General features: G+C 40.5%; 5 protein-coding genes and 2 long non-coding RNA genes across 8 annotated transcripts in view; 2 read left to right on the forward strand and 5 right to left on the reverse strand.

The window, feature by feature from the left end:
* Positions 1–9,098, reverse strand: part of slc38a4 (solute carrier family 38 member 4) — a 24,513-nt gene extending 15,415 nt beyond the window's left edge. Inside the window, exons 1-7 of the mRNA XM_056245375.1 lie at positions 8,975–9,098; positions 4,840–4,986; positions 4,407–4,500; positions 4,204–4,319; positions 1,526–1,599; positions 1,354–1,446; positions 138–219 (exon numbers count right to left, since the gene is read on the reverse strand). Of these exons, the coding sequence (XP_056101350.1) occupies positions 138–219; positions 1,354–1,446; positions 1,526–1,599; positions 4,204–4,319; positions 4,407–4,500; positions 4,840–4,946 (566 nt within the window). The 5' untranslated portion in view covers positions 4,947–4,986; positions 8,975–9,098. The remainder of the gene's footprint in view (positions 1–137; positions 220–1,353; positions 1,447–1,525; positions 1,600–4,203; positions 4,320–4,406; positions 4,501–4,839; positions 4,987–8,974) is intronic.
* Positions 9,099–44,634: 35,536 nt separating this feature from the next.
* On the forward strand, positions 44,635–73,235 carry tulp3 (TUB like protein 3). Of its 2 annotated transcripts, XM_056245384.1 has the most exons (12): positions 44,635–44,779; positions 56,072–56,113; positions 56,941–56,992; positions 63,623–63,785; positions 65,972–66,157; positions 66,708–66,841; positions 67,905–68,096; positions 68,571–68,683; positions 69,795–69,912; positions 70,470–70,568; positions 70,660–70,831; positions 72,608–73,235. In XM_056245384.1, the coding sequence occupies exons 1-12, from the start codon at positions 44,763–44,765 to the stop codon at positions 72,739–72,741; spliced, it is 1,422 nt and encodes a 473-aa protein (XP_056101359.1). In that variant the 5' UTR covers positions 44,635–44,762; the 3' UTR covers positions 72,742–73,235. The 2 variants fall into 2 exon arrangements, with proteins under 2 accessions (XP_056101359.1, XP_056101360.1); XM_056245385.1 differs by lacking the exons at positions 44,635–44,779; positions 56,072–56,113; positions 56,941–56,992 and adding an exon at positions 62,740–62,793.
* A 472-nt stretch (positions 73,236–73,707) lies between these two features.
* LOC130080093 (uncharacterized) lies at positions 73,708–74,450 on the forward strand. The gene is made up of 2 exons (XR_008806651.1): positions 73,708–74,367; positions 74,410–74,450. It is a non-coding gene; the product is annotated as an uncharacterized LOC130080093 (long non-coding RNA).
* Positions 74,451–76,446: 1,996 nt separating this feature from the next.
* Positions 76,447–94,919, reverse strand: LOC130080084 (zinc-binding protein A33-like). Its single transcript, XM_056245386.1, has 6 exons — positions 94,502–94,919; positions 94,334–94,429; positions 83,372–83,602; positions 83,220–83,242; positions 82,628–82,743; positions 76,447–76,993 (listed from the first exon to the last, which is right to left on the reverse strand). Exons 1-6 carry the CDS (start codon positions 94,895–94,897, stop codon positions 76,458–76,460), a joined length of 1,398 nt encoding a protein of 465 aa, XP_056101361.1. The 5' UTR covers positions 94,898–94,919; the 3' UTR covers positions 76,447–76,457.
* LOC130080094 (uncharacterized) lies at positions 88,693–91,726 on the reverse strand. Its single transcript, XR_008806652.1, has 2 exons — positions 91,439–91,726; positions 88,693–88,839 (listed from the first exon to the last, which is right to left on the reverse strand). It is a non-coding gene; the product is annotated as an uncharacterized LOC130080094 (long non-coding RNA).
* Positions 94,920–104,139: 9,220 nt separating the features above from the next.
* On the reverse strand, positions 104,140–111,298 carry LOC130080112 (zinc-binding protein A33-like). The gene is made up of 6 exons (XM_056245409.1): positions 110,880–111,298; positions 110,712–110,807; positions 106,710–106,940; positions 106,558–106,580; positions 106,102–106,217; positions 104,140–104,663 (listed from the first exon to the last, which is right to left on the reverse strand). The coding sequence occupies exons 1-6, from the start codon at positions 111,273–111,275 to the stop codon at positions 104,140–104,142; spliced, it is 1,386 nt and encodes a 461-aa protein (XP_056101384.1). The 5' UTR covers positions 111,276–111,298.
* An 18,474-nt stretch (positions 111,299–129,772) lies between these two features.
* Positions 129,773–136,485, reverse strand: LOC130080085 (zinc-binding protein A33-like). The gene is made up of 6 exons (XM_056245387.1): positions 136,067–136,485; positions 135,899–135,994; positions 135,186–135,416; positions 135,034–135,056; positions 134,595–134,710; positions 129,773–130,301 (listed from the first exon to the last, which is right to left on the reverse strand). Exons 1-6 carry the CDS (start codon positions 136,460–136,462, stop codon positions 129,778–129,780), a joined length of 1,386 nt encoding a protein of 461 aa, XP_056101362.1. The 5' UTR covers positions 136,463–136,485; the 3' UTR covers positions 129,773–129,777.
* Between the last annotated feature and the right edge of the window lie 7,694 nt (positions 136,486–144,179).

Here is a 144,179-nt window from a genome sequence, read left to right on the forward strand (position 1 = left end):
CTTTTCGAAGTACCTTTTCATAAATATGTCTGTTTTCAAGGGTTTTCCAGGACTTAAATTTCAAAAAGTCACTTCAAGTACTTTGTACGAACCCTGTATAAAGACACAAACACTCATTCAACATCACTGAGACTTACCCAGAGCTCTCCTCCAGCCCGAGGAACGCACGGATCACCTCTGGCAGCTCGTATTTGACTATGAACAGGTAGCTGGACATGGCTGAAGACAAACCAAACACATTCATGTAAGCCTTGATGTTGTTGTTTCTCTACTAGAACAGGTTTTCCTGCTTGAATGTTGATTATTCTCCTCATATCCTCCATTGTTGCGGCTCCTCTCTTCCCAGTCTGTCAGTAACGCTCTGTTTACTTCCTGTCTCTATGAAGCCCCTCCTTCTGAAAAGCACACTGTGCTCTGATTGGTCGGCTGGAGCAGTGTGTTGTGATTGGTCGAGTGCTTCAAGTGTGTTTGGGAAATGTCCCGCCCCTTCCCATAACCGCCCGTTTCAACCATAGACCTTAAAAAAATATGTTCGTAGTGTGTGTGAGTCACCCGTAGTGTTTCTAAGGAGCATTTTTGAAGCCCAAAGTGGGCGGAGCCGGCCGTCGCCATCTTAGCGTCACGTCACCTCAGCTAATCCGCCTCGCTGCGCATTTTCGTTTATCCGGGAGTGACGCACGGGCGTCACTCCCGGATAAACGAAAATGCGCAGCGAGGCGGATTAGCTGAGGTGACGTGACGCTAACAGACAGCTGACAAACGGCTAGTAGTGACATCAGCGGCAATCCACCTGTCACTCAAGTAGCCACGCCCTTAATTATGCAGAACTTTAAGGCTTAATATAATTTAAACGGATGAGTTATAAAAAAATTCACCCCCCTCACAGTCGTCATGAAGGGCAAAATTAGCTATATAGACCAAAACCACTTTTTGCACCAGACTGTAAACTATTTTTTTTCTGCTGTAAAGTTGGGCATTTTAACATGGAGGTCTATGGGATTGACTCTCTTTTGCAGCCGGTCTCTAGTGGCCAGTCGATGAACTGCAGTTTACGTCACTTCAGTGTTGGTTTCAAGAGAGAGAGGAAGGTTTCGGCTTGGTTTCAACACACTACTAACTAACTCAACCAGGCCCCGCCCCTTTATTCTGCGTATTAATTATTATAATGAGGAATATTGTGAAACTCAAGACTACAATGGAGGCGTTTCAGGGAGTTCAGAAACAGTGACACTGATATAGAGAATAACTCCCGCTGGAGGGACGTTTTCATGCTCAAACAGCAACAACACACACTAAAGAACGATTAAGACGGAAAACAGCACAATAGGTGCTCTTTAAAGATAACAACTTTACCTCCTATGTTCTGCAGAGTTATAGATCCAAATGCTGCCATTTTTCCCGGCCATCCAAACGCTCTTTCTCCGAGCTTCTCGTAGATCAGCGATCCTGCAGCCAGAGGATATTACCGCATCAACTGCATGTTTCATATGTAAACGTGTGTTTTTCAATCTCTCGACACACTCACCTCCTTCTTTGGCCGTCACGAGTAACAGGTGAACGGAGTACAGCGACAGGATAGCGATTCCCAGCAGGAGGATTCTGGGAAAACATCGAGAAAAGTCAGCACTCTTCCTGTAACCTTTACTAAAAATCATGAGTTAAAACTTGTGCAAGTCAGGCGATATATATCATCTTATATCGCCTGTTAAGGAACATGCTGCGACATTAACTGAGGTTTATTTTTGAAAGGTTTCTAAAAGCAGAGTGCACATATACATGTCTGACTGACCGCACACACAGCTAATGCTAACGAGCCCGTGCTAAAGGTCCTCTCAAAATAAGGTCAGTGGTCAAAAGAAAAACATGTTATCTATGGATGTTTTATTTTTGAATTGTTGTGCATTCCATTATCTTTTATTAATCTTTTATCAAACTGACCCTAACTGGTTTTAATGGTAATAAAAAAACGGAATATACTGCATTTAGTTTTGCGTTTATGAAAACACTATTTCTGAATGTTGAAAATATTTTTTAAATGTTTTAAAATGTGTTTTCTTGGTTATAAGAACGTTAAAGGAACATTAATAATTCTTCAAACATTATGAAACGTTACTTTTGAATGTTCTCTGAATGTTCTGAAACAAGTAGTAACATTTAAAAAAAATGTTAGACGAACATCAAACTACAACAATGTATATTGTTTTTGTGAATATTAATAAAGCAGGGTAACTTTGGTAACCAGCAGGGCTTTTGTGAAGTGTAGGTGCTGTAAAACTACTAGGCGTGTAACAATCCCCTCAATGTCACGATTCGATACATATCACGATACTGAAGTCACGATACAATATTATTGCGATACTCCAAGACATATGATAAAAGTTTAACAAAAAATTAAATTTGGTATTACATTGTGATTGTAAATGAATAGGCTTGGACTTGGTGCTGGTGACACCAGAATACAAACATTCATGATTCTGGAGCTTTTATGCTTGCACTCTTTCACTGACTAGATATATTTAAAATAATGTAGGCCACTTTTTACGGGTAACATAAGACATTCCCCCATTGCATTATTCAACATTATATATAGTAGTTTAATGTCGTACTGACACTAAAACTCTGTAAACTTGTTTTTCACACAGTAATTTTCACTTTGTGTGAACTATACACGATACATTTTGTTGCATTTTTGTATTGCGATATATTGTCACACCCCTAAAAACTACTGTCACATCTAATTCACGCACAGCTGGAGCTGTAGACACACTGAAAGATAGAGAGAGGGATCTTCAGATTGGGTTAATGGTGGTTGGGTCACACGACACCAGCCTCACCGAACAGAAATAACCGTCTGACATGAGCAGCAGAGAATGAAGAGAGATGCGGGTCGAGAGACACTCAGGTGACCGTTAGCGCTGAAGGTGTGTGTTCGACTTTCCTCAAGCTGTGGCGGGTCAGTGGGACAGCTGACTGCTGTCAGTCTCACACACACACACACACTTTAACCCCTCACTGAACAGCAGACGTGAGCCGTTGAGCTAAATATAGCCATATAGTTCATTTGCGATGCGTGCGGTGTAGCATGTCACAGACACCAGCTCTGGCCCTGAGAAACCCTGCTGTCCCGACACCGAGATCGCCAGAACATTCTTTGATAAGATCCTCTCAACGGGTTTCTGGAAGCACCACATTTGCTACAAACAAGGCCGTAGCACGTATTACTTTTGAAACCATCATAATAAGTAAATTTAGATAAGTAGATAAATAAGTACATAAACAATGGTTTCAAAAGTTTAAGTGTGGCCTTACTGTAAAAAAAAAATAATCACAAAAAGTGTGATATTATTGATATAATATATATATGTTATATATTAAAAACAACACTTTTAGTTGTTGTTTTGTATAATATTGTTTTGTTGTGTATAACACACATATATACACATACATATATATATATATTAGGGCTGTCAAATGATTAATCACATCCAAAATAAAAGTTATTTTTACATAATATATGTGGGTGCACTGTGTATAATTATTTTATATATATAAATACACACACATGCTTGTATATATTTAAGAAATATTTTCATGTATATACTGTATATAGATTTATATATAATTTATATTATATATAAATAATATTTTTTTCTTAAATATACATGCATGTGTGTGTATTTATATATATACAAAATAATTATACACAGTGCACCCACATATATTATGTAAAAAAAACTTTTATTTTGGATGTGATTAATCGTGATTAATCATTTGACAGCCCTAATATATATATATATATATATATATATATATATATATATATATATATATATATATATATATATATATATATATATATATATATATATATATATATATATATTAAATATATCCGGTATTTCCAGTTGTATGTACATCATTTTTGGGTGGGTATTTATATATATATATATATATATATTAAATATATCCAGTATTTCCAGTTGTATGTACATCATTTTTGGGTGGGTATTTGCATATATATATATATATATATATCTAGCGCCTACTTTATAACATCTACATTTTAGTGGTTGAAAGTTCCATCACCTAATTAATATTCAAGAGCCAATTTATTATTATCATTATTTAATATTCATGAGCAAAGCTGATAAATTCAACAACACGTCCCTCCCACTTCTCAGATGACAGGGCACAAACACTCACATGAACAGTACGATGCCGGTGTTGGCCATGGCGAAGGACAGTCCCAGAATCCCACTGCCCATGATGGCGTTACTGAGGTTAAAGACGGACATCCCAAACGACGCGTGACCCGGGTGCTGCGAAACAGAGGGAAAAGAGGGTTAATCAACAGCTCGAGAGACAGAATCAATATATGCTAATGTGTTTCAGAACTAGAATATTACATATTCTTCATGATATTCCTCATATTTCTTCTTCTTCATCATCCCGTTGGTGAGAAACTTCTGACTCTCTGCGTCCTCTTCATCCAGAAACTGGCTGTAATCGGCAACACAAACACGTTACGTCAAGACAACATTATATAGGATCTCATTTCAGAATCAGTATCAGCTTTTATTGCCAAGTACAACATGTACAAGGAACTTGTCCTGGTGCACAGGTGCATAAAAAATAAATTAAAACAAGGGATAAAAATATTAATAAAAATAGACTTTAACTGTACATTAAACTGTAGTATTTCTTTACTGTTACATGATGAATCAGTGCACGAGTTTGTCCACATACTGTCATCATTTCCCATCAGACTGTGTGTCACAACGTTCTACATCTGGACATCAAACAGCGTCAGGGTTAAACACACACAACGGCGACTCTGACCTGTTGATAGTGGCTTTCTCTGAATCGATGGGCTCTGTGTCTCGATCATCCACACTGCTCTCGTCGTCCGCCTCAGTGTTCACGTTCTTCAGCTCCATGCGGTCCATGTCTACAGCCGTGAGGAACGATTCGTCTCCGGGAAAAGAGCTGGAAACACAACCGGGGAAGTTTGGTTAGAGCTGGAATCTACAGCAAGCTGGCGAAAATGTTCATTTTGAGCTAACGTTCCCATTAAGTTATTTTAAGTCCCTGTAAAGGCAATTCAATTTTTTTTTTTAGAAATGTTAGAAATGTATTGCTAAAACACATTACAACGACTGTGAACTGTGAAGTACTGAATTGTGGAGTTAGACCGTTAAACAGTTTTTCAACGTTGCTGTGTTCAGGATTTTTGGGCGGGGCTAAAACGGTAGCTCCACCCCTCCTGTAGATGATGCACTGGAGCCACTGAGGCTGGCCCCGCCCCTAACAATGAGCACATTCGCATCAGTTCGCCTCTCAATCGCGTTACTACAGCCTACAGTTTGCAAGCTAGCTTTGCCTTTGTCACGGAAATGAGTATTCCCTGGATGCGATCACTTACAAAACAGATCCGTGTCCTTATTTAAATTTCCGAAAAACGATCCTATCAAGAAGAGATGGATTAATATTGTGAAGAGCCACCTTGATGGAGAGCTGAGGATCACCGCCAACACCCGCCTCTGTAGTGATCATTTTACACGGGATAGTTATATAAACTTTCGTCGGAGACAACTGGGATTCACTGATTACTGGTACTGTTACTGGTGAATGGGCCGAACTGACTATCTCCCGTCCCGAAAGCAGTTTCACCTGATATCAGCGTCGACAGCTTTCCCGCGAGTGGGCGTGGTTTCAGCACAGCTGTGGACACGCCCCCAGTGGGCACGCCCCCCCCCCAGTGGACACGCCCCCAGTGGACACCCCCCCAGTGGACACACCCCCAGCGTTTGAGAGCAGAGAATAATGCTAATTTTTTCAAGGTTTTGATAGCTTATTTTATTTACTTGGCGGCTTTTTTATCATTCAAATTTGTCTGGGTGGCTAATAACACATTTTTCTGTGGCGTGACAAACTCAGAACACGTACTTTTTTAATGTTTTCTGAACATGTTCTGTTGGTTATGTGAACGCTCTATCTTATCATTCCTCAAACATAATGGGAACGTTACTTTTTACTATTTAATGTTCTCTGAACGTTCAAAAACAAGCAGTAACACTTAAAAAATGTTAAACAAAAAACGTTCAGAAAAAACGTTCCATGTATAAATGTTTTAGTGCTAACGTTTTGAGAACATTATTAAAGACCAGATAACTTAAAGTAACTGGAAGAACGTTTGTTCATAACTTTGAGAGAGCCTTTCCAGAACGTTCCCTGTTAACCGGGAAGAAGCTCTACACATCATTCCCTTTAGTCTTTATGACTTTTTTAAATCATAAAGAATTAGTAAATGTTCCTAAACTCCTTAGTTTATGACAAGTGACCATGAACTGATCCTGCTAAACAAGTCAATATAACAACATTCAGAGCCAAATGTATTGATTTAATCCCTGAACTTGAGATAAATCCATCCTGGTGTTTTCTTCCCAACAGTTTAAAGGTTGGTTGGATTTAAATGTATCGCCACATCAGCTTCACAGACTGATTCAACAAACATCAATCATAAAAAAAGACTAAAAATTATGTATATCAACTCAATTGAAGATACTTTAAGAGTATTTTGAGACAAATTGAGTCCATCATACAAAATAAGTCCTTTAAAGTTTGTCCTGATAAAAACTGGACAGCCAAAAAACACATTTGTGATTTTCATGCAAAACATCTTCCAAAAAGCCCAAATAAACCCATGCATTTGGGCCATTTTGCATTTTTATGGACACAATAGTGGATATTGATAAGACGGTAGTACAGGTACAATAATCCTGGAAACCGCAGTACACAAATTGGCCTGTTGACGGGTTTGAACCTACAGTTTTTAGATATTTATCACTGCGATCGCACACGTCACTGTGGCCCGATTCAGGATTTATTCCCTGTTGAGAGTTGCTGTAGTTCTCAGTGTTTTGCTCCAGGTCCACATAAAGGGTGTGTTTGTTCAATGTTTGGGTTGAGGACTCATGTATCTGTGCGTCTGATCCGCTCCATGACGCATGAACTCTGGAATCAGACGCGTTTAGCGCCGTTTCAGCACACACCTGTTATTAGCGCACAACACTCACTGGCCTCAGGTCAGCTATTTCCAGCCCATGTTAGGCACAATCCGTTCTGAAAACCATTTCCAATGAGACGGAGAGCATTGCATAAGACAAGTTCATAAGCCAAAACACAGCCAAAACCATTCTTGAACCCAATTACCCACAACCCCACCAACACAAAGCCCTCATTGATATATTCATAAATGTGGCCAGAGAGACTGAGAACTATAGACTCATGGAAAGCTGAAAATATTCCACAGGTCTCATTCTGGCCCACAGGACTGGGAAGCTTCTCTTGCACACAGATGTGGTACGTTACTGTGTTACTAATGCATATAGACAGTGGCTTACTGCTTTTATAAAACACTGGCAACAGCAAAAATCAGAATAAACACTTCTCCAATGTAATGTACTTTCTTTAATCCAACTATGAATGTGCAAATGTTCTTCCAGTAACGTTAATAGACGTTTGTTCAAAGTTATCTGGTCTTTATTAACGTTCTCAAAACACTAGCACAAAAAAAGTTATTCATACATCGCTTATGGGACGTTTTTTTTCTGAAACATTGTAGTTGCACTTTCGTATAAGAAATTGTATGTTTCTACTTGTTTCAGAACTTCCGATAAAGTTTGAAGAACGATACATTGGAATGTTCTTTAATGTTCTTTTACTTTTCAGAAAAAACATTTTCATAACTTAATGGGAACGTTATATGTTTGTTAGCTGTGGTTGTTTATCTGTATTTTACAACAACGCATCTCATCCAATCAGAAATTAGAGTCTGAACTATCCGTTTTATAGTTTTAGTTTCACTGTTTTGAGTTTCATAACGTGAAGCTGTTTAATTCATTTCATATAAATAATCTGATACTTTGTATCCATCGAGTTCAAAATAAGAACAATCGTTTAAATTAATGGGTTATAAATAATAGGGATTGCCAGATGATTATATTCATATTTCCCTCATTTATGTGTAAAAGATATTGCTAAATGAATAAACAGTAATGTAAATAACATTCCCGTATATTAAAATGACTCATACCATGATAGAAGTTTTTGGTTAAGCATTTAAACTAAGCATTTACATACATTTTATGTGACTTCAGCTGTCAAGACATCAAGAATAACAAACTTCAGCCTCGAAAAACCAGACTAACCAGTAAAAAAAAGGTTGACTCAACCAACATACCCAGCAAGACACTAACTAATGCAACCACTCCTTAAACAGATCTGACATTCTCATAACACACGACTTTACTCGCAGCTCTCGACACAATAAAACACTTTTAGATTTACGACCAGAAGCAGAACTAGAAAAACAGTAGACGGCGCACTTCAATTGTTCGTCCTTGACAGCAAATAAAAGAAAAGGAGAACAAATGGAAACCTCAAATGTTTCTCCTGTAATCTCACGCCTCTCCTCGCCTTCAGAAGCATTTGGAAATAACAACGAAATAAACTAAACCATTTAAACCAGTCTGTTAACATGCAGTCCAAGTGAAACCTGTGAGGAGTGGCTTTAAACCGCTTTGTTCACTGGAGTAGAAAATACCATTTCATTTCGACACTTAATTCAACGACTTAAATTGAATTAACTGCAGTTATAACATTTACTCTAAAACTGTTTCTACGACAATTTGTTTTTCAGTGTCAACAAGCCGTTCTGGTGAATTTCTCCAGCAGCTGGAGTTGACCTGAGCGCTTTACGACACGAGAAACACTCGCTCTTCAAAGAGAATGTCTGTGTTTGTGCTTCAACCAGCCGGCTGGATCTGACACAGACCACACACACACACACACACACACACACACACACAAAACTCCAGCAATGAGCAACCAAATGCAAAAACTCACACTTTTAACAGATCTCCTCTAGCTTTAACCCAGGTTATTATCTATTAATGGTGGTCTGGTTACTCACAATGAGAGCCGGTGGGACGCAGGACACTTGATGTGCTCACAGAACAGGGATGAGCTTCGTTTTAGGAGGTGAGGTGAGTGGCAGCTTTAAAGAGCATTGGGAGGGCCTGACTCGGCCAATCAGGACGCTCCGATTCTCAAGCGCTCCGCGTGAAGCTCCGCCTCCCCCCACTCCCCTCCACCTGCGTCACTGAAGGGCACACGGGGTTCGAGATAAGCGGCAGACGCGTTGCATCAACTTCTGTTTGCACTGGGGCAAGAATCTGGGGTCGCTCGCCCTCGCGGACGCAGACATTGAAAAATCTCGCTCTCGAACGCCAAACCAGCAGCCGCCAATCTGCATTCGCTACTGATGCCATGTGCAAACACACACACACACACCCAGAGATGAACAGTGATGCCATGTGCTAACACACACACACACACACACACACACACACAAACCCAGAGAGGAACAGTAATGCCATGTGCAAACACACACACACACACACACACACACAAACCCAGAGATGAACAGTGATCCCATGTGCTAACACACACACACACACAAACCCAGAGAGGAACAGTGATGCCATGTGCAAACACACACACACACACACACACAAACCCAGAGAGGAACAGTGATGCCATGTGCAAACACACACACACACACACACAAACCCAGAGATGAACAGTGATGCCATGTGCAAACACACACACACACACACACAAACCCAGAGATGAACAGTGATGCCATGTGCAAACACACACACACACACACACACACACACACACACACACACACACAAACCCAGAGATGAACAGTGATGCCATGTGCAAACACACACACACACACACACACACACACACACACACACACACACACACACACACACACACACACACACACACACACACACACACACACACACACACAAACCCAGAGATGAACAGTGATGCCATGTGCAAACACACACACACACACACACACAAACCCAGAGATGAACAGTGATGCCATGTGCAAACACACACACACACAAACCCAGAGATGAACAGTGATGCCATGTGCAAACACACACACACACACACACACACACACACAAACCCAGAGATGAACAGTGATGCCATGTGCAAACACACACACACACACACACACACACACAAACCCAGAGATGAACAGTGATGCCATGTGCAAACACACACACACACACACACAAACTCAGAGATGAACAGTGATGCCATGTGCAAACACACACACACACACAAACCCAGAGATGAACAGTGATGCCATGTGCAAACACACACACACACACACACACACACACACACACCCAGAGATGAACAGTGATGCCATGTGCAAACACACACACACACACACACACACACACACACACACACACACACACACACACACACACACACACACACACACAAACTCAGAGATGAACAGTGATGCCATGTGCAAACACACACACACACACACACACACACACTTACACACACACACACACACACACACACACACACACACACACACACACACACACACACAACCCCAGAGATGAACAGTGATGCCATGTGAAAACACACACACACACACAAAAACCCAGAGATGAACAGTGATGCCATGTGCAAACACACACACACACACACACACACACACAAACCCAGAGATGAACAGTGATGCCATGTGCAAACACACACACACACACACACACACACACACACAAACCCAGAGATGAACAGTGATGCCATGTGCAAACACACACACACACACACACACAAAAACCCAGAGATGAACACTGATGCCATGTGCAAACACACACACAAACCCAGAGATGAACAGTGATGCAATGTGCAAACACAAACACACACACACACACACACACACAAACCCAGAGATGAACTGAAACTACATTCAACTCCGATCAGAAATTCTGAAGCCACAACCAGACCACCTATTGGCCAATTACCAAATCCACTTGACAGATTAAAAGATGTGCAATTATTGGTGAATTTTGTAAATATTGTGTAAAACATAAAAAAAATGTGTAATGTAGTTCTAGATATATCAGATACTAACACACTATATATCTCTAGATATCAATATAGGCCATTGAAAAAATCCATTAGTGCCAATTGAAATACTGAAAACTAACATACATCCAGGTTGTAAAGATTACTGGAGTCCGTTTTACAAGAAAACACCATTTCAGTTTGTCTACCACAACATTTCACGTTTAATTCAATGTATTACTTACATTGTAGTAGCGAAAATTGTTTCTACACCAAATTTCATTGTAGAATTAGTCTTTTAACAGCTGCACAGTGCTAAACTTATAACTGGCGAAATCACCTTGGAGAAACTCTGGGTGTATGATGGTCAAGTCACCTTTATTTCTATAGCGCTTTATACAATACAGATCGTTTCAAAGCAGCTTTACAGTGAAAATAATGCAAACAGAATATTTAGTAGTTTCCATCTCCGGAAAGTCTAACCAACAAACCTTCTGAGTCTTGAGCTATAACCAATGCAGCACGTCACACTACACAAATAATCCCAGTCAATATGATGCATTGGCCACCCAAAAAAAATGACTAATTATTGACATTGACCTGATTCACCCACGAGTAAGAGTCCAATAATCAATCACCTGCGTTTGCGTGTCGTCACCAGTGTTGGGGAAAGTTACGTTTAAAGTAATGCATTACAATATTGCGTTACTCCCCAAAAAAGTTGCTAATTGCGTTACTTAGTTACTTTTTTAATAAAAAGTAATGCGTTAAATGACTTTTGTATTACTTTTTGTCACCTGGGCTGGGCTTGCTTTTTTGTTTTTTAATAACAACAAAAAAAAGATATATTTTTGGCAAATGTTAAGGCCCTTACACACCAAAAGTAATAAATGCAAAGAAATGCATGTTTACTCCTGTACAGTAGAGGGCGCCGCTCAAACAAACCTTTCAGCCGTTCTGGATTAAAGAACAATAGGATACAGGAGAAGGAAGTTCAACACGCTTATTTCTAAATCTAATCTTGAGTACATTTTGCTTGTTAGTAAAGTTGAATTAGATCGTTGAAGGTTAGCAGCATTGATTAATAAAGTGACATAAAATATATGTGTGTAATTTAATATAGTTAATTATAAAAGTTTTGCATAAAATTCTGAGATTGCTTTTTACTGTTTTTATTCGTTTTGAGGAATGCTGAATGTTTTCGTGCAAGTGAGATGAGTTTTGCATGTTCATATTTAGTCTAAAACTACAATAACCATCATGTTATCACCACACACACACACACACACACTTTATTTCTCTCAACATGAGAGTTCTCAGTCAATACATGTGAAAAAGTAACTAGCGTTACTTATTTGAAAAAGTAACTCAGATATTTTGTTGCAAATTGAAAAAGTAATGCGTTACATTACTAGTTGCTTGCAAAAGTAATCTGATTACATAACTGAAGTTACTTGTAATGAGTTACCCCCAACACTGGTCGCCACATATTATTGACTAGTCATAGTAAAAAGTTAATTCTTACTGTCTGGATGCAGGTGCTCCAATCTCAAGGAGAAAGAGTCTTCCTGTGCCGAGAGCTCTTTCCTTATACGGAGACACGTCCACACACACTACACACACTCTACACACACATACTCTACACACACATACTCTACACACACATACTCTACACACACATACTCTACACACACATACTCTACACACACATACTCTACACACACATACTCTACACACACATACTCTACACACACATACTCTACACACTCACACTCTACACACACTCACACTCTACACACACTCACACTCTACACACACTCACACTCTACACACACTCACACTCTACACACACTCACACTCTACACACACTCACACTCTACACACTCTACACACACTCACACTCTACACACACTCACACTCTACACACACTCACACTCTACACACACTCACACTCTACACACACTCACACTCTACACACACTCTACACACACTCTACACACACTCTACACACACTCTACACACACTCTACACACACACTCTACACACACACTCTACACACACACTCTACACACACACTCTACACACACACACTCTACACACACACACTCTACACACACACTCTACACACACACTCTACACACACACTCTACACACACACTCTACACACACACTCTACACACACACTCTACACACTCTACACACACACACTCTACACACACACTCTACACACACACTCTACACACACACAACACCACGAGCCAATCAGCAGCTCTGGCTCAAGGGTTAAACACACAACGGTCCACAGAAACACAACACCTCAACATCACACTCAGAGTATTAGAATATTAAAAAAGTAGAAATAAACTCAAAACTCAAAATAAATCCACATATTTCACCATCAAGCACACAAACACTTTGACAGAGTCTGAAATTACCACTTATCCAGCGCCCCAAAAATTTACCAATATTTACTTATTTAGACATAATTTCTTATCAGATTAAGAGATGACACCAACAGTCTTCAAACTCCATTTTATTTATCCATTGCACATGCATTTTTATTTTTTATACATGTAGTCCAATGGCTTGTTTGCATTATTTAGGCATTATTTTATTTATTTCTAAGGCAATAGATTTTTTTTGATTTTACCATCAGAGTGTAAAATTAATTTGAAAAGTTAAGGAATTTTACACAGGTCAACTACAGGCTACTGTGACTATATGTTTGATTTATTCAAGTGTTCGGAAGTGGCTTTTAATGGTGAGACTTTTGTAATCAGGATTGTAAAAAGGATTGTTTAGATTTATTGCCCAATGTATCGGTTATCGGCTTTCAAATATAAAGAATTATCGGTATCTGTCAAAATGTTCATATCGGTGTATCCCTATATTACCTTGGCATTCGATTATAGAAAACGACTTAATGCTACTGCTCGAGTGTTTCTAATACAGCAATTTGTAATTGTAATACATTTTTTTCCTATTTTGAAAAGTCTTAATGCTACACTCTAAAGAATTATGGGTTGTTTTAACTCAATTGTGGGTCAAATATGGACAAACCCAAACGTTGGATTAAAAATGAAATTTAAAATTGTAACCCAACGGCTGGGTTTGTCCATATTTGACCCAAAATTGGGTTAAACCAGCCCAGCATTTTTTAGAGTGTATCGTCGATTTCTTTCTGTTGCCGTTGGGGAAAATGAGATCGCCAAAAACACTGTTGTCGTTTCCCAACTAAGTTTGCCCAACTATGACAACTTCCTCTTTTTCCGAGAATCCGGAAATGTGAAAAAGGTCAATCAAACGCATCTGATTGATTCACCAGCTTGTTAGTAGAGACTCCAAGACCCGAAATAGACGAGTCTGATAAGTGAGACATCCAAAATGAGCGCTGTTGGTGTGCTTCCAGGAATATGGTTGGGAAACACGGCCCTGAACGCTCAGGGTATTCTTCTAGGACATGCTATCCTGGAGCACCATGTACATGGAAAAAGATGCATTAAAAAACAAAGTTGCCATAGAAACAGAGAAATGATGCGAGAGACCACCAGGGAAAAACCGTCCCAAACAACATATGATTGAGTTCTCAAACCTGCGCAATGATCTTCAGTCTCAGTGCTGTCTGTGATTTCTCCGAACGCTTGCAGCAGGACTCATGTTCTCCTTCAGCGCTAAGATTATCCAGCGTACGGCTCTGGATTACATTACACAAATATATCAACCAGCAGAGAGACAGACGGCAGGAACCTTTACTCCATAAAATCTGAAACCTGACACTCGGACTTGTATTTTCAACAATTATATTCATTTAATGATTATTTATGGTAGAGGATGGCAGTGACGCGATGTAACCGACACTGGCTGATCACATGACGATGACAACATGGGGAATGTACGTCTGGATTACATTCATACTATAGTTTTTAGCAGTTGCTAAGTAAGTATTTATTCTACATAAGTTCTGTGTGATTTCAGACGCAGCCCTAGTTTAGTTTTCAACACAAGTGTTAAATAAATGTCCTTATTTAAAAAAAAAAAAAAAAAAAATTTGTAAAATTATTTCCATATCCTTATTGTTGCATGGCGGCACATGGGTCAAAAAACAATAAAACTTATTTTATTTGTTTATTTTTTTGTATTTTTTTGGTGGGACCAGTGGAAATTTGAACCACTGTCCTGACCCTGGACTATATGGCATGAATATAATAAGATATTATGAACATTAAAATCACAATTTTCTGTAAAGTTCCTTTGAAACAATGTGTATTGTTAAAAAAACACTATATAAATCAAAGTCAAACCATCATTTTCACTGAACTCAGAATCACATTACGAATCACTACGATCCGATATAAATAGAAACGTCAGTGCAGATTTGAGCTGTTGGTGGCGCTAGACGGTTTGTGATAAAGGCCCCAAATTTCCCATAATAGTAGATGGGACGTTTCTCTAGCAGTGTGCCAAATTTCATAACTTTTTAATCACACAATATCTTGGTTGCCATGGATTACCGGCCAGCAAAATGTGAAAAAATGTCGCTACAGACTTTTGGCGCTTGACCTCTACAAAAACTGCTATGCAAGTATAAAATGAATGGCAAGTATAAAACGAGTTTCAAAAGTCTATTTTCCAGCTGTCATGTCCTTGGTTTCATCTCTCTGTCCAACATCTTATCAGTCTATCGATTTGCTCATTGCTTGTGACATCAGTGACGTAGCAGAACACATAATGGACTGACCTGAGCTGAATATAACCAAACATGAGGCAGATCCAATCCTTTAAGTTTTAAGAGAGCACACTGTTCCCCTGATGAAAGCATTCAACTTCCGCTTGTTGAGGAGAGTGTGATGTTACTTTACTAAGTGATAACTGTGTGTGAGTGTGTGAGAGTGAGTGAGTGACAGAGAGTGAGTGAGTGAGAGAGTGTGTGTGTGAGAGTGAGTGAGTGTGAGAGTGTGTGAGAGAGTGAGTGTGTGAGAGAGTGAGTGTGTGAGAGAGTGAGTGTGTGAGAGAGTGAGTGTGTGTGTTTGTGTGTGTGTGTGTGTGTGTGAGAGAGTGTGTGTGAGTGAGAGAGTGAGTGAGTGACAGAGAGTGAGTGACAGAGAGTGAGTGACAGAGAGTGAGTGACAGAGAGTGAGTGACAGAGAGTGTGTGTGTGTGTGAGAGTGAGTGAGTGTGAGAGTGTGTGAGTGAGTGAGTGAGTGTGTGAGAGAGTGAGTGTGTGAGAGAGTGAGTGTGTGTGTGTGTGTGAGAGTGTGAGAGAGTGAGAGTGAGTGTGTGAGTGAGAGTGAGAGAGTGAGTGTGAGAGAGTGAGTGTGTGAGAGTGAGTGTGTGAGAGTGAGAGAGTGAGTGTGTGAGAGTGAGTGTGTGAGAGTGAGAGAGTGAGTGTGTGTGAGTGAGTGAGTGTGAGTGAGTGAGTGTGAGTGAGTGAGTGAGTGAGTGACAGAGAGTGAGTGACAGAGAGTGAGTGAGAGTGAGTGTGAGTGTGTGTGTGTGTGTGTGTGTGTGAGAGTGAGTGAGTGTGTGAGAGTGAGAGAGTGAGTGTGTGAGAATGAGAGAGTGAGTGTGTGAGAGTGAGAGAGTGAGTGTGTGAGAATGAGAGAGTGAGTGTGTGAGAGTGTGAGTGTGTGTGAGTGAGTGACAGAGAGTGAGTGACAGAGAGTGAGTGAGTGACAGAGAGTGAGAGAGTGAGTGTGTGAGAGTGAGTGTGTGAGAGTGAGAGAGTGAGTGACAGAGAGTGAGTGAGAGTGAGAGAGTGAGTGTGTGAGAGAGTGAGTGTGTGAGAGTGAGAAAGTGAGTGTGTGAGAATGAGAGAGTGAGTGTGTGAGAGTGTGAGTGTGTGTGAGTGAGTGACAGAGAGTGAGTGACAGAGAGTGAGTGAGAGTGAGTGTGAGTGTGTGTGTGTGTGTGAGAGTGAGAGAGAGTGAGTGTGTGAGAGTGAGTGTGTGAGAATGAGAGTGTGTGTGTGTGAGTGTGTGAACTCTGTCATGAAAACAGTGAGAAATCACACAGAAACCACCCAGAACACCCTAGCATTGTGCTAACAACCACTAAGCAACCATATATCAACACTATAGAGTTGGGGTGAGTTTTTCACGGACAGTCATATTTCATAACAAAACTTTATTATCATAATTATAATAAATAAAATCAAGTTTTATCATAAACGTCTAATTTTAAGCTGCCAATTAGGTGCCATTGGAAAGGTGAAGTTCTGTGTGTTTCTGATCTGGCTCGGTTTGACAGGAACATTGTGTTTGTTCTCTGAGGTTATTTCGGTCTTTGGGTTTGCGCCATAATTACAGTAGGGTCTAAGAAGAACCAGCTATTACAGAGAACCGCTTCCATTCTTGGACAAATACTGAACCCAATGACTGCCATGACATTAAAACATTCATTCTTTGAATTATTTGAAAGCGACTTAAACAATGCAATTAACGTCAAACAAGCGAAACATGCGTAAAGTTGATAAAATTATTAAATATTGAAAATTAATTAAACTTAAATGTCAGTATTTAAAAAACGTATTATAACATGACGAAAGCACAACAAAATTACTGAAAACTAAACTAAAATTCACATGTAAACTAAAATGATAAAAATAAAAGCTAATTCAAAATATTACTAAAACTAAAATAACACTGGCACACAAGTGCAGTTTTTCCACATTTCCAAGATGCCAGTAGTTTCAGTTTTGCTTAAAACACATTTGTTAAGGCTTGGCTTTTATAATAAATGCCAAGCCTAAACGAATGTTTCATGTTTGTTTTATACTTATATTTTTTTAATTTCTGTTCTGAATACGTCAAATGTAAAGAATTCAGTGTGGAGTGAGGGGAAATAAAATACACGTTTATAATGTTTGTAAATGATATTTTACATTATTTCTGAATTGAATCCGATGCAACTTACCTGTGTGTGTGTGTGTGTGTGTGTGTGTGTGTGTGTGTGTGTGTGTGTGTGTGTGTGTGTGAGACTCCGTCAGGTCAACTTATTTTCTGGAAAATACAGGTTCAGAAAGCGATATAAGACACCACCTCCACGTCACACTTTACATTTTGTGAACATTATCTGAAATGATTGATGGCTATTTTTCATCTCTGACTGAAACCTAACAAACAGGTTATTGCAGTTCACGGAATAATGACTTTGCATATTTAAATTGTGTAAGTGAATGTTTACTTTCACCAGTTTTACTGTGCTGGGCCTCAAACAAACTGGCGTACACGTCCTAACCGTACGTTCACACCGCCGCCGGCGAGAGCGGCAAAATTCGCTCTCGCCGCCCTGTCAGCGACGCCGTGGAAAGATTCGTGGACGCTCTGATGCTCTGACGTAGATCGAATGCTTGGTCTTTTTTAAAACTTTATTTAAAGGGGCCGCGAAGCAAACAAGCATGTCGATCGTTATGTTTGCAGAAAATGTATCGATGGAAAGAACTTAACAATTATAGTGACATGTTTGCTAACGAAATAAACAAATTAAAAGCCATTTGTTTGGTGTGGCTTTTGTGTTCATAGTTAAATGCTATTCTAATTTGCATTCTCGCTGAAAAACAAGCGTTCTTGCACGAATATCTTGCCTATAAATAGTGTTGCGCGCCTTCTTATGAAATTCAAATGATCAACCTCTCCTCTATTTTGCTTGGGAACTAATGTGGTCGGAACCAAAGTTACTTGACTGCGTTCTCTGGAATCCTCTCAAACGGAGCACATCTACATTCCGATTGGTTGCCGCCGAACCGCGTCATAGCTCATTTCCCTAAAGTTGAGCTGATTTCAACTTCTTCTCGCCGCTCCTCGCCGCTCTCACCGTCCAAGACGCGCCGCGCCGCCCTCGCCGGGGCTCGCCGCCGGCTCTCATTGAAAATGAATGACTTCCGGCCACTTTGACGCTCTCGCCGCCGGCGGTGTGAACGCACAGTAACAGTTCAGGAATAAAACTACTCGACGGATAGATTGCATAGTCAGTTCTTTGATGATCATAAACTGTTGTTTCCATCTAAAAGATCCAAAACCTTTTAAGATAATGACAACAAATAAACACATCTATATTAGTCATAACTAGTCCATGGTGTTCTGTTCTGTTAAAGGGTTAGTTCACCCAAAAATGTAAACTGTCAGTAATGACTCGCCCTCATGTTGTTCAACCCCGTAAGACTTTCGTTCATCTTCGGAACACAAATTAAGATATTTTTGATTAAATCTGAGAGCTGGATCACTCCTCCATAGGCTTCTATTGTAATTGAAACTGGCCGGCCCAAAAGTTATGAAAAACATCGTTAAAATAGTCCGAGTGACTACAGTGGCTCAACCTTAAGTTTATCACACGACGAGAATACATTTTGTGCGCAAAAAACAAACAAAAATAACGACTTTATTCAACTATTCATTTGCTTCTCTGTACGCCCATGATATTTCACGTAGTGAAACTACGCAAAGCTTCTAGGTTGTACGTCACACGCATCACACACATGACCAGCGTCGGCCAATAGTGAGCCTACGTGTGACGTACAACACAGAAGCTTTGCGCAATATCACTACGTGAAATATCACGGCCCACAGAGAAGAACATGAATAGTTGAATAAAGTCGTTATTTTTGTTTATTTTTGCGCACAAAAAGTATTCTCGTCGCGTGATAAACTCAAGGTTGAGTCACTGTAGTCACTCGGACTATTTTAACGATGTCTTTCATAACTTTTGGGCCGGTCAGTTTCGATCCCTTAAGAAGCCTATGGAGGAGTGATCCAGCTCTCAGATTTAATCAAAAATATCTTAAAGTAACACCAGGGAACTTTTGCTCTCGGGGTGGGGTCCCCCTACAGTTGGGAAACAGTATTGTCCTCTAGACCTCTACTACTGTCTCGGTCATCCTACATGCACGTGCAATTGTTGACAACCACGATAGCCCTGAACACTGTAGGAGGGTCACATGCAGGTGTTCTGCTTGCGTCGCGTGTGAAATGTCTTCATCCCAGGTACAGTGGCATATATTTCAGCATGTCATATGAATATAATTTCATGGGTTTTATTTTTTTCTAACGACAAATGATCGCGATGATCACGTTTACAAGCCAGCGTCATTATAGTAGCCTAGTCTATTGGTTACCGTTTTACTGGATCTATATGATACTTCAATGCAATGTTTGAGTGGTAGATAATAACCATATATCGTCAATATTATAATATACCATAAATGAATCTTCAAATTTTACAAATCGATTTGCATTATAGCTTGAGGCAAGACAAATAAACAAATATCACACAGACATGTTAGGTATCCTAAAATATGATTTTGTACATCTTATATATTTACTTGCAAGAATGTAGCCCCTACCAAACTTGTACACGCCGTTTAGACACAGGCTTTCATTTGATTTTTTTTTTTTTGGCCAAGTCTGCATCGGTCGGGCACCCCTCCTCCTCCTTCAGCTCACGCCAGCGAGAAAATGCTGGCCCAATGTTGATCCTCGTTCTGCCTTTAACGCGATCACTTTCTCTTTTTCTCTTTTTGCTTTGCTCCGATAAAACCTTTGCTTTCTTGTTTTTCTGTGCTGCTTCGGCCATGACTATAACATTTGGCTCGCACGTCCGATTTTAAGGAAGTGGGGGTGGTGGTGGAAGTGACGTATATGCCGTAAAGCAGTCGAATTTTGTAGTTCTCTTTGTTCGCCGGTTACTACCCGAAACCCGAAGTTTAAAAGTACGATTAAAAACGCTACAGACCCCATCAGGCTATGGCAGACGTGTCATTCAACCTATTGTAAGTCGATGTACCATCACAAGAGACTTGGAAATATGTTATGAAGGCTGAAAAGTTACCTGTTGTTACTTTAATTTGTGTTCCGAAGATGAACGAAAGTCTTACGGGGTTGGAACAACATGAGGGAGAGTCATTACTGACAGAGTTTTCATTTTTGGGTGAACTAACCCTTTAAAACATGTTTTGCATCAAATGTTTGCACTTTAAAAAAAAAAAGCAAACTAACAAAAGCAATGAACCTACTATGTAACTGAAGAGCTTAGAAGTCAGAATCTACATTAGGTGTCAAAGTGTAAAATGCATGCAATCCCATCCCAGTAATTAATGGTTGTGCTCATGAATTTTTAAAGGTCCAATCCCTGTGGAAGTGCAATGCATGTGTGTGTGTGTGTGTGAATGAGTTTAGCATTGGTGGGCGGATCACACATTACAGAATGTTCTGGATTAGCATAAAACTCAATTCAACTGCAACACATGGAGTCAGTCAGATCACTCATTCTCACTCTTTTGCATTGTTACTTGCCAGTTTAGTGTTTAAACATAGTTTGCAAAGCAAAGAAGACAGTGCTATAAAACAGCTCATAAATACTCATCAGCATAAAAATGTGTAGGTGGAGTAAGAACCATATTTTCCTCTGTACACAAATTATAAAGCTCCTGTTTAGATGCTGATTCCTCATTGCAATCGTGCACAAACAAGGAAAGGCATCAGCCAAACATTTATTCCAGACACAGACGTCAAAAAATCATATAAATAAAAAACATATGCTGTTAAACACTTAATATAAGAGCAACACTGAGCTTTGTGTAGCACTTGTAACTAAAATAATAAGCACTATAGCTAATTAATAAGTACTAGTACCTTGTGGAATAGACACTAGTATCTAAAAAAAATAAGTACTTGTAGCATAAAAATAGATACTAGTGTTTTTAAAGGATTAAATGTTAAATCGGCTTGCCATAATGCTCCAGGTTTGATTGACTGAGTGCACGAGCTTCTGCGCGCGCCAAACAACCGCTTTGTGTGCGTGAAACCAACACAATACTGTTCATCAAAATATTCAAAACACACATTTATACCCCAGATTTTTGGAGTATATCGTTCAAATACGACCTATGGTGTTTCAAACATGTTGCTTCAGTGTTTGCAAGCGCCTATACGGAACAAGCTTTAGCAAGTTCATTAGGTGATATATTACACGCACGCAAACGTTACTTTTGTCGTTTAGGAGCCTTGAAACAATTTCTACTTTTAAAAAAACATTCATATAATCTTTAAAGTGCTCGTTCTAGGAATTAAAAACAACTCAAAGCCGTTCCTTTTAGTAGCTACATCCAGTAATGCTTTTAAATGGTTCGTTTCTTCCTCGCGCATAAACAGATCAGTGATGTAGCAAAGGCGCAACATCATCAATCTTTCACTTTCATTCTGGAAATAAATGTGTGTGTGTGTGTGTGTACGAACCCACCTGGATCCTGAAGGAATCAGCGCAAATCTCGCAGGATGAAGAGAAACTGGCGTCGCTCCTCGAGATCAAACCCGTTTCACTGGGAGGAGCGCGTGGAAATTTCCACCATGTGATGGCAAACCCTCCACGAGCATCAAATTACAGCAACAACACACACACACACACACACACACTTACAGAGATCGTCTTCGGGATCAGGGGCTGCGCGAGTGTGTACGGCAGATCGACCGTGTTGCTCTTCGAGAGTGTTTAGGGTGTGTTTGTTCTGTTACGGCTTTATTTTATTTTATTATTTATTTTATTTTATTTATTTATTATTTATTTTATTTCTATTTATTTATTTATTTATTTTTTGTTGTGTTTTATTTATTTATTTATTAGTTTGTTTTGTTTAATTTATTTTATTTTATTAACTTTACTTTACTTTATTATTTAGTTTATTTTATTTTATTACTTGTATTTTATTTTATTATTTTGTTTTGTTTTATTTTATTTTATTTATTTTACTTAACTTTATTATTTTGTTTTATTTTACTTTATTATTTGGTGTATTTTATTTTAGTTTATTTTCACGTTTTTTAATTGTAAGTGCTTTATTTTATTTTGTTTTATTTCTTTTTTGTTTTATTTTATGTAACATGGCTTTTTATTTAACTTCCCTTTTATTATTTATTGTTTTATTACATATTATGCCTACATATATTGTATGTATATGTATTATTATTATTATTTTTAATAACTATGTCCTCTTTTTTTTACTACAGTCCCAGTTAGCAGGAAACATCAAAACGTTCTGACAAGGTTCTCGAAAAATTGATGAACAAACGTTCTTCCAGTAACGTTAGTCAAGTCAGCTTTATTTAGCCCTTAAACAATACAGATTGTTTCAAAGCAGCTTTAGTGATAACAGGGAAATTATGCATTCCTGCTGTTGTTCGGCTGAAGTCAGTTTAGTGTTGATTTAGTTCTGTTGTAAAGATCATCAATTATTCAATTAGTTAATTTCATCAATAAAGCAGTTCTGCAAAAAATGATGTCACCATCCAGCTCAGCTCAGCTCTTATGCAACAGCGTCAGTGCAGTCAGATCAATAATATTTCTGAATATTAAGTGTCCCCAACTGAGCAAGCCAGAGGCGACAGTGGCAAGATCCCAAACTCCATCAGTGACAGAATGGAGGAAGAAAACCTTGGGAGAAATCAGACAGGCCCGGATCCGGCTGACTACGGTAACAGAGAGACTAATATTAGCGTAGATGCCATTCTTATACGAAGTGTCATGGGAAGTGTTCCTGGTTCCGGTTGACTTAAAGGGTTAGTTCACCCAGTTCAGTAATGACTCGCCCTCATGTTGTTCAACCCCGTAAGACTTCCGTTCATCTTCGGAACACAAATTAAGATATTTTTGATTAAATCTGAGAGCTGGATCACTCCATAGGCTGTTATTGAAACTTGCCGGCCCAGAAAGTTAGTAAAGACATCGTTAAAAGTGGCTGAACCTTAAGTTTATCAAGCTACGAGAATACTTTTTGTGCGCAAAAACAAACAAAAATAACGACTTTATTCAACCATCTCTTCTCTTTCATGTCATTTTCCTATAAGATGTTGAGTGTAAAGGCTCGTACACACCGGGACGAATATCCGCGCGCGTTATTCGCCAGCGTTTTTCAACGCGTTTTTTGTGTTCACACCCAAGCGATTTTCGCTGACGATGAGCCGAGTGGACATGCAAATTCATTCCCTGACATTAGATGGCGCCCATTTGCTCTGCAATACCACTCCATAACATTCTCTTTTATTAAGATTTAGATGTAGTCGCTGTCGCGTTTGTCATATAGTTCTTTATGTTCCGACAGCAACGAGACCAGCAGCTCTACATTCATCTTGCCTCGCATCTTCCTCGTCTTATTTCTTCCCGGCAGTGTAGACGCAACTTGGCGTATATCTTCTTCGCCGTCACGTATGTGTGCTCGGCAAGACCGTTTTGTGTTTGAGCGCGCCCAAGTTGTGTTTTACTGTAACTTCAGAAGCTCCAGACACGTGAGCAAACGCGCCAATCTCATTGGTCGGATAGTTTTTGACGCGGCGCGTCAAACTAAAAAAACGAACCCGAGGCGTTTTAAAAAAAATGACGCTTTTACGCGTGGCGTTTTTCGCGTCGGTGTGCACACTCACATTGGCGCCCTTTGTTTAGTCACGAGGCGTTAACGTAGGCTCACTATTGGCCGACGCTGGTCATGTGTGTGATGGTGTGTTATGCGTGTGATGCTGGCCAATAGTGAGCCTACGTTCTGGAGTACAACACAGAAGCGCTGCGCTGTTACACTACGTGAACTCACTCGAGGCCCATACAGAAGAAAATGAATAGTTGAATAAAGTCGTTATTTTTGGGGGGTTTTGCGCACAAAAAGTATTCTCGTCGGCGTCGCTTGATAAACTTAAGGTTGAGCCACTGTAGTCACTCGGATTATTTTAACGATGTCTTTAATAACTTTCTCGGCCGGCAAGTTTCGATCACTTAAGAAGCCTATGGAGGAGTGATCCAGCTCTCAGATTTAACCAAAAATATCTTAATTTGTGTTCCGAAGATGAACGAAAGTCTTACGGGGTTGAACAACATGAGGGAGAGTAATTACTGACAGAGTAATTTACATTTAACCCTTTAATTTACACAGCCTAACAATCCTTCAACGAATTATAGAAATGCGATACTGTGTTAGGTGTATGTCAGGTCAAAGAGAAGTGTTTTTAGTCTAGATTTAAACTGACAGAGTGTGTCTGCTTTCTGAATAATGCTAAGACCGTTCCAGAGTTTAGGTGCTAATTAGGAAAAGGATCTCGATTAGGTATTATCAACTGGCCGGAATTTTGAGATCGCAATAGACATGAAGAACTGATCAAATTAATAAAACGCTCGTACAAAGTTATCCAGACTTTAATAGCGTTCTCAAAATGCTTGCACAAGAAAAAACAAATCAGAAACGTTTGAGTTCGTCTAACGTTATTATGTTTCAGAACGTTCAGAGATCATTCAAAAGTAACATTCCCATAATCTTTGCACAATGATACAATATAAACAATGTATAATGTTTATATAACCAAGGAAAAAACAAAGAGAACATTCATAACGTTTTCGTAACATAATGGGAATGCAAAACGTTCTTAGAACAAATTTTTGTTAGCTTGATATTGGCATTTTTTTCTGTTCAATTTGTTTAGATGCTTTTGCAGTTTAGACTTCTATCATGCTAATAAGTACTTGATTTCTACTTTATTCATTAATAAGTCTTTTACTCTGCACAGCATTTTATCCACGTTGAGTCTCATAAGTAGTAACTCCTGGGAGTGGAATGGTGGTGTCGTATTCAATTGCAATCTTTTTTTAATTGTTAAGCAGTGATCTTATTGTTTTAGTCTGTTAACAGGAGGATATTTACACACTGCCTAGTGAATTCAGATGCACATCTGTGAGTGAACAGATATCCCTGCCAGCTTCACTCGTGTGAATACATGCATATCCTTGAGCGAAATCAAACACACTCATCCCGGCGCTTCTGAAAAGAGATGATGCAAGATATATGCAAAAAAAATGGCAGCATATAAATCATGCTAACGGATCGCCTTCGTCTTGACTCCATTGAAATGCAACGTTTGGCGCATTGCATCATGGGATACAGTATTCAATACAGTGTGCTCTATCTGTACTGCACGTTTTTGGCTAATGCATGTCATGCAAGTTTTCAATGCATACAGAAACACTGTCCAGCAAAACTAGCTGTACAGTATGTGTTATGAACGTTGACATCCATTTGAGAAAGGTCTTCATATTCGTGTAAGGTTTATACAGCACTGGAAGTATTGCATGTATTTTTGGATGGCCAGTTACATTAGCAAGTGACCCACATAGCAGAAATAGATCTTGAGCACGGAGAGGCAGCGGACTGACATGCCTTGTTGTGGAATACATTCAGTATATCTACTAAAATATGATGCATTTTTATCAATGGAAGTCTGAACTGAGACCGAACCTCGTAAGATCACATACTTGTGTCATACAAATGTGTGAACCCAGCTGACAAACAGAACGATCCCATTAAGTTTTTGAAAGTTCTATGAATGTTTCAAATGTTTTTTTCTTGGTCATGTGATCATTGAGGGAACAGACATTACAGGAATGTTGAATGAACGTTCTGAAACAAGTAATAACATTTAAAAAACATTAGAAACTAGAACGTTTCCATGAACGATGTATAGATAACATTTTGAGAACATTATTAAAAACCAGATAACTTTGAACGAACATTCTATTAATGTTACTGGAAGAATATTTGTTCATAACTTTGAGAGAACATTGCCAGAATGTTGGGTGAATCCATGCAGGTAATGCTGAAAAAAAATTAAATATATATATATTAGTAGAAATACAGTATTTTAAATATATTGAACATAATCAGTTCTTGGAGGTATTTTGCAGTGGAAAACGTTCTGGCAAGGTTCTCTCAAAGTTATGAGCAAATGTTCTTCCAGTAACATTAATTGAATGTTTCTTCAACATTATCTGGTCTTTAATAATGTTCAAAATGAGCACAACATTTTTATTTATACATAATTCATGGAGGTTTTCTCTGAAGCGTTTTAGTTGGACGTTTATGTAACGTTTTTTAAATGTTACGACTTGTTTTGGAACGTTCAGAGAACATTCAAAAGTTGCATTCCCATACTTGCAAAATGGAATGTTGCCTTAACGTTTGTATAACCAAACATTGGAATGTTCAGAAAACCATTTTTTAAAAAAAAATATATATTATGTTAGCAAAACTTTCCATATTGTCTACTATGTGAAGGACAGCTGCAATGTTAAAAGAGATGCTTTAAAAAAAATTAAATTTACCCTCCCAAAAGAACCTTTAAGTGATCGGTTCTTAAAAAAACATTATTTTCTTTATAGGTTCTCCAAGGAAAACGATGTCGTGGCTACAATTTATACTTCTGCGTCGAGTACGCTACGCACGTAGGCGACGCCGTCATGAGCATTTACGCCCGTTTCACACATACTCCGTTTGCAGTGCGTATGCGGTGCGTATTTTTTTCCGTACCCATGTTAACAGGTTAGAGCTTTCACACTGCACGCGGATGCGGTCCGTCGATCCGTTCCAGTTGCGGTGCGTATACAGCAGTGCAGAGATCGTTTCCGCACCGAGTCTATTTCTGCTGTGCTGCAAACGCTGAATTAAAGTGACAGCGCACGGTTCGTGGTCAAAATGAACACAGACTGACCTGAATATGTAGTAATTTCACCATAAATGCATTTAATTCAATAAAATGTAGTAATCTCACCATAAATGTATTTAATTAAATAAAATGTAACCATAAATGCATTTAATTAAATACTACTTTGTTCACAGTCATCTTTTTACTTTAAGACCGGGGTAAAGCAAAGAAAGCTACAATTTACTTCAACAAGGCCACATAATGAACGACACTCGTCTCATTCGTTGAGGTGGAAAAACAAGTTATTTGTGACATGCAAGATTTATTGTATACAGATTTGAATTATGCAAAAGAAAAGGTATGAGTCTGCTGTTTTTGTCAATTTTAAGTTTTAATTTAAAATGTTTGCGATTTTAATATAAGTACATGGTTAAATATGTTACCACTTGCTTGAGCAACTTAATATAGCCTATAATCTAGGCCTATATAAAAGTAATGCATTGAATAATACGTCGTTTAAATTGTGTTTTAAACGTGAATAGGCCTACAAAGAGAATTGCACTGGAGGCAAAAACTTTTGCTGCTGATAACTTGATTTGATTGATGATTTTTTGAAATACAAATAGTGAGTAAATGTGTTTGTGGTACAGCCGCGGATCAGTTGCGCACTGCAAACGCACGCAGCATATGTGAAAGCACTATAGCGCGTGCTGCTCCTGTACCGCATACGCACCGCAACACGCACCGCATACGCACTGCACACGGAGTATGTGTGAAACGGGCGTTATACTTCTGCGTTTAGGTCTGCGTTGCTCTGCAGTACAGCGCCGAAACGCTAGTTGGCGGCGGAGGGTTTTAATGTTCCACTGTGTTTAGATTCCTCGCGGCAAGAAGAAGAAGATTCCTCGCGGCTGTTTTGAGTTTAGGTTACTACAAGCAATGTCGACTGAAAGAGAGCAGATCATGTTGGAGTTGGAGCTTATCGAGGTGGAAAAGGTAATTTTTTTGTTGTTTTTTAACAGTTTCGCTGTACTTAGAATTTAAAAATGGCGGGCGGTGCAGAAGAACACGCCGGAAATACATAGGAGGAAACCATAGACAGTAAAAGAAATGGACAGAGCGATCTCATTGGAACTCAGTTGAGACAGTTGAAGCCATAGATATCTATATAAAGGCTAGATGTCTTACGGCGGAGTCACTTCCGGCATCACCGTTCGGCCATCTTGTCACAGGCAGGCTCTGATGTAAAGTGAGTGATCAGCATGAACACAAATCCTCTTATCTCGCTGAAATCTTGACGGATTTACAAACGGTTTGGTTTCTTATTAACGTTATTAATGTGGGTATAATACTAGCCTATATAATGGATGTTAACATAAATAATACATAATTATCCATAAGTGTTCAGTGTCATAACTACGTCTCTGACGTTTATAACGAACCAACCCGTTTGAAAATCGGTAGAAAATTGAGCAAGTTATGGTTATTTAAAAAGTACATGCACCATAAACACAATGTTACGAGTGAGCGAGCAGCCTGTGACAAGATGGCCGCCAGGTGCTGATGTCCACCACCATTGGCCAACAGCGCGGACGAGACATCTAGCCTTTATATAGATATCTATGGTTGAAGCCCACTTTTAGCGATTTTTGAGAACTTCCGTTCCTGACGCGCAGACTCAGACCGACTCAAACTAAGCTTGATGACGTGAGCAACCTGTCTGACAGACGTTAATCTTCTAGTAGCTGTGCGTGAAAACTGCCAACGTTAATCTTGCAGAGACGGGGAACTTGAGCAAAGAGTTCTTTGGCGTGAGTGAGCAGGAGTAAGTATTCAGTTGCTTTTATGGACTCATTATCTATGGGCTTCTCCCTTGACGGGGCGTCCCCCCGATTGCCTGCGAGCTTCTCCTCCTGTCTGTACGGTAACTTCTGTCCAGCGCGACAGAGAGTCGAGTGGTTATGACGCAATCGTTAGCCTATTTTTACTAAATCTGTTTCTACGGGGCCATAGTGTAACATAGAAGGTAATGGAGTCCTTTATACATTGTCGTGTTTCTTTAGAAATAAATAATAGACAAATGGAGTCTTTAAACGCCTCAGATGTAAAGTTATTCGCTGTCAAAGTGACGCAAAAATGAATGGGAGTCAATGGAAATGCTAACGCAAGTGAAGTTCTGCTACAACATGGCGGCACCCGGCCGGCTTCAACTTCCGGTCGATGGATTACCCCCTTGGAGGAAACGCGATGCTCCCAAGCCGACCAATCACAGATCTTGCGGTCCGCGTCGTCGCGACGTGTAGTTACATTTTTGAGGAGGTGCGCGTCAGGTTACGGCGAAGGGTACGGCGTATGGTACGCGTCTGTGCGTATGCTACGCCGTACCTACTGCGCGCACCCGACGCAGAAGTATAAATTGGCCTTAGGTAACGTCACTTCTTGTTGACGTTTAAAGTATTGTCAAACAAAACGGAGGCTAGCTCCTCCTCATCCGCGCACTAACCCCCCAAACCCCGCCCCCAAGTCCTTCTTGTCGGTGATTGGCTGGAACTGTTTGTCATGTTTCGTGGAGCGGGTTAGCCCAGTTTGTTTTTGTTGCTGTTTGTGGAGCCTGGGCTGTCTACAGAGATCGCGTTTCTTGTTCAGGGGACAGGCAGCCAGCGGTTAGTGAGGAGATGTTTGCTGTATGTGACAAAAAATGTTTTGGCCTAAAAAACGCGTGACATCGCAGAAAGCACCTTTAATGTGAGGAACATATTAATAAGAGCCCCGCCCCTTTTCTTCTGTCTTCCGGTCTGGATTTTCACAGCGATCTTGCCTATAACGTTATTTATGAATGAACGGCTCGTTTTAAAAACTTCCCGGTCTACTGACATTTGTTAAGACATCTGCTTTAAACATTACAATCCTCAAGATAACTTTTGTTAACTTTACATAAAGTAAATCCACTTCAAAAGCGAATTACTCATGGACATCAATGCCAGAGATATACAGAGCAAACGCAAAACCGGAAGTTCAAAGACAATATTCTAAAGATGGCGGCGCCCTTGTTTCTCTGGTGCATACAGACCCGGCACCAGACACAAATTCACGGACGGGCAATCATTTTTTTCAGGAGGGCACAAATGAAAACAACCTCATTGCATCATAACAGAATCGATTATGATACTATGCAATGATCGATAGAGCATAATAATTATATAATAGGCTACTGACGCTAAAGTTAGGTTTACACACTGCCTCCGCAAATTTAGAATTAAATTTTTAAGTAGGTTTGAGAGGTGTTTTCAGGTCATCAGTGGGTGCTGTGAATTATTATTGAAAAAAATGTAGGCATGTTGTGTGGACCTCTGTCCCTAGGGGGGTTCGGGGGCATTCTCCCCCGCAAGAATTTTTTTTACATTTTAAGTTTAAATGCATCAATCTGGTGCACATTGAGAGCTCAAAATTAAGAGCTTCAACCGGCTTCGACCCATGAACTGTGCACATTGAACAAAGAAAAAGCATTGACTTGTACCTAAAGAGGGCTCAAACATCTTGTTAATTATATACATTACATCGTATTTTATATTAAGCTATAGAATAGGAAAATTACACTACTTTTGTCCTAATTTCTTCACTTGTAAGAAATAAACCTTTGAGCTTCTATTTAGGAGAAAACACGAGATCACCATGCTGATCGTGTGAGCAAGAGCGCACTTTTCTTTAAATCACGCAGCACAAACAGAATGGCTAACGTTAGCCACTTAATTAAAGTCTTGTGCTGTTTAGCCAAAAAAACGAAATATAATACCGAAAAAACTCGACATGTCAACAAAACATAAAGCAAAACCTTTCTTTAAAGTGAATTTCGTTTTGTATTAATTGTATCTTAATTTTAATCAATATTTCATCAACCAATTGCCTGGATGGATTTAATAAATAAGAAGTAAATATAGCAGACGATAATGACGAACCGGAGGCGCCAGCGCGTGAACTGGAGCTCGTCGCAATTGAACCGAAACTCAGTGTAGGAGTATAAGGTAGCCTACTTGCCTCACAGACATGTCTACTTTTAAACAGAACAATTCAAAACGAAAGAAAACAGACTACAGACTGCTCCCTGCTCATGTAATCCGAATGAAATGTGCATTTCTCTATGGCGTTTGAACGAAACGTTTGAATGAATGACTCAAAGACTCGCTTAAAAAGACCGCTATCACATGCATTTCCGCGCTCTCTATCGACAAACCAATCAATCCGTTTACAATTAAAAAAAAATCAGACCAAACACATTTTTATTTTTATTCAGGAGTTATGTATATTCAAAAGGATAACTTTTGATAACAGTAGCCTATTGATAAAAAAGATATTGTGCAAACAAGCAAGGACTGGTGGGACTTGAAGTGGAGTTGGTGAAGGGAGAGACTCGCTCAGGGCGGGCACTAGTGACTCACAGGGCGGGCCAGGCCCCCCAATGCCCGCCCATGGCGCCGGGACTGGGTGCATAAGGTCTATAACCAAGAGAAAACATTTTTAAAAACATTTAAAAGTTTGAAATGTTCAGAAAAACGTTTATTTTTTATTTTTTTATATTATGTATAATATGTTAAACATTCCATATTGTATGTGAAGGATAGCTGCAATGCTGCCTAAAAGAGATCCTTTCAGAGATTAATTCTTTAAAAAAAACTTTGTTTTCTTAATGTGAGGAACATATTAATAAGAACCTTGTTCCTCTATAAAGAACATTTTGTGCACTGAAAAGCTGTTAAAGGTTCCTCATGAAACCATCGATGTCAATAAAAGTGCTTTCTAGGTATTGGAAGAGTCTGATGACTTTTTATGACCCTTCTCTCTCTTTAAGCGTTTTAAGTTTCACGCTGGGTATAATGACCACAATATCACCATCAGTCTGTTCGAGGTTCTAGTACATTCTGTTCTTATGTGGCTGAAGAACCATCAATCACACACCGCTGACACGCTTTATATGAGCTCATGAGTGTGAATGTGTGTGTGTTGATCTCACTGCACAGGTATGCACTCTCCGCTTCGTCTCAACACACGTTATTCTGCACATTTTTCTTCAGTTCTTACAGAAAAAGAGGTCAAAGTTTGGTGGGTCATTTTGTAAAGGCTCTCTTATATAATGAGATCAATCTTCAACTGGAGCCCTCACATTATTCACTAAAACAAACACTAGATAATCATTTACCCTTTAGATACTTGCATACTGGAAATCAGCAGGGGTTGAGAAAAGCATTTTTAGAGCTTTTAATTGAAAAGCTTTTTTATTATTGTAATAGACCTGATGTAAGTCATTTCCCCTTTATTTAAAGAGCACCTATTCTGCTTTTTTCCCATGTTTATCTTTCTTTAGTGTGTAATGTTGCTGTTTGAGCATGAAAACGTCACTCCAGCGGGAGTTATTCTCTATATCAGTGTCAGTGTTTCTGAACTCCCTGAAAGCTTCCTCCATTGTAGTCTTGAGTTTCTTCCGGGAACGCACACGTCACAATATTCCTCATTATAATAATTAATATGCAGAATAAAGGGGCGGGGCCTGGTTGAGTTAGTTAGTAGTGTGTTAAACTGGTGGTTATGGTAAGGGACGGGACATTTCCCAAACACACTCAAATCACTCGACCAATCACAACACACTGCTCCAGCTGACCAATCAGAGCACAGTGTGCTTTTCAGAAGGAGGGGCTTCATAGAGACAGGAAGTAAACAGAGCGTTACTGACAGACTGGGAAGAGAGGAGCCGCAACAATGCAGAATATGAGGAAAATAATGTTCCGGTGAAGAAGCCGGTGGTTTGCATACATCGTCCAGACATGTTGAGCCGTAGTGCTCATGTTTAAACTGGCCTGTGGTGTGTTTTGATGCCATTCCTGTCTCAATAGCCAAAAATTTCTGTCAAAAGGGTTAAAAATGTAACATGAGCCATATCAGTCCTCTGGCACTTTCTAAAACAGACTTCACTGCAAAAAAATTATGCTCTTCTTCAGTATTTCTGTCTTGTTTTCCAGCACAAATATCTAAGCAAAATTACATCAGATATTAAGTCTTGTTTTTTGTATCATGTATCAAAATTAATTTAATTAAGATTAGAGTTAGGATTTAGTTTTCCCTTTGAATAAAGATTATTTTTCTGACCCCATTGGCACAAACTCACTTAATTTGATACATTTTTCAGTAAACGAGACGTATTGCTTCTCCAGTAAATGTTTCTGGATTTACGAATGTTTAGATATTTGTGCTTGAAAACAAGTCAGAAACACTGAGAAAGAGCATCATTGTTTTGCAGTGTGATCTTGTTTTTGATGAGATGCTTGATTGGATCAGTGTGTGTGTGTGTGTGTTTGCAGGACAGTATGGAATGTGAACAGCAACATTCCCGCTGTGCAGGCCCTGTTTTTACTGTCCAGTGTAATTATTACTGGACATTCAGTCATCCAAACATACAGCAGCAAAAGCAGATTCAATCTCTCATTCAAAATTACCATTCATTGATATTAAACAGAGCCATTCAAAACACATTCTTTAAACTATAGATTTTTGTGTTTCCCCTTGCAAAACCTGCAACCAAGTTCCCAGCGCACAGATAATGTTCTCTTAAAGTTATGAATAAGTTCTTCCAGTAACATTAATAGAACATTCGTTCAACGTTATCTGCATGGGCTTTAATAATGTTCTTAAAACATTAGAACAAAAACATTATTTATACATCATTCATGGAGCGTTTTTTCATGAAACATTGGACAGTTGTTTTTTAAATGTTGAAACTTGTTTTCGGAAAACATTCAAAATTAACGTTCCTATAATGTTTGCAAAATGATAAAAAGGAATTTTCACTTAACATTTGCATAACCAAAAAAAAAAAAAAAACATTGTCAGTGTTTATGTCTTGTTTTCCAGCACAAATATCTAAACATTCGTATTTACCGGAGAAGCAAAATGACTGAAGGTATTAAGTCTTGTTTACTGAATGAATTAATCAAAATTAGGTGAATTTAAGCTTCAAACAAGAACAAATATTCGCCAAAAAGTGAGAACAAGATGTTTTCTCGCTTAGTTGTGACTTTTTGCAGTGTAATTCAAAACCAGATTACATCATTTTTACTGCATTTGCCTGGGTTGATGCAAATTTGGCTTGCTGATTCTGGTTCAGGAGTGAAGCGACTTCATGGGCTCTTGAAGAGCGTGACGAGCTCCACATGGCGATTCCTCACACAGGCTCTTAACGAGCTTCTGTCTGTGACCATTAGACCAAAACACAAGTGCCCTAAACATGTTACATAAGGCGTTACGTAACCGCCATGACGACTATAAAGACATCAGTGGAGCAGAAGAATCTGACAATTACAGACACTTTCAGATGCTCCTCCTTAAATACCAAATTATCTGATGCGTGACCCTCATTCATTACACTGATTTCTATGGAAGCTTGTTTCCGCCACTGAATAAAAAAATAATAATAATTGCGACTTTTTATCTCACAATTGCGAGATATGAAGTCAGAATTGCGAGAAAAAAATATAGAATTGACACTTTTTATCTCACAATTCTGGCTTTTTTTCTCTCAATTGCGAGTTTACATCTCGCAATTCTGACTTTATATCACGCTATTCTGACTTTACAACACGCAATTGCGACTTTATATCAATCAATTCTGACTTTATATCTCACAATTCTGACTTTACAACACGCAATTGCGACTTTATATCACGCAATTCTGACTTTATATCACGCAATTCTGACTTTATAACACGCAATTGCGACTTTATATCTCGCAATTCTGACTTTATATCTCACAATTCTGACTTTACAACACGCAATTGCGACTTTATATCAATCAATTCTGACTTTATATCTCGCAATTCTGACTTTATAACACGCAATTGCGACTTTATATCAATCAATTCTGACTTTATATCTCACATTTCTGACTTTACAACACGCAATTGCGACTTTATATCAATCAATTCTGACTTTATATCTCGCAATTCTGACTTTATAACACGCAATTGCGACTTTACACTCACCGGCCACTTTATTAGGTACACCTGTCCAACTGCTCGTTAACACTTAATTTCTAAGCAGCCAATCACATGGCGGCAACTCAGTGCATTTAGGCATGTAGACATGGTCAAGACAATCTCCTGCAGTTCAAACCGAGCATCAGTATGGGGAAGAAAGTTGATTTGAGTGACTTTGAACGTGGCATGATTGTTGGTGCCAGAAGGGCTGGTCTGAGTATTTCAGAAACTGCTAATCTACTGGGATTTTCACGCACAACCATCTCTAGGGTTTACAGAGAATGGTCCGAAAAAGAAAAAACATCCAGTGAGCGGCAGTTCTGTGGGCGGAAATGCCTTGTTGATGCCAGAGGTCAGAGGAGAATGGCCAGACTGGTTCGAGCTGATAGAAGGGCAACAGTGACTGAAATAACCACTCGTTACAACCGAGGTATGCAGCAAAGCATTTGTGAAGCCACAACACGCACAACCTTGAGGCGGATGGGCTACAACAGCAGAAGACTCCACCGGGTACCACTCATCTCCACTACAAATAGGAAAAAGAGGCTACAATTTGCAAGAGCTCACCAAAATTGAACAGTTGAAGACTGGAAAAATGTTGCCTGGTCTGATGAGTCTCGATTTCTGTTGAGACATTCAGATGTTAGAGTCAGAATTTGGCGTAAACAGAATGAGAACATGGAACCATCATGCCTTGTTACCACTGTGCAGGCTGGTGGTGGTGGTGTAATGGTGTGGGGGATGTTTTCCTGGCACACTTTAGGCCCCTTAGTGCCAATTGGGCATCGTTTAAATGCCACGGCCTACCTGAGCATTGTTTCTGACCATGTCCATCCCTTTATGGCCACCATGTACCCATCCTCTGATGGCTACTTCCACCATGTCACAAAGCTCTAATCATTTCAAATTGGTTTCTTGAACATGACAATGAGTTCACTGCCTCCACAGTCACCAGATCTCAACCCAATAGAGCATCTTTGGGATGTGGTGGAACGGGAGATTCGCATCATGGATGTGCAGCCGACAAATCTGCGGCAACTGTGTGATGCCATCATGTCAATATGGACCAAACTCCCTGAGGAATGCTTCCAGCACCTTGTTGAATCTATGCCACGAAGAATTGAGGCAGTTCTGAAGGCAAAAGGGGGTCCAACCCGTTACTAGCATGGGGTACCTAATAAAGTGGCCGGTGAGTGTATATCTCGCAATTCTGACTTTATATCTCACAATTCTGACTTTACAACACGCAATTGCGACTTTATATCAATCAATTCTGACTTTATATCTCGCAATTCTGACTTTATAACATGCAATTGCGACTTTATATCAACCAATTCTGACTTTATATCTCGCAATTCTGACTTTATAACACGCAATTGCGACTTTATATCAACCAATTCTGACTTTATATCTCGCAATTCTGACTTTATAACACGCAATTGTGACTTTATATCAATCAATTCTGACTTTATATCTCGCAATTCTGACTTAATAACACGCAACTGCAACTTTATATCAATCAATTCTGACTTTATATCTCGCAATTCTGACTTTATAACACGCAATTGCGACTTTATATCAATCAATTCTGACTTTATATCTTACAATTCTGACTTTACAACACGCAATTGCGACTTTATATCAATCAATTCTGACTTTATATCTCGCAATTCTGACTTTACAACACGCAATTGCGACTTTATTTCACGCAATTCTGACTTTATATCTCGCAATTCTGACTTTATAACACGCAATTGCGACTTTATATCAATCAATTCTGACTTTATATCTTACAATTCTGACTTTACAACACGCAATTGCGACTTTATATCAATCAATTCTTACTTTATATCTCGCAATTCTGACTTTACAACACGCAATTGCGACTTTATTTCACGCAATTCTGACTTTATATCTCGCAATTCTGACTTTATAACACGCAATTGCGACTTTATTTCACGCAATTCTGACTTTATATCTCGCAATTCTGACTTTATAACACGCAATTGCGACTTTATATCACGCAATTCTGACTTTATAACACGCAATTGCGACTTTATATCAACCAATTCTGACTTTATATCACGCAATTGCGACTTTATTTCACGCAATTGCGACTTTATATCTCGCAATTCTGACTTTATAACACGCAATTGCGACTTTATATCAACCAATTCTGACTTTATATCACGCAATTGCGACTTTATTTCACGCAATTCTGACTTTATATCTCGCAATTCTGACTTTATAACACGCAATTGCGACTTTATATCACGCAATTCTGACTTTATAACACGCAATTGCGACTTTATATCAACCAATTCTGACTTTATATCACGCAATTCTGACTTTAAATCTCGCAATTCTGACTTTATATCACGCAATTCTGACTTTATAACACGCAATTGCGACTTTATATCAACCAATTCTGACTTTATATCACGCAATTCTGACTTTAAATCTCGCAATTCTGACTTTATATCAACCAATTCTGACTTTATATCTCGCAATTCTGACTTTATAACACGCAATTGTGACTTTATATCACGCAATTGTGACTTTATCCTGTTAACCGTCACCAGTGCGTGGGCGCTCTGAAGCGTTTTTTTTTTTAAATAGTTCAAAGTTACTATCATATTTAATGTGATTAACTTGACAAACTATACATCATTAAAACGATATAAGACTCAAGTTTCAGTATTTGACCACTATTGTATTCTGTGAAACTTATAGTGACAGTTATGTCTTAATTTGTGTCAGGAGTTATGAAATAAAAAAATGAGTCGTTACCTTTAATATGAATTATGAGCGTCAGCTGCTCTCATTCAGAAAAAACTCCCGTGCTCTCATTCAGAAAAAACTCCCGTGCGATCGTCATGACAGCGCTTCACAAAACAACGTCCCTCAGGGCTTTTAGCTCAAACATGTGCAGATTTGGAGAAATATTGATAGATTCTCATAGGTTTACATCAGACTTCTATAGACAGGAATAATATTTATTGAATTTATACCCAAATGCGTCGATGTAATCATTTTGAGCGCTGTATACTCTGATGTACTGTGTTATCAATACTAACAGTCTGGGGCGCTGTTTGCACAGTAAAGTCCATATATGGATCACATGAAGAAGAGCCATAATCATGTGACATTCAGGAAGTCCTGACACATAAACAAAGCTATCCGAGATCGCTGTAAAGTGCAGATAAAGATGTTTTGAAGACAATAAACATGATTGCAATGATATTTGATTTACCTGTGTTCTTCGAGTCATGTCAGGTATTTTCATAATAATAGATTATATGTATAATGTAATGCTAATCGAGATAGACTTTCAAATTGTGCAGAATACAATAAAATAATATATTTTCTATCTGATTTTTTTATCTGAAGCCAAATCAGATTACAGAAAGTTATTTAAAACACTCGACTTGCGCTATAAAGTAAGTTGGAGCACAAACATAGTTTTATTCTCATAAATTGTCGTGTATTGATGGTGTGCTAAGCTAACATGCTAGCTAGTACTGAGCACCTGCTACCTAACTTCGATGTAATTTTTATGATTTTTTTTCTAAATAAGAATGCTTACTGAAATGTTTCGTTTTTCAAAAAGGGCATTTGATACAGTTTCACTGTGAAGTGAAAACTTTTATAAAATAAATGAGGGATTGAAACAGTGTGAATTGCTAGTCGTTAGTGATTATAATGCAGACAAAAGAAAAGCATATTTAGAGCAATAAACAGGCTGGAGAGGTGTGAATATGTGCAGGGGAGCCTGAGACTGAATGGGACTCGTTTTTGCATCACAAAACAATAGAGGCAATAGACTGAATAGATGCTTATAAGATGACAATAAACACCAGTCTAATCAAAATAAAGTCATATGACATGATCTTGAAAAACATTGAACTAAATACAGAGTTTTAGACTTATCATCTTCAGATTTTAAATATAACATGGTTAGACATGTGGCTTTAGCTGCAGTGCATTTCTAGATTGCTACAATGCCAACTTCAATTTTATTTTCATGAAGATGTTTCATAAAAATAAATGTATAATAACTTTACAAAACTTTGAAGCTATTTATAACAATTTTTTTTCATTATGACAATAATTAATTCTACATTTACAATAAACTTCCAGGTGTCAGCTTTCAAATGAGATCTTACTTGTGCTTTTAGTACAAAGGGTTCATGAACTGTATCTGTTTCAGTTTGGGAATGCCATATCTGGGGATTTTTCAAAAATGGGCTTGAAGCTTAACAGGTTAAATCACGCAATTCCGACTTTATATCTCGCAATTCTGACTTTATAACACGCAATTCTGAGAAAAAAAGTCAGAATTGTGAGATAAAAAGTCGCAATAACCTTTTTTATTTTTCATTCTGTGGTGGAAACAAGCTTCCATAGATTTCTGCTGCTTTAATTGGAAAACAAACTACTTATCTGATTTAAATGTGATGGCAAACTCAAAAACCCTGGAGGACATGTGCACAAACACACTGCGTCTCACCTGTGAGAGATATTCACAAACGACCATGAGATAAACCAGCTCTGATAGGAAACGATCACACACATGATTTCTGGGCAAAGAATGGTCAAACTTTTCACATGTGCAGCAGCATTTCATTACTGGAATATGTTTTACAAGAAAATACTATTTCAATTTTTCTACGGTTCTATGGTTTTCTATGGATTTTCGCAAAAAATCCACCTTTAATTCACTGTAACAACTTCTGAGTGTATAGCTACTGTTTATCTATGAATTATTGATTAGTTTGATGGTAACCCCGCTAGCAGATAATGTTCTCAGAACAAGATTCTCTCGCTCAGTTTGATGTTCGTCTAACGTTTGAAATGTTTCAGAACGTTCCGAGAACATTCAAAAGTAACGTTCCCATATTGTTTGAAGAATGATGCAATTCCCTTAATTCGTATAACCAAGAAAATGTTTTTCAAACATTTACAAAACTGGATGGGTTTTCATAACTTAATAGCAAAACGTTTTGGAACGTATTTGCTATATTTATAACATTATACATAAAAATAGTTATATCTTTTTGTTAGTGGAGGCAGCACCGATTCATTAATGAAGTATATTTTCAGTATGTTTCTGTATAGGTGAAGGAACATGGTTTGTCTGTGTGTTTTTCTCCAGTATCGGTGATTGTCTTTATGTTGTGCTAAAGAACATCCATGTTTTGCATCCATCTGTGTCAACACCCACCCGTGAGCGGGACAGGGCATCTCCTCACGCGTACAGATGTTCCTGCACTTGTTATTCTGTCCTAATAAAACAAGGAGCAGGAAAATACATGCAGCTGGAGCATCAGCTCTGGACTCGATCAACACACGTTCACTGCAAATATAATCCATCTTTCATATTCCACGAGCGATCGTTTGATACAACCCAACTAATGTTCTCAGCTCATGATCTGGTCTTCTCAAAACATTAGCACAACAACATTATTTATACATCATTCATTCATGTTTTTTTCCTGAAATGCTTTATATTCAACATTCATAACGTTTTTTTTTTTTTTTTTTATGTCAGAACGTCCAGAGAACTTTCAAAAGTGATATTGAAACTTGGTTTGCAAGATGACAAAATGGAATATTCTCTTAATAACCAAGAAAAGAAAATGTTTCTAAAGTATTTTTTAGAGAACATTCAGAAAGTTTTCTGGACATTTTAACTTTTGGCAGTATTTTCTGGTTGTGATCAAAAGAAAAAAAAGAAAAAACATTATCTCTTAACAAAATGCATTACCTAATCTTCAGATTTCTGTTCTGGAAATGTATGCAAATGAGAGCATGCATATTTAATTAGATAATGCCTTATTTGCATATTTAAATATATCATTTGAGAAAACTTGTAATACAAAAATGTATCTTAAAGACAGCATTATCACTAAATCACTCAATCAAACCTCACACTCATGAAAAAGGTTTCTATGTGGTTCTATAGAACTCATGGCTTGGGTTCTTGGGTTCTTGGCTCAATTTTAAAAAACCCTTTCCAAAAAGGTTCTATAAAAAGAAGAAATGTCTTAAATTATTGCATAATACTTTCATGCTTAATGTGTTATTTCAAGTTTTTTTTTGTGATAAATATGTTAACAATAAATGTTCATAAAATTGTGTTAAAATTAAAAAGGAATTAAAACATAATTAATTAGTTGAAACTAAATCCATAAAATGATTCCATGATGGGAACCCCTAAAAAGTGCCTGACAGAACTTTACAACTATTCTAGTTCTATTTAGAACCTATTTAGAAGTTCTATTTAGAACCTTTTCTTCTTAGAGTGGCAGGACTGAATGAGTTGACAGGATCTCTCTCTCTCTCTCTCTCTCTCTCTCTCTCTCTCTCTCTCTCTCTCTCTCTCTCTCTCTCTCTCTCTCTCTCTCTCTCTCTCTCTCTCTCTCTCTCTCTCTCTCTCTCTCTCTCTCTCTCTCTCTCTCTCTCTCTCTCTCTCTCTCTCTCTCTCTCTCTCTCTCTCTCTCTCTCTCTCTCTCTCTCTCTCTCTCTCTCTCTCTCTCTCTCTCTCTCACACATGCATCCGTCATGTGCCGGTCATTTTCCAAACTGCTCCTGATGCACAAACAACACTGATATGCTGTCCCTGTAGTTTTCCACAGAGCAGCGGAGACTTCATGCTCGTCCACCCACAGTGATTTGAAAACTTTCTGACACTCGGGCTGAGAAATTCTCTGCTTTATTTCCAGCATATCAATCCACACTCACTGCCCTCATTCACCAGTGGGCAGAATCAGAGCCGAGGCGAGCCAACAGATCAGACGACTGAGGAGACGGGCATTTGAATGAAGGAACTCAAGCAATGTTTTGATGGATTTCCTATTGAAATGTGCAGCTACAATGAAGATTTTGTATTTTGCTGGACAAAAACCTAATTTACACCTACTCAGTTGATGTCTTAAATTAAGTACAATCAAATTAGCTGTGCAAGTCATTTCACAAATTAGATTAAACTGACATTAAAAAGGTGATGAATCTTGTATAACTCAGAAAAAAGTTATATTTATGCTGTCCTATTTTACCCATGCATAAATAACATAATGTACATATAATTGTATATAGCCTAAAGTGTGTGTATCTGCATATGCATGTATTATCATAAAATGTGTATCTTGTGTTCATATTAATATGGGATTTTTCAATGCTGCAACAAATTGTGTGTGTGAGTACACTTGGCCAATAAATCTGATTTTGATTAAATTATTTTGAAGAGTTAAAATAATGGAAAAAATGTTTGTCTAAATGTCTAGGCATAGCACATGAAGTTTATATTTGTTTTTGTTTTCTGTCAAAGTTAAATTGATTCGTCAAAGTTTTCAACAAAAATATTTTTGTTCTGAAAATGTGCAATGGAAGCATCATAATGTTCCCAAAGGCTTTGTTTCCACGTGCGTTGATGCGTTTCCTGTTCAGTGTCAGATTGTGTTTGTTTGCAGAGGCTGGATGGTTTTTGAGATGATCTGTATAAATAATCTCATGTATGTCCATGCAGTGATCAGATGGATGAGCAGCTGTGTTTTCCTCAGCATAACCTCGTCCACCTTCATGTCTTCTCTCATGTTCTCTTGGTTGTAGATCTCCAGAAACTCCTGACCCGCATTTCTCAGAAAACACATACGTCATAGACCCCCCAGTAAGCCACTATTTTTGGCTATTTTTCAAGCAATATGTGTATGCAGGTGCTCAATATATATATATATATAAGCTGTTTTCTGGACTGCTTAATTAAAGTGCATCATGATAAGTAAAAGGAAAGACATTAAAATCAGTTGTTGAGTGGTGAGATGTGTCATCAAATGTTTAATAAGATTCAAAACCATCACATAAAGGAGCTAATAGAACTTTTTAACAAACATTATACCAGATGAGATCAAGTTTGACTTTGGAAGAGATGCTTAGAGCAGCATCACAATAGCAGTGACTATACTGCCATCTAGTAGAGATATTAGGATCTAAATAAATACATTTAACATCTAAATGGTCTTTTAAATCGGCACACACAGTGGACCCAAAAACTATTTGTTCAACTCATTCACACTAATAATCATTAGTTCAAGTGCCTGTACCCATAGATATCCATGGATATCTATGCCTGTAGGCTACCTGCACTCAAATGGATCTCCCCTCAGAACTAATTCAATTAACATAATCAGTAAAACGACCTTAGTCAACTGGTTAGGGTACACAGACTGTGCTGGAGACCAGCACTAGACCAGTAGCAAACCATTACTAACTTAAAGGGATATCACCCAAAAATGAAAATGCTGTCATTAACTCACCGTTCCAAAAACGTAATATTTTCGTTCATCTTCGAAACACAAATGAAGATCTTTTTTATGAAATCTGAGAGATTTTTGTCCATTCATTGACTGCTAGCAACTACCAATTTGACACTTGACAAAAAGTTCATAGCCTAAAGAGATCGTAAAATAATAATCCATATGAATTGAGCGGTTTAGTCCAAATTTTCTGAAGACACTCGATCACTCACTTTTGATGGAGCATAAGTTAACACGAGAATGAACCTCATTAGTTTTTGTCAAGTGAACATGCTTGAGCTTGCGTTTCCCACAACTGATGTGTGAGTTGATGGGTGTTTATATGTGAATAAAAGCCTAAATTCACTCATATTAGCGATCGTGTCTCTTCAGAAAATTTGGACTAAACAACTAAATTATATGTCATCAAAAAGATCCTAACGGTTTGGAGCGACATATGGGTAATGAAGGAATTTTCAATTTTGGGTGAACTATCCCTTTAAGACCAGCCAATGGAGCTGTTATTAAAATTCATGTATGAATGTAAAATTGGAATTACGCTAGCATCATAAAACATGTCTTTGTGAATTCGAACGATCTATTCCAGTGTAAATTGTTGTGCAGATTCATCACAAACTACTGTGATTGGACCATCTTGAAAATCGCTGAAAAATGTAATGCATCCCACGTGACAGCACCACTGTTACCAATCACAGTCGTTTCTTTTGTGATGATCAGTTGAGATTCATATGCGGATGTGAAATAGGCTATCTCGCATTTTAATGTATAGATTGGAAAAATAATATTTTGTAGTGTACAAATATCTGCAAAAAACAATAACCGTGCTGATTTGTGTTTGGATTTTCTGAGTCATCACGCGCCCCCTTGAGGATGAGCACGATTGTAACCTAAGGAATCGTAACCATGTGCGCATGCGCAGGCGCGTGCTCGTCGCGGCCGCTGCGGGTTTTGCGCACACGCCGCACAGGGACGCGACGCGACAGTTGCGGGGGAATCCATAGCAACGGCGGATAAACATGAGTTACTACAGCAGGTAAGACACCGATGGAAACATTTCTTAGAAATTATCCAAAAGTGACGTCCGTTTTGGGACCGCGGTGTGCGCGCATGTGTGATTTATCGTGTCTTTCGTAACTTTGGTGTGTTTTTTTGTCGGTGGGATCCTGTTGCGTTTCGAACGCGCGCTGTAACATCAGCCACCAAGCTAAAAACACACAACAACACACACGGATTTAGAATAAAACACACACAAATCTGAATTAAACTGCTGGATGATGAACAGAAGAGAAGGAGAATAAAGCAGGGGAGTGTGAATGAATGCGGTCAGGAGGAGTGTAACGGTTGAGAAGCAGTTACGTTAGCTGGATGATGATAGCAGGGATACAGATGAACATTACAGTCTGAAATATGATGTTCAGCTACTCGTCTGTAAATCACAGAGAACGCCTCGCTGATTAATTTATATTTTTGAATTTGATTAATCTCACAGTGCCTGAATGGATCTAATTCATTAGTCGCCCGAATGCGTTACCGACCGTTACAAATATCCAGTGGTTTCACGTTTCTGATATAGTCATGTGATGTAATATGTACGTCATTACTATATTGAAATGACATCATAATATAGTTGAAGCTGGACTTAAAAAATCTTATACTCCCATCATTAAGATTTTTGACAGTGTAACATTATTTTCAAGACAATTAACCTCCTTCTAATTACTGTAATGCCAAAATAACGATTTGTTATTTTAATCGCAAAGTATGTATTTGTTGTGCTTACTTACATTTGCACTGATTTAAATACAATAAAAAAACACTGTCCAAATATGACTTCATAATACAAAATAACTAGAATTTGAGGGTGAAAATCGCTTAATTGTTATGAAAATAATATCACATTACAGAAGTAGGCTTAATTTTCTTTTATTCGATACATGGGTTCTTGATTTTTTTTTTACTCATTTGATTTTTAGGCGAATTGACTGATTCACCTATAGAAATGTTTCCATAAATATAGTTGAATATGTTTCCATGAGCTGTGATTACTTAATCTAATAAAATCTACACAATATTTTATTTAATTTCACAACTTAAAATATTGCACAGATATTAATTACAGTATATATTTTAAATAGTTCTGTCAAATCGATCAATCGCAATTAATCACATCTAACATAAAAGTTTGTGTTTATATACAATATGAGTGTATATATATAAATAGAGTATACATATACCGGTGTATATATATATATATATATATATATACAGTACACTACCGTTCAAAAGTTTGGGGTCGGTACGATTTTAAATACTTTTAAAAGAATTCTCTTCTGCTAACCATGGCTGCGCTTATTTGATTAAAAATACAACAAAAATCAGTTATAGTATCAAATATTATTCCAGTGTAAATCAGCTGTTTTCTGTGTGAATATATAGTAAAGTGTAATTTATTCCTGTGATCAAAGCTGAATTTTCAGCATCACCAGTGTCAGTGTCTTCAGTGTCAAATGATCCTTCACAAATCAGTATAATATGAGGATTTGATGCTCAAGAAACATTTATTATTATTATCAGTGTTGAAACAGTTGTTGGTCTGTCAGTTGTACAGTTTTTTTTTTTTTTTTTTTTTGGATTCTTTGATGAATAGGAAGTTCAAAAGAACAGCATTTGTTTGAAATAGAATCTTTTGTAACATTATAAATGTCTTTACTGTCCTTGATAAATAAAAGTATTGATTTCTTTCCTCCAAAAAATAAAAATAAAATTCTCACTGACCCCAAACTTTTGAACGGTAGTGTATATATAATATGTGTGTGTGCGTGTGTATGTGTGTGTGTGTAAACTTACACACACAAACTGTATATACTGTATACATACATACATATAGTATATATATATATATACACACACATATAAAAACAAACTTTTATGTTAGATGCGATTAATCGAGTTGACAGCCCTAATTTTAAAATCTGTTTATATATTGATACTTATTTATTTTTAGAAAGGTGAATTAATTCCATTCTATTGGACAAACTCTCGAGTTGTTCTGTTGCTAACACTGGTGATATGAAGACAGGGATTCGTTAGACAGTCTCTGATTATGATCAGTGTTGTGGATGAAGCTCTTCTGACGGCGGTGAGGAAGGACGTCTCTGGCCGGCCTTGACTCTGTCCTGAGTCGAATGTGTTGACAAGACTAAGATCACGTTCAACATCTGCTCTCAGTTTCTTTGTGTATGTTTTGTCCTCCAAACACAACCAGCTCTATCCTATCAGAGCCACACTCCTTCCTTTCCCATGATGCCGTGGGCTGGAATTCGGTGAGGTTTCGCTTAATGCACAAGCACAGGAAGTGGTTTGGATTTATCTGCAGCTTTTGTTTAACATACAGCCTTCTTCTGAGAACAGCTGATGTAGTTTACATCTCTGATAATGACAAACCAGCTTCCACTTTGGCTTGTGCTGTGTGTTCGGCTGTAAGTTTTCTTCAAGGTCTCTCGGACTCGGATTGGAGTAGAGATGCGGGATTAATCGTTAAATGATGGTGATCCCGATTCAAACACCCATGCAATATTATTTCTAAATGACAGCGATTCAGCTCTATATCTATTAAACCTTTGACAAGTACGATTACAGTGAACATTCAGATCCGTGTTCTGATCCAGAGAGAGCCGCTGTCATGATGAAACAGCGAACACTATCAGTCTTTACAACACAGTATCATTATTTACGTCTTATAATAGTTCACATTATCACAGAAGTACTGGGATAGGGTTTATAGTTTAGAAATAAACAGCGATCAAAAGAGAATAAATCACCTGTATCGATTACATCGTCACACCAGTAGAAGTGGCGACAAGTGACTGTGAAAAATGTCATAGTCATTGAATCATTCATTCAACAGATTCGTTCAAAACGCTGATTCATCCAGTAATGAAACAAGTGAAGTCTTTATGAGTGAGTCACTGAATCATTCATTCAAGAGATTTGATTCATCTAGTAATGAAACAAGTCTTTATGAGTGAGTCATTGAATCATTCATTCAACAGATTCGTTCAAAACGCTGATTCATCTAGTAATGAAACAAGTCTTTTTGAGTGAGTCATTGAATCATTCATTCAACAGATTCGTTCAAAACGCTGATTCATCCAGTAATGAAACAAGTGAAGTCTTTATGAGTGAGTCACTGAATCATTCATTCAAGAGATTTGATTCATCCAGTAATGAAACAAGTCTTTATTTATTTATTTATTTATTTGATATGGACATAACAACAGCATTGGACGAACCAGATACCTTGTTTTCAGTGTTATAGCAAAATTGCTAATTTGCAACACTTGTCTATAGGAGACAACACATGTCACCAATCACAACACAAAAAAGTAAAGTAAAAATAAATACAGTAGTTACAAAGATTAGCAATACAAATCATCACTATACATTTTATACAGCATTAGCAAATCTCTTGAATGAATGAACATTATGAGTGAGTCACTGAATCATTCATTCAACAGATTTGATTCATCCAGTAATGAAACAAGTCTTTATGAGTGAGTCACTGAATCATTCATTCAAGAGATTTGATTCATCCAGTAATGAAACAAGTCTTTTTGAGTGAGTCATTGAATCATTCATTCAACAGATTTGTTCAAAACGCTGATTCATCCAGTAATGAAACAAGTGAAGTCTTTATGAGTGAGTCACTGAATCATTCATTCAAGAGATTTGATTCATCTAGTAATGAAACAAGTCTTTATGAGTGAGTCATTGAATCATTCATTCAACAGATTCGTTCAAAACGCTGATTCATCCAGTAATGAAACAAGTGAAGTCTTTATGAGTGAGTCACTGAATCATTCATTCAAGAGATTTGATTCATCTAGTAATGAAACAAGTCTTTATGAGTGAGTCATTGAATCATTCATTCAACAGATTCGTTCAAAACGCTGATTCATCCAGTAATGAAACAAGTGAAGTATTTATAAGTGAGTCACTGAATCATTCATTCAAGAGATTTGATTCATCCAGTAATGAAACAAGTCTTTTTGAGTGAGTCATTGAATCATTCATTCAACAGATTCGTTCAAAACGCTGATTCATCCAGTAATGAAACAAGTGAAGTATTTATGAGTGAGTCACTGAATCATTCATTCAAGAGATTTGATTCATCTAGTAATGAAACAAGTCTTTATGAGTGAGTCATTGAATCATTCATTCAACAGATTCGTTCAAAACGCTGATTCATCCAGTAATGAAACAAGTGAAGTCTTTATGAGTGAGTCACTAAATCATTCCTTCAAGAGATTTGATTCATCCAGTAATGAAACAAGCAAAGTCTTTATGAGTGAGTCATTGAATCATTCATTCAACAGATTCGTTCAAAACGCTGATTCATCCAGTAATGAAACAAGTGAAGTCTTTATGAGTGAGTCACTGAATCATTCCTTCAAGAGATTTGATTCATCTAGTAATGAAACAAGCAAAGTCTTTATAAGTGAGTCATTGAATCATTCATTCGAGAGATTTGATTCATCCAGTAATGAAACAAGTCTTTATGAGTGAGTCATTTAATCATTCATTCAAACTGATATTTTTTTAAATTAAATATATATTTTTTACATACCGTATTCTGCATTAAGTGACGTTTTGTCAGAACCTCTAGTAAATTACATGTAATTTAGTTTAGTTGTCTATTCAGAATTGTGGGAGAATCGTGATCTCTTGTGGTTATTATAAGCAACAGCACAAACACATAATGCATTAGGTTTGTTCTGTATTTGCATGTGTGTGTGTGCTGTGTGTATGTGTGTGCACGTGTGTCTCCCAAATCTTTATGAACGCAGCTGGCCTGGATGCACGTATCGGAGTGTGCGTTTTCAAGGAGTTTATTCACAAAACCAGAAAATAGTCCATCCACTCACAGACCTGATGAATGTATCTGAGAGTCATTATTGTGCAATTATGGTCTGTTCCGGTGGCCATCAGAAGATGTGGAAGAAGTACAGCCTGAGATTGGCATCATTATCAGAGCCGCGAGAAGAAAATTACACGCTACTGATGAGATGATTGCGGTTTGGGTTTACATTTATAATAATTTACATAGCAGACGGTTGCTTGCAAGCCTGGGTTTTGCAGAGTGTTTTCTCTACCTATTCAAAGGGTTCCTAGTGTTAAAAACTAAACTTTTCTTTCAGAACTTCCTCAAAACTAGTTCAAAAAGACAGAAACATCTTGTGTACATGAACACATTCACATTACAATTTGATCAGACGCTTGAATCCAGTCACACCGAGATAACAAGGAGGAACCCAACGTTCTCTCAAAGTTCTGAACAAACTTATCTGCTCTTAAATAATGTAAATAATAATAATAAAAAATCTTAAACATTGTAGTTATATGTTTGTCTAACATTTTTTAAAAGTTACGACTTGTTTCAGAACGTTCCGAGAACATTTAAAAGTAACGTTCCTGTAATGTTTGCAAAACAAAATGGAATATTTCATTCGTATAACCAAGAAAAAAACATTTTACAAACAGACAAAAGTGCTTTTTAGGAATAATGGTCGCCATCCCACTTCCCAGCTAATGGAAATATTTGAAGAATTTTTGGTAACATTCCCGCTAAGTTCCGAAAATTTTATTTCTGAACGTTCAAAATGTCAATTTTATAAATTACATTATATATATATATATATATATATATATATATTTTTTTTTTGAAACGTAAAAAACATTCCATTTTATAATTTTGCAAACATTATGTAAATGTTACTTTTAAGTGTTCTCTCAACATTCCGAAACGGAACTAAGACAAAATCAGTTCCAAACAGTTCCATGAATGATGTATAAATAATGTTTTTGTGCTTTGAGAACATTATTAAAGACCTGGGGCCTCATGTATCAACACTGCGTACGCACAAAAACACGGCGTACGTCAGCTTTCACGTTCACGGCCAGATGTACTAACAGTGAAATTAACGTAAGAATGTGCGTTCCTCCAAGTAAACTTCATGTCTGGCGTACGTACTGTATATTTGTCGTGATTTTTGTCCGTTGGCGACTCATAGAGGCAAAGTGAAGTGGCAAACATTACACTACGAATTGTTCTATCGCACCACCAGCTGTCAGATATTGCTTATAATTTGTAATTGATAAATTATTTGACATATTGTCACACGAGTTTTATTAAAATATTATATTATGCAATTAAGTAAGAACATAGGCTATATAAAGCATGTCTAAATTGATACAACCTGTCTAGCAATGGCAGCGTTGGCTTAACTAGGAATAAAAAATAAACTTCATTAATTCGGTCAGTAAAGATAAAAAAAGAAAGTAATATTTTTATTCAGCAAGGACACATTGAATGTGTTTAAAAGTTAGAGTAAATGCATTTATAATGTTACAAAAGATTATAAGATTTCTATATCTGTTTGAATTAAATTTTTATTCATTAAAGAATCCTGAAAATACTATATCACGGTTTCCACGAAAATATGAAGCAGAAGCACACCTGTTTTCAACACTGATAATACTCAAAGATGTTTCTTGAGCATCAGATCCTCATATTAGAGTGATTTCTGAAGGATCATGTGACACTGAAGACTGGAGTAATGATGCTGAAATTCAGCTTTGATCACAGGAATAAATTACACTTTACTATATATTCACATAGAAAACATTTTCAGTGAAATTCCGTTTCTTGCTTGCTTTAGCCATGTTCTTGCAGGTTTCTTTTGCCAAATTGGACTAATTACCATATTTAAATTAATTTAATAGGGGGAGGAGACTGGGTGGGGCGTTGTGCTCGTGCATGTGCGCTCAATTTTACGTTAATTGGGATGTACAAAGAGAATATGCGTGGGATCCTTCGTACGCAGAGATTCATACATCTGCTTTTTTTTGTGCGTACGCACATTTACAGCTTTGTCCGTACGCAATGTTTTAGTATGAATTCAACGCAAGTCTTTGTACATGAGGCCCCTGATAACTTAGAAGGAACGTTCTATTAACGATACTGGAAGAACGTTTGTTCATAACTTTGAGAGAACGTTCCCTGTCCGCTGTGAAACATGCATTAATGACACACGTGCAGTGGTGTGTGTGTAGTGTAGTTTGCTTTCACATGGTGAAGCTTTCACACTTCAGTGGCTTCTCGGTTCCTCCCGCACACCAAACGCTCCGTAGCATCCGACTTTTCAAAGGGCGTGTGTGGGGTGTTGTTGCCGTAGTAACCAGCATCATCCCAGAGGGCTCACCTGTGGGCCTCATGCGTGCGTGTGTGTGTTCCCACATGACCTGCACGAGGTAGAGACCGCGAAACACAGACACACACACACACTCGACATGGAGACGGTGAAGAGCTCTTCTCAGCCCGCTTACAGCCGCTGGTCGTACAGGTACACACACACACACACACACACACACACACACAAACATACACATAAGACGGAACGGAGGTTTACTGTTTAAAGGACAAAGTTGAGTTTCTCAGTTTGTGTGTGTGTGTGTGTTTAATTGAGGTGTGTGTGTGCTCTGGATTCACATGAGGACAGTCGCTCTGTTGTGTGTTTGTGAGGTGTGTTTGGAGTCATTAAGATGTGTTTCGTTTCCTGAATGACGCAAAATATTGACATTTACTGTACAGTGAAGAATAGAGTAACAGTCGATGGATGGATGAGCAGATGCGGGGTCGATTAGCCACCATAAACACTGAGGGGAACGTTTGCAGTGATTGATTCATAAAATATAATATTTGGTCCAGATAGATGGACAAACAGAGTGATGGAGGATGGATGGATGGATGATGGAGGATGGATGGATGGATGGAGGATGGATGGATGGATGGATGGATGGATGGATGATGGATGGATGGATGATGGATGATGGATGGATGGATGGATGGATGATGGATGGATGGATGATGGATGGATGGAGGATGGATGATGGATGGAGGATGGATGGATGGATGGATGAATAGATGATGGATGGATGGATAGATGATGGATGGATGATGGAGGATGGATAGATGATGGATGGATGATGGATGGAGGATGGATGGATGATGGATGGATGGATAGATGGATGGATGATGGATGGATGGAGGATGGATGGATGGATAGATGATGGATGATGGATGGAGGATGGATAGATGATGGATGGATGGGTGGATGATGGATGGATGGATGGAGGATGGATGGATGGATGGATGATGGGTGGATGGATGATGGAGGATGGAGGATGGATGGATGGATGGATGGATAGATGATGGATGGATGGATAGATGATGGATGGAGGATGGATGGATGATGGAGGATGGATAGATGATGGATGGATGGAGGATGGATGGAGGATGGATGGATGATGGATGGATGGATGCATGATGGATGGATGGATAGATGATGGATGGAGGATGGATGATGGATGGATGGATAGTAGGGGTGGGAGAAAAAATCGATCCATCGATGCATCGCGATTCTCTCTCCAACGATTCTGGATCGATTCTGAGAATTCCAGAATCGATTCTGAGCTTAGTTTTTAACCAGATGTGCGATGACGAGTTTGCTTTAGAAACACCCGTATTCTGCTTGCTTCCTATTCCTCACACACATACACCACTCGAACCTTCGGTAAAATAATCTTTCATAAAGTTCGGAAAGGTTGAAGCGAATTGCAAGGACATTCACAGGCTTCATTGCACAGGATACGCTGTGAGAGACGCGCGCTTTCTTTGATGTTACACTTGAAGTGTGTGTGCTGTCTCGCCCGTCGGTATTTTCCTTACAAATGCTCTACGAAGTCATCATGTATGTGGTTTGGAATGCAGTGGACTCTATATTTAAAATATGAACCTCACTAACAGAAGGCGGCTTTCAATTTCAAACGCTGACGCGCGCTTTGCTTGTGAGACTGCTCGCGCATGCGGCTGTGCGACTCCGTGTAGTGGTTTAATGTAGCCTACTTGTGCAAAAATAACGTAAACACAGCCAGTTAACAACAGTAAAGATGAAGAAAAATCACTCAGTTCTTGAATGGAAAACGTTCAGATAATCTATAGGCTACTGAAAGCACTTTTTGTTTGTTATATTTTTCTATGCTCCTCTTTATTATTTGTTATATTAGTTTAAAATTCTTAACATACAACTGTTTTAATAAAAAAAGTATTTTTTAAAAAGTAGGCTACTTAATTACTTAAATGTAAACTAATTAATTAATAAGGGGGGGAAAGGTAGATAAAGAATCGTTCTGGAATCGGATCGTGACTCCCAGAATCGGAATCGGATCGGATCGTGAGGTGACCAAAGATTCCCACCCCTAATGGATAGATGGATGGATGGATAGATGATGGATGGAGGATGGATGATGGATGGATGGATAGATGGATGGAGGATGGATGGATGGAGGATGGATGGATGGATAGATGATGGATGGATGATGGATGGAGGATGGATAGATGATGGATGATGGATGGATGGATGGATGGATGATGGATGGATGGATGGATGGATGGATGGATGGATGGATGGATGGATGATGGATGGATGGATGGATGAATGATGGATGGATGATGGATGGATGGATGATGGATGGATGGAGGATGGATGATGGATGGAGGATGGATGGATGGATGGATAGATGATGGATGGAGGATGGATGGATGGATGGATGATGGAGGATGGATAGATAATGGATGGAGGATGGATGGATGATGGATGGATGGAGGATGGATGGATGGATGGATGGATAGATGATGGAGGATGGAGGATGGATGGATGGATGGATGGATAGATGATGGATGGATGGATGGGTGGATGATGGATGGATGGATGGAGGATGGATGGATGGATGGATGGATGGATGATGGATGGATGGATGGATGATGGATAATGGATGATGGATGGATGGATGGATGATGGATGGATGGAGGATGGAGGATGGATGATGGATGGAGGATGGATGGATGGATGATGGATGGATGATGGATGGATGGATGGATAATGGATGGATGGAGAATGGATGATGGATGGATGGATAGATAGATGGATGGAGGATGGATGGATGATGGATGGATGGAGGATGGATGGATGGATGGATGGATGGATAGATGATGGATGGATGGATGGATGGATGGATGATGGATGGATGGAGGATGGATGGATGGATGGGTGGATGATGGAAGGATGGATGGATGGATGATGGATGGATGGATGGATGATGGATGGATGGATGATGGATAATGGATGATGGATGGATGATGGATGGATGGAGGATGGATGGAGGATGGATGGATGGATGATGGATGATGGATGATGGATGGATGGATAATGGATGGATGGATAATGGATGATGGATGGATGGAGGATGGATGGATGGATGGATGGAGGATGGATGGATGGATGGATGGATGATGGATGGATGGATGGATGGATGATGGATGGATGGATGGATGGATGGATGATGGATGGATGGAGGATGGATGGATGGATGGATGGATGGATGATGGATGGATGGATGGAGGATGGGTGGATGGATGGATGATGGATGGATGGATAGATGATGGATGGAGGATGGATGGATGGATGGATGGATGATGGAGGATGGATGGATGGATGGAGGATGGATGATGGATGGATGGATAGATGATGGATGGAGGATGGATGGATGGATGGATGGATAGATGATGGATGGATGGATGGGTGGATGATGGATGGATGGAGGATGGATGGATGATAGATAAATGAATGGATAGATAAATGGATGGATGAGATAGATAGATGATATGGATGGATGGATGGAGATCATGGTCTGGGTTTTGTTGATGTGTTTCTGCTCCTCTGAGATCTTCAGATCCACTGAGAGCTGAAGTTTCCACTCATCACTCACACACAACACTTCAGCTGACCTTTCTTTCTTTCTTTCTTTCTTTCTTTCTTTCTTTCTTTCTTTCTTTCTTTCTTTCTTTCTTTCTTTCTTTCTTTCTTTCTTTCTCCTGTTCTAGAGAGCATATTTTCTTTCTTTCTCCTGTTCTAGAGAGCATATTTTCTTTCTTTCCTTTTTTCTTTCTCCTGTTCTAGCGAGCATCTGTTAGAATGTGTGTGTGTGTGTCACCACAAGTTGTCATGTTGATGGTGGTAACCATGGTTACACAGGTGTCTCATCAGAACGCTTGTGTGTCGTCTTACCTCGGCCACACCGTGAGCATGAAACATTCATTCAGGTGTGTGTTCAGACTGCTCATCTTCATCACTGATGCTCACGGACTCTTTCTCCTTTCTCTTGTGTTTCTCTCCTCTGTACGTCTGTGATCGTCATGGATACAAAGACCCTCCAGTTCCTCCAGCTTTGCGTCCACCGCCACGACCAGGTACAACACACACACTATAATCACACACTACTTTTTACTAATGGTCCTGGTAGTGTGTTGTAGGAAGTCGGCAGTGCATTTTTCAGTGCAGTTTCTACAGTGTTCTGATTGGTTTAAGCATGTTGCTATGCGGTTGCTAAGGTGTTGTGGGTGGTCGCTAAGTCGTTGCTATGTGGCTGCTTTCCTGCCTCAAGTTAACCCTTAAATTCATGAATATTTTGCCAAACATTATTACATATTCGGGTCTTTAGTGACCGGATCTATATCTAATGCGGATGGATCTCTAACTGCTGCAATAACAATTTCTAAAGAATAAATAAATTAAGCATATTTTGTTAATTTCACAATTAATTCCACCACAAATAAATTATTTTACACAAAATTATAACTGAAATGGATTTTTTAAATTATATATATATATATATATATATATATATATATATAAACAAAAATACTAGTTTCATATTTCTTTTTAACAGGTTTGAAATGTTTCTCTACTCTCTGCGTGTGTGTGTGGGTGTGTGTGTATTTTTAGATGTATAGATGTGAGGATGTTTGTGAGAAATTGATTTTCTTTCGTTTGGGTGTCTCTCGGTTGCCTAGCAACACAATGACTGATACACGAATGATGCCAACACTCACACTCAAGTTCTAGTCTGGACGCTCATAGCCATCTTTCAACATGTCAAATTGTGTATTTTAGCTTTAGATTCAGCCTTTGGTGATTATAATGAGCTTATCTACTGAATGATAGGATATAAGTGTGTATATGAAATTATATAGGTGTGCTTTAAATGGGTTTGCAATGTTGTTTTATTGTGTTTCAGTACGCTGGAGGATGATAGTCTGAACCTCAGACAGCAGAAACTGGAGAAACAGGTGAGGCACATTTACACACAATTAAAACAACAATACACACTTCAAAACACAAATACACACTTCAAAACAGAAATGCTGTGCATTATAAAAACACAATAAAACACATCAAAACACAATAATACACAATTACGCATGCCAGAACACAATAATACACAATAACATGCGTCAAAACACAATAAAACATAAAAACACAAAAAAACATAAACAATAAAACAAAATAATATGCAGTAACACACAAAAACACATGCCACAATACACAATAGCATGCGTCAAAACACAATATAGCACAATAATACATAATAATGTGTGAAAACAGATTAAATAGGGTACTATGAAATCTGTATAATTTTTTCCTAAATTCCGGTTGATTTTTTTCCAAATTCCGTTTTTTCCATTTTAATGGTTTAATTGAATTTGAATGATCAAAAGCATGTCTAATTAATTAAATGAATAAAAACAACAAAATTAATTACGTTTTGTGTATCATTTTTCTGGTAATCACAAGAATGCATAAAACATTAATTGAATTTATCTTTTAATCATACGACATTTTAACAAACTTGTTTAGTCAATCAAAGTGCTGCACAACAAAATTAAAACATTGAAGAAAAATTTATTATTCCTTAAAAATGTAAGTTTTAATAGTAATTTATATTATTATTATTATTATTGAAACGGTAGCTAGATTCTATTGTACAACAGTAATATATTTCTGTCACAATTTCTTCAAGTTAAACCAAACTTTTATTTTGACGGGTTGCCGTGAAGACCTTGGAGTTTCTGTGTGTGCGATACGACGATAGATTTTCTCAAATGAAATGGTGAAATGCTCATGAAGTGACTCTGGAGATGAAGTTCATGCATTCATGTCCTCATATAATGAGACGGCAGAGGCTAAAATCACTGCGAGTTCCACTCATGCTTCAGTGTGTGTGTGTGTGTGTGCCATTCATTCACACAGAGACATGCAGAACATGCAGGATTTGTATTTAAACAGTCTTTTTTGCCGTTTAATATTCACAGACCTGAGTCGCGATCTGATTTAAGTTTACTGACCTGCTTTTTATTTATTCATCAAGAATTTGACAAATTCCACGTTATACAGTAAATTCCGTTTTTATGACTGAATTCCGCCGCGTTATATGAAACAACATAATACACAAAACACACGCCAAAACAAAATAATACACATTTACATTAGGGATGTGACGGTGAGGATATTTTCCCACCGGTTAATCGACGTGTGACAACACCGGTAATACCGGTATCACCGGCAGGGACATTTAAATAGCTAATTTAAAGGCAAACGTAAAATGCGCTCGTTTGCACGGGCAGAACAGCACCAGTCACGTAACTGAAAAATTCACTGCGCTTCATGAAGAGTTTTTCTTTTGCGTGAAGAAGCCGTTCGCCGGAGATGTGTTAAAGATAGCGGAGTGCATTCATGATTATTAGGCTACCGGTATGGAGACCCAAAACGGAGAAGTTTAGAAACGCTGCCGATCCGTTTTTCGTTTTGAATCTCCGGAGGGCGTTTTAGTGTAGACGGGTCAAGACGGAGGACTTTAGAAACGATGACGTAGTAGAGGCTCACGCTCGGCTCTATGATTGGGTGTCATCAGTCATGGCGTATATCTTTGCTAGCAGCTGTTGTTGTACAAGTAAATCTGTATTTTACAACGCTATAACTGCCTACATGCGCCGGAGTCAAGCTATTATTCCAGTGATCTGTGACAATTCCCGTGAGCAGCGGCGGCGTTGGCCGTACACGGAGCGTCGGTTTGGGGTTAACCCAGAGCATGGTGGGATCATTTTATCAATGAAGTTGTGTTTACACCGGGTGATCCGCGTTTTCAGTCGTTTTAATGTGGACGGAGATCAATTCTAATACGCAGCTAAAACGCTGGTGTGGACGAAGATCGTATTCGTTTTAATTATCCGTTTCTAAACTAAAACGCAGTAGTGTGGATGGGGCCTGAGTGAGTCATTTACTCTCTCATCGTTCTTTGATTAACATAATGACCAGCCGCTGCTGACAGAGACGCGATCTGACACCCGTCCCATTTTCTCACAAATCTCCAGAGGTGGGTAGAGTATCCAAAAACTGTACTCAAGTAAAAGTACAAGTACTTATAGAAATATTTACTCAAAGTAAAAGTAAAAGTAATAATCTTAAAAGTTACTTGAGTAAGAGTAAAAAAGTATCCAATGAAAAAACTACTCAAGTAGTTAGTTACTAGTTACTTTGGATCACATAGGCCTATATATATATATATATATATATATATATATATATATATATATATATATATATATATATACTACAGGGCTGTTGAATGCTTGATTCTGATTGGTTGAGAACGTTCTAAGGTGTGCAATTATTTTCAGGGAAACGCACGGCTAAAGTAGTTCCAGGCAGGTTTGACCGCATTACAGTTCCATATCACTGCGCGTAGTTAACTGTAATAACGGAATATAGGATACAATTCATAACAAGAAAAAAAAAACATGCAGCCCCATGCACTTGATCTGCAATTTTCGATGTCTAACTTCACAATCAATGGACACATACAGTTTAATTTTAACAAATAAAGTATGTAGTCCTATCTATAGGCTAAATAGAAAATTAAATAGGCTATATAAATAAATTGATAGTCGATCTTGCTAGGTTTTCGTAATTCCAGATAATATAACAAATAAATAATTATTGATAGGCCTACTTGTTAAAAGGGCTTTGTGTGTTTCATTTATTGGGTTATCTACTGGCAATTATAGAAAACAAGAATGAACGAATTAATTAAAACAAATTTAATTAATAAATAAATAATAATATTGACTCGCATGCTTTTCTGTCTCATTATTGCAACATCTCTCTCTCTCTCTCTCTCTCTCTCTCTCTCTCTCTCTCTCTCTCTCTCTCTCTCTCTCTCTCTCTCTCTCTCTCTCTCTCTCTCTCTCTCTCTCTCTCTCTGTCTCTCTCTCTCTAATAACGGCATTAATAACTGCATAAAGCCGGGACACACTGACTAAGGCCAGTTATGAATGTAATTTGATACTTATTACTGATCATGCCCAAACGCGTGTTCAGCGCGTTCAGTCTATTCACAGTCTGTGTTTAAGACCTGCTACAGTCGATGGAAACAGTCAGTCTTCGAATGTTTCAGCAAGTCGTAAGTGTGTCCCCATCATTAGTCTGCTATCAGTGGCTCAAACCTCCGTTACTAACTCTAAAATGACGTTTTGGAATTAGCAACGGAGGCATGGGATTAGATGCGTAAGAAATTAGTCCTACATACAAGAGCGTTTTAATGACAAAAACTTGACAAACGTCTTGAAATGCATCATCTGAACAATGTTTTGAGGTGTGATAACTGTAGTATAAGCGGAATAATTGACTTCAGGCCGTTGAATTATTAGAAAAATAATGCACACCGAGGTGTAACGGCCACTCCGCTTCGCGTCGTGACCGCATTACCACCTCGGGTGTGCATTATTTTTCTAATAATTCAATGGCCTGTCGTCAATTATTCCTTACATATATATAACATTATATTATTTAGATGTTTTTTCATTTAAATTACTATTATCATCATAATTAGATAAGCTGTCTTTGCAACAAAAACAGAAGAGACAAACATTATTTCTGTAGCCCGAAAACCATTGCCTGTCCTTTGGTTTGTATAATAGTATAGTAACTTATACAACTACATTTGGATTATTAGACAATGTCGGAATAAAGTGACTCTATGGAGTTTTGCATTTATATGTAAAGGGATTGGGAACCATTGACACAGATTAGAAAAAAACTCTGCACATGTGCTCACAGTCATGTCATGCCCAACACAAACAACGATCAAATGCACGGATCTTCTTCTGTCTGTTCTCAAAAAATGTATTTAAATGTAGGCTATATTTATGAAAGCATCTTTTAACAGTCTAATAAGGCAGGCAAAGGCATTCGTTTTCAAGTCGAGTTCGCACGCCTCTGCGCAATACAGACACATTGTGTGTGTACACACATTCATAAACTGAACGATGATAGCTTATTTAATGTATAAAGTAATGTATATGTCCAAAAAAAGGGTAATGTCATACTTTGTAGTGCTATATAGCGTAATAATCTGTTTGGTTGTAAAATGTATTACCTGAATGAAATGAAATCGAATGTATCGTCGTGTGAATTCATTCACAGACAGCTTACGAAGTAACATACGAAGATGTTCAACTAATAAAGATCTTCATCGCTGGCAAAAAAATATGATGCATTTGCAGATTTACATTCTAGACTGTAGGCCCTACTGACTGTGCATGGACCGCCACTTCATAAACGCTCTTGATGTTCTTAAATCTTCCTGTTACGACTCCGAGACGATTCAGTGCGTGAGGAAACTGAACAGATCATTCAAACTGATTCGCGAACCGATTTAGACAGATCTGCCCAACTTGTTTGATGAAGTCTTTGAACAGAATCGTCTCAAAAGAGTGATTAATTTGTGAATTGAGCATCGCTCATGCCCAGAAAAAAAGAGAGAGCGCGCGCTTAGAATAAACTACGCTTTTAACAACATATTGCATTAAAATAAAGTAACGAGAGGAACGTCGCCCAACGTAACGAAGTAAAAGTACAGTTATTTCATTAGAAATGTACTCGAGTTAAAGTAAAAGTACCCACAATTAAATCTACTCTTAAAAGTAAACATTTTCCAAAAAAATACTCAAGTAAATGTAACGAAGTAAATGTACTTCGTTACTACCCACCTCTGCAAATCTCTACGTTCATTTAAGACTTTATTTAAATCATTTAAGACTGCTCTTATGAGGACACTCGACAAATCCGACATTTTGCCATAATTTGTGTGTGTTACGGTTTGTTCAAGCCCAAAAGAGAACTCGATACTGACGCGCGTTTTTTCTATTTGTGTGTGTGTGCAGGACTTACAGCGTGGTCTTAAAAGCATTCACATTAATACGAGCGTGATCATACAACGCTAGTCAACGGGTAACAGAAAAAAACGGATACTGCGTAATTGCGTTAAATATTTTATATATTTTTTTTTTGGTGTAACCGGTGTTGCGACTGAACACCGTGTAACACCGGTAACACCGACTACCGTAGCAAGCCTAATTTACATACACTACCGTTCAAAAGTTTGGGGTCGGTATGATTTTAAATACTTTTAAAAGAATTCTCTTCTGCTAACCATGGCTGCGCTTATTTGATTAAAAATACAACAAAAATCAGTTATTGTATTAAATATTATTCCAGTGTAAATCAGCTGTTTTCTGTGTGAATATATAGTAAAGTGTAATTTATTCCTGTGATCAAAGCTGAATTTTCAAGCACATAAACACTCACTCCAGTGTCGGCGCCGTTGCGCTTCAGGCGACCCGAGTTCGAGTCCCAGCTCGCGGACCTTTCCCGATCCCGTCCCCTTCTCTCTCTCCCGCCTCACTTCCTGTCCATCTATACTGTCCTATCATGATGAAGGCACAAATAAATCTTAAAAAAATAAAAGCTTCAGTGGTTCTTGAGTACTCGGTGAGAGACGCTACAGTATTATTGTGTATATTTGAGAGCTTTCCTGCTGTAAAACAGTTTCTGTGGTTTCCTGTGCCGCCCTCGACGCGAGCTCGATAAACCTAGACTCTTCTTCTCTCAAACTCTCGTTTCTGTCTAAGCCCACATTTCTCTTCCTGTCGGCATCGGCTCTCATCTCATCCCAATTCTCTTTCACACACTCTTCGCTTCTGCTGTCGTAAGGATGATTCTAGCGAGCGTTCGTCAACTTCTTCATCTTCCTGTGAGTGTTTTGTTTTAGGAGAAAGATTGTGTGTGTGTGTGTTTACTGTGAACATCATTCAGATCCTTTTCTGTGTTTTACTTCCTGTGCTCTCAATGTTTTTATCTCAGATTATCTTTGGATTAAACTCTGTCAAACATTTGAACACTCAAACTTCTTACGGTACTCGTCCTTATGACCGTTTTATCATATTAAACCATCAAAAATATTGTAGCTTAAAATGCTCATATATTCAAAATGAACAGTATTATTTATATGCTACTATAGTATTTATTCATATTTTGAATTAGCTTTTATTTTTTACATCGTCAGTTTTCATTTTAGTTTAAGTTTTATTAGATGGAATTGTGTAAATGTTGGTAACTTAAGCTTTTATTTGTTAACTTTAGTTAATGCATTAACTTACATGAATTAAATTTCTTTTACAGCATTTATTAATCTTTGTTAATGTTAATCAAAGATACAGTGTTCATTGTTTGTTCATGTTAGTTCATTTACTAATGTTAAAAGATCAATTAAATGTTGAAATTAACACATATTCGAAATAAATACTGTAGAAGTATTGTTCATTGTTAGTTCGTGTCAAAGGGTTTAATCACTCGTTCCAAACCTGTACGACTTTCGTTCATCTTTGAAACACAAATTAAGATATTTTATTAAAATCTGATCCCTCCATTGACAGGTTACGCAACTACCACTTCAAAAAGTTCATAAAGAGATCGTAGAATTAATTGAGTGGTTTAGTCCAAATTTCCTGAAGAGACACGATCACTTTATATGAGGAACAGAGTGAATGAGGTGTTTTATGTGTGTGTGTGTGTGTCCACAGAGGGCGCTGTTGGAGCAGAAGCAGCGACGGAAGCGCCAGGAGCCGCTGATGGTCCAGCCGAACCCTGAGGGCCGTCCTCGGCGCTCACGACCCCGTCGCAGTGAAGAACAAGCGCTTCTCGTCGAGCCACACGTCAGCACGGGCAGTGACATCATCCTAGACGGTGAGGTCATCACACGCGACCTTTGAGAGCTCAAGCACGACACTCCTCACTGTGCTGTTTATGAGGCTACAGCGTTTTCAATCTCGTGCACACTGACACATCGTATATACAGTCAAACCAAAATGTATTCAGACTCCTTCAACATTTCTCACATTATCACAGTTTATTCACTATAGTTTAGAAAAAGGTAATAAAATATGACAAGAACTCAGTTGATATTTCACTGGTTTTGTCCGTCCTTCTGTTAGACTCTGAGTTATGTTGAATATCTGTCAGCTGTTAAATTTAACTACACAATTAGATAAAACCAGTTTAGTCGTTTGTGACGTCAGAAACACCAGCGATTTCAAACCGTGTTTTTGAGACTGTCTTTGGTTCACTGCAGTTTTAAGCAGAAAATACTCAGCAATGCTGTCGACTTATGAACTTACACATGGTTTGTATATTAAAAAACCCCACATAGACACATAAACAACATTAAAAACAGGATTTTTACCACAGGGGGACTTTAAAGTTTAGCTACTTGTCTTCAGTGAACAATCAGTCCTTCCAGAAAAACGCGCCGTTTTTTTTTGTGATTGTTGCGGGCAAAAATCCTTGATTACGCGGCCCATTTTCTTTAAAAATGCGATGGAATATGCGAAATATTTATGCAATTTTTTGCAATGAAATTGCGGGAACTTGCAAAAATTGCGGGAACTTGGAAAAACTGAGGTTTGATGAAAAAGAGAAAAAAAAGTGATTCCCCAGCGCCCTGTTCTCACTAGGCTCCTACCTTAATGAAAAGAGTCATTTCTTATTACTTCCTATGATAAGCAAGCATACTACATCACAGAAAGTGCTGGAAATATTTAAGTTCTCATCTTGTTTTATTTCAGACTGTAACGAGTGGAAATAAGGTGTGGCCCCTTTAAGAGCTGCGCGCTCCCTGTTGAACTGTCTGCAGTAACGTTATTATATTGTGCCATGCGCCTCGAACACCCCATGTGTGCGGGTAATTTCTGTTTGATGCTACTTATTTTATCTTATTTTGTTTATTAAGTAACGATGTGGACGGTAGAACGTGTGACAGACAGTTACGAGTTCAATTTGGGAATAAAGTGCGAGTTGTGAGATGCCAATCGCCTCCGTGAGTCTGTCTGGCCTCTGCTATAACTCCAGCTGTGAGCTATCCCTATTTTTCTTCCCGACACAACGCGTTACAAGACCTTAACAAGTCAAACAAGTTCTGTAGCTTTACTAGAGGAATATGCTACAACATCAGTAAAAATTAATAAATTAAATATTTAAAAATAAAGTGTGCTCCTGTTTTACAGCTTTTCGATGATGTTCACGTCGCGTAATTACATCACTTCATAACGTTCCCATGGCAACAGGGGGAAACGGCTGCTCTTGTGTGAAGCAAACGCAACATTTTCCAACTTTCTGCTAAGATATACGTGACTTTTTTTGCGACAAAAATGCGGGGATTATGAAATCATGCAAGCCCCGCATATTTTGCGCGGAAATCAGCAATTTATGCGGCGAAATTGGCGGAGTATTTGAAAAAATGTGACCCCCACATAAATATGCGGACTTTGGCTGATTATGCATTGAATTCAGCGATCGCATAATCGCGTTTTTCTGGAGGGACTGAACAATAAGCCCCGCCTTCTTTGATTTGATTCATCTCAATGACTCAGACATTAACGAGCACTGTTAGACCGGTGAGTCAAGAATATTAAATATTTTTTTTATTAACAATTTGGACATTTCTAATTATTAGGGGGGACTTGTGTCTCAGCCACGACACGAAAGCAACATTTTTAAATGTATCCACTCGTCAGGGTATCTTCAATAAGCTCTGCTTTCCCAGGACGAATTTTCAGAAAGCCAAAACGAACATAACTTAATCTGGATTAATGTAGACGCAGCCTTATTCACTCCTGTCTTCCCCTCCTCTGTTTTGCTTCAATGTCATTTGTTTAATAGTTTCTGCTTCTCTTATCTGTTTCTCAGGACTCGTATCTGTTGTTTGTCCTTCGCTCTCTCTGGGAAGGTTTTTTTGGAGTCAGAAAATTAAATGACAGGCTTTTCTTTCTGCACCTGCCAAATAGATCTGAAAAAATCTCTGAAAATTTGCATTTAGTATCTGGGCCTGCAGTCGTGTGTGTGTGAGTGATTTCATGTGTGTGTGTGTCCGTCAGGCATCGACGGGCCGGCGGCGCTGCTGGGATCCGAGGCTCCGGATCTGGGAAGTAAGATCCAGGTTCTGTCCGTCAGTCAGACACAACAGTCCTCGCCGCCCACCGCAGAAGAGCCGGAGACCGACGCCGACACCGACACACTGCTGGAACCCAAGACGGACATACACACACTGCTGCAGAGACGTGGTAAGACCAAAAGTGAAGCCGAAGCGTCTCGATCGATGGCTGGTCCCAGTATAGCTCATAAACACCGCCTCCCCATGAAGTCTAATGAACTAAACAATCAAATTACACTTCAAATTAATTTTTTACAAAGATGTTTTCTGTTATTTTAGGTCGTTTTTGTCATTCTGGTGTAAATTTAAGTGTTCGTTTTTTTAAATAAGTTTGTTCTTAGTTCGTTATTTGATGCTATAGACCTTATGCGCCAGAGAAACAGGGCGGTCGCTCTGTATATCTCTATGGCATCGCTGTCCAGGAGTAATTCGCTTTTGAAGTAGATTTACTAAATGTAAAGTTAACGAAATGACACTGTGCATTACTGTGATATACACTGAACACTGGCATGTTTCTACTGGGGACATTTTTAAACATGTCAAGAATAGCACACACACTCACACTCACAGTGCAGGATGATGAAGTGTGTGTGTGTGTGTGTCTCAGGAGATTGTGTGTAAATGGCAGATCTTCGGCTGTTGTTTCTCATCTCGAGCTCTTTAAACTCTGTTCCTCTCAGGACTCTCTGGCAGTATGAACTACGATGAGGCCAGCGAGGATGATGAGGATGAAGCCGAAGAGCGAAGCCGATCGCTTTCCCCGAACACAGAGAACACGCGACCTGCGTCGGCCTCCAGCACTAAATCCACCACGGTGAGAGCCAGACACACACACACACACACACCATTAGTTGAGCACTTTTTTCAAAGCTAAAGTCTCATTTGTTACAGTATTCTTCCATAACAAACTGTGTTAGTAGCAAACTTTTTCTGTTATATTTCTTATAACTTGTTCATTTACAAATAATAAGTTATATTACAATATAAGATTTGATTAAAATAAACACATAATAAAACTTTTATTTAAAATAATTTGATTAAAATAAATACAATTTTAAATGTGATTTAAATAAGTAATAAAAATAGAATAAATTAAACAAATACTGAAATTAGATTAAAATATATAAATACCAATAGTTAGATTACAATAAATAAATCATTTAGATTAAAATAAATAAAAAATGAAATCAAATAAATAAATGAAATCAAATAAATAAATAATAAAACAGTAGGTTAAAAACCGTGAGAACATTTGATTAAAATAAGTACATAGTATAACCTTTCTTAAATAAATATTTAATTATAAAATTTGGTTAAAATAAATAAAATGTTATATAAACAAGTAATACAAATTGAATAAAATAAACAAACTGATATTAGATTAAAATATATAAATACTAATAATTAGATTAAGATAAATAAATAATTTGGATTAAACTAAATAAATAATTAATAAATAAATAATAAAACAGTAGGTTTAAAAACGAGAACATTTGATTAAAATAAATACATAATAGAACTTTTATTAAAAAATAGATTAAAATTAAAAGTAATAAAAATAGAATCAAACAATAAAAATGCGTTTAAAACATAAATACTAATAATTAGACTAAAATAAATAAGTAATTTAGATTAAACTAAATAAATAAATAATGAAAAAATGCATTAAAACAAATAAATAAATAATAAAACAGTAGATTAAAAAACATGAGAACATTTGATTAAATAATGCATAATAGAACTTTTATTAAAAAATAAATAAATATTTGATTAAAATAAAAAATGCATTGTAATAAAAATAGAATAAAATAAAATAAACAAATACTTAAAATGTGTTTAAAATATGTAAATAAATGTGTTTCTCCCCTGGCCATCAGGAGTGTATCCCGGCGAGTTCTCCATCGGCCGAGGGCTCCTCCGTCGAGGTGGATAATCTGGAGGAGTTCGTGCTTCGTCCGGCTCCGCGGGGCGTCACGCTCAAGTGCCGCATCTCCCGGGATAAGAAGGGCATGGACCGCGGACTCTACCCAACATACTTCATGCACCTCGAGAGAGAAGACGGCAAGAAGGTGACGGTCTGAACACACACTCTGCTCACGTTTATCAAAAAACGCTACATCTAAACTCAGATTTTTGTATTTATTTACTTATTTATTTTATTATTTAAATCATTTATTTTTATTCCATTTTATTTATTTATTTTAATTCAGCTTACTTTTTTATTTCAATATTTTTTTTTTGTATTTTGATACAATTTACATTTATTGCATTATTTAAAAAAAATATATTATTATTTATGTCATTTTTACATTGTTTTTCAATCAAAAAATTTTTTTTGTTCATTTAATCATTTCAATACAACTTTATTCATTTATTTTAATCACATTTTTAATATTTTATTTATTTATTGTAATCACATTTTTTTATAGTTTATTTATTAATCTAATTCTTATTAATTGTGGAAGTAATTTTCTGCTGTAACAATGCTGTCAAAAGATCTGTTGAACCGGAAACATCCATAATCTCTCTCTCTCTTTCATCAGGTGTTTTTATTGGCTGGACGCAAGAGGAAAAAGAGCAAGACTTCGAACTATCTGATCTCTGTAGACGCCACAGATCTGTCCCGTGAGGGCGAGAGCTTCATAGGGAAACTCAGGTGAAAACCTTTTGCTTTACCTCATATTATCTCGTCACATCTCAGATGATTATTTGATCACAAGTGACATCCATCCAAATGGGGTTTGAGGGATACGATCATATTTAGCATTTTGAACCCGTTGATGGATGTTTCGCTGTTCAATTGATCTTTTGACAGCATTTGTTACTGCAGAAAACAATTTCCACTATTAATATGATTTAGATTAATAAATAAACTATAAAAATTTGATTATAATAAATAAATAAAATGTATTTTTTTATTTAAATAAATGAATCAATCAGATTTTATATATATATATATATATATATAAAATCTGATTGATTCATTTATTTAAATAAAAAATTATATTTTATTTATTTATTATGATCAAATTTTTATAGTTTATTTATTAATCTAAATCATATTAATAGTGGAAATTGTTTTAAAATCTGATTGATTCATTTATTTAAATAAAAAATTATATTTTATTTATTTATAAATTTTAAAAAACATTATTTAAATAAATTAATAATAAAAAAATGATTAAAATGATTAAATAAACAAGTTAAAAATATGTTAGATTGAAAAACAATGTAAAAATAAAAATTATTAAAAAAAAATATTAAAATAAGTAAATAAATGTAAATTGTATTAAAATACTAAAAATAGACCTAAATCATTTAAAAAAAATATATATATATAAAATGGGTCAATTTAAAATAAAAGTTTAGAGAAAACAGTCTACAGTGCAAAAAATCTATAAATAAATAGTAAAAATTAGATTAAAATAAATAAATAAATTATAAAAATCTGATTAATATAAATAAATACTATAAAATTTTAAGTTTGGAAGTTTATTTATTCATCTAAATAGTTAAATTTGATTAACGTAAGTAAATAACAAAGCTAACAGTACACTGCTATAGTGAATGGGAAAAAAATGTCTTAAAAATGTTTAAATTTGGTGTTTAAACATGCCTTTAAAACGTCAGTCCATCGCTCGAGGATGATCCATGGCATCTTAAAGAGTGAAACCCCCTGAGTTAGACATTGTACAGCCAAAATAAGAAACATTTGTCCTCAATCATCCAAGTGCTGTAATAACATGACATGCTTCATGTGTGTGCAGGTCTAATCTGATGGGGACGAAGTTTACCGTGTACGATAACGGCACGAACCCTTCGAAAAGCCCCGGAGCGCTGCTGGAGGAGAGCAACACACGCCAGGAGCTCGCCGCCATCTGCTACGTGAGTGTGTGTGTGCGTGTGTGCGTGTGTGTTCCCAACGGTGTCCGGACACTTCTTATTGTTGTCCTCTTCTTAAATTTCTTGACTTTGACTTTTTGACATACAAGTCCTGGAAAACCTTTGAAACAACAGCCATATTTACGAAGAGGTACTTGAAAGTGCTTGACTTATTTAAATACAATATATATGAAATTTTAAATTTTTTGGAAAAAACAACAACAACACAAATACAATCTTTTCACGGAAAACCCCCATCAGACCTTTCCTCGATACGAAGTACGCCAACATCATAATATAAAATATTATTTATTGATATCAATAACAGCCATTATAAACGTTGTATTTAATATATTATTACATACGTTGTAAGTTGTATTTTGGATACCTTATATCTGTGTAATTTGAGTTTCCTTAAAAAATACTAAAGATATTGTTTGATAAGTGCGATCTCTGATTGTAGTCCTTGAAAACCAAAAAGTAGTGCTTGAAAAGTCCTTGAATTTCATTTTACAGTATCTATATGAACCCTGTGTGTGTGTGTGTGTGTGTGTTTTCAGGAGACTAATGTTCTGGGCTTCAAAGGGCCGCGGAAGATGACTGTGATCATTCCTGGCATGAACATGAATTTCGAACGGGTCCCGGTTCGGCCCCCTTGTGTGAGTGTTTCTGCTGAAAGCTGTCAATCAGATGGTCATTATGAGCGCAGACTGCGATTGATGCATGAATGTGTGTGTGTGTGTGTTTCAGGAGCAGGAGTCTCTGCTGAGTAAATGGCAGAATCATTCCCTGGACAATCTGATAGAGCTGCATAATAAAGCGCCGGTGTGGAACGACGACACTCAGTCATACGTGTTAAACTTCCACGGTAGAGTCACTCAGGCGTCCGTCAAGAACTTTCAGATCGTCCACGACAATGACCGTAAGTTACATGAGGCCATAACTAATCTGGTAAACTCCCCCTGTGGTGAAAATCAAGCTTTTAATGTTGTTTTTATGTCTGTGGCGTCAAGACAAACCATGTGTAAGTTCATAAGTCGACAGCATTGCTGAGTATTTCCTCCTTAAAACTGCAGTGAACCAAAGACAGTCTCAAAAACACGGTTTGAAATCGCTGGTGTTTCTGACGTCACAAACGACCTTGTAACCAATCAGATCAACGTGTGATCGTCAACCAGTGGATCTCTGAGCTGAGGGAGTGAGTGGAGGCGGGGGTCATTTGCATATTCATAGAACCGCGTATACTAAATGAGGCAAGGGTGTCGAGTTACATTCAAGATATTTTAAGGCATGAAGGAAAAAACGTTTAAATGTATCATGTTGCTGATCAAAGATGAGTTAAGGAATAAAAATGATTGACGAGAGGGGGACTTTAACAGTTAACGATAATACCGTAAAACTTCAAATAATAGCCCGGGCTTTTATTTTCCCAAATCGTCGAACTGCACCGGCTTGTATTTGAGACAGGCGTCTATATGAGACAGGCCTTTATAATTTAGTGTTGAGATGTTGTTCATTGAGTGTAGGCCTAGAGTCTCTAATCTCTAAAAATCTAAAATCCCTTAGTTACTGTTGCTACGTCCGAGAAACAAACTTCATCAGGGCTCTGGTATCAACATGGCTTATGCTGTGACAGCTCTTCCTGCTGACATTTTATCAAACTTTTATAAAGCAGCAAATAAAGTGTCCGATAGAAGTAGGCAAAAGGGGCTGCAATATACGTTTGAAGGCTATATTCACGACATACAGGTGAAACGCAAGGAACAACAAGGCATCCAAATAGAGGCAAAAGCAAACCGGTCACAGTCAAAAGAGACGGAGATGGAGGCTGGGACTCACAATATCAAGGAGCAACACTGTTCATGCAAAGCTGGAGGTCTCTATTCACTTCTATAATCGTTATTACAAAGCAAACGGACTACGCGAGTATAACGCTGTATTTATTAGCAGCGTGTGCTAGACGACACTTGTCAGGATTTGACTTCGGTTTGGGAAGGGAAAAAAACGCACACCCCCCTCCAACCTCTCTGGGAAACGCGTATCTGTGTTACAGATGCCCCACGCACAACGTTTAACCATATTTTTGATAAAACTACGACGGTAAGAGCCTGCCGAGACCAAAAATATGAGACGCCTGTGTTAAAGTCAATGGAGCGCTGTGAAAAAGTGTCGGACCTCTGTGGGAGCTCGTTCTTGGCTGCGCTGTGATTGGTCAATCTACATTTTAGGGTGTGGCTTAGCCAAAGGCAAATTGATTTTGATTAATATGCGCGAGGGAGAGAGAGCAAGACAGCGCTCGTGTTGTTTGAAGACGTGAGAGTGTGCGCTCTCTCGCTCTCTCGCTCTCTCTCTCTCTGCTCGTTATACCCTGTCAAGCGCAGCAGTCATTCTTCTACATCACTCACCGATTAAAAAAGGCGTTGGCGTGACAAAAATTTGCTTTGGCGGCCGCCAAAAAGCGTACGCTCTGACGGGTTTTAGAAGATTAAATACAACCCGAAACTAAAAAACAGACCCGGCCTCTATTTACCCAAACCTGTCGCCACACCAGGCGTGTAAAAGAGACAAGCGTCTATTATTTGAATATATAGGACTCGGCTATTATTTGAAGTTTTACGGTAAGCCTGCTCTTCGTATAATGGACTTTCCAGGAAGGTTTTGTCTGCGCTGTTGTGATTGTGTGTTGGTGTGTTTTCAGCGGATTACATCGTGATGCAGTTTGGCCGTGTGGCGGAGGACATCTTTACTCTGGACTTTAACTACCCCATGTGTGCCCTGCAGGCGTTTGCTATCGGCCTGTCCAGTTTCGACAGCAAACTGGCCTGCGAGTGAATCTGTGACACGACACACACGAACCTCTTCCACTCAGGACACTAAAGCACAATCGTCTCGTTACGGATTTGTGCTCCATAGATCACAAACAAGGACCAAATTAATCCGCTTTTGTAAATGAAACGCATCAAACATTCGTGAGATATCATGCGAGTTATTCACCCGCTTTCTCTTTTCCGAAAAGAGAAGATGCACGGGATTTATGCTTTAATTGGACCAATAGAAAAGACACTGTGGGATATTGTGCAACGGAGAGATTTTCATGATATTTTCTGTGATGTTATGAAAGTGTCTGATGGATTTGAGAAGGACGTCTATAGGGAGAATCTCACAGGGTTAGTTCACTTTAAAATGAAAATTAAGTAATTTACTCACCCTGGTGTTGTTAAAATGCCGTTTGCCCTTCTTTCTTTTTTGGACCAGGAAAGGAGAAATGTTAAAAAATGTTGTTCTTCCATATAATGGCAGTGAATAGCGACCAGAATCAAGCTTTAAAAAAATATGTGAAAATATCACAAGAAGGTCCCGTGTCGTAAGTGTGAATCCAAGTGTAAGTAAAAAAAACACCAAGATTTAATGTATTATTTAAAGAAAATGTCCTGCTCACGGCCGCTGATCTTCTCACGCGTTCATGTTCACAGAAAAACACACAAGTTGTGAGAAATCAAGATTCATTTACTTTTAACTTTACCAAACCCTATTGTATATTCTTAGAAAACGTGGGGTATAAATGACACGTGTCATATGGGACCGTTCTGTGATACTTTTGCAGCTTTTTTTTTTTAAATCTTAAATTTTAAATATTGTAGACGAGCGTGAACGGGACATTTTTTTAGGTCTGAAAAAGAAAGAAGGGCATTTGGCACTAGAACAACACTAGGGTGAGCAAATGATCACTTCATTTTAATTTTAGGGTAAACTATCCCTATAAGAACCAATTCTGGTCAGATTTCACCAGAAAAAAAATAAGAAGTTATATTTTGCATGGAGAAAATTAAACAGCAACAAAAAATCATGTAATATAGAGTAAAAATTGTATGACGGTAAATGGGAATTACAGATATTAAAATGCGCTTAATTTTCTTCAGGTACAATATAATTTCTCTTTTTCCTTTTGATAATGGGGTGATATGAATATACGTTTTCTTCATATTTACATTTTTATTCGGATGATGTTGTTGTATTTTTGCATTCATGGTAGAATATGAAAATTTTAACACCTTCTGATTTTAAATGTGGTTGATTATTTGTCTTTTTAAATATTTGCTCACCAACAATCCCTGAGAAAACACATTGCATGTTGATAAACGCTGGACTCTTTGGCCACGTCTCAGTCGTCCAGCTTCCCTCTCGTGCCCTTGTGTTAACCTTTGAGAACTGACGCACACTTTTGAGAATGCACACTTCTGGTAATTACCGCTGCTGCATGGATTGTGAAAGTTGCCTTAACATGTTGCTGTAGTGTAAATAGTGTCTGAATGCTGTGTTTACATCATGAGAAACTAGAGAAAGGGAAGTTCAAGCACATTTGTTCCTGTTAAGTGTGTATTGCTATTGATATGACTGATGTGTGTGTTGATATTCATCATCTGTTGTGTGTGTGTGTGTGTGTGTGTGTGTGTGTGTGTGTGTGTGTGTGTGTGTGTGTGTGTGTGTGTGTCAGCCAAGAGTGTACTGATATATATGTATATTAAAAAAAGCAAAACATTTTTGTTTTCATTTTAAAACGATAACCTGTTTGCACAAACTGTATTTTATGATGACACTGTTGGTAGAAATACAGTTATTAAAAGTCATAAATATTTGAAAAAAGAAAACTGCGTTACTTTTTATCCTTTATCATATGGGCTGGAAATACAAAACCTGCAACACGTTTATCCATAAATCCAATGCCAAAAAAATTTACCAGAGCTTCCTTGGCACAGATTTTTAGCCTTTTCAACCTGATTGGCTATATATATATATATATATATATATATTATAACTTGGACTTAAATTAACCTTCATTCTAATCTGGTAAACACTTTTCTAGATAAATACAAAAGTATCTAACTCAATTTAAATTTTCATGTCTATATTATGAACCTTCATTTCAATCTGGTAAACGCTGTAAAATCAGTGGCATGTGTATTAATCATACAACAGTGCAATGTCTTTCTGAGATTGCGCATGCGTAGTACACGAGTGAACCGTTACTGCAGTGCGCATGCGCGGACGTCTGGCGTCGAATGGCGCCTTTTCTCAGTTTTCTGATTCTGAGGTGAGTCACCTTTACCTGACGACAAATTAATTATGTCATTGAGTTTCGGAAAGTTATGAAATATCAAACATAAGGTGGAGATTATAAAGTGTGCGAATTTATTTTTAAATGTCTACAGGAGGTTTTCTGGCGCAATCTGTTCGTCACGCGCAACGTTAATTGTCCTTAGCTTAGCATAGTTAGACACACTTAACGTTAGTTTTCAAAGATTACATTTTATAAACAGACCACTAACGGTTTTTATGGTATATTTGTGATATTAACATGTACAATAAAGTGATAAACAATTACATTATTTATTGTCAATATCTGACCTGAAGGAAATTACTCGAGTTGCCGTGGTTGCTAGGGTTACCTCTTCAGACGAACGGTTTCAGTTCACGAGTGTTTGTGTTTACCGCCAAGTGAAACAATTTTGCCAGTTAAATAGATTAAATACATTATCAAGATGCCCTTGGATAAATAATCCAAACATTCTCTACAGCGCTTGGAGAATATAAAGCTAATTATGTTGACATACACACTCAGGTAGGAATATTTATGACAGCTCAGGTCATAAATCAACTTGTTTTAGTGACATGAGAGTTTCATCAGAACACGTATTATATGTGTTATCTTGATCTATTATATTCCACAATATAGCCAATACCAGAAAGGAGAAAATGCCACCAGCAGCACCCTGATGAGATTGAGTCTTTTAGCTTGACTAGATGTGAACACCACACTATTCAATATTATCACACTGGTACATCAAATAGACCTTTGTTGCTTTTCATATTATAGACTATTTGGGAGATGACGTCAGTTACATCACTTGCACTGACTATTTATTAATATTTTTTGGTCACACTGATTTTAACAAAGAACTATTTTTATTGAACGGAAGGAGAAAATTTGTTTATAGAAGAAAATTGCGTCCTCGTTCACCTTAAGTAAGGCAGATAAATAATATTGTTGAATAATTAAATGTCCACAACTAAGCAAGCCAAAAGCCAAGGCAACAGTGGCAAGATACCAAAAGTCCATCAGTGACAGAATGGGGAAAAAAAACATGGGAGAACCAGGCTCAGTCGGGGGCCAGTTCTCCTCTGGACAACCAGCGGACAGTGTATGATTATGATTCAGGCAGCATTACAGGTCAGAAGTCAGATTGGATCAGAACATTCAGAATATTAATCCAGTTCCATCTGGATTAATAGATCAGCCGATAAATATCGCTGGCCAATACATCAGTGCATCTCTACTAATTATTAATGCATCACCTATGTACTAAAACATTGCATGATTAAATAATCTCAAGTCTTGACATACATAACTAAAAATTATAAGGATACTTGCACTCTTAAAAATGCATGAAGGTCATTGCATTTGATAGATTATCAAACCAAATGTCCTTTTAAAGAAAGATGGCACATGTATAAAATACAAAAAAAAAAAAAATCATGTTAGTTGTGGTTCACTGTTGTTGTTGATTTGCTGGAAAAACATTAAGTGGCGTGCTCAAGTCTCCAGTGCAGAAATATGGGAACACCCTCTCTGGAAATCCACCTTCGTAGGAGCACAAAATTCGGTTTCTGAAGGGATCAATGAATCTCAGCTGTCCTTTGTAAAAGTCCAGCTGCAGTCGGATGATACTCGGCCTCTCATCATCATCATCATCATCATCAATATCTCTGGCAGGTTTATGACCTTTCTTGTATCTCCCATCCACGTAACGGAAACACCAAAAACGCCTCATTGGATCCATTTTGTAAAGTTTTTTGCGGTTCACTGTTTCCCCCACCACTCCCAGTGTCCAGTGGTCGTTGTCTCCCACCTCCACGTCCCAGCAGTGCAGACCCGAGCTAAAGCCCTCTGAGGCCAACACTCCCACATACAGCCTCTCTGGGATATCAGACACTTTAATTTTATTTTGCATGTACTGAACACTGGTGCAATCCTGTGACACCCTCAGTTTATCTGATGCTGTGTCTGGGTCCAGAGTCACAGGAGCTGTAAACACAGATGAGCGTAAACTACCGCGGTCAGTACCAGTTGTCGGATGTCGGAATATGTGTTTGTCTTGTTATTTTTTCTGGTCCACACAATAAAAGTGGATGGTGACCAGAGGCTTGGTCCAAAAAGACATACCAACTGTACTTTCATGGTATTCATGCTACTAGGGAAAGGAAGACGGCTTCAGCTGACGCTAGGGGTGGGCGCTATACCGGTATGAACGTGACTACCGGTATTATGTTGTACCATGATATGGATTTTGCGATACAAAGGATACCGTTAGATATTCATAAATTCAAATTTTGCAGTTATATAATATTGTTTTGTTCAATTTGGTACTCTTTACAACTTTTAACACTACTAATGATTAGGGGGTTGGCGAGACGGCCACAATTCAACCCGAAAGAAGTCATATAACCATGTCAATAACTAAAAAAAAAAACTGCATAGTGTCCCTTTAACATAATGTTGTCTTCAATAGGCACTACTGAAATCACACTATTTCATATTTATTGAATATAACTTATTCAATAAACCAAACTCCAGTGTTACTAGTCTTACGAATTATTAACAAAGGAATTATTTTTATCCCCACAAAATAAAAAGTGGAAAGACATAAGTTAATTCAGGCCTACCTCATGTTGCACGTTTGCACTTTTTGAGAAAAACAATGGCACAATAAAAAAAGATTTTTCAGGTCTATGTCCGATTAAATCCCTCACCTTTTTCTAGTTATAGGTTTAAAATACATATTTTGCCTGTAATTTAACTAAGGTGTACTAAAATGTGATTCCAATTGTTTTTCTCATATTGCAATATAAAGCAGCCATCGTGTTTCTCAGGAGCTAATTACCCTCCTCCCTCCCCAGCTCCTCTCGTTTCTCAGGAGCTGATTACCCTCCTCCCTCCCCATCTCCTCTCGTTTCTCAGGAGCGCATTACCCTCCTCCCTCCCCAGCTCCTCTCGTTTCTCAGGAGCTGATTACCCTCCTCCCTCCCCAGCTCCACTTGTTTCTCATGAGCTAATTACCCTCCTCCCTCCCCAGCTCCTCTCGTTTCTCAGGAGCTGATTACCCTCCTCCATCCCCAGCTCCTCTCGTTTCTCAGGAGCTAACCCTCCTCCCTCCCCAGCTCCTCTTGTTTCTCAGGAGCTGATTACCCTCCTCCCTCCCCAGCTCCTCTCGTTTCTCAGGAGCTGATTACCCTCCTCTCTCCTCAGCTCCTCTCGTTTCTCAGGAGCGCATTACCCTCCTCCCTCCCCAGCTCCTCTCGTTTCTCAGGAGCTGATTACCCTCCTCCCTCCCCAGCTCCTCTCGTTTCTCAGGAGCTGATTACCCTCCTCCCTCCCCAGCTCCACTTGTTTCTCATGAGCTAATTACCCTACTCCCTTTCCAGCTCCTCTCGTTTCTCAGGAGCTGATTACCCTCCTCCCTCCCCAGCTCCTCTCGTTTCTCAGGAGCTGATTACCCTCCTCCCTCCCCAGCTCCTCTCGTTTCTCAGGAGCTAATTACCCTCCTCCCTCCCCAGCTCCTCTCGTTTCTCAGGAGCTAATTACCCTCCTCCCTCCCCAGCTCCTCTCGTTTCTCAGGAGCTAATTACCCTCCTCCCTCCCCAGCTCCTCTCGTTTCTCAGGAGCTAATTACCCTCCTCCCTCCCCAGCTCCTCTCGTTTCTCAGGAGCTGATTACCCTCCTCCCTCCCCAGCTCCTCTCGTTTCTCAGGAGCTAATTACCCTCCTCCCTCCCCAGCTCCTCTCGTTTCTCAGGAGCTGATTACCCTCCTCCCTCCCCATCTCCTCTTGTTTCTCAGGAGCTAATTACCCTCCTCCCTCCCCAGCTCCTCTCGTTTCTCAGGAGCTAATTACCCTCCTCCCTCCCCAGCTCCTCTCGTTTCTCAGGAGCTGATTACCCTCCTCCCTCCCCAGCTCCTCTCGTTTCTCAGGAGCTAATTACCCTCCTCCCTCCCCAGCTCCTCTCGTTTCTCAGGAGCTAATTACCCTCCTCCCTCCCCAGCTCCTCTCGTTTCTCAGGAGCTAATTACCCTCCTCCCTCCCCAGCTCCTCTCGTTTCTCAGGAGCTAATTACCCTCCTCCCTCCCCAGCTCCTCTCGTTTCTCAGGAGCTAATTACCCTCCTCCCTCCCCAGCTCCTCTCGTTTCTCAGGAGCTGATTACCCTCCTCCCTCCCCAGCTCCTCTCGTTTCTCAGGAGCTGATTACCCTCCTCCCTCCCCAGCTCCTCTCGTTTCTCAGGAGCTGATTACCCTCCTCCCTCCCCATCTCCTCTTGTTTCTCAGGAGCTAACCCTCCTCCCTCCCCAGCTCCTCTCGTTTCTCAGGAGCTGATTACCCTCCTCCCTCCCCAGCTCCTCTCGTTTCTCAGGAGCTGATTACCCTCCTCCCTCCCCATCTCCTCTTGTTTCTCAGGAGCTGATTACCCTCCTCCCTCCCCAGCTCCTCTCGTTTCTCAGGAGCTGATTACCCTCCTCCCTCCCCAGCTCCTCTCGTTTCTCAGGAGCGCATTACCCTCCTCCCCCCCCCAGCTCCTCTCGTTTCTCAGGAACTGATTATCTTCCTCCATCCCAAGCTCCTCTCGTTTCTCAGGAGCGCATTACCCTCCTCCCCCCCCCCAGCTCCTCTCGTTTCTCAGGAGCGCATTACCCCCCCCCCCCCCAGCTCCTCTCGTTTCTCAGGAGCGCATTACCCTCCTCCCTCCCCAGCTCCTCTCGTTTCTCAGGAGCTCATTACCCTCCTCCATCCCCAGCTCCTCTCGTTTCTCAGGAGCTAATTACCCTCCTCCATCCCCAGCTCCTCTTGTTTCTCAGGAGCGCATTACCCTCCTCCCTCCCCAGCTCCTCTCGTTTCTCAGGAGCTAATTACCCTCCTCCCTCCCCAGCTCCTCTCGTTTCTCAGGAGCGCATTACCCCCCCCCCCCCCAGCTCCTCTCGTTTCTCAGGAGCGCATTACCCTCCTCCCTCCCCAGCTCCTCTCGTTTCTCAGGAGCGCATTACCCTCCTCCCTCCCCAGCTCCTCTCGTTTCTCAGGAGCTGATTACCCTCCTCCCTCCCCATCTCCTCTCGTTTCTCAGGAGCTAATTACCCTCCTCCATCCCCAGCTCCTCTTGTTTCTCAGGAGCGCATTACCCTCCTCCCTCCCCAGCTCCTCTCGTTTCTCAGGAGCTAATTACCCTCCTCCCTCCCCAGCTCCTCTCGTTTCTCAGGAGCGCATTACCCTCCTCCCTCCCCATCTCCTCTCGTTTCTCAGGAGCTAATTACCCTCCTCCATCCCCAGCTCCTCTCGTTTCTCAGGAGCTGATTACCCTCCTCCATCCCCAGCTCCTCTCGTTTCTCAGGAGCGCATTACCCTCCTCCCCCCCCCAGCTCCTCTCGTTTCTCAGGAGCTGATTACCCTCCTCCCCCCCCAGCTCCTCTCGTTTCTCAGGAGCGCATTACCCTCCTCCCCCCCCAGCTCCTCTCGTTTCTCAGGAGCGCATTACCCTCCTCCCTCCCCAGCTCCTCTCGTTTCTCAGGAGCTAATTACCCTCCTCCCTCCCCAGCTCCACCTCTCGTCAGTCAGGATTTGGCATTCTGATTCCCCTTGAATCAGAATTAATTCTCTAATTATGTTGTACTTTAAAATCTTGAATTAATGATATCTGCATACATACATGTTGGTTCTGTTCTGTTCTGTTCATTTTTGAGGCAAAATTTTAGCATGTAATTTAAACAAACGGTCTAAAACTGTTTCCCCTTCTGCTTCCCTCCTTAATGCTACTCTGAATACATAACAAACTCCAGTACAAGACACATATGTACACAAAAATACAGGATTTATACGGAATATACGGAAAGAAAACGCCTCAGGTTACGTATGTAACCCTGGTTACCTGAGAGGGAACGAGACGCTGCTTTGAAACGCTGCGTGTGTCGTGAAGCACGTGTATAATCAGTCCAATGGAAAGACGAGACGTCACGGGTGACGTCACCGACCAGGAAACTATGAAGCACACCTGAAAACAGACCGCGCCAGCTTCTGATAGCCCGAAGCAAGTCGATCACCGGCATGCAGGGAGTATGGCAGGGCAACGCAGCATCTCGTTCTCTCTCAGGGAACCAGGGTTACATACGTAACCTGAGACGTTCCCTTTCAAGGGAACTCGAGTTGCGTTGAGACGCTGTGGGAGCACCATACCCACAACGCTATAATAACAAAGGCCTGTTCTGTGTGAAGTCTCTGCGCACACTAAGAAGCAAGCACCCTAAACCCTGGAGTGGAGCCAAGATCCAAGTCATAAAAACGAACAAATGTATGCGGTGAGGACCAGCCTGCCGCATCACAGATGTCATGGAGGGAAATCCCCGATAATAAAGCCTTAGAGGCAGCCATACTCCTGGTAGAATGGGCCCAGACAGCCAAAGGTGAAGGCTGACCGGCCGCTTCATAAGCAAGTGAGATAAGTCGGAGATGTCTGAGGATTAAAAACTCGAAATGGAACCGGTTTCTTCCACGACTTCGACACCTCAGTGTGGAGATCGGGAAAAAACTGCAAACCCCGGCGAGGAGGCTGTGATCTAGATGGTAGAAATCTTTCATCTAGTAAACTCTTGCTTTCATATTGTTCCTTGGCTGGCCAGTCAATATTTACTCTGGCAACAGCGCGAGTCACAACCTCCATAAGCTCCAGATCAACATCAGGAGTATGAGCTGGCGAACTCTCTTAATCCCCCGCATTAATGCTGATGACATCCAATTCCTTTGAACTGGATAGTCGCAGCATTGGTGCATCATCTCAGGGAGAAGAAACCGCAGTGTGTGCTTCTCCCTGAGACAAGGAACTGGATCTGGCAGGTGAAGGCTGAGATAGGGCTGGGCCGTCTCAAATCCCGCTGTCAGATCCATTTGCGAACCCCAAGATGTGCTTCGCCGCTGTGCCTTGGCAGCAGTGGGACCCGCACCCTGGGGAGCGTGCACCAAGCCGTCCTCCTTGAAGAACGCTCGGCGGGAGCAGAGCGTCCTCATGGACAGCTTCTCGCAATGCTCACAGTCAGCTCCCTTGAGAACTGACTGGGCATGCTCCACTCCCAAACAAGCAACACAAAGCTGATGTGTGTCCCCACCCGTGATGAAACGAGGGCAAGGAACAACACATCGCTTAAAATCTTGCTTGTTTGCCATAATAGATAGATAGATAGATAGATAGATAGATAGATAGATAGATAGATAGATAGATGGATATTGTGCTTGCAATGACAGACAACAATAAATAGACAGGGACAGTATACAGAGAGTGCTTGCTAAAGGTACAGAAGCTGGCGCGGTCGGTTTTCAGGTGTGCTTTATAGTTTCCTGGTCGGTGACGTCACCCGTGATGTCTCGTCTTTCCATTGGACTGATTATACACGTGCTTCACGACGCAATCACGCAGGGGGCGTTCCCACAGCGTCTCAATGCAGCTCGAGTTATATATACAAAAATTATAGTATATTTTTTTTGTCCATGTTGGACCTTTCAAGCCTCTGGTCACCATAAACCGTATAAGAGTTGCACAAAATTGTCCATTTTTGTTCCATGGAAATAAACATACAATTTGGAACAACATTTGTTAAAATTATGTCTTTAAGGAGACGTCATTACTTACGCTGTTCCACAAGGTTCTGCATTCTGGCCCAGGTGGTGAAGATCAGTGTCTGAATGGGATGGTGTTGAAATTCCTCCATTTCAGGGGTCAAGTCTGGTGATGATGGGTGTTTGAATCTGTGTACATAAACAGTTAGATATACAGGTGAAACTAAAAAAAATTGAATATCGTGCAAAAGTACATTTATTTCAGTAATTCAACTTAAAAGGTTAAACTATAGACTCTATAGAAACTATAGAAATGATATAGACTCATTACATGCAAAGTGAGATATTTCAAGCCTTTATTTGTTATAATTTTGATGATTATGGCTTACAGCTTATGAAAACCCCAAATTCAAAATTAGAATATTGTGAATACATTTTCATAGCTGTAAGCCATAATCATTACAATTATAACAAATAAAGGCCTTTTGATATCTCACTTTGCATGTAATGAGTTTATATAATATATTAGTTTCACCTTTTAAGTTGAATTACTGAAATAAATGAAAACTGACATTTTTCGAGTTTCACCTGTATGTGTAATTTTTTTAAAGATAATTTGGTATGGGATTTTAGCTGTATAAAAAGCTAATTGCAAAAAGACTCACTTTTTCAATGCATCCCTGTAATTCTGAATGAGAAATAAAAAAACAGTTAGTGCTCAGTCATGTGTGTGAACATCATGGACATTGATTATTAGACATGTTTACAGCTCTCTGATAGACTTTAGTCCCTGGTGTCATGCGTATCCTATCTGTACCTGGAGAAAAGTGATGTTTTCAGCTTCCAAGTGCTTCCAGAGAGTTGCCGTCCTCTCAGACAGATCTGACATCTGTGCGGACAGATCCTCCATTCTGGCCTTGAGTTTCTCATCTCGATTTTGCATTTCTTTACGCAACGCTCCAATCCGTTTCTCTTCCTCCTCTCTAAGAAACCGATAGAGCTTCTCAAATTCCTTCTTGATCTTGCTTTCTTCTACACTGGTGTGTTCCTGAAATGGTTTAAGAAGGTTTAATCCTTTCTGTTAAAGTCCCCCTGTGGTGAGAATCCAGCTTTTAATGTTGTTTATATGTCTATGTGTTGTTTTTAATATGCTTTAAGACAAATCATGTGTAAATTCATAAGTCGACGCCATTGCTGAGTACTTTCTCCTTAAAACTGCAGTGAACCAAAGACAGTCTCAAAAACATGATTTGAAATCGCTGGTGTTTCTGACATCACAAACTACCTTGTAACCAATCAGATCAGCTTGTGATCATCAACGAGTGGATCTCTGAGCTGCTGTGAGTGAGTGGAGGCGAGGCTCATTTGCATATTCATAGAACGTCCGTTCCCTGAAGGAGGGAACGGAGGACGTAGTCGACGTTGACTGGATGGGGATCACGCTAGGGAGCCAATCGTCTTCGAGTACTATTGAACGAGCCAATGAAATTGGCGTGCATGATGACATCACACACTCCGCCCCCGCGGCGCGGGTATAAATACGGAAGTGGATGCACGCACTAGTTGCTTTTTCGCTGAGGAGCCGAGTGTAACTCGGAGTTAGTGGTGGTCCAGCGGTAGTGGCAAGGGGACTGTCCTCTGTTCTCTTTTTCAGGGATTGGATGGGTTACATACGCATGGTGGTTATATACGCAACCAGGACGTTCCCTTTCAGTCGAGAACGTCAGACGTAGTCGACGTCGACTGAATGGGGATAACAATTGAAAACTCAACTGGACAGTGACTGCAGGGCAGGCTCTGACAAGGGAAGACAAGGGAAGACACTTCCGTGGAAGAATACACATATGGGATCGCCGTAGGGATCACAGCATATAGACCCAGCCTAACACAGGTTCCACCAGTGCATACGAGTGATAGGCCTGGCTTCGGACGTTCCGCCACGTCCGTTGTCGAAGGGTATGGAGGAACTCAACAGGGTTCGGCTAAAAAAGGGGAACTTAACTGGAGCAAAAAAATTGCGCACGTATCCAGTCCATATGAGGGTAATGGCGCAGCAAGCCGACAACGAACAGGGCTTACAGTGAAACTGGCTTAATGCAAAGGGAGCCCACGGGAAGCAGCGTTTCGACTAAGGTGTCGCCCAGCCCCCAACTCTAGAATATCTGCCAGTGAAGCACGTATAACCGCAATGAAGCGGCCAGACAGAGAAAGCCAGGGCTGGGTCTGCCTCATCCGGGGCAGCGCCTGCAGGCTCACCACCTGGTCCCAGTTTAAGTGAGAGGTAGAAACCTTGGTCACATATCCAGGCCGGGGTCTCAGCTCGTGAGAGTTAGCCGGCCCGAATTCCACGCACCAATTCCAGGTTGACCAAAAGTGAGCAAGTCCCTACCCTCTAGTAGAGACCATGCGAGCAGGAGAACTGTTTAAAAACAGAATTTTTAACTCACTGCCTGCAGTGGCTCAGGGGTGGTGTCTACAGTGCAGAAGCACCAGAGATACGGCCCAAGAGGATAATGAGGGGCACAAGGCTTTTTTAGATTCCCTTGTTCCCTCAGGAACCTGACGATTAGGATGTGCTTCCCATGCTTCTGCATCATGATGTGCGTCAAGAAAACAGAGGCAGAATCATTTTGAGGGTGGAGGAAAACAGCCTACTCCAACACATCTTGCAGGAAAGAGAGCACTGAAATGACCGAACGCTCTCAGGATCTCCTCATGGAGAGAAGACTCACTCAACAAATAGGTTCCACTTCTAATTGGCGTGAGCACAACTTTCTCTTTTTAAGGGGTGCTCGCAGAAGTGATGGTAAATACTACACTTTCCTGCGGTAGCCACCTGAACCTCCGCGTCCAGTTAGGACCGGCCTGGAATCTCTCCAGGGGTTTGAACGCGGGTGCCATTATGCCCCGTCCCTGAAATGTATTCAGGGGAAGTCATGAAGGCTGTCGAGGGGAACTAAGTCTGGTTGGGCCAATAAGGGGCGACTATCAAGACCTACTCCACTCCTGACTTAACACAGTAGGTGCAAGCGACATGCGCGCACAAGACAAGAGCACTGCTCAACACTAGATGTGAAGATCATTGAGCTTCAGGAGCATCTCTGCTCAACACCTGAGTGTGATGTAATTCACTGAGCTTCAGGAGCATTTCTGCTCAACACCTGAATGTGATGAAAATCACTGAACTTGAGCAGGCGCCAAGTGACAATGAATCGCATAGCCGCTTTCTTAGAAGCCTCACTGGGGAACGCATTTCTGCGGAGCCCCGGGGTCAGCTGAGAGCCAGTGTCTGTCCAAGGGTTGTCCGTTCAGACAGAAACACAACTGGCAGAGGGACGAGTCCGGAGAGGCAAACAGATGTAACTGTGCGGCCCTGAAGTGGTCCCTGCCCAGCTGGTCCGCCAGGGGATGGAGTCTCCACTCTCCCTGGCCATAGCTGTCGTGAGGCTCGTTGGCGGTCCTTTTGAGCATGCCGGAAGAAATAGTGGAATGAAGCGACCTCAGAAGCTTCTGACTCCAAGGAGGAGGTGACGGGCGAGTTGTGACATGCGAGGGAAGCTTAGTACCAGTACCAGCTCGCTGAGCAGCGGTGGCTCAAAGCGAGGTGAACTGCAACAACTCGAGGTAATGAATTAGGGCTCAACATTAAGCCTTTTCATGTGCTTGTCCTTCGGACAAGTAAATCTATCATTCACTTGTCCGAGTTAAAAAGTTGCTTGTCCGGATTTTTTTTGTGTGTGTGTTTATTTATTCTGAAGCAATATTCTCATCAGAGTTCAATCAGCTTTGATATATTTAAACCGGCATATTGTAATATCTGCACCTTTAAAGATGAACTCAACTGAAAAAAATCGACGTTGATAACGTGTTGTTTATGACAATTAAAAGTAAATTACACTAAAAATTTTAATAAAAAATATCAATATAGCTTTTTTTAAAGCAACACAAAAATTGCGCTTGTTAGTATAAGAACGCTGGCAGTTTCGATGACGTCACTGGCATGGTAGGACGCGCAAAGGTGCATAGGCAACAGCTGCAGGTCCTAATACACAGACGAAAATTAGCACTTTTAACGGCATGGGTTACGCATTTGAACCTGTGAGGGACAGTCCAGTAGTTTCTGACTACCACCACCACATGGAGGATCAGTTTCAGGCTCCACATAGCCTACAGCACAGGATCGTTTGGGGCGAAGTGACTGGTGTGGGTGTGTGAGCTGCCGGAGCATGGACACTGCACCGGAGTCAATCTGTTGCAGAGAAAATCGTTTCTATTTTGTTTTAGTTGTTCTTGTTGCTTTGCTGCAACAGATGAATAAAAATCTATTAGTTTTTATGTTTTATTCATGGATATTTCTAGTTCGCGGGAGTCCCGCGAATCGTTTTATTTATAACCCGCACACACAGAGTGAGTGCATTACCGCCCGCGCTCGCACTCGGAGTCTCGGCCATCAGATCTAGTGCCGCGCAGCACTCTATTGCGTTGGGAGTGCACGTCTCAAGGATAGTGTCGGGAAATATCGCTCGGGCAGAATAAGCTCTAGTTCACTCTTCCTACCCTAAGGAACCGAGAGTTGTCATCCAGTCTCTTTGGTAGAGAGAGAGAGAGAGAGAGAGAGACGAGGAAAACAAACAAGCATGCAAATGGAAATTATCGCGGCCGGAAAAATTATCGAGCTAATTTTTTTTTTTGTCGTGCGATTAATTTATTTATTGACTATCGCGACAGGGCTACTAAATAGTCTGTCACTAAAAAATGCACACTACAGACTCGAAACCCAGGGGCTGTCGGAGGGCTAGACAGTTTTAAGGCAGCTAGCCATGACTTGAGGGCTGGTTTCCTTGGTCAAAGGTAGCCTTTGAAAATGTATCGTAACCCCAGCTGCCTTAGCCCTATACAATTCATTACTACAGCCAGGGGCAATACAGTATGAACCCCCCCCTAGACCTGTTGGTTTCTGTTTCCCCAGCCATGTCAGATAGCCTCACACTATTTACATGCAATGGCTGCTCTGCTGGTGTTGGTTGGCAACGGAGTAGCCTACCATGCCAGTGACGTAGCCGAATGTTGAAATCCAACACGGTGGCGCCCGTGTAACAAAAACAACATTTTCAACGTACAGTTTTATCCCTTTTAACAAATTCTGCCATTTTAATAATTGTACCAATGATAATAAATAAAATACATCTGTTATATTACAGATGTATTTTTCAAATTTCAGTTCAGTTCATCTTTAAAGGGCATCCCCTCCCCCAATCTTATTAAATGTATGTTTCATCTTTCATTTTAAATTCCTAAATTTGATCAATAAATTCAATTATTTACAATAATAAGACACTATTGGGCTGTTACCCTAGGTAGGCTGATTAAATTAAACCATTTACACTGAAAAAATTACAATTGCATAAAATAATGTTATGAAATTTATTTAAATATACAAATAAGAAACGTTGGAAAGAATTATACTACTTTTAAGCATAACACTAAACTGCCAGTAGGTAGCGGCAGACGGCCGTCATAATGAGCGAGTCATTGATTCTTTAATTCAAACGATTCGCTCAAACGGCTGATTCATTTAACAATGAAAACACGGTTGACTGTTCCTGTGAGATGTGCTGTGGTTCTGCTGTGATTTTTGTTTGGAACCATTTTTGCTGCTGAAACAGAACAAAAACAGCCAATATTGCATCTAAAATGTAAGTGACTTATTTTGAACTGTTTATTTATCTAGCACCAGCCGAACACACTCTTCTTGAAGAGACGTGTTGGACCGAGTCCTTCTCCTGAACTGAAAAAGAGATACTCAGCCCGTGGGCGATATTACTCTCTCCCAGTTGACCTGAAGACCCAACTGGCTATGGATCACTTGAAGGGTAGGACTTGTACTGATACTTTGTACCTTCGAACGCAAGAACACAGAATGGTCTGTGGAGTGGAAGGATAGAGATCTGAAGTACTGTCCTTCAAGTCGAACACTGCAGGCCAACCTTGGGGACAGAGCATTTGAAAATGCATCTCTGTGTTAGTAATTGAATATAGGCTTTCGAAAAAGGGCCTGTTTCAATTGACACAGGTTAAAGATGGCCGTAACCCACCACATATCGGGTACAATGAAGTGCGGGTTTATAGAAACTGGTCTTCCAACATGGCATCATGACTTTTGCGTAAACATACACGCCAATTTCAAGTCAAGTGGCGTGTTATCTATACGCATTTTGAGCTATCCGCGTGTATGCGTGTATGTCTACGCCGTTAAATGTCTGAGTGATTCCGCGTGTATGTACACTAGGGCTGCACGATGTATCATTTTAACATCGATATCGCGATGTGCGCATCCACGATAGTCACATCGCAGATATGTACGATGTCAAGTATGGATCGTAGTTGATGGTGATTCATGATCAGTAGGCAACGTGCCAGCAGCTCTCCGGCCCGTAACGCTTGTGATTCGTGGATTAATTGCAAAGTTCAACCATCATAGTGTGAGAGTTTATCAATTTGCAAGTCCTGTCAGTTTAAACATAAAGCGCAAGAAGACTGGAACTTGCGCGCTGTTTTCTGTCAGCCTCTAAAGCGTATTTTTGTCCCGCCAAAGTTTGACCGGTGACTGATGTAAAGACTGACTGCTGCGCTTGTTTAACTGAGAGAGCGAGCAGAGAGAGTGAAAGCCCCGGTCGCGCGCGCGCACTCTCACCGTCTTCAAACTGTCTTTCTCGCTCTCCCTCCCTCGCGCATATTAATGAATTGAGTTGAGTTGACTCAGTGATGGATTTCATCCAGTGATGAAATGTTTTCTGTGTTGACAAATCTTGTGCGATGTGGTCCGTTAATGACACGTCCGATTCGCGAACTAATGACTCATTTGAACCGATTCACTTTAATGAATGGTTAAAACAACTGATCTGTCCAACACTGAACTCAAGAGACATAAATCAGAAACACTTTACAATAAGGTTCCATTTATTAAAGTCTAGTTAACTACATTAGTTAACATACTATTAATATTAGTTTCTATGCAGATTTACTCCATGACAAAACCACCCAAGTCATTCTAGAATTATTCATTCTTTCCAAATAGAGCTATTTAACCCATAAGAACCCGGACCAATTTCCCCTTATAGGAAAATTATGGGGCATATAAAACAGACTAATTGGACCACTTAAAACATGTTTCTGCCGTTGTTTTTTAAAAACAACCACTCCTTGTCAAAGATCTGTAATGTGACATATATGTCACATTGGGCGTTTATGGTGCATTTTTAATGTGACATATATGTCACATTGGGCTTTTATGATGCATTTGGAAAAAAAATAATTTGGTCAGTTTTCTTGCTAAATAACATTTTTTTTCTGTTTATTTTCTTTTCCAAAACATTTTCTAAATTATTACTTTTCTGTGAAGATAAATAAAAAAAAAATTTTTTCAGAAGTAATAGTTTTTGCATTTTATTTGCTTTGCCACATATTTCAAAACCACACAACTGTGACCATTACATTTTACAACAACTGTTTTGTAACTTCAAAAGTTAACCTTCTCAGTTATACGGTTTAATCATAAATACATTTTTAGATTATTTTTTCACAACTCGAAAATGTGCAAAATGAATAAAAATAAATAACTACCTCACACCGGAGGTCAACATGTTGAACATGCATGTAGTGCAATAACATTGCAAAATTCTACCTTTTCAGGTATACGGTTTAACCAGAAATACATTTTTTGATTATTTTTTCACAACGCGAAAATGTGCAAACTGAATAACAATAAATATGGTGTTTTGTACCATATGTTGCATAGCTGTTTTAGTTACAGGTATGCAACATATTTTCAAAATACATTTCATAAAAGGGTAAACCCTAAACCAACTTTCTTTAGTTAATGATCTGTAAGACTGGGGCTTTATTATTGCTGTTCATTGATTCAAGTCATTTTTTAGACATTTGGGTATAAAGTGTTTTAATTCTACAATATATGGTGTAAAAACATCTGAGTGCTGTCCTCTTCAGGTTGAACGGTGGCTACTGCAGTTGAATTTTCAATTTGTGGTGCCCTGTGAGGTAAGCAGGCACCAGCTAACCACACCCATGCCTACAGAGAGATGCGTCTCAGGTGCACACCCCTCCGTCCGCTGGGCTCTGCCCACTTTTACAGCATTTTTCAAATATTGCCAGTGGGTGGAGTCAGGCTCTGATCAGGGGCTTAGTTACCCTTTAACAATGTTATTAATTTGACATTTTTTTGTTTAAAATATGCTTTGAATTGAGCAGCAGAATATATATAATACTAAAATAATTGAATCAGCTAAATTATTTGAGCAGTTCATTAGCATTTTTCTTAATGTGACACATACGTCACATCAAAATTCCACCTACTGTTTTACTGTTAAAAGCCCGATGTGACACATATGTCACAACAACATTTGCAAAACTTGTTTTATATCAATTTGTACAAGAAACGTTTTAAAATCAAGTCAAGTGTAATCTAGGATATGTTATTAAAACATTAGAATTGTTGCATGGGTTGAAACATACCTTTAGTAACAAAAATAAGCATCTTTAAAAAGTGCTGACACTGCAACATGTGCACACAAGACAGACCACCATTTTGGAAATGTTACCATGGCAACAAAAATGCGCACATTGTCACATGACTGAACCTGGATGTTCCTTATATGTCCCTTAGGGACTTCCTGGGTTGAAAGTGAGGTATAATCGTTTAAAAAAACCTTTTCCAATGATCATTAGTGTTTGTGACACCCACGTCACATCGGGTTCTTAAGGGTTAAGTAATCTGGTGAAATTGTTTTTATATCGCAATATATATCGCAGAAAAATAAAATATCGCAATGTGATTTTTTACCAATATCGTGCAGCCCTAATGTACACGCCGTTAAATGTCCGAGCGAAACGAAGCAAAATGTAGATCTACATCTGGGGAGCGATATTTTTTTCCCTAGGATGGTAAGGGAAGACTCATAAATGGTATTAACCCAGTGACGGGTAGGTTTAGGGACGGGGTTGGGGTAGGTCATTTATTTATAAATACAGTAATGTAACGTTAAGTCAACTGTGTTCATAAACACGCTGAAAAGCGATTATGCGTGTTGATAGCACGCCAAAAATGGAAATGTGAATTGGCGTGTCATACATACGCCATTTCATGAGATCAGTCTGGGTGGTCTTCATATCTGCTGGAGGAAGAGGCTACATCGCGTCCTTCGCCAGTAGGACTACGACGTGCGCACACAGGACAGGAGCAGCGCTCAACACGTAGGTGTGATAAATATCACTAATTTTAGGAGCATCTCAGCTCAACACCTAGGTATGATGAATATCACTGAGCCAGGGCGAAAGCCAAGCGAAATGAATCACAAGCCGAGTCAGCTGGTAGTTTCTGGGCCAGGTGGAGCGGTAGGAAGCATCTTTAGGCTTACGCATACCATGCCAGGGGCCAGGGAACCACAGACGTACCCGAGGTGGGGCAACGAGGTGGAGAACAGGGACCCGGCTCGGAAGGCCCGGAGGTGCACAACACTAACCTGTCTCCATGAGACGGCCAGGGATGCATGAGAAGGCGTATGACCGGGTCTTTGAACCCCACCCAGCTGCCGTGCTGGCGAACAAGAGGGGGCTGAGGGGTGCAAGGCTTTACAGGGTCGCACACCGCCAGACTTGCCCTCTTGGGACCCAGGAATTTGCTCTTTCTTTGAAGTGTGGGTACCGCCTGCTCCGCTTCTTTTGGGAGCCAGCGGTGGAACAGACACACACACAAACAAAAACTCCACCCGCCCCTCACCCGGCGGGAGGGAGTGGATCGGTGACCAACTCCAAGAGCATCCTTCTCCATCCCTGAGCGGCCGCTCCGGAATGCTTTCGCTGTCGCTTGCCACCTGGCTTTGCAGAGCCTGGAGCGGGCTGGGCGTCCCTACTGCGGCCGGCTCCATGCTGAGGCCTGGCTGGAGGCTGCTGCGGAGGCCCAACAGGAGCGGCGGCAGGGGAACGCCCTCGGCAACGAGCAGGCGGAGGAACTGCCACCGGCGGCGGGGTGGAGGCAGCAGCCAGCCGCCGGGGCAGGATGTGCCGGATGGCCTCCGTCTGCGCTGGGCGGCAGAGAACTGTTGGACGCAGTTCTTTTGGACGCCGCGAGCTCGTAAGCAGTGTGGTGCTCAACTATGAGTGCACGGTCTGGGCTACCCTTGTGCATGTCCAAGGGTGCTCTGGCCTGACAGACCCGTAGCAGTGCCATGGCACGGCGCTTTGTAAGCTCTGCCTGTCGGAATGGACAAGACCTCACAGGCTTAGGGGGGAGATGAGGATCCCCCCCAAAAGGCAGCGACCGCCGGACACAGACTGCTCCACTGGAGGGATAGCCTCGCAACCCTTCACCGCTCCTCCAACAAGGCTAGTGAGGGGGGAAAGCTATTCAGGCAGTTTCTGGCAGAGAAAGGTGCCGTCCACAACCTGGTAAGCTCTCCATGTACTTCGGGAAAGAAAGGCACTGAGGCGGCGAGCTGAGAACCAGCGCGGCCCGCCCCGATATACCAATCCTCCATCCGAGACTGAACGGGACACGGTGGAGGGTTCCACTCGAGCCCGGGAGCCTGGGTGGCCCGTTTCAGCATTGCTTACATTTCTGGATCTGGCTCGGGCAACGTTACTCTCCCAGAGGGAGATAACACAGCCGAGTCGTCATCTCCAGAGGCCAGCTCACCCTCCGATGCTGCTATCGACATCTTATCCTCTGGGGGAACTCCAATTGAAACGGCTGATCGGTCCATTACAGATGGACCAGCACGTTTAACAGGAATTCCATTGGCTGCGGTGTGATGGAGAAGTGAGGAGCCCACAGGGAATGGTTACCGGGTGAGACATCCATCACTATCCTCCGATCACCCATCCCACACGGCACCCGGGGGCGGGGCATGGTAATGGAGACTCGCGCTTTGCGGACGAAGGCGAGTCTCGATCTCAACACCGCGACAGTCATTTTCCTGCAATGGGAACATGAACCGTCCACAAAAGCCCAAACACGTGATGCAACAATTGTGACCGTCAGAGAGGAAAGGGGAACGACCGCATCCAGAAACACAGGTGGAATGACATCTTGAAAAAGACGCAAACTCACCCGTATTGGTCTTTCATGAAATAGGACCCATCACCAGTGCTGGAGCACACAGGGGAATGACCGCGTCAACACTGAACAGTGAACTGAAACAGTGAAGCACTAACTTTTCCGCCCTCTAACCAGCCGTCAACACACACAAACATTAAGGAAATTTGTTGCTGATAAAACAGCAGTTGAGAGCTCAAAGCTCGCGATCACCGCTGCACTCACGATGTAGAAACCACCAGCACTGGGAGAGTCTTCCAGAAGAACACCGACACACTCGCTCGTTGTAAACAACGGCACTCTTCAGAGACATCAAACGATTGGCTCTGAGGCGAAAAGCAACTAGTGCGTGCATCCACTTCCGTATTTATACCCGCGCCACGGGGGCGGAGTGTGTGATGTCATCACGCACGCCAATTTCATTGGCTCGTTCAATAGTACTCGAAGACGATTGGCTCCCTAGCATGATCCCCATTCAGTCGACGACGACTACATCTGACGTTCTCGACTGAAAGGGAACCGCGTATGCTAAATGAGGCAAGGGTGTCGAGTTACATTAAAGATATTTTAAGCCATGAAGAATTGTTTTTCAAGGAATAAAACGAATTAAATGATTGACGACAGGAGAACTTTAACATAACTGTACTGTTTGAAACACTAACCACATACCTTAATGAGCTCAGCCTCTTCCACACAGCTCTCATGGGCTTTCTTAAAGTCAGCGAGGGTCACCTCAAGTCTGCCCATTTTTTCTTTTACTTGCTCCTGGAATCACAAGATAAACTCTTAATAACAAGCTTGAAGAAACCAAACACTCACTCACCAAACTTCTCCTACCTTTAAATTCCCAGCAGCCTCTTTGACAGGAGAACACTTGTGATTTTCATGCTTCTTTGAAGTGTAACACACCACACAGATGGGCTTCTTGTCATCAAAGCAGAAGAGTTTGAGTGTCTCTTGATGCAGCGGACAAACGTCTCCTGAAACAGCTGTGGGTTTTCTCGTCTTGAAGGTTTCACAGAGCGCTCTGAATGCCAGGCTCTTGGTGGGTTCGTCGCTTGAGCATTTCTTACGGCAGACCGGACACTGCGGCTCTTCTTGAGTCGTCCAGAAACGCTGGAGGCATTCAGAGCACAAACTGTGGCTACATTTCAGAGTTACCGGATCAGTGAAGACATCACAACAGATGATGCATGTCAAGTCCTCCTCCATGAAGGACAAAGCGTCTGACATGACTGTGAACAATCCTCAATAGAGACACCCGACCAATACCCGATAGATTTACTTTTTTCTCCTGTTGGAAATATATTAAACCTGCTTTACTTCTCCACACTAGACCCAACCCTTTCCTTCTATTCACTTTCATTTCAGTAGAAACCTTAGCAAACAACTCCACCCTCCAAAATAGCAACCAGGAAATGATTACATGGGATGTGGCACCTGCTCAAAGTCTACTAAAATTAAATCATACGGTTTTACATTAGTGAATTAGTAACTGCTACTTAGTTTGGAACTAACTTGTTTACTTAATTTAGTTGACTATATTCTCCTAAGGCAAGATTTATATAATGTATATAGTCTCATATAATCACCTCTGGCTTTTATCCAATAAACAGCAGTTTAATTTGTAAATACAGTAGAAGTAGGGTTGATTGCCTTGCTGTCAACAATGAACATTTAATTTCAATTGATAGTTGGTTTAAATTGTACTTTTTCCACAATATTAAAATTTTTACTGTATTTTTTTATCAAAAATAAATGCAGCCTGAGATTTTTGACAGGTAGTGTATAAACAAACAAATGTTAAATTACTACTCTGAAATATAGAAAATAGTTCATTCTATATATGGAAAATATAAAAATTCAGGAACATTATTTCAGTTCAACCTGGAGCAATAATTAAGTACTAATACAAAATTCTGAAAATATCACCTTTTGGTAGAAACCTGGCATGACTATTGACGCTTTTCACATTGAGTTAGTTTGAACTAAGTTTAATAGTACAGTGCACCAATATTTACTAATTCATTAGTGTCCATGTCCATGTGATACATAGGTAAACATCCTTCCTGAGGGTGAGTAAATGATGGCATATTCTGAGCTGTGTCAGCAGAGGACGCAAAAGATCTGAGTTTTATAAAATCGTCTCCTAGATGGCAGTATCCATCCATGTATCTTGACTTTAGGACATAACTGGGCATTTCACATTTGGGCCATGTCCACACCAATAATAATATATATTATAATAATAATTTTAGTTTGAAAACGTATATTTTTCTCTCCGATTTGACTGAGACGGCGTTTTAAGTCAATGAAAACGTAGCTTTTGGAATACGCTCTCCAAAGCGGATAACTTTGAAAACGCCGTTTTCGCGTTGTAGTGTGAAGCCGGAGGTATTTGAAATCGATGGCGTAAGTTAGTCATGTGATCCATGTTGTACCAATAGATATTCATGTTTACCGGTATTGTGCCTGTTATGTGCTCTTCACTTTTACACTGTTGCTAAAATATGTTACTTTGCACACTCTTCATATCACAGTACTGCAAAGATGACAGAAAATGTACTCACATTTGCTGTCCCGCGGTAATACAGGAGCGCAGTTGCGTTTTAGACCAAACATATGGTGACTGAGTGCGACTTGGACGCATAGTGATGGTGAGATATTTTGCTAAATAAAATTATCCTGTTAGAAGAATTGCGTGATAACTTTATTTATTTTTCCATCTATATCATCTCAGTGAGCTTTTGTGAGGATTCACACATGCGCAGTAAGGTGAATTTAGAAGTTTCTCATCCACACTGAAACGTCGGAAAACGCCTTAAAACGCTAGTGTGGACGGAGAGCATTTTTAAACGAAAACGCAGTTTTCGAATGTATCCGGATTAATGTGGATAAACCTTAAAAGAAAATCAAAATCTCGCAAGTGTTTCCCAAACAACTGCACACTTTCTTGCTGGTGTGCAAAAAAAAAAAGAAGAAGTTTGCATTGATTCAGGAATTGTCCTTAGCTTAGCATAGTTAGACACACTTAACATTAGTTCCCTTTCGAGAGGTTCCTCCTATTGCGTAATAGCTTTACGGTATGGGAAAACTCCTTTTCTCGAGAAATATTGAAGTCTTTATGTAAAACACATTGCAGCTGCACAGCATACAGCAATGAGCGAGGCAGCTCGGTCATTGGCTGTGCTGCGGCAACTTGCACGAACCAATGACGGGGCGACTCTGAACCCGCTTCCAATGAGCGTGCTTCGCGCCCACGCGCGTCAGAGCCCACCAAGATGGGCATGGCCAAGGGCTATATATTGGGCGCCCCGTCGTCTGAGTTCTTTAGATTTAATCTCCTTCAGCAAAGAACCTTCTCTTCGCTGGATCCTCCGGATTTGTTGGAGTCTTTTCGCCGCCGCCGTCAACAAGCCTACAGCAGGACTGCTTCGAGGACGCCGGCGCCTTCAGCCGCCTTCGATCGCCCTTCTGCTAAGCCATCCGGCGCGCACCATCTATATCCTTTTTCAAAGCTTCAGTGTTCGCCCCCGCGACACTTTTCTAAAAGAGCAAATTTCACAAGGCGTTGTGTCAAATGCCTTCCTGCGCCTCGTGTCGAGGCCCTCTTCAGGACGGGGATCGTCACATCATCTGCGCCCGCTGCTTGGGACCGGACCACGCAGAGGCTGCCCTTACTCGAGGCGGATGTCCCGAGTGTGACGCCCTGGGCCTCACCGAGCCCCGCACTCCGCTCGCCTGAAGCCTTCCTTTTCTTTGTCGCTCTCCTCTGTGGACGGCGCGAAAGAAAGAGGCTATGAGGGGACTCCGCCCCTCGAGGAGGCTGTGGCCAATCATCTGTGTCCACCCTCCAACGCTGGATGGAAAGCTAAAGCTTCTCATCCCTCGAAGCCTTGCCGATCTACTTCAGCTCTCGCCGGTCGCGCATACGCCGCCGCCGGCCAAGCTGCATCAGCGCTTCACTCTATGGCTGTCCTCCAGGTATTTCAAGCCAAACTTCTCCGCAGTATGGACGAGTCTGGACCCGATCCTGAGGCATTTAAGGACCTACGCAGCGCCACTGACATAGCGCTGCGAGCTACAAAAGCCACCGCCCAATCCATCGGCCGTGCTATGGCTAACCTGACTGTCCTTGAGCGCCATCTGTGGCTGACGCTAACAGAGATGAAGGATGCAGATAAGGCGTCATTTCTCGACGCGCCTATCTCCCAAAGCGGCCTGTTTGGACCAGCGGTGAAGGAGTTCGCCGAGCGCTTCACCGAAGCCCGTAAGGACTCACAGGCTATGCGTCACTTCCTGCCCAAGCGATCTAGCTCATCGCAGAGCCGCCAACGGCCGCCTCAGCAGCAGCGAGCTAAGACGGCGCCCCCCGTTTCTCAGCCCAAACCTGAAACGGATTTTCGACGCCGCTCGCGCTCCGCCAACAGGAAACAACCGCCCGAGCGACGGGGACCTCGGCCCAGGATTGTGCTGAACCCAGAGCCTCGTAAGTCCTCCTAGCTACAGGGAGGAAAAGGGAGAGCGCGTGTCTCGCAAGAGCCGGACCGTTCTCTCCAAAACGTTTAAAGCATTACCCAGTCCCCTCACAGGCGGCTGGAAATGTCTATACAGCAGCCAATGTGCCAGCCACACAGCTCGCCCACCTGCAAACAAACGCCGTTTTTACGGCGACACACAGAAATCACATAAAGAGCTATTTTCTGCCTGTGTCATTAAAGGGTCACGTGTCCACACCAAAGTGCGCATTCCCACATATCAAAACTGTAAACTCAGTGCCAAATGTTTTCCCAGCTCAGGCTGGACGCCCCATAAATGTAGATTGTGTGCCAACTGTCACGTATACACCACTACACACAAGCACTGTTCCCACAGTTATAAACACTTCCCCAGTAAAAGCGGGAAGTTGTATAAGAGTAGCGCGTGTGCCCGCTGTTATGCACGCACCCCATCTCACAAACACTGTTTATATGGCCAAAAACCTCCCGCCACGAGCGGGAAGTTTTATGAAAGTGGCGCGCGTGCCTACCACAGTCTATGCACCCCCACCCATAAGCACTATACACACAGTGTTAAACATTTCCCCATCTCACTCTGTGAGCATTACAGCGAGCGTGCCTGTAATCTCACACGCACCCCTGCACCCGGCATTCAACAGAGCTGCTCAACGCGCGCCCGCGCCGCTGACAGCTGTGAGCTCGGTATTAACACAGAACGATTCGCTGGCGGGAGCCATACGTCACTGCGACACGCCCCCGGCCAGCATTCAGCCCATATCTGTGCGAGCGAAAGCTTGGGAAAATATCCCCGACATGCCGAAATGGGTTTTGAACATAATAAAACACGGTTACTCGCTCCAATTCGCTCGCAGACCGCCCAGCAGTGGTAGAGACGAAAGTGAGAAAAGATGTTTCACATGTTCTACGCACCGAGATGCTCAAACTGATAGAGAAAGGCGCTATAGAAACAGTGCCCCCCTCTATGAGCGAGGCAGGTTTTTACAGCCGCTATTTTCTCGTCCCGAAAAAGGATGGCGGTCTCCGCCCCATTCTAGATCTCAGACATCTGAACAAAGCTTTAATGATTCGCTCGTTCAGAATGTTAACAACCAAGCATATCCTCGCGCAAGTTCGCCCGGGGGATTAGTTTCTGTCAGTGGATCTGAAAGACGCTTACTTTCACATTTCAATAGCGCCTCATCACAGGCCATTTCTGAGATTCGCTTTCGAGGGACAGTCATACTAGGAAAACAGTACTACCATTCGGCCTGTCACTGGCACCCCGTACATTTACGAAATGTATGGATGCAGCACTTTCCCCCCAGAGACAGCGGGGAGTGCGAATACTAAATTATCTCGACGATTGGCTAATACTAGCACAATCAGAGAGCCAGTTAATGACACACAGGTCTTGGATTATCAGTCATCTAGAGTGCCTAGGACTAAAAATCAATTTTGCAAAGAGCATGCTATCCCCCAGCCAGAATATTTCTTTTCTGGGAATAGTGCTAGATTTTTCGGCGCCTTGCAACATCGTTCAGAGCGGGTGCGCGCGCCCCCGTCAAGCGATTTCAGAGGATGCTCGGTCTCATGGCCTCAGCATCAGCTGTACTCCAGCTAGGATTGTTGCACATGCGTCCTCTCCAACGCTGGCTCAAAAGCCGTGTCCCCACTCACGCGTGGCGCTCGGGCCACTTTTTAACCAGAGCAAATCACGGCTGCATAAAAGCCCTGACGCCCTGGAAAGCTGTAGACTGGTATCAGTCCGGCGTGAGTTTGGGCGTGAACACAAGGAGAAAAATGATCACGACAGATGCCTCCAAAATAGGCTGGGGGGCCCTCTACGAGGGCAGGCCTGTCTCCGGTTTGTGGTCAAACCCGGAGAAGCGCCTACATATAAACTGTCTGGAATTGAAAGCGGTCGCTTTGGCTCTCAGAGCCCTGCTCCCGTACCTGAAGGACGAGCACGTCCTAGTCCGAACGGACAACATGACGGTAGTCTCGCGTATAAATCGTCAGAGTGGACTCAGATCGAGCTCCCTGCACTCGATGGCCAGGGAGCTCCTCCTATGGTCCCAGCGCAACCTGCGCTCGCTGAGAGCAGCGCATGTGCCAGGTGTTCTGAACCAGGGAGCGGACATGCTGTCCAGAGACAAAGTTCTCCCAGGAGAATGGTCTCTCCACCCCCTGACGATTCAGTGGTTTGGCAAACCTTTGGCAGAGCAGAGGTTGACCTCTTTGCCTCCAAGGAAAATGCGCACTGCCCTCTCTTCTTTTCAAAGAGCACAGACGCGCTCGCCCAAGTCTGGCTGAGCCGACCGCTGTATGCCTTCCCCCCGGTCGCGATGCTACCTCAGGTCATCAGTCGGATCAGGGAGGAAAAATGTGCAGTGCTCCTGGTAGCCCCACTCTGGAAGAACCAGAAGTGGTTTCCAGAACTGATGCAGATGACGCAATCTGCCCCATGGCCGATTCCACTGAGGCTAGACCTCCTCAGGCAGGCCAACGGGATGATCCTCCATCCCCGCCCCGATCTGTGGGCCCTCCATGCGTGGCCCCTCAACGGATTCCCGGGAACCTCCCCAGTGGAGTGTTGAGAACCATCACTGAGGCGCGAGCGCCCTCTACGAGACGCTTATATGCCCAGAAATGGAAGGTGTTCAGTGACTGGTGTAAATCCAGGAACCTGAATCCTGAGACATGCGAAGTACCGAGTGTGCTCGTTTTCTTACAAGAGCTGTTGGAGGCAGGCCGCACCCCCTCCACGCTCAAAGTATATGTGGCTGCCATAGCAGCATCACATGAGCCGGTCGAAGGACGCACACTAGGGAAAAACTACCTAGTTGTTCGTTTCCTGAGGGGCGCCAGGAGGATGAATCCCCCACGCCCCCCCTCGGTGCCGATTTGGGACCTGGCCACGGTCCTGGACGCACTTAAGCATGCCCCGTTCGAACCCCTCTGAACTGTGCACCTTAAACAGCTTTCGCTCAAAACTGCTCTCTTGCTGGCTCTCGCCTCGGTCAAGAGAGTGGGCGACCTGCACGCGCTGTCATCAAGCGCTACCTGCCTGGAGTTTGGACCTAACGACAGCAGGGTTGTCCTCAGGCCAAAACACGGGTATATTCCTAAGGTGCTCTCTACTCCTTTCAGAGCACAGGTGATATCTTTGGCCGCGCTATCGTCCCCAGCAGACGAAAGCGACGCTAATTTACTCTGCCCGGTCAGGGCACTCAGAGTATATTTGGAACGTTCTGCCCTGTTCAGACAGACAGAGCAGTTGTTCGTATGCTTTGGCGGCCGCACTAAAGGTCTGGCTGTGTCAAAGCAAAGAATATCGCGCTGGATAGTTGATGCTATAGCGCTGGCTTATGAAGCCAAGGGCCTTCAGTGCCCCTTGGGCATCAGAGCTCACTCTACGAGAGGCATGGCCTCCTCGTGGGCGTGGTCGAGTGGGATACCCATTCAAGATATTTGTGCGGCTGCAGGCTGGGCCTCACCGTCCACATTTATCAGGTTTTATAACCTACAGGTCCCCTCATTGCACTCTAACATACTGTCGGTCTAACTATGCATAGGCTGAGGTGTGTACATGCTGAGCATTGTCTCCTCCCTCATAGAATCCGTCTTTGACTGATGTAGAGGAATTTTCATACATGACAGTGCTTGTGTGTGTGTCTCTGGACGCCCATCGGGCCGTTCCAAGTTGTCCTTTTATAAAGCCCACCTTCGGCTGGCTCGTTGGATAATTACTTTGCTCAAAGGCTCAGACATCTGCCTCCGGCTTAATAGAGCGAAGTCAGCACGCACGGCGTTTTACATGGCGTTCCCATAGTGTAAAGCTATTACGCAATAGGAGGAACCTCTCGAAAGGGAACGACTCGGTTACTAACGTAACCTCGGTTCCCTGAGATGAAGGAACGAGTATTGCGTAAGCTGCCGTGCTTGTGCTTGGTCAGTTTGCTTCAGTCGATTGAACCTAAAGAACTCAGACGACGGGGCGCCCAATATATAGCCCTTGGCCACGCCCATCTTGGCGGGCTCTGACGCGCGTGGGCGCGAAGCACGCTCATTGGAAGCGGGTTCAGAGTCGCCCCGTCATTGGTTCGTGCAAGTTGCCGCAGCACAGCCAATGACCGAGCTGCCTCGCTCATTGCTGTATGCTGTGCAGCTGCAATGCGTTTTACATAAAGACTTCAATATTTCTCGAGAAAAGGAGTTTTCCCATAGCGTAAAGCTATTACGCAATATTCGTTCCCTCCTCTCAGGGAACCGAGGTTACGTTAGTAACCGAGTCGTTTTCAAAGATTAAATTTTTTTAAACAGACCATTAACGTTTTTTTATGGTATATTTGTGATATTCACATATACAATAAAGTGATAATTACATTATTTAGTTATTGTCAATATTCCATCCAATAATTATCTGACATGAAGGAAATTACTCGAGTTGCCGTGGTTGCTAGGGTTACCTCTTCAGACGAACGGTTTCAGTTCACGAGTGTTTGTGTTTACCGCCAAGTGAAACAATTTTGCCAGTTAAATAGATTAAATACATTATCAAGATGCCTTTGGATAAACAATGCAAACATTCTCTACAGCGCTTGGAGAATATAAAGTTAATTATGTTGACATACACACTCGGGTAGGAATATTTATGACAGCTCAGGTCATAAATCAACTTGTTTTAGTGACATGAGAGTTTCATCAGAACACGTATTATATGTGTTATCTTGATCTATTATATTCCACAATATAGCCAATACCAGAAAGGAGAAAATGCCACCAGCAGCACCCTGATGAGATTGAGTCTTTTAGCTTGACTAGATGTGAACACCACACTATTCAATATTATCACACTGGTACATCAAATAGACCTTTGTTGCTTTTCATATTGACCATTTGGGAGATGACGTCAGTTACATCACTTGCACTGACTATTTATTAATAGGATTTTTTGGTCATACTGATTTTAACAAAGAACTAGCTATTAGCCGATTCAGATACCGATACCGATTTTTGTCACTTGCTCACTTATTTTAAGTTTTGTTATTATAGTATAGAATACAGTTTTGATCGTGTTTTAAATTAGCAAAAGTTCAAAAACACATGCAATAAGGTACACTATCTAGTTTATTGCTGCATAATCAAATAATTTTTATTGAACGGAAGGATTGATGCGTAATTCCTGTGCAGTTGCTTTATATATCAAGTATTAATTTAGCTACTTCAGGAAAATATTTACTGCTCCCCCCCCCCCATCGGTTTGTAAAATTGCCATTTTCATGGTATAGCCATTATGCAGATCAAGTCAAGTCACCTTTATTTATATAGTGCTTTTTACAATACAGATTGTATCAAAGCAGCTTCACATTGATAACATAAAAAAATAATACAACAAAGTTTGTTTATAGAAGAAAATTGCGTCCTCGTTCACCTTAAGTAAGGCAGATAAATAATATTGTTGAATAATTAAATGTCCCCAACTAAGCAAGCAAAAGCCAAGGCAACAGTGGCAAGATACCAAAAGTCCATCAGTGACAGAATGGGGAAAAAAAAACATGGGACCAAGACTCAGTCGGGGGCCAGTTCTCCTCTGGACAACCAGCGGACAGTGTATGATTATGATTCAGGCAGCATTACAGGTCAGAAGTCAGATTGGATCAGAACATTCAGAATATTAATCCAGTTCCATCTGGATTAATAGATCAGCCGATAAATATCGCTGGCCAATACATCAGTGCATCTCTACTAATTATTAATGCATCACCTATGTACTAAAACATTGCATGATTAAATAATCTCAAGTCTTGACATACATAACTAAAAATTATTAGGATACTTGCACTCTTAAAAATGCATGAAGGTCATTGCATTTGATAGATTATCAAACCAAATATCCTTTTAAAGAAAGATGCACATGCATAAAACACAACATGTGTAAAAAAAAAAAAAAAAAAAAGTCATGCTAGTTGTGGTTCACTGTTGTTGTTGATTTGCCGGAAAAACATTAAGTGGCATAATCGGATCTCCAGTGCAGAAATATGGGAACACCCTCTCTGGAAATCCACCCTTGTAGGAGCACAAAATTCGGTTTCTGAAGGGATCGATGAATCTCAGCTGTCCTTTGTAAAGGTCCAGCTGCAGTCGGATGATACTCGGCCTCTCATCGTCTTCAATATATCTGACAGGTGTATAACCTCTCATGTATCTCCCATCCACGTAACGGAAACACCAAAAACGACTCATTGGATCCATTTTGTAAAGTTTTTTGCGGTACACTGTTTCCCCCACCACTCCCAGTATCCAGTGGACGTTGTCTCCCACCTCCACGTCCCAGCAGTGCAGACCCGAGCTGAAGCCCTCTGAGGCCAACACTCCCGCACACAGCCTCTCTGGGATATCAGGCACGTTCATTCTCTTTTGCACGTACTGAACACTGGTGCAATCCTGTGACACCCACAGTTTATCTGATGCTGTGTCTGGGTCCAGAGTCACAGGAGCTGTAAACACAGATGAGCGTAAACTACCGCGGTCAGTACCAGTGTACCAATACTAATGTCGGAATATGTGTTTGTTTTGTTATTTTTTCTGGTCCACACAATAAATGTGGATGATGACTAGAGGTTTGGACCAAAACATACCAACTGTACTTTACTAGGGAAAGGAAGACGGCTTCAGCTGATGCGTGACATTATACACATTTTTTGTATCAGGGCTCTACAATAAGGTCTGCCCGATTACCCGTGGCCATGTTTTATCGATGCTCGAGACAGAACTTTTTAGTGTCATAACCTTATTTATTATTAAGGTAAGGTTCAAAAACACTAACTAGGCCTATTTTATTTTATTGCTTTTTTGAAGTATTTTTGAGGTACAATTTTAGCATGTAATTCAAACAAACGGTCTAAAAATGGTTTCCCCTTCAGCTTCCCTCCTTCATGCTACTCTAAATACATATATACACAAAAATACAGCAATATACGGAATAGGGCTGTCACTTTACGTTCGAAAATCGATTGCACAATCGATCGGACCAACCAACACAAGTTTCGAAAACGAAAATAGGGGGAATCGATTTTAACGGCTTTTTAATCAAAAATGTGTTTTAGGTGGACAGATCAATACAGGACACAGAACATGTAGGATGTTGGAAAAGAACAATGTCTTTTCTGTTAACCAAATGCTTTTTAATATTCGCTATTACTTCAATGCAAGTGAACAAGCGGCCGTTATTTGTTGCGCAGTGACGTGTGTGTTCAAGCAAGCCAGAAATGTGCAGATGCGCAGAATACGCAGTATTTAATATATCATGAGGATCACGAGTTGCGTATTTGCGCTAAATCCGCGCAGATTTGTCTTACACGAACTTCCCCAGCAAAGTGAGTAAACATTGAAACACGCCAGATTGGCTCGTGATTTGACAGCGTTTCCCGCCAAAGTTCATTTTTACCCGCATTTGGCGAGTTGGAGGGTGTTAATTTCAATCACTGAATGTTGCGCTCCAGTTTGTCATTGCGCACGAAACTTCACGCCAATAAATCATCAGGAATATTGCTGACTTGTGCGTCTCAAGCGCCCTCTTTACGCTCGTCCTAATGTCTGTTAGGTGTCCGTGGATTTGCCTGTATTTGGCGTTGAAAATGGGAACGTCTTTAGACATGGAAAATCGATTTTACAATCGGTTCAATGAACACTTATGTCTCAAAAATCAAACAGGATTTTTTTCCACAAAAGTGACAGCCCTAATACGGAAAGAAAACCCAAAATATACAAAAATGGTTTTTTTTTTGTCCATGTTGGACTTTTCAAGCCTCTGGTCAACATAAACTGTTTAGTAGTTGCACAAAATTTTCCATTTTTGTTCCATGGGAATAAAGCATACGATTTGGAACAATATTTGTTAGAGTAAATTATGTCTAAGGAGACGTTATAACTTACGCTGTTTTACAAGGTTCTGCATTCTGGCCCAGGTGGTGAAGATCAGGGTCTGAATGGGATGGTGTTGAAATTTCTCCATTTCTGGGCTCACGTCTGGTGCTGATGGGTGTTTGAATCTGTTTACATAAACAGTTATACAGGTGAAACTCGAAAAATCGTGCAAAAGTTCATTTATTTCAGTAATTCAACTTAAAAGGTGAAACTAATATATTATATAGACTCATTACATGCAAAGTGAAATATTTCTCAAGCCTTTATTTGTTATCATTTTGAATTTGTTAACAGCTTATGAAACCCCAAATTCAAAATTAGAATATTGTGAAAAGTTTTCATAAGCTGTAAGCCATAATCATCAAAATGATAACAAATAAAGGCTTGAAATATCTCACTTTGCATTTAAGATAGTTTGGTTTGGGATTTTAGCTGTATCAAAAAGCTAATTGCAAAAAGACTCACTTTTCCAATGCATCCCTGTAATTCTGAATGAGAAATAAAAAAGCAGTTAGTGCTCAGTCATGTGTGTGAACATCATGAACATTGATTATTAGACACGTTTACAGCTCTCTGATAGACTTTAGTCCCTGGTGTCATGCGTATCCTATCTGTACCTGGAGAAAAGTGATGTTTTCAGCTTCCAAGTGCTTCCAGAGAGTTGCCGTCCTCTCAGACAGATCTGACATCTGTGCGGACAGATCGTCCATTCTGGCCTTGAGTTTCTCATTTCGATTTTGCATTTCTTTATGCAACGCTTTGATCCGTTTCTCCTCCTCCTCTTTAAGAAACTGATGGAGCTTCTCAAATTCCTTCTTGATCTTGCTTTCTTCTACACTGATGTGTTCCTGAAATGGTTTAAGAAGGTTTATTCCTTTCTGTTAAAGTCCCCCTGTGGTGAGAATCCAGCTTTCAGTGTTGTGCCTGTGCAAAATCTGCTTTTAGTAATTGTTGTTTTGGTATGTTTAAGTTGCTGGCTACTATTACACAGGAGCCTAAACTCTGAGAAAACTATAACGTTAAGCGCACCAGAATAAAATATAATATTCAGAATTAAACAGTGTAGCTGACTTGCAGATTCAGTTAACATCCACAAATGCATAAGCGCGGCGATTCGGGAACAGCTACACAGTGAACTCCGAGAAAAAGCTACGCTTGAGCAAACAATTTGTGAATAGTCTACTACAGATGATGGCCGTGAATAAAATATCATATAATATTCAGATATTTTTAAACCACAACCTTAAACATCATCTAAACATCTTCAATGTGTGCTTCTTTTACCGAGATATGCGAATAACAGACACACAGACAGATGTTTCTGTAATTTATAGATTGATGTATGTGTCTCTATTATATTTATATACTGTATATTATACGTGTGTGTGTGTACTGTATATTTGTTTAATCGCGATTAATCGATTTGACAGTATGTCAGTTTTTGTGTGTGTTTTTTTTAGTAATTTTTGGTTAGGTGTGTTTGAGTGCTCATTGTTACAATTACACAGCAAATGTTCAGTGACATTTTTATTTGTGCATGGTTGAAAGCAAATACTGATACTGACATAATGACATACAATAAATATGGAAAATTGAACTATATATAACTAACTACTGACAACTAACAACTTCTGAATAACAATATTTCAGAAGTAAACAGTGTAGCTGACTTAAGGCCCGTTCACACCAAGCACGATAACTATAAAGATAAAGATAACTATATATGCGTCCACACCAACGACCGCCAATGGTCTTTTTATTCTAAGCACGCGCGCGCCCGCGCTGCGGTTTCAAAGTAGCGAAAATGGATGACCTGCTGCTGCTTTACGTTACAAAAAAATATCAAAAGGCGCTTTTGGGTACACCGTCACTCTGATTAGAGTGTTGTCGTCTTTTGAAGTCAAATTTTATTAATATTTTCTACTCGGATGTTAATCCACTTCTTCCTAGCACTATCCCCTATAAATAAATAATATATACACACACACACACACACACACACACACACACACACACACACATTTTGAACATAAAATGAGAAAAACGTACTACAATAGCTTTAATGATATTGACTGATGTTATAGATTACATTTTATTATAATTGTTGTTTACAACATGTCATTGAATATGTTTTTGCTGTTCTTATTGCCTTTACACGTCTTTGCCAGCAGATGTCCTCAGCCAGCATGCTATGTTCCGAGCGCATCTAAACAGTGATGGTGCGTTCACGTGCTATGGAAAATATCATATTTTCCACTTGTGAACTGGTATTTACCAGTGTGTTGCGTTCAAGTGCTTTTGTTGTCGTAATGTGGTAAAAAGATGGAGATCCAGACTTGTTATTTAGCTAAACCTATTTTAGATGGCTTAAGTCATCTGCTACAGCAAGAAAATGATTTATCAAAACTCAAACGTAAATAATATATGCTGTATATTTTCTAGATCATGAATAGTACATATTTTTACCATTCACAACTCTTGCGTTGCTCTCCGCCATTTTGAAAAGGTCAAAGGTAATCTCATCTCGGCAACTCGTGCATCAAAATATTCTACGAGTTGCCCAGTGGAAAATACGACATGAGGGGGTGTTCATGTGCATTTTCCATGTCGGCTTTTGGTATTTACCATAATTACCATAGCACGTGAACGCACCATGAATCTAGCAAGTCTAGTGATAAAAAAACAAAGCCTAGTCAACACCTTTATGTATACAACGCCTTTTTTACTGCAACTTCAGCAATGTTGTCAAAACTAGCGCTGGGTAGCCTAACGTTACCTGAGGTAATTTTGTTACTGTTAAAAGTCCATGCCCTGACATAGACTACGTTACCCAGAATGCATGCGTCCGATCGCTCGTGGTTGCGCTATTCGCTTTCACTTTGGTGTGGTCCAGTCAGTGCCATGAGAGCAGTATTCACGGTGCAGAGAATTGTCATCCTTTGTTTATCCTGCGCTAATCTTGTGTGTATGAGTGCTGTGTGCGTCCTTGCGATGTAAGTACGGCTTTTGCATGAATGACTCGTTTATTGCAGAGTTATTAGCCCAGATGGCGAAGTTGTTATACTCGTGTTATTCACTACTGCTATACGGCTTTTGCCGTTACGGCGCTCCATATGCGCTCATAAAGTAGCCATTTACTGTTTATACTTTAGTTATTGCCTTGCAAATAACCGTAAATATTATATTTAATGTATAGTTCGCCTATTTTGGCACTTTTCACCATGTGGAGATTTATCGCATCTATGCAAGTTAATTTATAGTGTTAGAGCTCACACTAGTGGATTTTTAGTTGTACTGCGGGTCATTTCTTTATGCAACTGTATGTAACCATAGCCTACATGTTTATTAATATACATTTTATTGTATTTCTGTTTCAGATAACCACACACACATGTACACACACCCCCAGAAACACCTATTTTGTTATTTTAATACCTGTGAACCATCACCACCCCCATGTACCTGACTCCTCCTCAATAAATACTTGAAACTGCACCATTGGATGTGCCTATTCCTTCTGACCGAGGAAGACTCAGTTGACGAGCAATCCATAATCAGCCGCAGACGCACACGGTCTCTTACAGTTACACTATGCTAAACTGCATAATATCTCATCGTTAATACTTCTCACCATTTATTCCCAGGATACGACCGATTGTTTTCCATATATCCATCTTTTTTAACGTATCCTTGAAAAGGGGGTTTGACTTGTCAAACAGTGGAGGATTTTTTTGTACCTCGATGATTAACTTCTCTGCAATGTCATCTGCCATTTTAAATGCGCGAGACTTTTAAATTAGAATGGATTCTGATTGGCTGTCAGTGTTTTATGACAGCTGGAAAAAAATCGTTCTGAAAGTGATCCCAACAATATCGTTCCTCATATCTTTATCGTTATAGTTGTGGTGTGAACTCTGTTATGCTTTAATATGGAGAACGATTTTTAGAATTATATCTTTATAGTTATCGTGCTTGGTGTGAACGGGCCTTTAATGTTTAGCTGACAGAGTGTTTATGTCAGAATGTTTATTTTTAAACCACAACTTCAATGTGTGTTTCTTTTACCCATATATTTAACCATATATTTTGCATTTATAATCCAAACAACGTCAAACTCGGCACTGCACTTACTCGTGCCCGTAGCAAGACACCTTTCAAGTTTGAAATCCATCGGACTAACGGTTCGAGAGATATTCGATAGACAGACAGACACACACACAGACAGACAGACAGATGTTCCTCTAATTTATAGATAGATGTCTATGTGGTGTTTTTAATATGCTTTAAGACAAATCATGTGTAAATTCATAAGTCGACGCCATTGCTGAGTATTTTCTCCTTAAAACTGCAGTGAACCAAAGACAGTCTCAAAAACAAGGTTTGAAATCGCTGGTGTTTCTGACGTCACAAACGACCTTGTAACCAATCAGATCAACGTGTGATCGCCAACGAGTGAGTGAGTGAGTGGAGGCGGGGCTCATTTGCATATTCATAGAATCGCGTATACTAAATGAGGCAAGGGTGTCGAGTTACATTCAAGCTATTTTAAGGCATTAAGAATTGTTTTTCAATGAAAAAACTAATTAAATGATTGACGACAGGAGAATCTAACCACATACCTTAATGAGCTCATCCTCTTCCACACAGCTCTCATGGGCTTTCTTAAAGTCAGCGAGGGTCACCTCAAGTCTGCCCATTTTTTCTTTTACTTGCTCCTGGAATCACAGGATAAACTCTTAATAACAAGCTTGAAGAAACCAAACACTCACTCACCAAACTTCTCCTACCTTTAAATTCCCAGCAGCCTCTTCGACAGGAGAACACTTGTGATTTTTATGCTTCTTTGAAGTGTAACACACCACACAGATGGGCTTCTTGTCATCAAAGCAGAAGAGTTTGAGTGTCTCTTTATGCAGCGGACAAACGTCTCCTGAAACAGCTGTGGGTTTTCTCGTCTTGAAGGATTCACAGAGCGCTCTGAATGCCAGGCTCTTGGTGGGTTCGTCGCTTGAGCATTTCTTACGGCAGACCGGACACTGCGGCACTTCTTGAGTCATCCAGAAACTCTGGAGGCATTCAGAGCACAAACTGTGGCTACATTTCAGAGTTACCGGATCAGTGAAGACATCACAACAGATGATGCATGTCAAGTCCTCCTCCATGAAGGACAAAGCGTCTGACATGACTGTGAACAATCCTCAGTAGAGACACTTGTTCTCCTGTTGGGGATATTATAAAACCTGCTTTAGTTCTTCACTAGTCCCAACCCTTTCATTTCTTTCACTTTAATTTCAATAGAAACCATAGCAAACGACTCCTCCCTCAAAAACACTGTATTACAACAAATGACAACCAGGAATTGATCACATGGAATGTGGCACCTGAGCTTAAAGCAAATCATTTCATCCCTTGAGTTATCTTTGATCACAAAAATGATGTTTTAACGTTTTATTTCCTTGAAAAAATTCTTCATGCCTTAAAATAGCTTGAATGTAACTTGACACTCTTGCCTCATTTAGTATATGCGGTTCTATGAATATACAAATGAGCCCCGCCTCCACTCGCTCACATTTGCACACACTGAAAAAAAATTGGAGTAGGATTTACTTTAAAAAAGCTAGGCAACTTTTTTCACTCAGAAAATGCTAGTAAATTTACAAAGATTTGCCAAGTAAAAACCTAAACATATTTATCAGTAGCTTTAATTAGAAATCTTTAAGTTAAATTGGTAACACTTTACTTGAAGGGGTGTACATGAGACTGACATGACACCTTCATAACCATGACATGACATATGTCATGTATATGAAGTAGGGTTTATGCTTGTTTATGACAACTGTCATTAAGTGTCTTTCGCTCAATAATGACATTTTGAATGCAAATATGACATTGTTTAAGATGTCTTTGTTATGACACCTTGACATAAACCATAACATCATAAGCTGTCAGTGTCTTTGTCATGACAACTTGACATTAAATTAAGTTAAACTGTCATGTGGTTGGTTTTGACATTGGCTGTCATAAGGCCATTATAACTGTATCATGAATATTTTTCTTGACCTCAACTACAGTGGTACAAATTGAATTTGTCATTAAACAGTTATAATGGCTTCATGACAGCCAATGTCAACACCAACCACCTGACAGTTTAATGTAATTTTAACCAATAAAGCTAAGTGGTTTCTTAAGTTTGATAATTAATCTGCTATGTCATGTTTATGACATATTTATGACAGGTTGTGTTGTCTTAGTAATGTCAAGTTGTCATGACAAAGACACTGACAGGTTATGATGTTATGGTTTATGTCAAGGTGTCATAACAAAGACATCTCAAACAATGTCATATTTGCATTAAAAATGTCATAATTGAGCGAATGACACTTAATGACAGTTGTCACAAACATACATAAAACTTCCTTCATATTCATAACATGTGTCATGTCATGATTATGAAGGTGTCATGTTAGTCTTATGCACACCCCTTCAAGTAAAGTGTTACCCATTTTAACTTGGCTAGTAAAAGGTTGATTAACATCGATTTAGTTGAAATTTCTTTTGCCTTTGCATTACATTTCACTAAAACAATAATATTGAATTTTATTAGTCATTTGTAATATGTGCTTTACTTAGATCATCTAAGTATTTTATATTACATCATAACAGATGTTAAGCGTCATGTGAATTCAAAGACCTCAATACTTGGTAGACGATACACAATGGCGGTAACATTTGATGGGTCGTTTTTGTGTTTGAATGTGTCATTTTGAGCAAAAAATTTACTCGAAATGTCACAAAATGGCAAGTTACTAATACTGACAACAAAAATCAATGATAAAACAGTGTAAATACAGCTGGAAACCAGTGAAAAATGAACCTCATTAATTATTCAAGGTCCAGTGCATGATGGGAACCCCAGCATCAGAAAAGTTGAGTAATTTTTACATAATTTTATTGAGTTGATATTTACACTTTCATTTCTACTCGCTTGAATTAAGTACTGATATGGAATTTACTTAGTTTTTTTTATTCTTGCCTGAACTAACTTTTTCATGTAAATTACATTGTTTTTTTTCAGTAGTATTTATTTCACCAAAAAATAATTTTTTACAGTGCATGGTTTGTCTTAAAGCACATTAAAAACACCACATAGACCTATTATAAACAACATTAAAAGCTTAATTTAGCCTAGTTAGGTGGTCTTTTGCTGTCAGGTCACAACACGATCTCATGAAAGTGCATATAATTTAATTTCTCGTACCAATTATACGCCAAAAATAGTTTTTGCGCCCAAATGATACGCACTGTAAACCCCTTGGGTAGGATTAGGGGTGAAATTAAATTTGTGCTATAGATGCGCACTTTCATGAGATCGGCCTGGTTTACTACACTGGCTAGTTTGTTATACCAGTTAATTATGTCCCTTAATGCCATATACAACAATAACAATCATTGATCTTTCATGCTTACCCTCCGGTGAAAGCTTCCTGGATGCTTTTTGTCTTGGTCAGTTAAGAAGATTTACAAAAACCTATCGTATTGCTATTGAACTTTCTTTGTACAGCTGAAGAAAGACGGAAAAATACTTGTCTTTATAAAATAAAAGTTTATTTAAACAAAAGAGAAATATACTTGGTCACACAATAATCAAAAAACTTTTAGCAAAGTATCAAAAGGTTACAGATTATGATTCTTCAGCTAATCCATTCCCAGGGCGGTCCTGAAGAATGGATGTACGAAAGAGGAACTTACTTCTAGTTCAAGTAAGCAATCTGTTAAAAATAACTTGAGCTCATCAGGTGATAAAATACCTAAAACCATATACATTGTTTCCGGTTTAGGCTCCTTTGGGGTTTTCCCAGATGAACTGGTCTTGTGACTTTAACGCTTTAGCTTGCATCTTGCAATCCTATAGCGTATCCTCTTGCGTCACTCTTGCCTTTACATGGTGTTTCCTTCCTTTGTGCTTCTGCCTGGGTGTCTGTATAAGAGGGCTTTTATGTTTGAGTGTATTTGGAGGTACATTTAATTCATTAAAATATTCCACTACATAACTTAATTTTGACAGGTAGTGTATACACAAGCAAATGTTAAATTGCTAATCTGAAATATAGCAAATAGTTCATTCTATACACGGAAAATAAAAAAATTCCAGAACATTATTTTAGTTCAATCAGGAGCAATAATTAAGTACTAATACAAAATTCAGAAAATATCACCTTTATTTTGGTAGAAACCTGGCATGACTATTGACGCTTTTCACATTGAGTTAGTTTGAACTAAGTTTAATAGTACAGTGAGTGCACCAATATTTACTAATTCATTAGTGTCCATGTCCATGTGATACATCTAGGTAAACATCCTGAGGGTGAGTAAATGATGGCATATTCATGTCCACACCAATAATAATATATATTTTAATAATAATTTTAGTTTGAAAACGTATATTTTTCTCTCCGATTTGGCCTTCCGTCCACACTGAGATAGCGTTTTAAGTCAATGAAAACAAAGCTTTTGTAAAACGCTCTCCAAAGCGGATAACTTTGAAAACGCCGTTTTCGTGTTGTAGTGTGGACTGTGAAGCCGGAGGTATTTGAAAACGATGGCGTAAGTTTAGTCATGTGATCCATGTTGTACCAATAGATATTCATGTTTACCGGTATTTTGCCTGTTATGTGCTCTTCACTTTTACACTGTTGCTAAAATGTGTTAATTTGCTCACTCTTCATATCACAGTACTGCAAAGATGACAGAAAATGTACTCACATTTGCTGTCACGCAGTTGCGTTTTAGACCAAACATATGGTGAGTGAGTGCGACCTAGATGCATCAGTGATGGTGAGATATTTTGCTAAATAAAATTATCTTGTTTGAAGAATTGCGTGATAACTTTATTTATTTTTCCATCTGTATCATCTCAGTGAGCTTTTGTGAGGATTCACACATGCGCAGTAAGGTGAATTTAGAAGTTGGATGGAGAGCGTTTTTAAACGAAAACGCCGTTTTCAAATGTATCCGGATTAATGTGGACGTAGCCTTGATTTTCCCTAAAAGAAAATCAAAATCTCGCAAGTGTTTCCCAAACAACTGCACACTTTCTTGCTGGTGTGCAAAAAAAAGAAGAAGTTTGCACTGATTCAGTGAGTGTTTCCTTTTATTTCATTTTCTCCAGCATATGGTGACTAAGAGTCCTACCGCTACATAGAGCAGTTCTGTGCATGGCACTTATTAATCACAGTGGGGTCCTGCAGCTGCCGTTTGAACACTGCCGTATAATTACAAGTATAGTTTGCGCTCAAAAAAGCAAAGCTTCCTCATTTACTCTTCTAAACCGTCCCGTTTAATGATTGAATGGTGCTTTGTCATCCTTTTTGGATGATCTGAAATAATAACCATACAAAAATTCCTTCTTTTTGTGTCCCACAGGAAAAAATAACAGCACACAGGTTTGGAACGACATGAGGGTGAGTAAATAATAAAAAATATCCTCTGAACTTTAAACTTTTCCTTTAAAGGGGTGGTAAAATACCATTTTCACAAGATGTAAAATAAATCTCTGCTGTCCCGTGTGTGTGTGAAGTTTCAGCACTAAATACCCCACAGATATTTTTATATAACATGTTAATAACCCCGTTAATAACCCCATGTTAATGGGCTCTATGCACGCGGGTATTTCCAGTGAAGGTCTAAGGATGCTGGATTACTTCCGCCGATCGTAGAGTCCAATGCTATCCCGAGAATTTATATTGGTTTTTATACTCTATTGCTATACTAAAGAAACGCTAGTCACAAAAACAGACACCCCTCATTTTGTTTATGCTTCTTTGTTTATTATATTAAATAAACATAACTACATATCAAATTACATCTAAACGTATTAAAGTTTAGTTTTAAAGACGAGAGGACAGTAGATTTTGAAGACTCTGCCATAATCCCGTTTTCCTCGGTTTTCCTCCGCTTTAAATCTCCCCAACCGGAAACTGAAGAGCAGCCTTGCGTCAAGTGCGGAACTTATGCGTGCTTATAGCCCATTGTCATTTTTTGAGGGTTTGCAAAAACGCACCGTTTTGTGCCTGGCCCTTTAAATGCAAATGAGCCGTGCAGAGGGCGGGGTTTCAAGATCAGCAGCTCCGATTACCTCATGCAGGCACACTAAAATGACAGAAACTGTTCTGCCTTTAATGTTAAAACTGGAGTCAGACAAAGATGGAGGGACTCAAGAAGAAGTGACAACATGTAGAATTCAACAGGACGTCTCTGAATGGTTAGTTGATGAATTTATGTTGCTGATGTAGAGTTAACTATCTTCAATTAGGATATTCTGTCAGGATAATCTATAAATCGCTCGTATAGGAACTGTTGTGAGATGCACACAGACAAGAGTGACTTTCTATTGCATGTGAAAAGATGGATGCTACAGTTTGAGCTGACTCACAAATGTACTCTTATACAACAACTTTTCCTCTTCTCAACATGGACTGCGTGTTCCCGGGGGCGGGTTTATGTACATTTTAGGGTTGGTGATTTCACTAACCCTGGAGGAATGTTGTGTAACGTTAGTCCCTACCAGCCGTTTGTTGTAGTCCTTTTCTTTAAAAGCAAATATCTTCCTTTGCTTTGAACTTTGAGCGTTGTAACTTTGCAGATGTTGTTTATCCTCAAACAGCAACATTTCACACTAACTAAAGTTAGAAAAGTGAATTAATACTTAACCACCCCTTTAACTTTTCCCAGGTTGTGGACAATGCCCAGATACTAGGGGTGTGACGAGATGCTTATCAGACGAGACGAGACACGAGATTGGGTTCACGAGAACGAGACGAGACGAGATTTTTGCTCAACTTTTCAGAAATCCTCAATGACAAAATTCATGACTGGAAAAATAGTATGCAGGTGCATTTTGCAATGTTTAACTAATAATCTTCTAATGCATGTCATTTCCGGTCAACTTTATGAGTATGAATTATCAAATGCATTGAAAGAAAACAATATACAAGCACTTTAAAAGGTTTTTATTGACTGGCTTTTCTCCTGTATGATTACACATGAGTCTCTTCAGACCTAACTGTACATTTGAGAGCTTTCAGAACTTCTGATTGAGGCTGTGTGTGACCTCCTAACTGAACTCCTTGGACTCTCTTATTAAGCGCAAAGAATAAGTGCAAGTGCAACCATAATCAAAGTTAGCAGCACACAGACTCTTTATAATTGTTTTGAAATTGCGGTTTTATTTTGCACCGGCAGTTAGAGGGTTAATGTGGTGAGTTCGGAAAAGGCCGGGTAGAGAGAAACGGCTGGTGTGTTTGTCTCTACAGTTGTTCTTGCTTTCATATTATAAGTTCAGAAACAGAGCCTCCCATGTCTGTTGTCCTTAAGACATTACAGTACTTTCTCAATATTCGAAGTGCAAACTGAGACCATAGCCGCAAATAAACAGTCCAGAGATGGGTATTGGGAGACGGACTATTGTATGTATGCAGCCTAATTTGTGCGCAATGCACATCAGGGAGCTTGTGTTTTACTTTCACTTTCAAATTCGTGATCGCGTGTACTCTGTGTATAGGGAGCGCACATTCTACAAGATTAGACATTTATCAGACGTTTAGTCTATGTTGCGCAACGAATCCTCCGCCATCCCCACGCGATCAGTGAACTGTGATTCGTGCTGCACTGATTGCAACGGCAACTTGTGCTGGATGAGCAGAGCAGACTTTTACATTAGTTTATAATGGTGGTTTTTTATTTTATAAAAACAGCAAAACGGTAGTTTAGGCGAATGTGAGTGTAGAGGTGGAATATTCTATGGTAATCTCACCCTCACCCTCGATATCGCGAGACAGCTTTTCACTCGACGGGAAATCTCGTCATATTTTAGTCTCGCGAGGTCTCGTCACACCCCTACCAGATACACATATTCGCTATCAGTCACCAACACACAATTTTTATGGCTGTTTTCCTTCATGTGCATAATGTCCTTTTCATTGGCTGTAACCTCAGCTTCCTGTGCGCTTTTGTCATTGCCTAGCCTGGCTTTCTCTCTGTGGATAATTTTACCTTTCAGTTTGACCAAAAACCTCCACCATGTCTCTCCTTTGTCTGAACTTCCGTCAGTAAAATAACACATTTGAGCAGGGTTTATAACAGTCTTGGTAACACTTTACCTGAAGGGGTGTGCATAAGACTAACATGACACCTTCATAATCATGACATGACACATGTTATGAATATGAAGGAAGTTGTATGCTTGTTTATGACAACTGTCATTAAGTGTCATTCGCTCAATAATGACATTTTGAATGCAAATATGACATTGTTTAAGATGTCTTTGTTATGACACCTTGACATAAACCATAACATCATAACCTGTCAGTGTCTTTGTCATGACAACTTGACATTAAATTACATTAAACTGTCATGTGGTTGGTGTTGACATTGGCTGTCATGAAGCTATTATAACTTTTTAATGACAAATTGAATGTGTACCACTGTAGTTGAGGTCAAGAAAAATATTCATGACACAGTTATAATGGCCTCATGACAGCCAATGTCAAAACCAACCACATGACAGTTTAATTTAATTTAATGTCAAGTTGTCATGACAAAGACACTGACAGGTTATGATGTTATGGTTTATGTCAAGGTGTCATAGCAAAGACATCTTAAACAATGTCATATTTGCATTCAAAATGTCATTATTGAGCGAAAGACACTTAATGACAGTTGTCATAAACATGCATAAACCCTACTTCATATTCATGACATATGTTATGTCATGGTTATGAAGGTGTCATGTCAGTCTTATGCACACCCCTTCAAGCAAAGTGTTACCACAGTCTTTTTATCCTTCTTCTGAGTTTTTACGTTTCTAATTATCGCTAATTAGCTTGATCCATTTCGACCACGTGAAAATGTGAATACGTTTATTCTCATTAATCAAGTTTTTTGCTTCTTTTGCTAATAAATCGATACCTTCACCTTTAGCAACAATGATGATTCATTTTTCTGCAGCCAATGATTTAATTGTGAGCAGATTTTTCGCAATTGTAGCTAAAATATCTACAGGTGACATATTCTCATGTTTCTTTTGGTTAGCCGGCTTTTCGTGTGAAATGAACATTACAGGAGACTTTTAATTTGAAGTCAGAAACATTCTACCTTCCAGGCTGTCATGCTCTCTCTGATGAGAGCTGCTTCGCCTCTCGCGAGATTGGCTTTTAGATTTCTTATAGGTAACCCTCTTTCTGCTAGGTATTTCCTCATCTTCGGTATACTCTGAACTTGAACTATCTCCTGACTTCTCCTCCACTGGCACTCTGTAGTGTTATCTTTTCTTTCAGTGGAAGTTTGAGACGGGCTAAACGCTGACTTTCTCGTTTCCCATAATTCTTCCCCTGGTGTCAGGGGACAAAACCTGGTTACGAAGTTTTTGTGTTTAGGAATTGTTCCCGACTCTATGGGTTTCATTTCATATTCTCTGCCAACGCGGCCATATTCATACCCAGCTGCCCCTTCCCTGTCAGTATGCACTGATGGTGAGGGGGATTCAGCCGCGATTAGAGCTCTCTGATCCTGAACGCCGTTTCTAGTTACCCGTATGTCCTTTCCTATAACAATTGGTATGGTGACATCATTGTCCCCAATTTCTACGGTAATTTTATCACTTTGACTTTGTCTGCTAACAAGCTTGACTAGTTTACTTTACGTTAGAGGTGTACAAAGTGCTAGTAGTTCCTCGTTTCCTTCTAGCCCTGCTTCCCTTAGTTAGTTTATCTGGCGAGAGCAAAGCGATATTAGTTTTGTTTTTTTCTATGACTGTGTGTCTGCTCCTTTGAGAGCTTTGGTAATTATCTCTTTGTTTTGAGGTTTTCTAGTTTGGGTACTCTCTGGTCCCACAGCGCTGTCCTCGAGATTTTATTACCACTTTTCGTGCTTAACAGTAGAATTTTTTCTCAGGCGTCCCTGAGATTTAATGAGAAAGTTACCCTCTTAGTGACTTCCTCCTTGCACTTTGGAGACACTGTCTAAGCATGCGGATTTAAATGGGATTTTAGTTTTGATAATTATTGTTCACTAGGACTCTACTTATTAAATTAATACTAGCAATCCCGGACGAGCCGCCTTGTGGTGAGAGCTGGTATTACTCTCAGGTCCTGAAGAGCCCCTGGTATCGAAGTGGCCAGGTAGCCTTTTGCTGTCAGGTCAGTATTAGGATTAAATCCTCACTAGCTTGTTCAGGCCATATACCAGTAAATCTAGATGTACCCCTTCATTTACGTGAAACAATAATCATCATTGACAATCATTAATCAAGTTCATGCTTACCCTCCAGCAGAATCTTTCGTGGATCCTTGGTTGTCCTTGGTCTCGCAAGATATACTTTAATGCTCTTTTTCTCTTACTTGTACTTGTAGGACTGTCTTTATAAACTGAAGGAAAAACTGAACAGTGTTTGTCTTTATAAAATAAAATTTTATTTGAACAAAAGATAAAAATACTGGTTATACAATGAATAATATTTGTAGCAAAATATCAAAAGGTTACAGGTTACTTCAGCTTATCCAATCTCAACAGGGCAGTCCTGTATGAGTGGAAAATTACACAGGCTATTTAGCTTTTATGCAGTTCAAGCAATAGATGTAAAAAATAACTTGTCCTCATCCGAGCTATTCAAGTTAAAATAATACAGGAGAGCAGATTGAGCAAAAAGAATTTCAGTTAATAAACTGAGCTGGTAAAGAATTATTTTCCTCTCAGGGATGCACAAAAAAAAAAAAAAAAAAAATGCAATTAACAGTCAAAAAGCAGTCATATATATACGGAACTGGGTTATATTGTTCCTATGCAATTTATTGGGTTTTTGAGCAATGAGCAAGCGATCTATTGACTCGTTCTTCTGACCTGCGGCTAGTGCCAGAGTCTACAGTATCACACTCGGATGAAGATTCAGAGTCAGAGGTTTGTGTGGCGAAAAGGCCCGAACCCACCATTTTCGGTGAGACTGGCTGTGAGAATTCATCTGGTTGAGGTACTGTAAGGAGACGAACTCCATGAACTGCGAATGTTGCAGTCGCTACCTTGTTCTAGTGGATTGTTATTGGCTAGTGCCCCTAATGTCTTCATACATTTGTTAAGTATTGTTTATAACTGTGAAATGACCGAAAGGTTACTAAGCACTTTGTTACTAAGCACTAGGCTTGCTACGATAGTCGGTGTTACCGGTGTTCAGAAGCAACACCGGTTACATCTCTTGCCCATCACGGCACCGCCCCGCACTGTCGATTTGATTTTTTTTTTTTATAAAATCATTTAGTTCAGTATTAAACTGAACATGTCTGCTTAATAAATCGTGAGCCGAACGTGAGTCGCCGCACAGATCAGCAACAGGAGCTGACTGCGGAATATTTGCTGTCAAAGCAAAATGTAAAAGCGCCTATTTAAAGGTGCATGGCAGAAGTTCTGAAATTTCTTACCGTTACTGACACCAGTGGCCGTTAGAGAAACTGCAGCCAGTCTCATGCTCGTTCTCGGTGCACATACTCACACGCTCGTTGGCCGCACTAGATAAGGCTTATAAGGCTTTTTTTCTTACTTACGAGGAGTTTCGGTGGGTGTCTGGATTGTGCTGGAGGCTGGTCGCTTCTTTCCGTCCGCAGAGTCCATTTGAAACACTACTGCCAGCGATTGCTGCTGCTTACTAATGGCTGGCGTACGCCCAAGTAGACTAGAACGCGCATGACGTCACATTTTGTGAATTTTCGCGCCAACTCGGACCCGACTCCTTCACACACAATTGAGCCTACAGGCTGATAGAGGCAACCGTGGTGGACAGTCAAGGTGTCATTCTTTCTATTACATTATGGTTGGCTCATAAATGTACAAATGAAGACTCTATCTTAAAGATTTTTTAAGTAAAAACCTACACATAGCTAGCCTGACTTCGTCATACTCATATTCTAGTCAGAATGTGAGTCTGATACTGCTTCATAGGGCTTTGATTATGAGGCGTGTCTTAACCGAACCAGGAAAAAAACAAACTCTGCACTCAATTGGATAGACCTACAACCAATGAGAGCAACGCAGTAAGTCAACTACTTTGCATAGCACAGTTGTCAACTACAGAACTCAAATGCACGCACGCTGGAAGTAGTAAAATAACGAGTGTTGCTTCTTTTACTTGGTCCTCTATGAGTGCGACCAAAGGAGAAACCACAACGACCACAGGGTTTTCATCGCGTCCCCTCTTCTTAGTGACCATCGGAGCCAGCTGATAAATTAAACTTTTGCCGAATCCCATAGGAAGGACGGCAAACACATCTTTCCGATCGACAAATGCCTTGATTGCCGTTCTATGTTCGTCTTTTAAAATGAATGCGCTGTCGATTTCTTTTACAACAGACGCGATAGCGGAATCTCTACATCTCAGTTCTCCAGCGGCAGTCATCTGTGAGGGAAACCAGTTCAACCCAAGCGCTCTTTGATAACGTGAGGATTACGTCCCTGCAGATCATCTGTCCATCATCGTATAAAGCCCGCCCTGGCAATTTGATTGGCCCGACGATTTCTGAACCGATCATAATTACTCCTCAATGGAGCGAGTCCAGACCGAACTTCCCGATCAAAAAATGTTGTGGGCGGGGTTCGGGCTGGCATCCAGGCTAACACATAGCCCCTTTAAGCGGAAATGTCATTGCACTGTTGTGTTTTTCATTAAGAATAATAGGCTAATGAACTAACCATCCAAGTGGCACAACAACAAAACATCGCTGCTCCGCACGACCACACCATTATGAATGCCCGTGCAAACGCGCACATTTTAAGTTTGCCTTTTATTTCCTTTATTTAACCAGGAGAATCACATTGAGATATTGCTATCTCTTCTTCCAGAGCCATTAGCCATTAGCCAAATTAGCCATTTAAAAGCCCCCGCCGGTGATACCGGTGTTGTCACACGTCGATTAACCGGTGGGAAAATATCCTCACCGTCACATCCCTACGTAAGTACCATTCTGAATGTATGGTATATTTTTTCATATTTGTACTGTCATGACAGCGATGGTGCTGTCGGTTTACCTTGTTGTTGCATCTTCAAAAGTGCACAATAAAATGTGACACTGAATTTGAAACAGCACATTGTAATTTCTGTATCATCATAATAGTAATACATTGGAAATTAGCAGAAATGTAAATATTTGGTTAGCATGTTGGTTTATGGTGTGTGCTCCTAAAATTCCTGGTTGTGCCCTTAAAATTTTCATTTGGGGGCCACTGTGCTCCTAGTGAAAAAAGTTAGTCTGGAGTCGACATTGTTTCCCATATATCGGCGTTTTTCCGTCCTTGACGCCCTTTGGGCTTCGGGCCTCTTTGTAAGTGTGTGCGTGTGTATGTATCTGTAAGTGTATTTGTAGGTGCATAATATCTTTCAAAATTCAAATAATTCCCAAAAATACCGCAATACCGTTTTTTGGCACTTGCTCACTTATTTTAAGTTTTGTTATTATAGAATACGGTTTTAAATTCGCAAAGGTCATAGTACACTATCTAGTTTATTGGTGCATAATCAAATAATTTTTATTGAACGGATTGCTGCGTAATTCCAGTGCAGTTGCTTTATATATCAAGTTATTAATTAATTTAGCTACTTCAGGAGAATATTTACTGCTTTCCCCCCGCTAAACTGATTATTAAATGTCTTTTAAAAAGACATTATACAAATCAGTGTCTTCACACAGTTAATTAATAACCTATCGGTTTGTAAAATATAGCCATTATGCAGATCAGCCGATAAATATCGCCGGCCAATACATCAGTGCATCTCTACTAGGGGTGTGACGGTTATTATATAACCGTGAGACCGACGGTTATAGTTGAAGACCGTCATTAGAACTCTATAACCGCCAAAACCGTGTTATTAAAATATTTTTTAGTTTGTTTCTTTCCCCAGTAAGGTGAAAATATGGATCTTGTTATTAAAAAGTTAAATCGTCTGTTTAGACATATTTCAGTTTTAAACTTCACACAAAAGCGCAACTCAAAACTGAACATGGAGAATATATCAAGTCAATTGTTTTAAACGACGGGTTAGAGGGAGGTGCTTCCAAGGCCACATTTACACACAGCCGGGTATTTAGAGAAAACAATGATTTCCCCCCCTCCGTTTTCAATAATAACATCGTGCACACAACACTGTTTTCAAAAAAGTTGTAATTTACATCAACCCGCATAAAATACGCCGTCGAGCGCCATCATAACTCTGCCAAACTGGGCGCTCACATGACATAAAGCATTTTCTGGCGCATAATGTGACGTTTGAGAACCTAAAACCCCGTTTCTCCCAGTCGACACGGCAACACATAACCGCCGTTATCAGAAATCTCCACTTTCGCCGGAGTTTTTAGAAATAATCATTTTTCGTGATAAAAACGTGGTTTTCGTGTAAATGAGAGGCCAAACCGCAGGGAAATATCTGCGTCTTCCCTTCGTGTAAATGGGGCACAAGTCTAAAGAACCTGTAGGGTGGGGGTCGTTGGGTGATAGCGGTAACAACCTATGGCCTGCTGCAGTATCACTTTACATACGTGAGAACTTTGTGAAGAAAGGTAAAACCAATGGATCTCGTTGCAAAAAATAATGTTGCATCGCCTATATGGGCACATTTCGGGTTTAAACCAGATGAAAATCTTGATGAGCCTGTGTGCAGAATATGCGGAAAAATGGTAAATGCCAACACCACCAATCTCTGTAACCATCTGAATATTTACTACCCCGCGGGCTACGCGGCCCTTGGATTAAGCACTGCTTCTGCTGCCGCTCAACCATCCACATCTGGTCAGAGGCAGTTGAATATGGCCGAGGCATTTTCCAAGGCGACGAAATATAAAAAAGACCGCGACAAATGGAGAGTACTAACAGTAGGGGTGTAACGGTATGTATTCGTATTGAACCGTTCGGTACAAGGCTTTCAGTTCGGTACGCATTTCAAACCGAACGATTCGTTGGACCAGTTTTCCTGCCGACCAACATTTTTTTAGCATTCGCGCTGGCGCGACCACCACAAGGTTGCCCAACATCAAAACGTGATGAAAGCGGAACGAAACTGCGCAACTCATTTGTGCTTAACGGACCGTTATGAGTTTGGACCAATGCCAGTGCAGCGCGAGCCAATCTTGATCAAGCGACACTGTCACTACACAGCGCTAAGAGATCCAGTAAAGAAAGCATTTGAGTTCGCCACAGAAGTAATAACATCGCTGAGAGATCCAGTGAGAAGCATTCACATTTCTCCGTTATTATTTCGACATTAGGAATAAAATTGCTGCCCTCAAATGTTAATCTGGAGCCTTGCAAACTTAAAATAATCCTTTGTTTATAACTACTACAATATTACATTTCATTTTTTTTATAAGGAGCTGTTTTTGTATTATATGGTGCTAAGAATAGAGTCAAGTATAGCTCCATCATTGTTCAAATTAAAAAAAGATCATACTTTATGATGTTAGTTTTAATGAATAAATAAAAATGGAAAAATCAAGGAAATTTCTCTGCCATTTCTTTTTTGTTTTTGCTGTATCGAAAACATACCGAACCGTGTCACCACTGTATCGTATCGAACCAAACCGTGAATTTTGTGAACCGTTACACCCCTAATTAACAGATAGTGTGACTCGATATTTGGTATTAGGAATTGTACCCTTCCGGACAGTGGAAAAAAGTTAATTTAAAGAAATGTTGAATACTTTCGACAAACAGTACGAGTTGCCTGGGAGAGAGTACTTCTCTCAAACAGCTGTTCCGGTGCAAAGAGAACTCCAGGAAATCAGTAATTTTGCACTGACAACAGATATGTGGTCAAGCATGAATATGACCCCATATATGAGCCTGACCGTTCACTACCTCGCAAAAGACTTGGTCACTGAAATCCAAGTGTTTGGAAACAAGCTACACGCCTGAAAGCCACACAAAGAAGAAGCTGAAAAGAAGCTGCCGTGTATCACTACCGATAATGGAGCGAACATTGTTGCTGCAGTAAGGCAATTAGGATGGCCGTGGCTAAATTTTTTTGGACATAATTTGCATCTGGCTGTTACCAACGGTGTAAACAGTGAAGCTGCCCGAACAGGCTGAGGTCTAGGCCCAATGAAACGGATCTGACACAAAATATAAAACGCAAAATGTCCAGCGTACTGGAGGACAAATACAGTGCCCCAGTCGCTCAGGAGCTTTTGGCAAAGTCATCTTTCCTTGACCCAAGATACAGAGGCAATGGGGGGGATGGATTGGGGGAAATTGTATCAGCTGACGACATAGACACTAAAAGAAATGGACACAGCGGCCCCATAGACTTCAACGGAGAAAAGTGAAGTCAATTAGAAGCTCTCACTTCCTGATGGCTGAGCGACTGCGCAGGCTCACACCAAGCTTGACGACGTAGATGTGACGTGAGCAACCTGTCTGACAGCTGTACGTCTTCTAGTAGCTGTGCCGAGAGGAATCTGAATCATTCCCTTCCGAATCTCACAGAGCCGGAGATCGTGAGTAGGAGCTGTCCATGAGCAGCAGGAGCAACTTTATGACTCTCTAAGGGCTTCTCCCTAGACTTTATGCCTCCACGTCCCCCGATTGCCTGCGAGCTTCTCCTCCTGTCTATACGGTAATTTCTCTGCTGTGCGACAGAGAGTCGCGTGTTATGACGCAATCGTTAGCCTATTTTAACAAAAACGGCTTCTACGGGGCCATAACGTAAGATACAAGGTAATGGAGCCTTTTATACATTGTCGTGTTTATTCAGAAATAAACAATGGACAAATGGAGTCTTTAAACGCCTCAGATGTAAACTTATTCGCTGTCAAAGTGACGCCAAAATGAATGGGAGTCAATGGAATGCTAACAGCAGGTGAAGGCTTGCTAGCCAATGGCGGCGCCCAGGGTAGCTTCAGTTTCCGGCTGGAGGATTACCGCCTTGGCTGACGAGGTGAAGAGAGGCGGAGTTAGTGGCGCTTCGGAGGCTGCTACAACCATTTGACTCTACGGCTGATCCAGTAGCATGCTGGAGAGACAATGAAACACGCTATCCGCTCTTAGCAAAATTGGCACGTAAATACATGTGTATTTGTGCTACAAGCACAGCATCAGAGTGAGTTTTTAGCACTGCGGGTAACATAGTTACCCCTGTCAGATCGTCACTAAAACCGAGTAAAGTGAACATGTTGGTGTTCCTATCACGGAACTTGGAAGTCGAAAAAGATTAGGAATTTAAAATGTCATTGCACTTTTTTTGTTTCCTGTATTTAGTTAGTTTAATTAAGGTATTATTACAACAGTCGTTGTTCGACTTTTTTTCTTTGATAAAGGTATGTAGATTTTATCATTTGTAATTTCTCTTATAGAATTTAAGTAGCCTACTTTTTTTAAAGGATTTGTTTACTGTGTGTGATTTATTTAAAACAAAGCACATTCATGGCAAAGTTTTTTTTGTTAAGGATTTGTTTACTGTGTGTGATTCGTTTAATGGAAAGCACATTCACTGCTAGTTGTCTTGCTGTTAATTTTAAATAAACGTAGAGGAAGTTGCTAATCAGTGTCTGCTCGTTTATTCAAACTAAGTTGTTCTACAACAGACGAACGTCGCAACGCCAACGCCCCCCCCCCCCCCCACCACATTTGACTCACGTTATAACCGTCATCACCAATTCTGAAACACCCCTAATCTCTACTAATTATTAATGCATCACCTATGTACTAAAACATCGGATGATTAAATAATCTCAAGGTTTGACATACGTAACTAAAAATTATTAGGATACTTGCACTCTTAGAAATGCATGAAGGTCATTGGATTTGATAGATTATCAAACCAAATGGCCTTTGTTTTAAAGGGGTCATATAATGGTACATGCACTTTTTCAAGTTGATTGTACTGAAATGTGTGTTGGCAGTGCCTGTACACAACCATCATATAATGATAAAAATCCATCCAGTGTTTTTGTTTTAATCTCCTTATATGTTTTCCCCTGCCTCAAATCGAGCCGTTCGACCCTGTGACGTCACACGGTCGGACGCCCCTCCCGCGATTGTTGAATGACAGGAGCGTTTCAACACAGACCCGCCCTCGCTCGTGAGGGAGCTGTCAATCATAGTCTGCGCGGACCGGCGCGGTCATTGTTGATATGCTGGAGCACTGTCTATGAGCAGAATGGCGTCTAAGCGATTGTGGTGTTCTGTTCTTGGGTGTAATAACGAACACAGCAGTCATTTTAATGTTCCTAAATCCGAACCGCTGAAGACACAGTGGCTGAGTTTGTTTTCGAAGGGAATATTCCCCACGTGCAACGTCAATGCTTTCATGTTTGCGCGAATCATTTCTCACCAGACTGCTTTATAAACGAGCGTCAGTATAAAGCTGGTTTTGCTAAGAAGCTGCTCATGAAAAAAGGATCGGTACCAGATATTCGTGTTCCTGCTGAACCTCTAGAACAACTGAAGTGAGTGTAACATTTTATTAACCTTTATATTCATATTTATATCTTTGCAAATTGCTAGCTGCACACTTCACGATGAATGCGTCTAAGGTTTACACTCAGGGTACATTACGGCATGTTTTCTATGTACGACGTTCTCAATATAATTCATAATCCCACGTTTATACTGAACAACGCGTTATGGTAATTGTGTTATAAACGTGTACGCACAGAACAGAGGGGCGGGGTGAGCACAGCTCATGATCATTTAAAGTCATATGCACTGAAACGGCGTGCTGAAAACAGAGCTGTTTTTGACCAGGTAAAATAATTGTTTTCTTACAATACTAATGAGAATTTTTAATTAAATTATATTACAAACTTTTAATTTAGACCCTAAAGAATCATATTAGCTTGTACAAAAATGGCATTATATGACCCCTTTAAAGAAAGATGGCACATGAATGAAACACAAAATGTGTAAAAAATACATCATGTTATGGCGCTTTTCCACTGCTGGTACGGCTCGGTTCGGCTCGGTACGGTTCGACTCGGCGCGGAACGGTTCGGCTCGCTTCGCTTTTCCACTGCGTGGTACGACTCGACTCGGTACGGCACGGTTCGGTTCGCTTTAGCTCGGTTGCTTTTCCACCGCAGTTAGTACCTCTTCAAAGTGGGTGGGACTGATCGTTATTTTGTCCCTACACTGTTGTAGGTCCGGTGATAGCCGTGTGCGGCTAAGAGCTGAGCTACTTCTTGGAACACTTTTTCATTCCGTTTTGCCCCATCCAGCTCTCGCTGGATCCGCTCCTCGGCAACCAACGAGAGGAACGTCTGCACCTCGTCCACTGACCACGATTCAGCCATTTCTTTTTAAAGTTTAAAAAACAGATGCTACCGCGTTGGCTGTTGTTTACTGGTTATTTAAATCTAGCGGGTTTAGTGTCCAATGACGCTGGTAGTGACGATTCTGTCTGACCAATCAGTGATCTGCAGTGTTTTTACGTCACATTTTAGTACCGGTACGGAACGCTTGGAACCTCAACAGACCAGGTACCATTTAAAGCGAGCCGAAGCGAGCCGTACCGTACCGGACCATGCAGTGGAAAAGCACCACAAGTGAGCCGTACCGAACCGAACCGTACCGTACTATGCAGTGGAAAAGCGCCAAAGCGTGCCGTACCGAACCGAACCGTACCGTACTATGCAGTGGAAAAGCGCCATTAGTTGTGGTTCACTGTTGTTGTTGATTTGCCGGAAAAACATTAAGTGGCGTGTGCAAGTCTCTAGTGCAGAAATATGGGAACACCCTCTCTGGAAATCCACCTTTGTAGGAGCACAAAATTCGGTTTCTGAAGGGATCAATGAATCTCAGCTGTCCTTTGTAAAAGTCCAGCTGCAGTCGGATGATACTCGGCCTCTCATCGTCATCAATATCTTTGGCAGGTCTATGACCTTTCTTGTATCTCCCATCCACGTAACGGAAACACCAAAAACGACTCATTGGATCCATTTTGTAAAGTTTTTTGCGGTACACTGTTTCCCCCACCACTCCCAGTGTCCAGTTGTCGTTGTCTCCCACCTCCACGTCCCAGCAGTGTAGACCCGAGCTGAAGCCCTCTGAGGCCAACACTCCCACATACAGCCTCTCTGGGATATCAGGCACGTTCATTCTCTTTTGCACGTACTGAACACTGGTGCAATCCTGTGACACCCTCAGTTTATCTGATGCTGTGTCTGGGTCCAGAGTCACAGGAGCTGTAAACACAGATGAGCGTAAACTACCGCGGTCAGTACCAGTGTTATTTTTTCTGGTCCACACAATAAAAATGGATGGTGACCAGAGGCTTGGTCCAAAAAGCCATACCAACTGTACTTTTATGGTGTTCATGCTACTAGGGAAAGGAAGATGGCTTCAGCTGACACGTGACGTATATTTTTGTATCAGGGCTCGACAACAAGGTCTGCCCGATGACCCGTGGCCGCGTTTTATCTTTGCTCGGGACAGTAGACAGAAATCAAGCGTAGCGTCAGTTCTGGCAGGTCACGTTAGTCAAGCTCGAATCAGTGACTCTCAGCTGATCCACGTCTACCTATAGGAATACGACTCAGGAGCTAATTACACTCCTCCATCCCCAGCTCCTCTCGTTTTTCAGGAGCTAATTACCTTCCTCCATCCCCAGCTCCTCTCGTTTCTCAGGAGCTAATTACCCTCCTCCATCCCCAGCTCCTCTGCCCTCTCGTTTCTCAGGAGCTAATTACCCTCCTCCCTCCCCAGCTCCTCTCGTTTCTCAGGAGCTGATTACCCTCCTCCCTCCCCAGCTCCTCACGTTTCTCAGGAGCTGATTACCCTCCTCAGCTCCTCTCGTTTCTCAGGAGCTGATTACCCTCCTCCCTCCCCAGCTCCTCACGTTTCTCAGGAGCTGATTACCCTCCTCAGCTCCTCTCGTTTCTCAGGAGCAGATTACCCTCCTCCCTCCCCAGCTCCTCACGTTTCTCAGGAGCTGATTACCCTCCTCCCTCCCCAGCTCCTCACGTTTCTCAGGAGCTGATTACCCTCCTCCCTCCCCAGCTCCTCTCGTTTCTCAGGAGCTGATTACCCTCCTCCCTCCCCAGCTCCTCTCGTTTCTCAGGAGCTGATTACCCTCCTCCCTCCCCAGCTCCTTTCGTTTCTCAGGAGCTGATTACCCTCCTCCCTTCCCAGCTCCTCTCGTTTCTCAGAAGCTGATTACCCTCCTCCCTCCCCAGCTCCTTTCGTTTCTCAGGAGCTGATTACCCTCCTCCCTTCCCAGCTCCTCTCGTTTCTCAGGAGCTGATTACCCTCCTCCCTCCCCAGCTCCTTTCGTTTCTCAGGAGCTGATTACCCTCCTCCCTCCCCAGCTCCTTTCGTTTCTCAGGAGCTGATTACCCTCCTCCCTCCCCAGCTCCTCTCGTTTCTCAGGAGCTGATTACCCTCCTCCCTCCCCATCTCCTCTCGTTTCTCAGGAGCTGATTACCCTCCTACCTCCTCAGCTCCTCTCGTTTCTCAGGAGCTGATTACCCTCCTCCCTCCCCAGCCCCTCTCGTTTCTCAGGAGCTGATTACCCTCCTCCCTCCTCAGCTCCTCTCGTTTCTCAGGAGCTGATTACCCTCCTCCCTCCCCAGCTCCTTTCGTTTCTCAGGAGCTGATTACCCTCCTCCCTCCCCAGCTCCTCTCGTTTCCCAGGTGCTAATTACCCTCCTCCCTTCCCAGCTCCTCTCGTTTCTCAGGAGCTGATTACCCTCCTCCCTCCCCATCTCCTCTTGTTTCTCAGGAGCTGATTACCCTCCTCAGCTCCTCTCGTTTCTCAGTAGCTGATTACCCTCCTCCCTCCTCAGCTCCTCTCGTTTCCCAGGAGCTGATTACCCTCCTCAGCTCCTCTTGTTTCTCAGGAGCTGATTACCCTCCTCCCTCCCCAGCTCCTCTCGTTTCTCAGGAGCTGATTACCCTCCTCCCTCCCCAGCTCCTTTCGTTTCTCAGGAGCTGATTACCCTCCTCCCTCCCCAGCTCCTCTCGTTTCTCAGGAGCTGATTACCCTCCTCCCTCCCCAGCTCCTCTCGTTTCTCAGGAGCTGATTACCCTCCTCCCTCCCCAGCTCCTCTCGTTTCCCAGGTGCTGATTACCCTCCTCCCTCCCCAGCTCCTCTCGTTTCTCAGGAGCTGATTACCCTCCTCCCTCCCCAGCCCCTCTCGTTTCTCAGGAGCTGATTACCCTCCTCCCTCCTCAGCTCCTCTCGTTTCTCAGGAGCTGATTACCCTCCTCCCTCCCCAGCTCCTCTCGTTTCTCAGGAGCTAATTAACCTCCTCCCTCCCCAGCTCCTCTCGTTTCCCAGGAGCTGATTACCCTCCTCCCTCCCCAGCTCCTCTCGTTTCTCAGGAGCTGATTACCCTCCTCCCTCCCCAGCTCTTCTCGTTTCTCAGGAGCTAATTAACCTCCTCCCTCCCTCAGCTCCTCTCGTTTCTCAGGTGCTAATTACCCTCCTCCCTCCCCAGCTCCTCTCGTTTCCCAGGTGCTAATTACCCTCCTCCCTCCCCAGCTCCTCTCGTTTCTCAGGAGCTGATTACCCTCCTCCCTCCCCAGCTCCTCTCATTTCTCAGGAGCTGATTACCCTCCTCCCTCCCCATCTCCTCTTGTTTCTCAGGAGCTCTCGTTTCTCAGGAACTGATTACCCTCCTCCCTCCCCAGCTCCTCTCGTTTCTCAGGAGCTGATTACCCTCCTCCCTCTCCAGCTCCTCTCGTTTCTCAGGAGCTGATTACCCTCCTCAGCTCCTCTCATTTCTCAGGAGCTGATTACCCTCCTCCCTCCCCAGCTCCTCTCGTTTCTCAGGAGCTAATTACCCTCCTCCCTCCCCAGCTCCTCTCGTTTCTCAGGAGCTGATTACCCTCCTCCCTCCCCAGCTCCTCGTTTCTCAAGATCTGATTACCCTCCTCCCTCCCCAGCTCCTCTCGTTTCTCAGGAGCTGATTACCCTCCTCCCTCCCCAGCTCCTCGTTTCCCAGGTGCTAATTACCCTCCTCCCTTCCCAGCTCCTCTCGTTTCTCAGGAGCTGATTACCCTCCTCCCTCCCCATCTCCTCTTGTTTCTCAGGAGCTGATTACCCTCCTCAGCTCCTCGTTTCTCAGGAGCTGATTACCCTCCTCCCTCCTCAGCTCCTCTCGTTTCCCAGGAGCTGATTACCCTCCTCAGCTCCTCTTGTTTCTCAGGAGCTGATTACCCTCCTCCCTCCCCAGCTCCTCTTGTTTCTCAGGAGCTGATTACCCTCCTCCCTCCCCAGCTCCTCTCGTTTCTCAGGAGCTGATTACACTCCTCCCTCCTCAACTCCTCTCGTTTCCCAGGAGCTGATTACCCTCCTCAGCTCCTCTCGTTTCTCAGGAGCTGATTACCCTCCTCAGCTCCTCTCGTTTCTCAGGAGCTGATTACACTCCTCCCTCCTCAGCTCCTCTCGTTTCCCAGGAGCTGATTACCCTCCTCAGCTCCTCTCGTTTCTCAGGAGCTGATTACCCTCCTCAGCTCCTCTCATTTCCCAGGAGCTGATTACCCTCCTCCCTCCTCAGCTCCTCTCGTTTTCCAGGAGCTGATTACTCTCCTCAGCTCCTCTCGTTTCTCAGGAGCTGATTACCCTCCTCAGCTCCTCTGGTTTCTCAGGAGCTGATTACCCTCCTCCCTCCCCATCTCCTCTTGTTTCTCAGGAACTGATTACCCTCCTCCCTCCCCATCTCCTCTCGTTTCTCAGGAGCTGATTACTCTCCTCCCTCCTCAGCTCCTCTCGTTTCCCAGGAGCTGATTACCCTCCTCAGCTCCTCTCATTTCTCAGGAGCTGATTACCCTCCTCCCTCCTCAGCTCCTCTCGTTTCCCAGGAGCTGATTACCCTCCTCCCTCCTCAGCTCCTCCCTCCTCAGCTCCTCTCGTTTCCCAGGAGCTGATTACCCTCCTCAGCTCCTCTTGTTTCCCAGGAGCTGATTACCCTCCTCCCTCCCCAGCTCCGATTACCCTCCTCCCTCCCCAGCTCCTCTCGTTTCTCAGGAGCTAATTATTAAATTTAATTATTTTTTCTTTACATGTCTTTAACAATATTTTAAATCTATGCAAGTTAAACTCGTAGTTTTTAGTGTCATAACCTTATTTATTTTTAAGGTAAGGCTTAAAAACAACAAAAACACTAACTAGGCCTATTTTATTTTATTACTTTTTTGATGTATTTTTGAGGTACAATTTTAGCATGTAATTCAAACAAACGTTCAAAAACGGTTTCTCTTTCTGCTTCCCTCCTTCATGCTACTCTGAATACATAACAAACTCCAGTACAAGACACACATATATACAAAAATACAGCAATATATGGAAAGAAAACCCAAAATATACAAAAATTTTATATTTTTTTTGTCCATGTTGGACCTTTCAAGCCTCTGGTCACCATAAACTGTATAAGAGTTGCACAAAATTTTTCATTCTTGTTCCATGGAAATAAAGCATACGATGTGGAACAACATTTGTTAAAGTAAATTATGTCTAAGGAGACGTTATAACTTACGCTGTTTTACAAGGTTCTGCATTCTGGCCCAGGTGGTGAAGATCAGGGTCTGAATGGGATGGTGTTGAAATTCCTCCATTTCTGGGCTCACGTCTGGTGCTGATGGGTGTTTGAATCTGTTTACATAAACAGTTATACAGGTGAAACTCGAAAAATGAGAATATCGTGCAAAAGTTCATTTATTTCAGTAATTCAACTTAAAAGGTGAAACCAATATATTATATAGACTCATTACATGCAAAGTGAGATATTTCAAGCCTTTATTTGTTATCATTTTGATGATTATGGCTTACAGCTTATGAAAACGTTTTCACAATATTCTAATTTTGAATTTGGGGTTTTCATAAGCTATAAGCCATAATCATCAAAATTATAACAAATAAAGGCTTGAAATATGATTGATTTTAGCTGTATCAAAAAGCTAATTGCAAAGACTCACTTTTTCAATGCATCCCTGTAATTCTGAATGAGAAATAAAAAAGCAGTTAGTGCTCAGTCATGTGTGTGAACATCATGAACATTGATTATTAGACACGTTTACAGATCTCTGATAGACTTTAGTCCCTGGTGTCATGCGTATCCTATCTGTACCTGGAGAAAAGTGATGTTTTCAGCTTCCAAGTGCTTCCAGAGAGTTGCCGTCCTCTCAGACAGATCTGACATCTGTGCGGACAGATCGTCCATTCTGGCCTTGAGTTTCTCATTTCGATTTTGCATTTCTTCATGCAACGCTCTGATCCGTTTCTCCTCCTCCTCTTTAAGAAACTGATAGAGCTTCTCAAATTCCTTCTTGATCTTGCTTTCTTCTACACTGATGTGTTCCTGAAATGGTTTAAGAAGGTTTAATCCTTTCTGTTAAAGTTCCCCTGTGGTGAGAATCCAGCTTTTAGTGTTGTTTATATGTCTATGTGGTGTTTTTAATATGCTTTAAGACACACCATGTGTAAGTTCATAAGTCGACAGCATTGCTGAGTATTTTCAGCTTAAAACTGCAGTGAACCAAAGACAGTCTCAAAAACACGGTTTGAAATCGCTGGTGTTTCTGACGTCACAAACGACCTTGTAACCAATCAGATCAACGTGTGATCGTTAACCAGTGGATCTCTGAGCTGAGTGAGTGAGTGGAGGCGGGGCTCATTTGCATATTCATAGAATCGCGTATACTAAATGAGTCAAGGGTGTCGAGTTACATTCAAGATATTTTAAGGCATTAAGAATTGTTTTTCAAGGAAAGAACTAATTAAATGATTGATCGACAGGAGAAATTTAACATAATTGTACTGATTGAAACACTAACCACATACCTTAATGAGCTCATCCTCTTCCACACAGCTCTCATGGGCTTTCTTAAAGTCAGCGAGGGTCACCTCAAGTCTGCCCATTTTTTCTTTTACTTGCTCCTGGAATCACAGGATAAACTCTTAATAACAAGCTTGAAGAAACCAAACACTCACCCACCAAACTTCTCCTACCTTTAAATTCCCAGCAGCCTCTTCGACAGGACAACACTTGTGATTTTTATGCTTCTTTGAAGTGTAACACACCACACAGATGGGCTTCTTGTCATCAAAGCAGAAGAGTTTGAGTGTCTCTTGATGCAGCGGACAAACGTCTCCTGAAACAGCTGTGGGTTTTCTCGTCTTGAAGGATTCACAGAGCGCTCTGAATGCCAGGCTCTTGGTGGGTTCGTCGCTTGAGCATTTCTTACGGCAGACCGGACACTGCGGCACTTCTTGAGTCATCCAGAAACTCTGGAGGCATTCAGAGCACAAACTGTGGCTACATTTCAGAGTTACCGGATCAGTGAAGACATCACAACAGATGATGCATGTCAAGTCCTCCTCCATGAAGGACAAAGCGTCTGACATGACTGTGAACAATCCTCAGTAGAGACACTTGTTCTCCTGTTGGGGATATTATAAAACCTGCTTTAGTTCTTCACTAGTCCCAACCCTTTCATTTCTTTCACTTTGATTTCAATAGAAACCATAGCAAACGACTCCTCCCTCCAAAACACCGTATTACAACAAACGGTAACCAGGAATTGATCACATGGGATGTGGCACCTGAGCTTAAAGAGTATCATTTTATCCCTTAAAACTCATCTTTGATCACAAAAATTAAGTTTTACTGTTTTTTTCGTTGAAAAAAAAAATCTTCATGCCTTAAAATAGCTTGAATGTAACTTGACACTCTTGCCTCATTTAGTATAGAATATGCAAATGAGCCCCGCCTCCACTCACTTTTTACATACGTTTAACATCAGTGAATTAATAGCTTAAGTTCTTGTTAGTTAACTATGGTGAGATCTTGTATTTACCTCAGTTCCTGAATAACCCCTAGTTAGGTGGTCTTTTGCTGTCAGGTCACAACACGATCTCACGAAAATGGTTTATACTGGCTAGTTTGTTATACCAGTTAAATATGTCCCTTAACACCATATACAACAATAACAATCATTAGCCATGTTTCCATCCACTTGTCAATCGAATTATCTGAAGTTCGGTAAAAAACCTCATGCGAATAAAGCTGGTGAAAGTGTGTTTCAATCAAACGGCTTTAAAGCGGATAAAAACCTGTGCGTAATGACGTCACATGCTGTTTCGCGATCAGATTGGTATATCGAATTGATCTGAGACATGTTAAGGTGTTTCCATTCATTTTCTCACCGAATTGCACAACATTCAAGCCAACATTTGCGAACAAAGTTTTGCTAGGCAAAATGGATTGCACCATAATAACGTTTCCATCCGCGTTCATCACATAAGCCATATATCGATCAAGATAAAATCCGATGAGACCGATAGAGAGTCGATATTCATGAAATTCAATCGAATTTTACTGTTTCCATAAGGCATTTTTCATTCGATATCACTTAATGCGGATAAAAACGTGTGGATGGAAACATAGCTATAGACTCAGAAGATCTTTCATGCTTACCCTCCGGTGAAAGCTTCCTGGATCCCTTTTGTCCTGGTCAGTGAAGATGTACAAATACCTTTTGTATTGCTATTGAACTTTCTTTGTACAGCAAAATATCAAAAGGTTACAGATTATGATTCTTCAGCTAATCCATTCCAAAGGCGGTCCTGGAGAATGGATGTACAAAGAGTAACTTGCTTCTAAGCAGTTCAAGTAAGCAATCTGTTAAAAATAACTTGAGCTCATCAGATTATAAAATAACAGCTGGTAGTTTTGAGCAAAAAAAAGAAAGATCTAGAGAGAAATCACTCTATCTAGAGATGCACACCAAACAATGAACACACTTGAGCATGCTTTTTCTGAGATATATATATATACCCAAAACCACATACCAGTACAGTCGGCTGCTTTGGGTCTTTTTCTGAGGAACTGTCTTGTGAACTTAATGCTTTAGCAACCTTGCATAGCCACATCCTATTGCGTCACTCTTGCCTTTACATGGTGTTTCCTTCCTTTGTGCTTCTGCTTGGGTGTCTGTGCTGTTGTGAGGGGCCCATCTGAGAATGGCACTTCCCTCGCTTTCTCAGAACATCCATCTCTGCAAACGCAGAAAAGGTTGTAATAAGAAACCCCTAGCTCAGGCCCCGTCCACACTACTGCGTTTTCGTTTAAAAACGGAGACCTTTTGCTACGTTTGCACCTCCCGTCCACACTAAAACGGCAAAAACGGAGACCCAAAACGGAGAAGTTTAGAAACGCTGCCGATCCGTTTTTCGTTTTGAATCTCCGGAGGGCGTTTTAGTGTAGACGGGTCAAAACGGAGGACTTTAGAAACGATGACGTAGTAGAGGCTCACGCTCGGCTCTATGATTGGGTGTCATCAGTCATGGCGTATATCTTTGCTAGCAGCTGTTGTTGTACAAGTAAATTCTGCATTTTACAACGCTATAACTGCCTACATGCGCCGGAGTCAAGCTATTATTCGAGCGATCTGTGACAATTCCCGTGAGCAGCGGCGGCGTTGACCGTACATGGAGTGCTGGTTTGGGGTTAACCCAGAGCATGGTGGGATCATTTTATCAATGAAGTTGTGTTTACACCGGCACGCGCATGCCCAGTGTTGGTGAATGGTCACGTGATCCGCGTTTTCAGTCGTTTTAATGTGGACGGAGATCAATTCTAATACGCAGCTAAAACGCTGATGTGGACGGAGATCGTATTCGTTTTAATTATCCGTTTCTAAACTAAAACGCAGTAGTGTGGATGGGGCCTCAGTGTAAGGGAACTGTCAAGGCTAATAAAAAGTATAACCATTTAAAATGTTCTGCTGTAATAAAGAGCTTTTGTTCTGTTCTCTGCATCTCACCCATATGAGTCATAAGTCATATGCACGAGTAAGGGTGTCAATCGAAATCGACCAAAATTAAAGCTGCAGTCGGCAAGTGTGGCAGATTGAGTGGACTTAGGCAAAATTTTGAATGTTTACAACTCTCATGCCCCTCCCCCACTATCAACGGATACCCTCCCACCGAGTTCGTGCTCGTCAGTGCGTGTGCACCAGGTTATCTGTGAACGCGCCGTCTCATCAGCATCCATCAACACCATGGAGTATTTGGAGGTATGCTGCCCTGGCTAATCTACCGATAGATTGCAATTGCTAACGTCATTTATACTCTTACTTGATTTGTTAGTGTTTTGAAAGCGAGATACATCCGCCATCACTCTTTGCTACAGCGCGAACTTCCGGCGTGTGCATGTGATTGTAGCGTGCGCGAGGGGTGGCGTGTGCCCGATCTGTGATTGACAGTCAGATCTCACACCCCCCTGCGCTGATTGGACATGATGAACCGGGAGCTGTGGATTTTTGCAAAACAAATAACACGCTCCAGGTGGAGTTAGAAGCTCGGGTTTTTTCTAAAACCACTATTTATGTTGTTCTGTCAACATAAATTGACAGTGTCGATTTAGTGTCGGATTATAGTGTCGATTTCACTGAATATGATAAAAAAATTAAGTCACAATCTCGAACTTTGAATTAAAAAATGGAATCGTCGATGCTGCCACGGAAAAAAAACATGCGTGTTGAAGTGCTGTGAGTCAACCTCCTCTCACTGAGCTACAGCCAGTCAAAAGATAGCATGGCAACTGCAGATGCAGGAGACCCATCGACAGAACTTGAACCCCTCACTCTTTCATTGACGTCGCCGGTTGCGATGGATTTTCACAATTAATACCGTTCCAAATTATAAAATATCCTGTCCAGGACATTACTATAATCCCGCGGTAACCAAAGAGCCTATCCTTTAGTCGTGTCCTCAAGAGTTAGGTGATCAGTCACTCACTCATACATACAAGGCGCCATCCAGCTCGTCGGGAGCAGCTGGGGTTAGGTGTCTCACACACACACACACTGGGGTTAGGTGTCTTGCTCATGGACACCTCGACACTTGGTCAGGTGGAACCGGGGATTGAACCACCAACCTTCCGGTTTGTAGACAACCTACATAAACCACTGAGCCACTGCCGCCCATTGATCAACCAGCCTAGCCAAAGAGGCAGCATACAACATGTATATATATGTATAAGGATATATGTATAACAAGTTGTTATATTGCAAACACGGTTGAAGAGTACCAAAAGGGTAGACTTATAATAGAGGGAATGCATTAACGTCACTTCCCCGCCGGAACACGCCCCCTCAGCGGGACTGAGTGGCAGAAGAGCTGCTGCGTGACTGGAGTTAATAGGGGAAACTGCGAAAATGCGAGTAAAACAAACTATTATCTGTTTAAACTAAAAGTTGGACTCGATATAGTGTTCCTTACAACTTATCAAAGATCCAGTGATCCATGGATATTGACATGCAGCAGGAATCGTGTTTCCTGACATTTATATGTGCCTGATTTCGACGCCGGGGAAATAAATTAACAAAATTTGCCTGTAAACGTTTTATATAAATACAATATACTGTAGATAGGTCTAAATCCGAGTGATCACTTACATTAATGTTATACTGTATATCATCATATCGTCCAGCCCTAAAACTTGTATAGTTTTTTGTCAGTGTTTATTTAAAAACATCCAATTATGCAGAATATAGTCTGTTCTGTAGCTTTGTGCAGTCTGTAAAAATATACAGTACCTCAGAGTCAAATCTAGTTGTACAGTCAATCGCAAAGCTCTTTCCCGTTTTGGATGTGTTTTGTGTGTTTTTCCACGCTGAAAACAAATGCTGCCGCTCAGTCTTTTTGCCACTTGTGGGCGTGACCACTCCGGCCGACGGCGACGTCATGCGCATACCCTCTATATAGAGGGGAAATCTGTTATCTTGATAATAGAATACGAATCTATATAGACTGATCACCTAACTCTTGAGGACACGACTAAAGGATAGGCTCTTTAGTTACCGCGAGATTATAGTAATATCGAGGACGGGATATTTTATAATTTGGAACGGTATTAATCGTGAAAATCCATCACACACTCAATGATCCAAGGTACAGTCAGATGATTATAATAAATGTTCCAAAATGTATTAAAATAATCAAATGAAAAAGGAATACTTGTTACAGATCATAAATGAGTACTAACTAACAGATAGATACTAGCGAGGCTTGAAGCTTCTTGCATCTGACAACTGCTGGTGTGTCAGGTTGGTGTTTGCAAGGAAGAGTGGGGAATTTCTCTTATATAGTCTTTTCATGCCGCTGGCTTTTGCTCCCTCTAAGCGCACTAAAAGCATCTAATTGTCTATAATAAGTAACATGCTTGCATAAGACCGCTGTTGTGGAAAGGAGCTATTTTTCCAAAAACAACAAGTGGTTAAGAGATATGAAGTCCATAGTGTATATGATTAATGGCTCATATAGCTGAGGCTCAATACAGTAATACATTTTAAATGTTCATAGCTCCCATTAGCTCAGACAGCTCCCTTAAACAAGTCGCATTACACGGCAGCACTTGTGCCCTTTTCGAAAAAACACAAAAACATAGATTTATCTGTTAAACCAACAACTGTTTGTTTGTTTTGTGAACATGAATGTCATCTTCTGTGAAGAAGACTGCAGATACAAAAGAGAAACTAGATGGCAGGTTATTTTGCTTAAGTTTCCAATTGACTAAAGATATAAGTTATTATATTATAAGCAGTTTATGTTGTTAATAAATGTTTTAAATTTGAGTACATTGCGAACAAAGGTCAGATATTATATTGCATAAAAGTCTATTCTAAAAATGGCATTGTGCTTTAAAAAAAACTAAATGTAAAAATCGAGAATCGAATCGAACCGTGACCTTAGAATCGAAAATTAAATTGAGTCGAAGATTTGGAGAATCGTGACACCCCATGCATGAGGGACTTCGTATATCCAGTAGCTTACTAAAGGCAGTTAGATGGACTTTGTATTTCCAATGGCTTGCTAGAGGCAGTCACACGCTTGCTATTTATACTTATGCTCATTTAAAGGGTTTGTTCACCCAAAAATAAAAATTATGTCATTAATGACTCGCCCTCATGTCGTTCCAAGCCCGTAAGACCTCCGTTCATCTTCAGGACACAGTTTAAGATATTTTAGATTTAGTTCGAGAGCTTTCTGTCCCTCCATTGTAAATGTGTGTACGGTATACTGTCCTTGTCCAGAAAGGAAATAAAGACATCAAAGTAGTCCATGTGACATCAGTCGGTTAGTTAGAGTGTTTTGAAGCATCGAAAATACATTTTGGTCCAAAAATAACAAAAACTAGGCCTTTATTCAGCATTGTATTGTGTTCCGGTTCTGTTGTGGATCTGCGTTCAGTGCCGCCGCTGACGTAAGACGCCGCTGACGTGTGTCTGGTGTGTCTGGTGTGTGTGTGTGTTTGTGTGTGTGTGTGTATTTCTCAGTTCTTTATTTAAGTTCAGAGAAACACAAAGCAGGGACACGGGCGTGGACAGATGACGCAGGGACCTCGATGGTCGAAGACGAACCCGTGAAGTGAAGACACGAACGACAATCCAACACCGAGACAACGAACCCACAGGAACACGAACACTGGAACAGCAAGGGAACTGGACTGGAACACCACACGGGGAAACATCAACCAACGATCTGACAACGGGGATGAGAAAACTGTGAGAATATGTAGTGTGATGAGATCGGCTGCAGCTGGTGATGAAATGATGATCAGCTGGAGCGGATCAAGGAATGACACACATTCACGCCCACTACACACGTGCGCTCATACAACAACATAAACACGAGACGAGAAGGAAGCAATGAACTTGTATACCGTGACAGCGGATCCACAACAGAACCGGAAGACAATACAATGCTGAATAAAGTCCTAGTTTTTGTTATTTTTGGACCAAAATGTATTTTCGATGCTTCAACACACTCTAACTAACCCACTGATGTCACATGGACTACTTTGATGTCTTTATTTCCTTTCAGGAAATATAATCTCGCGGTAAAATAATGTGTGCGAATGTCCGAGTGTATTTGTATTTGTATACATTAAAATATTCCACTACATAACTTAATTTTGACAGGTAGTGTAACTTAATTTTGACAGGTAGTGTATACACAATCAAATGTTAAATTACTAATCTGAAATATAGCAAATTCTTCATTCTATACATGGAAATTAAAAAAATTCCGGAACATTATTTTAGTTCAATCAGGAGCAATAATTAAGTACGAATACAAAATTCAGAAAAAAATCACAATTATTTTGGTAGAAACCTGGCATGACTATTGACGCTTTTTACGAAGTTTAATAGTACAGTGCACCAATATTTACTAATTCATTAGTGTTCATTGAAAAGGTTGTCACGATTAATGCCGTTCCCCAGGACATATGGATAATCCCGCGGTAACTAAAGAGCCTATCCTTTAGTCGTGCCTTTAAGAGTTAGGCGATCAGTCTCTACAAATTCGTATTCTATTATAAAGAAAATAAATTATAAATATAATAGATTTCCCCTTCGTAGTATAAGCCTACCTTCAACCGTGTTCGCTATACAACAATAACCCTGTCGTAAGCTGCCTCTTTGATCAATCAAATCTCACAGTGATTATTATTATATCAAAAGAATGCTCACCCTCTTGTCGTTTCCTCCAGCCGGGATCTTCCTGATCCCGAAAGAAGAATGTGACACGTACTCAAGAATCCAAGGTCCAGTCAAAATGAAAAGAGTACTTGTTACAGATTACAAAATGAGTACTAATACTAATACTGTTATGATGATAGCAGAAGAACCCAAGCGCAGACGGTAGACAATTACACAACGTTTATTATAACAGAAAAACAGGGGAAAATAAAGCCCACGAGGGGGCAAAACAGAGGCAATACAAACGAGGGATAACTAAACTAGATAACACTAGACAAACACTAGACTATAAAACAGCAAATACAAGATCAAGACGTTCTTCAAAGACAAGGTACTCACAGGTAGACTCTCACAAAGTGTGACACAATGAACCGGCACAGGACAGCAAACACAAGGGGATGAAATAGGGGAACACTAATGACAAAGACAGGTGAAGCAGACTAGACAAGGACAGGTGAAACTGTCTAGACAATAATGACGAGACGAGGATAACAAGGGGGCGGGGTAACGTAACGAGACAACACAAGCACATGGCTGAAAACACAAGACCATGTGCTTGCACACAAAACATGATT

Source organism: Rhinichthys klamathensis, unplaced genomic scaffold, assembly GCF_029890125.1.
Source record: "Rhinichthys klamathensis goyatoka isolate OS25496 unplaced genomic scaffold, OSU_Roscu_1.1 h1tg000029l_1, whole genome shotgun sequence".
Taxonomy (NCBI): domain Eukaryota; kingdom Metazoa; phylum Chordata; class Actinopteri; order Cypriniformes; family Leuciscidae; genus Rhinichthys; species Rhinichthys klamathensis.

Excerpts from the sequence above, each read along its gene's own strand:
- tulp3 (XM_056245384.1), top strand. Across the intron at positions 68,684-69,794 it reads AGCTTCATAGGGAAACTCAG|GTCTAATCTGATGGGGACGA; the intron begins GTGAAAACCTTT and ends ATGTGTGTGCAG. Across the intron at positions 70,569-70,659 it reads TCCCGGTTCGGCCCCCTTGT|GAGCAGGAGTCTCTGCTGAG; the intron begins GTGAGTGTTTCT and ends TGTGTGTTTCAG.
- LOC130080112 (XM_056245409.1), bottom strand. The coding sequence starts at position 111,275 with ATGTCAGACGCTTTGTCCTTCATGGAGGAGGACTTGACATGCATCATC. Across the intron at positions 106,581-106,709 it reads AAAACATCACTTTTCTCCAG|AATTACAGGGATGCATTGGA; the intron begins GTACAGATAGGA and ends TTTCTCATTCAG. Across the intron at positions 104,664-106,101 it reads GCAGAACCTTGTAAAACAGC|CTCCTGTGACTCTGGACCCA; the intron begins GTAAGTTATAAC and ends CTGTGTTTACAG.
- LOC130080084 (XM_056245386.1), bottom strand. The coding sequence starts at position 94,897 with ATGTCAGACGCTTTGTCCTTCATGGAGGAGGACTTGACATGCATCATC. Across the intron at positions 83,243-83,371 it reads AAAACATCACTTTTCTCCAG|AATTACAGGGATGCATTGAA; the intron begins GTACAGATAGGA and ends TTTCTCATTCAG. Across the intron at positions 82,744-83,219 it reads TACAGGGATGCATTGAAAAA|ATTCAAACACCCATCATCAC; the intron begins GTGAGTCTTTTT and ends TTATGTACACAG.
- LOC130080085 (XM_056245387.1), bottom strand. The coding sequence starts at position 136,462 with ATGTCAGACGCTTTGTCCTTCATGGAGGAGGACTTGACATGCATCATC. Across the intron at positions 135,995-136,066 it reads AGGCTGCTGGGAATTTAAAG|GAGCAAGTAAAAGAAAAAAT; the intron begins GTAGGAGAAGTT and ends CTGTGATTCCAG. Across the intron at positions 135,057-135,185 it reads AAAACATCACTTTTCTCCAG|AATTACAGGGATGCATTGAA; the intron begins GTACAGATAGGA and ends TTTCTCATTCAG.